This window comes from Callospermophilus lateralis, chromosome 13 (genome assembly GCF_048772815.1).
Source record: "Callospermophilus lateralis isolate mCalLat2 chromosome 13, mCalLat2.hap1, whole genome shotgun sequence".
NCBI classification, from domain to species: domain Eukaryota; kingdom Metazoa; phylum Chordata; class Mammalia; order Rodentia; family Sciuridae; genus Callospermophilus; species Callospermophilus lateralis.
Genome location: NC_135317.1, coordinates 15,148,698 through 15,284,764, shown reverse-complemented (window position 1 = coordinate 15,284,764; position 136,067 = coordinate 15,148,698). Strand labels below are relative to the sequence as shown.

Here is a 136,067-nt window from a genome sequence, read left to right as displayed (position 1 = left end):
ATCTGTTCTACCACAGCCTAAACTTGTGGTTTTATTGGTGCCTGACTGGGAAGAAGTCGAATACCCAGCTCTGACCTTCCACATGGGGAAGGGAAATACCCAACTCCAACCCTGGCCATCCTGACTCACCCAAGGTAGGAAAAACTGAGAACATATGTGCAGTTCACAGTTGAGAGGCTCAGGCTCACAGAAAGACTGAGACCTGACCCAGTACAGTAAGGCTCCCCTGCTCCACACCTTAACACCACATTAGTGACAGCCCGTTGATCTCATTTCCTGTTCCCAGTGTGTCTTGTCCGCTATTTAAGAAGTGACAAGACATATGGAAAGGAAAACAAAACACAATACACACACAGTTTGAAGAGACAGAACCAACATCTGAACCAGATTCAAATATGGGTGAGATGATGGAGTCATCAGATGGGTGATTAGCCAACTATGGTAACTACGCTACGGGCTCTCATGGATGGAGAGCACGCAACAGTGGATGGATAACGTAAGCAGAGAGATGGAAATTCTAATAAAGAATCAAAGAAAGTGATAGAAACAAAAAATAATGTAACATCCTCCTTTGTGTAGTGGTGAGTAAAAACAACAGGAAAAATACTGTAGCAGAAATGGAGACTGAGGGCTGGGGCTGCGGCTCAGTGGTAGAGCACTTGCCTAGTATGTGTGAGGCACTGGGTTCGATTCTGAGTACCACATATAAATAAATAAAGGTCCATTAACAACTAAAAAAAAATTAAAAAAAGAAATGGAGACTGACTTTCATCAGCTCAACAGCTGGGGAGACATGACTGAGGACAATCCCTGAGCTTGAGGCTGTCAGTAGAAATAACCAAAACAGAAACACAAGGGAAAAGGGACTTAGAAATCTGGCATGAGTTCCAAAAACCGTGGGAACAACTATAAAAAGTTTAGCATTTACAAATGGTGGAATGTGATGGACATCATTATCCAAAATATATGTATGAAGACACGAATTGGTGTGAATATTCTTTGTATACAACCAGAAATATGAAAAATTGTGCTCTATATGTGTAATAAGAATTGTAATGCATTTTGCTGCCATACAAAAACTTTAAAAAATAGGAGAAGAAAAAAGGAAGACAGAAGTGAAAGAAAGAAAGGAACAGAAGGAATATTTGAAGGAATCATGACTGAGAGTTTCTCCAAATTAATGTCAGACACCAACCCACAGATCCAGGAAGCTCAAAGATCATCAAGCAGAGCAGATGACAAAAAGTGACACCTGAGCGTATCATATGCAAACTGCAGGGATAGAAAGACAAAGAAAAAAATCTTGAAAGAAGACAGGAAAAACACATTGCCTACAGAGGGGAAAGGTAAGAATTATATCCAGCTTCTCTTTAGAAGCCATGTAAACAATAAAAGAGTGCAGTGAAATTTTTTAAAATGCGGGGCAGGAACCCTACTTACCTAGAATTTTATACCCTGCAAAATCTTCCTTCTAAAGAGAAGGAATAGGAGGGGGAAATTAGGATCATGTGTTAATATAAGTAACAGCACTACCCATGTAGTGGTATGGGCTTTTAGAAAGTGGACTTGTATCAACTATAAATGCATATTGCAAGTTCTAAAATAATCTCTAAAAAATGTCTTGAAAAGTTTAAAAAGTTGATTTCTAGGAAAGGAGAGCAGATAAAATCATATAATATTTGAGTCACAAAAAGCATAAAAATAGTGGAAGACAAAAATAGGAACAAAGAGTACAAGGTGCTGACCTGAAAACAGTAACAAATATGATAGATAGAAATCCAGTTTATCAATAATCACTTTAAACTTTATTGGTCTAAACATACCAAGAAAAGAAAGAGATTACTCTATGAAGCTCTTACAAAAATAATTTTAAATAAAAACTATCCCTGTTTTTTCAAAAGACAGATATTGAGTAGATCACAGGACAAAATTCACATACATATCATCTACAATAAACCCACAAGAAATAAAAAGACATGCTCATTAAGTGCAAAAGGATGGAGGGATACATACCATGCTAGCACTAATTGAAAGACAGTGAGAATAGCTATACTGACTTCTGAAAGAGGAGGCTTCTTAGCAAGGTGAGTGATCCATAGAAAAAATGAATAAAACCAAAAGCTGGTTCATTGAAGAGATCAATAAAATCAGCTAAAGGTGGGCATTGCACAATGAAAAAGTGATTAGCTCCCCAAGAAAGCACAGTCCAACAAAAGAGCATCAAGATGGGAGGCAAAACGGACAGAAGCAGCCAGGTATGGTATGGCACACGCCTGTAATCCCAGTGGCTCTGGGGGCTGAAGCAGGAGGATCACAAGTTCAAAGCCAGCCTCAGCAACAAAGAGGTGCTAAGCAACTCAGTGAGACCCTGTCTCTAAATAAAATACAAAATAGGGCAGGGGATGTGGCTCAGTGGTCGAGTACCCCTGCGTTCAATCCCCAGTACTGATAGATAGATAGATAGATAGATAGATAGATAGATAGATAGATAGATAGATGTATGGATAGATAGATGGATAGATAGATAGATCTATCTGACAGAATCAGGAAGAAACATAGATCAATTCCCTACTATAGTTCGAGACTTCAATGCACCTCTCAGAAGTGGCCCAGCAGGCATAATATGAGTTATGAGTTGAATTCAATAGCATCACCTGGTATTGCCAGAATGTCCACTCAAAAAAAAAAAAAAAAAAAAAAAAGCATTCTCTATGAAGAAAGAGGGAAGCGACTTCCAAGCAAGTTTTCTATACCAAGAAGAAGGCTAAGTGTGTGTCATTACTCTGAAAATCAGTAAATCAAGAAAATTTACAAAAGTCCAGAAGCACTATATTGTGAAAACTAAAAGATATAATAAAATAAAATGTCACCAATGAGCCTGATGTAATTGACATCCACTGATGTCCAGCAACAGCAGCATATACATTCTTCTCAAGATCACATGGGACGTTCACCAAAATAGACAACGTTCTAGGTCGTAAAACACCCCACAGCACATGTAAAAAGAACATAAATCATTGAGTGTCTGCTGTCAGACCACAGTGGAAATAAACTTGAAGCCAATAAGAAAAACATATCTGGAAAATCCCTAAATACTTGGAGGTTAAGCAACACATGAGTCAAGAAAAAATATCAGGAGAAATTTAAAACATATTTTGAACTAAATGAAGATACAATTTATCAAAACTTGTAGGATGCAGAAAAAGCAATAGAGATAAATTTATAGTATATAGATATGTAATATACATATATAGAATATATTGTATATATTAGAATATATTAGAAAAATATATTAGAAAAAGAGAAAAATTTAAAGTCAATCATTCAATGTCTAACTTAGGAAACTAGGGAAAAGAGAAAATTAAATTCCAAGAAAGCAAAAGAAAAAAAATAAGAAAAATTAAAGCCAACATCATTGAAACTGGAAATAGGAAATCCATAGAAAAAATGAATAAAACCAAAAGCTGGTTCATTGAAAAGATCAATAAAATCAGTAAGTATCTAGCCAGGCTAACCAAGAAATATAAAGAAGACACGAATCACTAATGTCAGAAATGAAAAAGGGGACATCACTGCCAATTCCTTGGACAGTAAAAGGATAAAAGAGGAATATTATCTACATCAACAAATTTGGTAATCTAGATTAAATTTAATTTCTTTAAAGACATAGAAAAAATACACAATTTGAATAAGACTGTATCTACCAAATAAATTGAATCAATAATTAGTAACCTTCCAAAACAGATAGCAGCAGGCCCAGATTTTTTTTTCTACCAAATATTTAAGGAAGGAAATCATACCACATCTCTACAATCTTAGAGAAGATAGAAGTAGAAGGAATCCTTCCTAACTCAATCTATGAGGTCAGCATTAGCCTATTATCAAAACCAAAGGTATCGCAAGAAAACTACAGACCAGTTTCTGTCACAAGCACAGATTCAAAAATAATAAAATACTAGCAAATCAAATTTGATGATGTATAAAAAGAATTACACACCACAACCAAATGGGAGTTAATTAAGGTATACTAGGCTGATTCAATTTTCAAAAATCAGTTAATGTATTTGATCACACTAACAGGTTAAAGAAGAAAAAAAAAATCACTAATAATATCAATAGTTGCAGAAAAAGCTTTCACAAAATCCAACATCCATTCATCATAAAAACTCCCAGCAAAGTAGGAATAAATGAGAACTTTCCTCAACTTGATAAAGAGCATGTACAAAATCTTTTGACTAATATCATGATTAACAGTGAGAAATCCGAAGCTTTCCTGATAAGATCAGGAGGAGGTCAAGGGTATCCTCTCTCACCTATCCTTTTCAACCTCATACTGGAAGTCCTAGCCAAGCAATAAGACAAACAGAAATAAAAGCATTTTTATTGAGAAGAAATAAATAAAACTGTCTTTGCAGATAATGTGATTTCTATGTAGAAAATCTGAAAGACTAAATAACAACAATAAAAAACAAACAAACATGGAATAAAATGATACTGGCAAGGTTGCAGGATATAATGTTCATGTGTGAAATCAACTACCTTCCCGTGCACTGGCAATGAACCAGTGGAGTTTGAAATTAAAAGCACAGTGCCATTTACCCAGGCATCCCAAAATGAAATACTTAGGTGCATTCTAACAAAATATGTGCAAGGACTATAAAAGAGGAAAGGATCAAATAACTAAATAAGTAGAGAAGTGTTCTGTGTTTATGGACAGGAAGACTCAATATTGTCAAGATTACATTTATTCCAAGTTGATTTGTAGATTCAATGCAACCTCAATCAGACTTTCAGCCATTTATTTTGTGGATATTGACAGGCTGATATTGAATTCACCTTTATGGTCTTTAAAAGTTCGTATAATATGTTTTTTTTCCTGAGTAATAAAGAAACACATATGGTTATTGAAGATGGAAAACATTACTTTCCCCCTCACATTCTCTGATGCCTTAGTGCCTTGGACTAATAGAAACTAAAAATTATTTACTACCCCTCTAAAACTGCTACAGCCCCCACCTTTCAGTCTCTCCTAAGTCTCAACCACCTCTCCCTTTCTTTGAGTTTCATATTCTGTGTGGCTCTCATGCTGTGTGTCTAATTAATAAATCTAACATCTTTTTCTCCCATTAATCTGTCTATTCTCAGTTAATATCAGCAAACCTTCCAAGAGCAAGGGAGAAATTTCTTCCACCAGGATTCTTGCTTTTGCATCATAGTACAAATGTCAACACAGTTAAGAAGACAAATAATAAATAATATCTTGGTATATTATGAGAAAGGTTTTGACCTCACAGGCCTGGGCCCCACCCCAGGGGTCCAGAGAGCACACTTTGAGAGTCGCCGTTGTGGATTTCAGGATGGGGCCAAAGTGCTTAGTAAACAGGGGTGCTCCAGGCTGGGACATAGAGGGTTGTCCTGCTCTTGGGTCAGCACATCCTCTCTGAGGAGCCTTTGGTTGCCATAGAGAACCTGTACTATTTCCAGAATTACTCAAGTACCCGCCATGCCCATCTTCATCCAGAGTTCACATGCCAGAGCTCTTGAGTTGAAAAGAGTAGGCGAGAGGTAGTGCAGCTGAGCCCTGAAGCCCTTAACCGCTTAGTCTCTCCTCCCTCCCCTCCTCCTGTCTTTGCTGGTCTGTCAAGTGATCTCAAATTGTGGAGAATCTGGAAGCAGGGCTCAGGAGTCCAGTGATGCTCTGTGGGCATGGATAGTTGTTGAGAGCCACAGCCGAAAGGGGCCCCAGCAAACTTCCAGCTGCCAGCAAACTTCCAGCTGCCAGCTGATGATTGGCTCACAACAGCCCCAGCAAACTTCTAGCTGCCAACTGATTGGCTCCTCTGCAGTCATGCTCATTGGGCTGTTTCCCCCGCCCTTTCAGACCACGGAGCTGCTCATTGGGGGATGTTTTTGGCTCCACCCATGCGACCCAACCAATCAGCCTCAAGAGCAGGAGGAGTGGGGGAGGTTGAGAGGCTTGTGGGAAGCCAGTGGAGGCAGTTGGGCTCTGAGTGTTTTACCTGAGGAGCTGTGTGGTGTGGAGTGTGTGTTCTAAAAATAAAGTTCATTTCTTTTGACAAGTGGCTCCTGAATTGTGCCCAGCCAGACTGCGGCAGATAGTTCTGTTTTGTTTCTGTTTTTTGGCACCAGGAATTAAACCTAGGAGCACTTAACCACTGAGCCACATCCCCAGCCCTTTTTACATTTTATTTAGAGAAATGGTCTCCATAAGTTGCTTAAGGCCTCACTAAGTTGCTGAGGCTAGTTTTGAACTTGTGATCCTCCTGCCTCAGCCTCCTGAGCCACTGGGATTACACGTGTGCACCACTACACCTGGCATGGATGAGTTTTTAATCAGCATAAAAGAAACCCTACTGTATGTAAGAGTCAGCATAGCACAGGTCAGAGGAGCCTTAGAACTCTGCTGTGGGTTTTCTGTGATGAAAACATGAAGGCCAGAGGCTGAGTGAATGGGAGGTGTAGAGCAGGCGCAGGGGACGTGCTGCATGCTTCAGGGACTGGAGAGCGCTTACGTCTAATGCATGCATGCCTACTTGCATGAGGCTAGCCATGGTGTGAGCACGTCTTAATCTAGAATAAGAGAGTGGTAGAGAGGAGAAGAAGGGATAGAATGAGTGACAGTGCTTTGAAAACTATACAAGTTGATAACATTAATAGCAGTGATGGTACCCAGCAGGGTCTTGCTGCTCATGCTCATGGAAGCCAATACTATGGCACTGGGCTTCACAAAAAGCAGGAGCTTGATCACACAGCCAAGCTGGGGGAAAGTGCAGATCAGGTTCAAATCCACCTCCCAGTCAATAAGCAGCTGGGGAGAAGGGCGGTTTGGGGTTGTCCAGCACAGGCACAGAGGGTCCTCGTGCCCCTCGTGGTGCGGGTTTCTTTTTGAGAAGTTGCGTTCTGCTTGGGAAAGTTTGAGCTTGTGACAACAGAGGTCACTGCCAGGACAAGCTCCTCCCGGGCATGTCCACTCAAGGAAAGCCAGTTTCAAACTGTCCTTGAGTGGGTTCTGGAAGTTTTTCCCGGAAAGCAACTTAAGTGCTTTATTATGTAAGAAATTTATATCCAAGTGTGCCCAGGCCTTAACCCACCTCAGTAACAGCTACCAGCAGTCATCATGGGCTGTTTCACTAAATTCAGATACACTAAATGTATGTCATCTTGTATTATTTTTCACTTAGTCCTTATAACAACTCCGGAAAGTGTCGCTTTAATTTTACAGAAGGGGAAACCGAAGCTCGGAGAGGTTGATTCATTTGTCAGAGGTCATACAGCCCAAAAGTGAGTATGCTGGGATTGGAGCCCAACTGTTTCTGACCTCCTATATTCTAGTCTTTTCCCTCATTCTGATATTTTTCTCTTAAAACCCCTGAGTTAATCCTGGTCCTTTAATACGTATGAGTCATTTGTGCCCAATCCAGGATTCATTTCCTGGATAGGTGCTGAGATACCTACTTGGCATCTGAGGTCAGTACTTTATGAATAAATTGGGCGGTGTTTAGGCTTTGAAGTACCTAGGTGACTGAAGGCGAGTCTTCAAAGGAGAGAAGGACAGGCTCATAAAACAGGATTACAAAAGCAGAACTTAATATCTTAGAATCTCTAAACCTCGAAACCCAGAGAGCACAAAAGAGAAAATGTCCCCCAGCTGCAGGAGAGCTTCATGAGCCCGTGGTTGTGATGGGCAACGCAAGAGTGACCACTGGGCGCCTGCTTCAGGTAAAAGGCAGAAAAGCCAAGGGGTGAAGAGGAGCCTCTTCCTTGAATAAGCCTGAAATACCACCACAGATTAAGTCACTTCACATTTTAACACCCGCCGTATCCAGCATCCCAATCTAACCTCTCTTTGGGTCAGCGAGTGTCCCCATGCCCACAGATGGCTCAGTCATCCACAAGCTCAGAACTAGAATGCTTCTTACTGCCACCGGCACAGCTGTGCAGATTGAGATGGGATAAGGGAGGCCAGGAGGGGAAGAGCTTGCCCAGGGACACAGTGCGGCTCTGCAGAGCCGAACACCAGGTCTGGGGGGGCCGGAGATAACCCAGGTTATGACTGGACTGCCTCCTTTCCAGGCTTTTTTTTTTTTTTTTGGACTGGAGATTGAACCCAGGAGTGCTTTTACCACTGAGCTACATCCCCAGCACTATAGGTGTTATTATTATTATTATTATTATTATTAAGAAGGGGTCTCATAAAGTTGCTGAGGCTGGCCTCAAACTTACCATCCTCCTCCCTCAGCCTCCTGAGTTGATGGGCTTACAGTGTGGCCACCATGGTGGGTAGTAAGGCCAACTTTAACATTTAGTAACCAAGATACAAAGGCCAGAATATCATAGGGGTGCTGTGAAGAGCATTGTGACAAAGGCATCACAAATTCACTCCTCTGATTACCATCACTACGACCCCTTCCTTGGTGCCCTTCTTCCATAGGACCTGCCCACCCTTTTATTAATATCTGATGAAAACCAAACATTTCCTGGACTGCCACAGGAGAAGCTTCTGGGACCTGTTTTGGACACTAGCCAAAACTTCTGGGTGCAATGTTACTCATTTGCCTGCATCGATCAGCTAGACTTCAGAGAGGAAGTGGCTGTGTCTCTAAAATAGGAGGCTTTGTTCCTGGACAGGCAAGACCAGGAGAGCTACATCTGCCACACAAGCCAGCCCGACTGTCAGGGCTGCGCACTGATACAGGGTGGGAATCCTCTCCCTTGGGACAGGGTGACTGTTCAGAGGGACCATGTGTACAGAAGGATCATCACAGCCCTGGGGTGGTGCACACCTCACCAGGCAGGTGGCTGGCTGTCTCAGACATTTGCATAATGGGCTGATCAAACCTACCTCCAACCCTCTGCAGACGGTTGCAGGTGGTGGACTTCAGAGGTCATTGAGAGAAGTGAACCCCTAGTCCTTTAAAACAGGGAGCAGACTATGTAGCATATGTAGAGAGACAAATCCACACTGATGGATTATGGGGATGAGAAACAGGTCCCAGGAAGTGGTGGTTTTTCTTTTTTTCCTTCTTTCCTCTCCCCCTTTCTTTCTTTTTTTCTTTGGTTAGAAAAAAGATGAATGTGGGATTCCGAGTTAGGATGTAATGAACGAGACCATGGGTGTTGTCGGAGGCTTGGCAGTTAAGGTAGGCTGTTGGGAGGTGCCAAGTGACAACTCCAAGAAGAAGCTGGTATTTGGGTTTGGAATTAAGAAACCACCCGTGTAACCCAGCTGAATGACCACGCTTGTAGCTCTGCGTGTGCATGTGTGGGAGTGTTTTCTCTGGGGCTGACTTCTTATTAGTTCTTCATAGCTGAGGATCCCCAGTTGGATGCTTAGTGACATATTATCCAAGCCTAGCATTCTTGTATCTGTGACTTTTATTGAGGTTACATCCCCCCAAAGCAGGGAGCACAGTGAGTAGAAAACAGGAGATTCCAATAAGTCTTCTGAGAAGGCTTTATCAGTGTATTAGTTTATTTGGGCTGCTGTAACAAAGTACCATGGACTGAGTAGCTGCAACAAAGGAAATGTACTGCATCACAGTTCCAGAGTCTAGAGTTCTAGAATCAAGGTACTAGCTTGGATGGTTTCCTGTGGGATGTCTCTTCCAGTCTTATAGAGATCTGCCTTCTAGCTAAGTCCTCACATGGGCTCTTCTGTGTGAATATTCTGAGGGGCGAGGGAGGAAAAGAGAGAGAGATTGAGAGAGAGAGAGAGAGAGAGAGAGAGAGAGAGAGAGAGAGAGAGAGAGAGAGAGCCCTCTGGCATCTCTTCTTCTTTAAGGACACTAGTCCCAGTGGATTAGAGGTCCATCCTTATGACTTCATTTAACTTTTATTACCTCCCTATAGACCCTAATTCCAAATAGAGTCACATTGAGGGATAGTGCTTCAACATGAGTTTTGGGAGATACAATATTGTCCCTAATAATCTGTGTGGGAGAAACCATGGCGTGAACTCTAGAGGGGCCATGTAGTGATGTGGGAGGGTAAGATGAGTGGGTATAAAAATATATACTGGAGTCCATGTAGGACATCAGTGCTGGAGAGGGAAAGATTCCACTTCTCCTCAGCTTCAAGTTGAGAATGGGGCTACCCCAAAGGGAAGATGTTTGGGAGTCTTCTGCTATAGCTATATAGCTGTCGTTATCTCCACATCATTACTTCCAGTCAGTGGAGATTCTGAAATGAAGATCTATCAGGGCCTCAAGTACTACACAGAATCCAGACTTGGGCACTGGAAAGGGGCAGCTCCCAAACCCTGCGCTCTCTGGCGCCGAGACGTGAATTAGAGAGTTGTCCTGGGAGTTGGGAGATCCAGGGTCTCTTCTTTTTGCTGCTGCTAACCAGATGTGAGACCTTGGGCAGTTCCTGAGCCACCTAAGTTCTGCCACCTGGTGATGGTGGCATGTGTTCCAAGCCCCACAGTTGTTTAACCATAACTGGACCCAGGTCCTTTGGCTTCCAGTCTGTTAGCGGGGCTGACCATCATAGAAACGTGAGGCGCAGGAGAACCAATGGTGAGGAGTGAATGCTTTTCATTTCCTCTCGAGGAGGGTGGAACACTTCCCAGTACAGGGACCCCTGCAAGTCCCTGCGTCTGAAAGCAGGGGTGTGGGGCTTGCTGATAGGAGACTGGGGCTGGGGAGCAGGTGCCTCTGCTGGTTCTGCTCCCATCACAGCAGGTGACTGGATACAGTGGAGAGCAACCCTGTGGAGCAGAGGTTGTTTTGTCACAGTCTTTGATTTTGTGACTGAGACAGAAAGAGAACACACTTGATTTTTCAATAAAGGAAATAAGACAGTATTTACCTTTTTTTCTAATGAGATTTTTCCTGCGATTCTATGAAATTCAATATGATTGTAAAGGGTTTGCGGGTGCTGGGCTGTAGGCCTGGGTTCAGAGAGCTGCAGTGGGAGATCCGAGGAGTTGGCCTCCCTGGAGAGGGAAGCACAGGTCCTGCTGGTGAGGTCCTGGCCCTGCTATATACGGCTCCTGTCTTTTCCCCCAGAGTGAGTCTCTCCAGTTCAGCCCAATGGTCTTGCTGCGTGGGAATGGCAGCTGTGCCCTGGGCCTCTTGCAGGGTGTTGTGCCCCCTCGGGTCCTCTTGCTTCTCAATGAAGCAACTTTCAACACTTCCAGCCCCCACAGAAGCACCAGGAGCCACAGTTATTGGCCATGCACTTGTTCAACCCCATTCCAGGCCCTGCACTGTGATGCGGTGAGATACAGAGAGATAAAGTGTGGGCTCTGCTGTCTCGAACCTGCAACCTGGAGACTCTTTTTACTGTCCGTCCCCATTCTGCCTTCTCAAGGCACTGTGTACCCCTGCCCACCACCCCATACAACTACAGGATTAAAAATGTCTGAATCTTTAAAATGACCAGTGTCCTCAGTGGGCTCCTAAGGCTGGCCCTACCTTGCGTGGAGAAGGGCATGGGCCCTTTCCATTCACTAGCTATTTTGTAATCTGGTGGTGGTTTCTGGTTGCTGAAGGTGGGTGTGATAATTACAATGGCCAAGGTGTTGTTTGTAGGAAGACTGGAGAATTGTGGAAGAAGAATGAGCTGTAGTGATCCTTCTCACTCTTGGGGGACAAGCAAATCCAAGAGAATGTGGCTAGTTTCTGAGGGACAGTGGGGTGCTGCATGGAGTGGTTTAGAAAGAGGAAGCAACGGGAACAGCTCTGTTCTATTAACTGACTTCCTGTGCAGTGCTTCTGTTGAACGTGGCCTTAGAACCAAAGGGCAGAGGGATACAACAAGCTTTACCAGCCATTGGACTTGAAGCGCTTTTCATCCTGAGCACAGCATGCACTCCTCTCTAGCCTAGATAGTATGTTATAAAAGCAAACTTTCTTCAGACTGACAATTTTCATTTTGTATCTTCATTCATTCATTCATTCATTCATTTTGCAGCACTAGGAATTGAACACAGGGTCTTACACATGCTAAGCAAGCACTCTACCACTGAGCTATATTGCCAGCCCCTTTCTCAATTTTATTTTGAGATGGACTTGCAAAATTGCCAAAGCTGACCTCAAACTTGTGATCCTCCTGCCTCAGCCTCCCAAGCAGCTGGGATTCCAGGTGTGCTACTGTGCCCAGCTCAGCTTGTTTTGTATCCTCTTTTAGAAATGAAAATCATTTTAAATGTATCATATTTAAATGTAAATTTAATTAATTTATTTTTACTGTCTGTTCAGTAAAGTCAACCTCAGTTTTATAGCTCCACAAATATTTAAGGAAAACCCTGAACTCATCGTACTTACTTTTTCTGTTGTGCACTTGCCAAGGAAAGGAGAAAGTAAATATCAGAAATCTTATCACCAACCACAAATTGCAATCTATCCCAAAGTCAGGATGTAATTCTCCACATAAATCACCAGCCTCCTTAGAAGTCTCACCTGACTTATAAAATCTCTTTTGCGCCATATAAATAAGAGCAGTTACCAGGCACCATCTGGTTTATTAACCACCACTCAGTTACTCCCAGAAGCGCAAATGAATTGCTTGTTACGTTTTAATCTCATCACCTTGACCCTAATATAGAATTACCTGATTCTTAAATCAAGAACCCACAAAATTTTCATTAATAGCCCGTGGTTGTTACACGGAAATGTAAGCGTCCAAAGCAATTTTCCTAATTCATACAACTGTTTAACCATTATAGTAATCTTTAACAGGCAGTAAGTCAGCCTGTGAGGAGGGTTATTCACCAAAGGAACTTCCCCTGCGCTCTGGGCGATAGCCCCAGCCAAGGGGTCACATTAGCCGGCCACGTGTCTGGAGGCCTGTGGACCTTCCAACAGTGGGACAATATACCTGTGTAAAGGTGCTACAATCCTGCTTCTCAACAAGGTTCTGTCACCTTGCACGCCATCGTTCCTGACTCAGAAGGCATTGTCAGAGATCAGATGGACAGCAGTTAGTTTAAAGCTCTTAACTGGCTTTGTCTTTTTATTCTAGATAAGGCAGTTCTTTATTCTGTAAAGCAGGACAAGTGTCCCCGTGAGCTGAGCGGAGGAGATGGGTCTGTAGGTGGGAAAGGACTGAAGAAAGAAGAGACGAGAAGTGGGCTGGTCACTGGGAAGTCGCTTTGCTCATCAGACAGGGACAGGGAAACAGAAGTAGGACACAGCTGACTGGGGACACAGGGGTTACCCCAGGTCGCTGTTTTGTGTAAGGATCAAGGCAGAGAGAATTCCATCCTCTTGCCAATCAAAACTGGCCTGTGTGGGATACCTGGCTGTTGTCTTTTTAATCCTGATTTCTCAGAAAGTCAGATAAACAGCTGGGTTTCAGCTTGGTCTCTGGAACTTCAGCACAAGTGACTCCATTTTGATCTTCAGCCTGGTCCCTTGGGGCCTAGTGCAGGAGCTTCTTCTGATAATATGGCCTCCTGAAGTTTTTATGTAACAGTGTGAACAACTTCTCAGAGGAAATTTTCATGCTGTTGAAAATACTTTCAATGGGGTTGTGGATGTAGCTCAGTGTGAGAGCAATTGCTTAGTGTGGATGAGGCCCTGGATTCCTTCCCCAGCACCTTCACACACACGAAAAAAAGTAATCTTAAATTCTGTGTCTGAAAAAAATAGATACAGTTTCAGCCCTCCACGGGTCAGAGTAATCAGTGACTGGCAGAGTGGCTCACTTGTGCAAAAATTCAGCAGAAGCCAAAAGAGCACAAAACAAGGAGTGGATATTGTTTGGAGACAGTTTTCCACAAGTCTCTCAGATGTTGTTGAGACACTGAAAGCCTTTGTTTCCGACTATCTTTCCAGTGGTGTCTCTGTAGTGAACACCTTTGAAACATACAGTTGTATTTAGCCAGCTCCCCATTACTGTGACAAAATACCTGGTATAATCAATTTATAAAGAGAAAAGGTTTTTGGGCATGGTGGCACATACCTGTAATCTCAGCTACTTGAGAGTCTGAGGCAAAAGGATGGCAAGTGCAAGACCAGCCTTGGCTACTTACCTAAGACCCTATCTCAAAATAAAAAAAATAAAACAAAAAGATTGGAAATGTTGTTCAGTGGTAAAGCACCCCTGAGTTCAATTCCCAGTTTGAATTGGGAATTTTGAACAAACAAACAACAACAACAACAACAAAAAAAAACCAGGTTTATTTCATGTGATGTTTTGGAGATTCCTGTCCATGATCAACTGACCCATGGCTTTTGGGCCTGTGGCACAGCATTACATTATAATGGGAGCACATGTCGGAGCCAGACCTCTCACTCCATGGCTCAGGAATTAAGAAGAGGAAGAGACTGGGTTCCACAGTTCCCTTTGTGGGCACCCCCATGTCTTCAAGACCTCCCACTAGGTCCCCCTCTCAAGTCTCTAGCATTCCCAGGAGCCCCAAGCTGAAGACTGAGCTTCCAACCACAGGCTTTGGGAGCTGTGTTTTGAGATCCAACTGCAGGAGAGGGAGTGTCTCTTTCCAGAGCAAAAGGTGGGTTTGTTTACTGCCCACTGAATAAAGATCACATCTCTTTCTGGGGAAGGATTAGACAGGCTTATAAAAGGTGTGGGTTCCCTGTGCTCAGGGTTCCTCGACTGCCATGCAAACCTACTGGCCCTTGGGTTCCTCCATGTCCCTTGGGGAGGGAGAGGGACTGACATGGACATGAAGCTCAATCCACCTGCTGTGCTATGGTAACAAGATCCTTTGATCCTGATCTCAACACCTGGTAATGTCTGCCAGCATCCAGGAAGCTGTAGCAAGTCAGCTGCTTAGCTCTGGGAGAGTAAAGTTGTAGCTCCTTCACAGTCCTGGATAAAAGGTCAAGTAGGCAGTTAACTTGCAAAAATGGAGTTCACAGGATTGTGGTGGGAACACCCCTAACTTGCAGATGGAGAATCTGAACCTTGGACAGGAGCAGTTTATCGAGCTGTTATGCCAAGGTCACAGCAGAGCTGAAAATAGAACCAAGTCTATATGTTAATAGCTAAGCAGCTTATCTGAGGTCATGGCAAGTCTGAGGCAAAGCTGAACCAGAACCAAGTCTGTGCTTATGGCTAAGTCTGGGGTGAAGCAGACTGCCCTGGGTTTGATCTTGGTTCTTCTCTTTATCACTTCTTGTTTTGTGACCTGGTGGATAATTTGAGAATTGGGGGTAATAATAGTATATTGCCCAGAGGGCTATTCTGAGTCTTAAATCTTGTCACAATTCTCAATTTTTAAGCTTTATCAGAATTCTTGGTGCACACAAATACATGCACATACACACACACACACACACACACACACACACACAAATGGGAGGCATTAACAGAGGTTGTGGCTCAGCGGTAGAGCTCTCGCCTAGATGTGGGAGGCTCTGGGTTCAATCCTCAGCACCACATAAAAATAAATAAAAAAATAAAAGTATAAAAAAATAACTTACCAGAGCCAGACATGGTGGCACATGCCTGTAATCCCACTGACTCAGGAAGCTGAGGCAGGAGGATTACACATTCAAGGCCAGACCCAGCAACTTAGTGAGATCCTGTCTCAAAATAAAAAATAAAAAGAATTGAAGATATAACTCAGTGGCAAAGAGTCCCTGGGTTCAATCTCCAGTACCTACCCTTCAAAAAAAAAAAAAAAAAAAAAGAAAGATAATTAGCTACTTGATTAGTGCATTCGTGCCTCCTATTGATTGGCTCTGGTGTCAGGAGTTCATTAAAACAGAGTTGTCCTATGAGAACCCGAGCCCAACAGTGAACACAGCAGAAACCCAGCCCCAGGGAGGTTTCTTCTCTGCTGAGCCTCTGCCTCTGCACCTGCGTTCAATCTATAGCCCTGCAGAAGACAAAAGCCAAACCAAAATTGATTTATTGACTCAGCACAGGGACAGGGACATTCCACAGGGACCACAGGCTGCTGCTTAATGTGAGGGAGAGATGTGTCTTGCCACTGCTGGGCTCCTGCTGGGTTGGCGGCCAGCCTAGGGAAACAGAGGTCAGATCTGAGTTGGCTGCTGTGTCTGATGCAGATTTGTACAAGTAGGGGCTACTCAGGAGGGAGGTATGGCAAGGCAGGATGCCTTAGTCACCGGGCACCCCCAGGAACAGATGGGGACAGCAAAGCAGGCCCACAGGCATCACTGGTGAGAGCAGCGGCTGCTCAGAATCCTCGTGGAATTCCAAGCACAACTGTAGGCAGTCAGTGTTTTAGCTTTCTGGTTCCCAGTCATGTCCATGTTTTAATGTTGACAGATTTACTCTTTCAGGATGTTCTCTATCGGAATGTGACATGTTTGTATGTGCAACTGTGGAAACTGCCAAAGGTCCAGAGTCCGTCATGGATCACAGGTTGGGGAACTCCAGCCTTGTTCCCATTCTGGGCGGCTGTCCAAGGATTCACATACATTGGCTTGTTGTTTATTCTTAAATTTTAACTGTTTAGGCCAGGCTCGGTGGCGCACATCTGTAATCCCAGCTCCTCCAAAGGCTGAGGCAGGAGGATTGTAAATTCAAGGCCAACCTCAGCAACTTAGCAAGACCCTGTTGCAAAATAAAAACAGAAATAAAAAAAGGTCTGGAAATATAGCTCAGTGGTAAAGTGCCTCTGGGTTCAATCCCCAGTACTATTACAAAATTTTTTGATTGCTTATGAGTGTTGAAATTATGGTCAAATAAAAGCCCTTAATTGGCTTTTGGTGAAAACGCTGCAGAAGCTACACTTAGAAGTTGCTGATGAACTTCTAAGAACTGCCAATTGGTGTGTGGCTAGGCAGAAAGAGAGAAGTATTTCTGCCTCCTATTTTGGAAAGTCTGAGCCAAGTGCTAGGGTGAGCAAGTTCCCAGGACTCTAATTTGAGGTAGAGAACTTGGAGAATCCACACAGGGAGGCCCTCCAGAAGTCTTGTTTCCTTGGGCTTTTCTAGAAGCAAAACTTGGCTTGAGGCCCAGACTTTGGAGGGAGGACCCAGGACCATGTGGCACATAAGGGCATGCTCTCTGGCCAGGCTGAGCTCTGGAAGGTTGCAGCTCAGGCCGGCCTGGCACCTTCTCTGGTGTTGAGGATTGTATAATCTCCACTTACCAGGTACGAGGGAAATTTGGCTCTTATGGGAGGCTGTGCAGGTCCTCAAATTCAGGAAACAGAAAAAACTGGCATTTGTGTTTCTTCCTCCTCCTCTTTTCCCCATTTTATGATTTTCTTTCTTTTCTGCTTTTCTTTGCTGGGGATCAAACCAGGGCCTTGCTTATGCTAGGCAAGTGCTTTACCACTGAGTTATAACCTCAGTCCTGCATTTATCTTTAAAATCCTTTAGAAATTGAAAAACAGAAATTCTGGTTTTTATATCTGACCATGTATTTACCTTTATCAGAGATCTTCAAGTTACTGTCTAGCATACTTTCATTTCAAACTGGAGGACTCCCTTCAACACTTACTATAGGGCAAGTCTAGTAATAAAATCCGATTTTAAAATGTGGAAATGTCTTAATTTCTCCCTCATTTTTTGAAAAGTTTTTTCTGGCAATATAATTCTCAGATGACAATTTGAATATGATGTGTCTCAGTGTGGATCTCCTTCCTTCTTAAAGTTTATGAGGCTTCTTGGATGTATAGATATATGTCTCTCATCAGATTTGGAGAGTTTTCAGCTATTATTTGTTCATAGAAAATCTGTTCTTTTCTCTATTATCCTTCTTAGATTTCCAAAATGACCACATTGGTCTGCTGAATGGTGTTCCATAATTTTGTTATGGGGAGATGCCTCAGAAAGGACTCTAAGTCCAAATTTCAAATCAAAAGAGAGCTTTATTTGCCTGGCCAGGGATCATCATCCATTGCAGAGACTAAAGCTCTGTGGGAGGACAGCCGCTTCCTGGTCCATCCAAAGAGAATATAAGGACAAAAACCACAGCTCAGTCATTTGCTTATCGTCATGTAAGCTAGCCAATCACAGAAATTAAAACATTAATAAGTGGCGAAAGGCGAGTGACTCACCAGAGATGGAGATTCAACCAAGAGATTTTATTGGGGGGCTGCCCAAAGGGGAAGAAAAGGAGAGGCAGAGAGCAAAGAGAGGAGAGAAAGAGGGCAGAGAGAAAGAAAGCAGAGAGAGGAGAGAAAGAAAAGGAGGAGGGCAGAGAGTGTGAGCTTGCAAACTTTGGCTTAAGAAGGGTTGCATAGATGATGTGGCAGGTGCTGATTGACAGGGTGACTAAGGAATGGCAAGAGGACACTGTGTCCTGTGGGAATTGGTAGAGAAAACTTTTGAATTTGCCGCCCTTTGGAGAGGAGAGGGAGAGGTAAGGGATTACATGATATTCGTGATATTCTTGGGGAGAGGGAACCTCAACATCAGCGAGGAGTCTCCCACACACCCAACAAGTGGGACTTGTGGGCTCTAGGCAGGACTGGAATTTTCCAGTCAGCAAGCAAGCGGTAAACAGAAAAAAAAAAAAAGCATTAGCTTTGCAGTTCAGTTGACCACAGTCCTGAGTTCAAGCAGGTGCTATACTGTTGCATCCTGAATTTAGGGGGGGGCGGTTCGCCGGGTGAGAATCTACTTCAAAGTCATGTAGACCCACAAAGGCATTCACATCCGGGATGCAGCTCACCATGACCACCGCTGCATCCTGAGTAGGGTACAATTTATGGGGTACAAAGTACAGAAAGACAATTTTTATAAGAAAACAGCTTTCATTTCAGTTTCTCAGAAATAGCTCTTGTAACAGTTTTCTATAGAAGGCAGCAAAATGGAGTCTTAGGCCTGTCTATGACAACTTTTGCTTCATTATTATCTTATCTCACTTATCAAAATCTTATCTCTATAATCTATATTTTTTACTAATCTATAACCTATAATTTACACTCTTATTGATTGTATTTATCAATTCACACCACAACAATTTAGCCTCACTGAAGAAGCACAAACATTGGAATTCCTGGACAAAGGCTTTAAAACAATTGTTTTTCTTTAGTATTTTTTGTTTGTTTGTTTCTCTGACTTAAAAATAACCTGTCTCCATGTCTACATTTTCAAGTCTGCTGTTGAACCCTCTCTACTTTACAAATTCTTGTTTTTCAGCTCCAAAATTTATGTTTGGTTCTTTTAAAAAAATAATTTTCATCCGTTTATATTCCTATTTCTTTTGTATGTCTTCCTAGTTTCCTTTAGTCGTTGTACATGTTCTTCTTTAAGCTCTTTGAGCACATTAAGACAATTGGTTTAAAGCCTTTGTCTAGTAATTCCAATGTCTGTACTTCTTCAGTGATGGGTTTTGGAGATTTATTTTACAGCTTTGAATGAGACATGGTTTTGTGTTTCTTTGTATGCTTTTTGTGTTTTTTTTTTGTTTGTTTGTTTGTTTATTGTTGTTGAAAACCTGGCATTTGGAAAAAAACAGTTTTTGCAGCCTGATCTGTGCTGGGAAGGACCTTCACTAATTATTAGCACAGCAAGTTCTGAGACTCGAGATCAGCCGAGGATTTCTTAGGTCTTGGGGAGCATATTTCCTGTCTGGGCCTGTGTGTTCACTTCTTTTACCCCTCCCCCCAAAACACATACAACACACAGCTGCTGGGACATGCCCTGATTTTCCGGTCTGAGCCCAGCTTCTTCTCAGGGTCTTGGATGTTCCTTTGTATTTCTCTACCCATAATGCCGTGTGCCAGATGTTGGAGGCCCACAGTTCCCTAAAGCTTTCACAGGCAATGGTGCCTGCCACCCTTTTCCCAGCCTGCAATCTGAGCCATGCTGCCTTTCTCTCATTTAAGGACACTAATTTGAAACTATCTTATTATTATTTAGTTTTGAAATTTTTAATATAGGCAAGGATAGCTGGGAAGGCTGTGAATCGGACAGAGAAATTTTGAGAGTCCTGTGCTATGAGAAGCCCAAATCAGGATTGGTACCATGTGGTGATTCTCAAGTAAAGGGCTACCAGAAGGCTGGGTGCCAAAGAGACCTCAGGATGCTGGGCTCAAGAGACTGTTGGCTCTGTTGCTCCCTGAGAAGTTCCCGCTGGGATATGAGTTAGAGTCCTGTCTGTTGACTAGTTATGCAACACTGACCTGTCCATTCTTGATTCTGTAACTGCATGACTTGGGGTATTGGTTTATGGCAGTTGTGTCCAGTACCCATGTCCCTATGACTTCCTCCATCTGTAAAAGACAGGAGCTCAACAGCCTTTCACCCCAGCAAAGTTGGCTGCTGAGGAAAAGCAGCCAGGGTGGGCAGTGGCCATCCTCATTCCAGGAATGATGGATATATCATCCTGGCAGGGGGAGAAGGTGGCATCATTGGCTCTATCCAACAACCAACTGGATTCTGTCATCAGCCTAGAGATGGATGGGGTAAGGGTGTGAGAGCAACAGTCCTGAAGAACAAAGTCCTCCTGATACACAATGAAACTTCCTTGGGAAATGTGGGTTAACACACAAAAAGACACAAGCTATTTTAAACTAATATTTACTTTTTAATTGAAGATGATGGTTATTTGTAACATTAATGCTTCTGGATCACAGTAAATAACAAACACTTTATGAAATTCATATATACCTGTTGGAAGATATTAGAAAGACTTATGATGAATGATCAAAAGAGATGTCAAATTATTACAAGGAAACACTAAAGAGGCTACTACAGGTCTAAAATTAATATATAACATTGTTTGCATCATCTTAGCCTTTGAAAAACTTGCCTTCTTGTTTTTATTTTTCTAATTCTGATAAAAATAAGAAAAGGAGGGGCTGGGGTTGTGGCTCAGCAGTAGAGTGCTTGCCTAGCTCGTGTGAGGTCCAGCGTTCTATCCTCAGCACCACATAAAGATAAATGAATGAATGAATGAATGAATAAATAAATAAAAGTTATTGTGTCCAACTACAACTGAAAAATAAGTATTTTTAAAAAATGTGAGGGGACTCTCATCTCTGGCATTTGTGTCTTTCCCCTTGTGTCACTAACTTCTACATCAACAACACGTAATACGGTGAATATTGTGCCTTCTAAAATGTGAGAATAGCCTCTAACATGTACCCTGCGTCAGGAAAGACCCTGGGAGCAGTGGATCCAGAAGGACAAGACCAACATCTGCCTAATAAAGCTCACTCCCGTCTCTCACTGTCCTTTTTTGCTTTTTTATGGGCAATAATGCCAGCAAGTGCCCTCAGGCTTGCAAATAACTGCTGATCCTGCTATAAAAATAACTGTTCTTTGTTCCATGAGCTCACAAAGCTAAACTTGACTTAATGGGTTCCGGAGGAGAAGGGATCCAAAACTTATTTCTCATTTGAGTTTCAGTGAAACATCGCACGGCAGAATCTTTACTGGGCTCTCTGTCCATCTTTCTCCACTGCCATCCCCAACCACTGCCCCCTGTTCACACCTACAGATTTGCTGAAGGCACAGCCACTTTGGTGCCACCCAGCCTTCCCCCATCCCAGGTATTTGTCCCAGAGTTAACACCTGCCCCAGGCCCAGTCAGTCAAAGTCGCCAACACATTCCCCTTACAGATGAGGTGACTTAGGTGCGAGATAGAAGAAGCCTGGGAGCTGAGGGTGTCCACGCCCTGCCACGTAGTCGAGAAGCAGAAAAGTCTGGTCTGCAATGAGAGATGGCAGTGGAGAGATGGTGAGAGAGGCCTGGAGGGCAGAGAAAGAGCGAGTCCTGTAGCATCAGGTGGTTTGTTTTTTATTTATTTCTGAAATTAGACATCTTTGTTTTCCTGTTGGAATAAGACAACTTAAACAACAATAAAATAAAGACAAAGACAAGATGGATATATTTCAAAGAAAGCACTTTGCTGTTTGCTACAATCTGAAGAGAAAAAGAAAGTAGAAGCATTTGTTCCAAATCAATGTTAATATATCGATGAGTCATTAGTATTTTGGAACCAAGTACTTTCTGTGCCTTCTTCACTAATGTCTTTCTTAGAAGAAAGATAATAACCAGTACAAGGCATAATAATTGAGGTAGTTTTGCACAAAAGTAAAGGAACAGCACCTGGAGCCAGACTCTCTGGTATGAATCCCAAGTCTACCACTTTCTGGATGTGACCTGGGCAGGAGACCCAACTTCTCCAAGAACTTTGAGGGTTGCCAGAAGAACTAGTTGTTGGTGCACATAAAGCACTAACAACACTGCCCGGCATGCACAAAATACTGAATGAATGACAACTACAAGTGGGTCCCTATTGACGAGGTGCCTGGAGATGGAGGGGCCGGGTGTACCAGGTGGGGGAGTCTCACTGACCAGAACTCCAGGAGGGCTCTCCTTGGACCAGAACTAGCAATGTTGTGAATACTTTGAAGTCAGCTTTCTGCCCCCTGGTCCTCCCTTACATTTCAGGAGGCTATTTTTATCACCAAGCATTGCAGAGTGTTCATATTTAATGGGAATAATCTGTATTTCATTAAGATACTTCACCTTCTGCACAGTTTTCAAAAAAAGACTAAAAATTATTTTTAAAATATTTTAAGTATTTTTTTTAAATTAGATAATTAGGTATGGTGGTATGTGCCTATAATCCCAGGTACTCAGGAGGCTGAGGGTAGGAAGTTTGAGGCTAGCCTGGGCAACTTAGTAAGTCCCCTGCCTCAAAATAAAATAAAGACCCTACATTCCAGGCTCACCCATGTGTGGCAAATGGCAAGGACGCATTCTTATTTAGGACTGGATGTATTCCTCCATGTATATGTACCATGGTTTCTCTATCCATTCATCTGTCAACAGACACAGAAATGCCTCTCCTGGACAGAGACCCAAAGGAGATGGAATCACCCCCTCATTCAGTTTCTTGCCCTGCAGAGTTCACGGCAGCATTATTTTGGTGACCTTTTTGGAGGAAGCAGTAACATCCTTTGTTAATGAAAGCCCATTTTCCCTCTTGCTTCCTTTTCCAGAGTCATATTTAAACCATCTAAAAGAAATCTTCGGGATATTGCAGAAACAGGATTCTCATTTTACTTAGCAATAAGTCTTTTAAAATCATGGATGTGTTTTTCTGAAACAGGAAGGAGAAAGACTGTAAAGACAAGGTGCTTTCTGCTAATAAAGGGAGTTTGGGCCATACAGACACTGGTGAAGTTAGAGAGCAAGGCTTTAAGGTCATCAATGGTGAGGTGATCATCACATTGATGGTGTAGATATTAGAGCTTAGGTAACTACGTCAAATTTCTACAACAAACAAATTTTAAATCATATTTCCCTATAATAAATACAGTGTCTGTTTTGGTTTATGTAGGAAGTATCCCCCGTAAGCTCATGTGTGAGAAAATGCAAGAAAGCTTAGAGATGAAATGAACTTGATCAGCATTGATCCCCTGATAAGGGTTAACTGGGTGGTAACCGTAGGCTGGTGGCGTGTGGCTAAAGGAACTGGGAGTGTGCTGTCAGGGTTTATACTTTGTCATGGTGAGGACAGCTCTGTTTCTCTGCTTCCTGGTGCAATGTTCTGAGCCGCTTCCCTCCACCACACTCACATGCCATGATGTTTTTCTTCACCTGCAGCCTCGAGGAATGGAACGGGTGTTGTGATGGGCAAAAGTGCAACATCTGCATTCAAGGGGAGAGATAAAGAATGTCCATGCACTTCTGCCCTTTTCAATGTTTTATTCACTCAAATCACTTAATACAGGGATGGGTTGTGGCTCAGTGGTAAAGTGCTCACCTAGCACATGCAAGGCCCTGAGTTGAATCCTCAACACCACATAAGAAAAAATAAATAAAATAAAGGTATTGTGTCCACTACAACTAAAAAATAAATATTTAAAAAAATCACTTTATACAATTTCACTCTACAGGTTCTTAATCAAGGAATGATAATTCTTAATGCTGGGCACTACAATAGACAAAATCAATTCAAAGCAAACAATTCTAAGTTAACTCTAAGCACTGCAAACACACTTAATCATGACAGGACTATTAAGGACATTGCCTCTGTGTGCTAAGCTTAAGTGCTAGATTTCAAAGTCTTAAGTCTTAGATCTTAAGTCCACTCACTTGGACCACGGTGATCAAGTCAGGAACCCATAGAGGCTTCTCCTGGGGTGGAACTGATGGTTGGCTAGGGAGATGGTCGTCAGGAAAAGTGCTTTTCTCACCAGAGTCAATAGACTGCTGTAGAGTTTGAGGGCGGTGAGGACAATGCAGAGGATCAGGCAGAGGAGAAGAGTTGGAATGTCAGTCAAGGTCCTCATCAGGCTCTCAGGCTTGTGTGCATCAGTGTGAGTTGGTTCAAAGTCTGTTCATTTGCTCCAATATTTATAGTAAATTTGGGGAGCTTCTGCTCACCCTTGGGTCCCTATCAGCTGTTACCAGGTTTCTTAGTGACATTTTTCATTCTCAGAGATAACATATGGTCTGGATTTCTGCCCTGATATCACACTTCTGACTCTTATCAGGGTTATGATAAATGACATGTGACTTCACCCTAACTCTTACCAAGATTGTGGAAAGTGACTTGCTTTTATCAGGCTATGCCTGATGACGTATCTGAGGGCTCTGTGGCTTGCCTGATGAGACTTCAGGTTTATTTTAAGATGGAGTTTTAAAATGGAGTTGCTTAGTCTAAGGCCTAAAGCCATCTTTATAGCGGGCTATCTATGGACTGAGACCTCTGAAACTGTGAGTCCCCAGATAAACTTTTCCTCCTCTAAAATTGTTCTTGTCAAGTCTTTTGATCACAGCAGCGAAAAAGCTGACTAAAACAGTCTCTTAAAACAAACTTGTAACCTTAGGCCCAGTTAAGGGTTAAATTCTATAGGACAGGGCAAAACATTTTGGCACTCAAAAAACCAGATTCTTAAAAGACCATGTTTTACCTTTCATAAAAACAAAAACTTGGGCTGGGGTTGTGGCTCAACTGTAGAGCCCTTGCCTAGCACGTGTGAGACCCTGGGTTTGATCCTCAGCACCACATGAAAATAAATAAATAAAATAAAGGTATTGTGTCCAAATACAACTAAAAAATAAATAATAATAAAAAAACTCAGGGGCTGTGGTTGTAGCTCAGTGGTAGAACACTTGCCTTGCATGTGTGAGGCACTGGGTTCGATCCTCAGCACCACATAAACATAAATAAGCAAAATAAAAGTATTGTGTCCATCTACAACTAAGAAAAATATTTTTTAAAAAAACCTCAACTTTGTGGTGCTAAGACTCAGAATGCTTTCTGAAGTTTACCCCTTTGGCAAATGTCCTTTTCTTTTGGTGTTGTCATGGTAACTCATAAGTAAATATTTTCCAGCATCTCTCTTTTCTCTGTCTGTGGGTGATGGCAAGTTCAGTGTTGCATTTTTAGTTTTTTTAAATTTTCATTTGGTACAGGGGATTGAACCCAGGGGCTGCTGAGCACATCCCAGTTCTATCTATCTATCTATCTATCTATCTATCTATTTATTTATGCAACAGGATCTCACTAAGTTCTGAGGCTGGCTTTGACTTTGTGATCCTCTTGACCTTGTGATCCTCTTGCCTCCGCCTCCTGAGTTGCTGGATTAGAGGCATGCACCACTGTACCAGGCATTGGTGTTGCATTTTTTAAAAATGCTTGCTTCATTGATTGCATCCCTCAAGGCAGTACTATCCTAATGTGGTTTTTTTGCCCATGGCTTCAAATTTAATAAGAGCTAAGTCAAAGTATCTAGTGTTTGTACTTTTATTTTTCCATACAGGGCATCAATTCCAGAATGGTCATCTGAGATTCCTATTGGATCAAATGGAAAATTAAAGCAATATCAATGGTTATCATTATGGCAACTGTGAGTGGGAGCCATGATAAGTCACCGGGGAGCTTTCACATGGTATAGAACACATACAAGACAACCGTGCAGAGCAGGTGTCCACGAGTGGTAGGTGAATATGATCCACCAGGTTTGCATTGGACTACAAAGGTGAGATTGCCTGGCCTGTGGCCATGAGGGCGGCTACACCTCAGGGTAAAGGTGCACTTGAGCTGGGATTTGAAGGACCAGAGGAATAGAAGGATTAGAGTGGGAAGGACCAGCCAACATGGAAGGAGGATGGGAATAATTCCAGGAGTAAACAGCTGAAGTGGGTTGATTAGACTCGAGTGCTTTCAGATGTATCAATCAATCTGTGTATACCTTTACAACATCCTTTGCAAGAGTGAGACATAACTGCTGACTCCCTTGGCCCCATCCAGAGCTGCTGGGCAGTCACCGTGGCCATAGTGCCATCTCCCTACACCAGGACTCTTCTGCCTTCAGTCATCTTATGCCACAGACTTTCCATCTGAATTCCTCTCTCAGATCGAGTACTTCCCTTCAGTGTAGGTTAGGACGCTTCAGCTCTCCAGTTAGTCCAAGAACTAACCGAAACTTGCTAGTGAAAGGAAATGGTCCCTGACTCGTGCATTCAAAACCAACGGGCTGTGTGATTTGGGGCAACTCCTCCTCTCCTCCAGTAAGTAACGACTTGTAGTTGCTTGCAGTTTGTTGACTTTTTCTTAAATTAGGTTGTAAATTTTTATTACAAATTAAAAATGAAGTTCTTATAATCATAACTTGATCAGATATGAAACAGTTTAAAAATCTTTAAGGGTGCTACACCTGCCTACGGCTACCACCAGTCAGTCTGTTCAAACTAGGAAGAATTGATTAGGCTTTTGATTAACTTCTTGGTATCTCAGCATGATCTGAGGTTACTGGGAGAATTCAATCATTGGCACTTGCACAATGAGAAGTTCAGTAATGGCAAAGCAGTAGGTGCTGCCTTCTAATCCAGCTTGAGTTGCAATAGAGCACTGGCTTAGGGACCGTGCAAAATTGCATAATAGGAATAGGAAGGAAGAGTCTGCAAGAATTCACTGCTTTATTTCTCAAATCTTGGGAGACTGTTTGTGGGCCTTGCATCTTGAAGGTGTTTGACCAAGAGGATCATAATTTTGACTCTGGCTAAATACATGTACCGCTATCAGTATAATCAGCACAATCTGCTAGCTCTGATAGTTGGTTACATTTCTAACAATTTTGTGGATTAGCTATTGCAAGCTTAAACCCAATGGTACTCATGTTGCACCATACAAATAGATAAGAAACCCCTGGCATGGTGTAGAGCAAAGGTTCTCAGACAACTGCGCAGTGTCTATAGACATTTTTTACTGTAAGAATTTGGAGGGTGCTACAGACTTCTACTGGATAGAGGTGCTGTTAAATATTCCACAAGGAGCAGGACACTCCCAACTCCCAACAAAAGAAATCCTTGACCCAGAATGACTATAGACTGTTTCAATCAGCTTTTACTTCACTGTGACCAAAATAGCCAAGAACAACAACTTAGAGGAGGGCAAGTTTATTTGGGGCTCACCGTATCAGGGGTCTTAGTCCATGGAAGGCTGACTCCTTTGCTCTGGGCCCAACGTGAGGCAGCATATCATGGTTGAAAGGCCCAGTGGAGAAAAGCTGCTCAGCTCACTATGGGGTCTGGAAGCTGAGAGAGACAAGGAGGAAGGAACCCCAGGGAAGATGCATCCTCATAGGAAGATGCGTGCCCTTGTGACCCACCTTCTCCAGTTGTGCCACACCTGCCTACAGCTACCATCAGTCAGTCTGTTCAAACTAGGAGGGACTAATTAGGTAACAGCTCTCACTTTACCTTTGACTATTCACTGCATTAACAGGAGCTTTTTGGGGCCACCTCATATGCAAATACTGATGTAGAGCAAGGAATACCAAGACTTAGAATGAGGGAGATTTTGGCTTGATGCCATATCCCTCACTATGTCTCCAACAAGGTCAAGATTATTTATATCACATTGCAGAGGAGGTTTTTAATTAAGGAGGCAAGACAACCTGAGGGTTATATTAGTCTCCCTTTTCCCTTGCCAATCCCACATGCTTGTGGATGTATTAATTTTAGTGGCAGAGCTTCAAGTTATATGAAAGCTCAGAAATACGGACTTTACATCACCAAAGCTGCCACTGCTGAGTGCATAATTTTCCTGATTTGATGACCACCATGACTCACACTTACTCCCCAATCTTGAGATGACCAGCCATCTGATAGTAAGCCAGGGACTTTGAACTCCTTTCTTCTGGGAAAGGAGAATGATCTTTCCTTCACCAGGACAGGCCTATTCTGCATCTGAATTTGCCTTCTCCGTCTGTCCTGTCTGCCAGCATCATTATCTGTGGATTCTCTTTTGCAATAGGAAATGATCAAGAAAGAAGCAAGGGGGTGTCATTTGGGACCATAAAACACAGTGGAACTTCCAAATTGGAAAGAATGATCAAAAGTCTTTTAAAGATCCTAAATTGGGTAAAAATTGTTTTACGATGGCTGAAACTTGACTGCTTACAGAAAGAGAAGTGTTATGAAATTGCAAGAGATCTGTTACGTTGCAGGTGGGGTGTTTGATCAACAGTTGAAATGTTATGTAACAAAGAAATTTCTTTCTTTCTTTTTTTTTTAGTAATTTGGAAAAGTAGAATTGTGCTTTGTGCAGTGTGCTTTTAAAATAATTTGGAAATGCACTAGTTAAACCTAGGAGGAAGGATCTGATAACCCTGATTAAATATTAAAGCAATGCTGCAAAGAAAACTGCAAAGAAGACGACCTTCCCTTGTGATCACAAATTGACTGCTAGTGGCTTGCTGGACACCATGTTTCTTCACTTACCTCTGTCCCAGTCACAGAATGACAGCCTGTCCCATATGTCTCCCTGTACCAAAGGGGTCACTTTTCCCAGTCCAAACCACTAGCAGTTGTAGGGGGTGTCATGTGCCAATTGGCTTGGACTGAAGTTTCTGACATTACTACTGTAAGGCTGATGGAATCACCATATTTGACTGAGACGAATTAGGACCCCATTCCTGTGGCTGGGAATGGAATTGTCTCACGAGTTGCGAGGGGAACAGATGAATCATGGTGGAAATTCGGGTTCTGATGCCAAGGGAGAAGGCAGGGATGGGTGCTGAGGGAGGAGCTTCTGTGAGGGGCAAGCTCCTCTTGCCCTTGCAGAGGTCATGCTCAAGTACAGTCCCAACACACCCTAACCCCCTTCTTGTCTGTTTTCCTGGTTGTACAAAAAGCCAGACACAAGCAGGTGGCAGTGCCAGCTTCTGTTTCGGTGAAGAACTTCGTGCATCTTGGAGTGGGGTTGAGAAGCGAGAAGAGTTCAGTGAGGACTTCCGACCTGTAGAGCCAGGAGTCCTGGGGAAAGGAAGCAAGTGGTTGTGAGTTGTCATCAGGAGAGAATCCTCCTGTCTGTCCATCTCCCAACTTTACTTTTGGGACTCCCCTATTTGTGCATTCCACTAAGATAAAGTCATAAAATGGTGGATTCAAATAAATTCAAAGCATGCACTCTATCTGAGAGGCAGCAGCCCGTCCTCCACTGTGCGGCTCCTGGTGGCACGGCTAAAGCTGACCCACAGAGGATCACACAGGGGCTCGGACCCAAAGGAGCCTGGAATCCCGTCTTCCTTCTGATTTTCTGTTCATGGGTTTTTATTCAGTTTCAGGTGGGGTTTCTGTTACTTGTTTGTTTGTTTTTATTTGCCCAAAGCATCCAAATAGGGGTTGGGGGGGGGGGACCTGAAGAGAACAGTGAGAATCTGGGAAGGCCCTGGGGCTCTTCTTTCCACACTATTCCTGCTAGTAGAAGTGCACAAAGACCACTCACCCTACACCACAGAGAGCCCTTGGGTGGGGAGTTCGGCCCTTTACCAAGCCCAGATCCCTGTAGAGTGCTGACCAGGTGGGACTGCAGCAGCAGGAGAACAGGAGTCCCAGCTGTGTTCTTGTGACCAATCTTAATCTCAGTTTCTGTTTCCTTCATTTCTTCTTTTTTGTTAAAATTTCACTTCTATTTCTACTGACATTATTATTCTCCCATTATTAGCAGCTGTTTGGGCAATGATAAAGTTCACCATGGACTTCAAATCATCAAGATAGGACTGCAATGGAATAAGAGGTGGAATGGAACTTATTGAGAGATCGTAAACTCAGAACTAAGTCTTTTTTTCTTACCTGTGCTGTGCTGGGGATTAAACCCACGGCCTCCTAACTCACTGAGTTACGACCTCAGCTAAGTTTTTACTTTCAGATACAAAAGATGGCATGACTTTGGGTCACCTTTCATTGAAGAGGGGACAGGAGTGTTTACAATTACATGTGGAAACTCATAAGCCCTGGGACAGGAATGCTTCTGGAAAGCCTCAGAAGGATTTGTGAGGGCACGTGGCTAGGCTGGTGTTGGAATACAGGTGTGTCCCTTTCTGCCCAGTGCCTGTCGTTTGGAGAAGAGTCTTCACCTACTTCATGTGGCTCTTAGTCCAGGTCCTTCAAGAAGCAGATGGCAAGATGGGATTCATTTGTGTAAAGAAATGTATGTGGGGAAATGCCTGTCAGAGAAAATGAGGAGGAAGCCAGGAGAGGCTGGGACAGCATCAGACTCAGTCTAGTGAAAGAAGAGGAGAAACAGGAAGGAAAGTGGGGTAGAACAGTCTTAGAATAAAGAACAGTTCTGAAGTCTATTCCAGGGAGTCTTGCTCCCTGAATCTCCCCTTCCCAAGAAGGGGCTTGCCTCGTACCCCTACTGCGGCGATTGTTGACTGGTAGCTGCCTGAGAAGGAACCTAGGCTCAGTGCTGTGCTCAGATGGATTTCAGAGCAGCCTCAGGCTCTCAATCATTTAGGTCACCTGCCACTGGGGATTCGAGAGGTGTATCCCCATCAGCTGAGCAGTCAGTTACAGGAGGGAGCACCCTGGCTCCCCGGACCACACAGGGGAAGGAGACTTAGTTGGACCAGCACACACCTCTCAGGAATTTGAACTTCCCTGGAGGAAACTCACAGAGGCCTTGAGGTGTCAGAGTCCCACAGTGGCACAGTCTCTGGGGGAATACCCCAGCTGCCTTGATTCCATTTCAAGACTTTATGGGTCAGACCTTTGATATGTGAAGTTTTCAGTATAGTTCCAGTACCCGCACACCTCTTTGTTTTAAAATATTTTAGAATTATTTTCTTTTCTTTTCGTTTTTTTTTTTTTTTTTTTTTTTTTTTAAAGAGAGAGGGAGAGAGCGAGAGAGAGAATTTTTTTAATATTTATTTTTTAGTTCTCGGTGGACACAACATCTTTGTTTGTATGTGGTGCTGAGGATCGAACCCGGGCCACACACATGCCAGGCGAGCACGCTACCGCTTGAGCCACATCCCCAGCCCTAGAGTTATTTTCTATTGCTTGTAAATTTCCAAGAACCCTAGCAGAGGTGGGGGAGAGGAGCTAGTTTTTAAAAATAAATAAATGTTTTTAGAGATAAACAACAACAACAAAAATAACCCAATCAACAAATGGGCCAAAGATCTAAACAGACACTTCACAGATGAAGATATACAAGTAATCAACAAGTACACAAAAAAAATGCTCACCATCGCTAGCTATCAGAGAAATGCAAATTAAAACCACTCTAAGATACCATCTCACTCCAGTAAGAATGGCAGCCATTATGAAGTCAAACAATAACAAGTGCTGGCGAGGATGTGGAGTAAAAATTACACTCGTACATTGCTAGTGGAACTGCAAACTGGTGCAGCCAATTTGGAGAGCAGTATGGAGATTCGTTGGAAAGCTAGGAATGGAACCACCACTTGATCAAGCTATTCCCCTTTCGGACTATACCCAAAAGACCCAAAAAGAGCATACTACAGGGACACAGCTACATGTGTACAGCACAATTCACAATAGCTAGAGTGTGGAACCAACCCAGATGCCCTTCAACAGATGAATGGATTAAAAAAATGTGGCATTTATACACAATGGAATATTATTCAGCAGTAAAAAATAACAAAATCATGGCATTTGCAGGGAAATGGATGGCACTAGAACAAATTATGCTAAGCGAAGTTAGCCAATCCCTAAAAAACAAATGCCGAATGTTCTCTGATATAAGGGAGGTGACTCAAAACAAAGTAGGAAGGAAGAGCATGAGAAGAAGATTACCATGAAATAAGGAAAACAGGAAGGAGGGAAAGGGAGGGAGAAGGGGAAATGCACAGAAAACGGAAGGAGACTCTCATGGGTTCATAAAATACATATATGATGGTGTGAGGGGGAAGGGAAGGGAAAAAAAGACAGAGAGATAAGAATGGGTAGACAATAGGGATGGGAGAGGAGGGGAGCGGAGGATAGGGAGGGCAGTAGAATACGACTGACATTAGGATTGCTGTATGTATACACATGAATGTATAACCGATGTGATCCTGCAATCTGTACACGTGGAAAAATGAGAATTCATACCCTATTTGAATCAAATGTATGATATGTCAAGATCATTGTATTGTCTTGAACAACTAATAAAAAATAAAAAAAAATAAATAAATAATAAAAGGAGGCTGTAACTCCTTGAACAAGCTTACAACCTGACAATAACAAATCAACTAAATCAAACAAAGTGCTACTTGGTACACTTGATGGTAACAAAATACTTGAACTTTATCTGGAAAAATACACCAAATATTAACAGATGTTACTTAAGGCAGTTAGATAGTAGGAGACTATCACTTCTACATTAGCTGTTTTTTATTATATTCAAAACTTTTTATAAAAAGCATAAAAATGAAGAATTATTACAAAACATTTTATACACAAAAATTCCAAAAACAATACGCTGAAGACTTGTGATATGATAAGCAAATGAGAAGTGGCTCTGGTTCCTCCCTCACGGCAGAGTTCTCTCCCCACCAAAACAAGCATTGACTTTAAACTTGGGGCTGCTTTGCCTGGGTGTGTGTCGTTTTGTTCCTCTACTCCACATGTACATAATGATAAATGATATAAAGTATTGTTAGATTTTAAAATTTATTTATATGGGGTCTGGGGCTGTGGCTCAAGCACCGCCTGGCATGCGTGCGGCCCGGGTTTGATCCTCAGCACCACATACAAACAAAGATGTTGTGTCCACCAAATACTGAAAAATTAATATTAAAGTTCTCTCTAAAAAAATTTATTTATATAATGTTACATTGTTGATATTCTTCTGAAAATCTAATTTTTCTGTTAAGCAGTATGTTCAAGGTCTCATCCATGCCTGTGGTTCGTTAGGAAGTATTTCACTGAATGAACGTACCATGATTGATCCATTCTCTTCTCCATGAGCAGTAAGAAGGGTTCAATTTTTCCGCAATTATAAACCTGCTTCTGAGCATTGTGCACCTGTGCAAGACTTTCCATGCCTAAGATCATTTTTTCTGTGCCCTAAGGTATTAACACTTAAACTATACTAGGTGTTGCCAGTTCCTCTCATAAGAGCTGTTAGAATTTGCTTTCCCTGTCAAACATACAGAAGACTTCTTATAGCTCCATGTCACTGAAATACTTGGTATCATTAGATTATTAAATGTGGTATATACTACAATGGAATATTATTGGGCAGTAAAAAGGAGTGAAGGGCTGATACACGCTACAACACGAATGAATCTTGAATGTATTAGCTGAATGAAAGAAGTTGGCCTCAAAGGCCTCATATTATGTGATTCCATCTCCATTGAGATGAAATGTCAAGGACAGAGACACAAGTAGATTAGTGACTGCCTGAGGCTGAGGGAGTCCTAGGAAATGGGGCATGAATGCCTATGAGTAGAGGGTTTCTTTGGGGAGATGGAAATGTTCTAAAATGGGTTGTGGTGATACTTTTACAACTCTGTGAATATGCCCGAAACCACTAAACTGCACATTTCAAATGGGTGAATTGTATGGTATATAAATTTTATCTCAAGAAAGCTATTCAAAAAATGTTTGGAGACTGCTGGTATCAATAGGGTAGAAAATACTAGCAACAGTAATGGATTAATTAGTGGAGAAATAGGAAATAAAAAGCTATAGCTTTTCATTGCTTATTGGAATAGGGTTTGAAAGAATGTAAAATTAGAGGTGACTAAGAGTGCACCCCAGATGGACTTCTGGACAAGTGGTATTATGAATTGAAGTGATGCCAACGTAAGAGAGGGTGCAAATTTTGTTGATGCCACTTGTGTCACCAACAGCTACAATTTCAGAGGCTGCCAAAGTCTACTGATGTTGAGTGGCAGAGAGCTTTGGTATTTTCTAAAATGCACTAAGTAGATGGCTTGCCTGCCTGCCCTCCTTCTCTCTTTCCTTCCTTTCCTCATTTCCTCTCTACCTCCCTTTCTTCCCTTCTGATGTACTGTGGTTATAGTATTTTGTGAAAAATAGAGGTGAACAAAGACCATGAGTTGTCTTATTGTAAGTATTTTAAAAGACAAAGTAATGTGTGTCATAAATATGATTCTACCAGGACTAGGACTGCAAAAACAAGACTTCAAACGACAATGTGCACTTCTTGTTCTCTTTGGATGGCACACCTGTTTATCAGCAACATTTTCTCATTCCTAGTTGGGAAATGATAAGTCATGTTGCTTTTTATGTGGTACAGTACAAGCTCCAAGAGATGCCAAATATAACATGAACCTATAATTACTGATTACTTATGGAAGAGGAAATAATCTTAATTACGGTGTTGATGATGCTGCTATTTTGGTCCATAACCACTTAAATATGAATGGATTTTCACTATATATGGGACTATAACTATAGATTTTCCACATATCTTGATTGAGTGTGGTTTAACTGTTGTCAGAAATGAGTTGTGAAGTACAACTCAAAGTACTTCAGAGTAAGATATTCTCTTAGAAAATATTAAATTAAGGAAATATCTAAGACCACATATCCCAGTTTGGAATTTGAAAACTTTCTCATGAAGAACATTCTTTGTTCCCAAGCATTTGGGAGGCTGAGGCAGGAGGTCCCTTGAGCCCAGGAGTTCAAGGCATTCCTGAATGAGACCCCCATCTGGGAGGTGGGGGGAACTATGTTCATACGATTTTGTGAGTTTTCAAGAAACATTCCCTTAATAAGAGCAAAAGTTGATCGATGTTATAGCTTTCTCCAGGTGTGACATTTGGGGCATATTACCTATACAATTCTGGCATCTTAACTTATTAATTTCTCCAAAGGGTCATTTGTGAAATGAAAAACTTAAACCAAAACCTTAAAATGTATATATTTTCTGCTGTGAAGATGATTTATTATCAAGCAAGTCCTGCCAAAAGGCCACTTGACCAAACAGTTCTTCTGGGTACCTAAAGCTCACTCATACCATTTCCTTAATGGCCTCCAGGGAGATGTTTGCACTTAAGCAAGGTGAACTTGTTTCCCTTTACACCTGGACGAGGTCTCTAATTGAGTGAATGCCATGAACAGCCTTCATGCAGAAAGTTGCTAGGCATCTGGTGCCAAGGACTGACATCAGGCAGGAGCAGGAGAGGCTGGAATAGAGATGGCCGCTTCAGTAGCTATGAGGAGTGAGGGTGTCAGGACATTAGTGAAATGGGCTGCGGGGGTGGAGGGGGTAATGGGGAGGTGGCGCACATGCCCATTCTCATGGCAGCAGCATCTGCTGGGCTAGTGCTTTGGATATAAATCTGAACTGTCCTTATTGCTAAATGTCAGTAACTAACTCAACTTTTTAAAAAATCTGTGGTTCAACACTTTGCAAGCCAAACAAGATAGTTCTGTGAGCCATGTGAGGTTTCAGACCATCAGTTTCAAACCAAAAGAAACAGAACATTTCCCACAGGAAGTTGAAGAATCTTGAGGACAAAAGTTGCTCTCTTCTCAGGCAAACCCATAGCCAGCCAATGGTGCAAGGAATTCTTGCCTCTGGTCTTTGTGGATATCCACAATTAAGCTTTGCACAAAGCTTTCTGTGAACAAGGCCAGCTCCCTCCCTGAAAATGGAGTTCAAAGCCAATGTTCAATTCTTTTAACAGTTTTAGAATAAGCAGAATCTGTCTCCATGCCCCAAAGTCTCAAGTTAATCTCCTGAGTTGAATAAAACCATTATTTCTGCCATAGCTGTAAGAGCAGAAGAATCATGAGATATTTGCTCTTCTTTCCTCTACATATTAATTAGTACTTGGCCTCTTCACTGACAAATCCCTGGGAGCCTGGAATATGACTGCTGGGGCAGGGGTCAGGAGCACCACTAGAATCTAATCTTCCACTATTAAGTCCATCGTGGTTCTGTAGTGATTAGGAACATGAGCTCTGGTCAATTTTTTTTTTTTTTTTTGCGGGGGGAATGCTTTGGATTGAACTCGGGGCACTTGACCACTGAGCCACATCCCTAGCCCTATTTTGTATTTTATTTAGAGACAGGGTCTTACTGAGTTGCTGAGCACTTTGCTTTTGCTGAGACTGGCTTTGAACTCACGATCCTCTTGCCTCAACCTTCTGAGATGCTGGAATTACCAGCATACGCCACTGTGCCCAGCTCTGGTCAAATTTTTACTCCCCCTTTGGCTTCAAGACAGTCTGAATTTAGGCAAATTGAACTGTAAAATGGGGATAAAAAATACCTACCTATGAAGTAGGTTGTGTATTATGATTAATACATTGGTTGTTAGCTCTTACGGGGAAATATTGGAAAGTTGAGGAAACTTTCATCATCAAGCTGCCTTTATGTGGAGATTGATGACTATTATTTGAGCACCTGCTACTTAGAAGGCCTTTGCTGATAGAGAAATGTCTAACTGATATAAATGGGGTTTTTGTTTTGGGTACTGGGGATTGAACCCAGGGGCACTTAATCACTGAGCCCCATCTCTAGCCTTCAAATTTTTACTCCCCAACTTGCTTCAAAAGTGAGGCTCAGAGAAGCTACTTGGCTTGTCCAAAGTCCCACTACTAAGAAAAAAAAAAAAAGGAAATAGCACTGGAATTTGAATTTCAGTTTGTCTAATCCCAAAGATAGTATTAGTATTCTGATCTTTTTACCCTACTCCCCAAATTTCTATAATGATGTTAGGTTTATTTATTTATTTAATACAAGTGATTTGTGTATGAGCAAGTTTTGCTGCAAATCCTGGTTGCATTTGAATAGAGTATATTAGGGTAACTGATGGAGATAATTCTAGGCAAAGAGCCTTCTAAGTTATTAAAACAGAGTGGAGCCGGGTGTGGTGGCACACGCCTGTAATCCCAGTGGCTTGGGAGGCTGAGGCAGGAGGATCATGAGTTCAAAGAGAGCCTCAGCAAAATCTAGGTGCTAAGTTACTCAGTGAGACCCTGTCTATAAATGAAATATAAAATAGGGCTGGTGACGTGGCTCAGTGGTCAAGTGCCCCCGAGTTTAATCCCCAGTACCCCCCACCCAAAAAAAAACCTGAATGGAAAGCAGGTTCAAGGCAATGTTGGTATAGGTCCTATAACCCAGAGGATGGGGAGAGGGAGTCTCTCCAGAAACAATGGGCCCCAAAGAAAAAGGATTGTTCTTTTAATGGTGGAAACTGAAAGCTTTCCAATTGGTGTGGCAGAATCTGTTTAGAGTTGAATAGGAGACCAGCGTCAGAATTTAGTGAGGTTCTAAGCAGCTTAGTGAGACCCTGTCTCAAAATAAAACATAAAAGGGCTAGAGATGTGGCTCAGTGGTTAAGTGCCCCTGGGTTCAATCCCCAGTACCCAAAACAAAAACCCCATTTATATCAGTTAGACATTTCTCTATCAGCAAAGGCCTTCTAAGTAGCAGGTGCTCAAATAATAGTCATCAATCTCCACATAAAGGCAGCTTGATGATCATTTACAGATAAGGACACTAGGGCTGGGAGATGAAAGACTTGAACAGGTCGTTGGGTGAGTTGGAAGCAGATAGCTAGACTCAAGTCCACATGTGTCAGTGGATAGACCTGTGACCCCTGGACAGAAACTTCTGGTACCAAATTCCACCCTGCCTCTATTGCTTTGGGGAATTACAAACTCTTTCTGTGCTTCGATTTCCTCCTTTCTGAAATAGCAGAAGAGTGGCACTTGCCTCAACACCTGCTTGTTCTGACCCACGAAAAGCATTTGCCACAAAGCCTGGCACACAGCAGGCACAGCAGTGCCAGCTCTCACTGAGACTGAATGCCAGCACAGTGCACATTCAGCTGTCAGTCATTCAACAAAGACATGAGCAAAAACTGATTAAAATGGACTGTTTTATTCCTGTGTCCTTGCACAGGGATGAAGGAACTCTCTGGAGTACCTTTCACAAGGCACACATCCTGTTTTCGAGGATTTTCTCCACATGATCTCATTGCCTCCTAATAGCCCCACCTCTAAATACCATCACATTAGGATCAACAAATTCTAGGGGACACAGCGTGTACAGCAGTTACGGCGTCTCGATTTTCTTCCCTAACTCCACAGTGCTGAAGACAGTTTTCTTATCTCTGATTTAGCTTGGGGTACCTGGGTTGCAGCCAGATTTAAAGTTCCCACACTCCTGGCTCATAATTTTGGTCAGAAGACTGAATTGCTGACCATTAATGTTTAGTAAGGTAACTGAATACAACCACTCTTGAAACTCTCTATTGAAAGCACACTGGGAAGGTACAATAAAGAGAGACCACTGGAGGGTAGTGGATTGGATATTTGGTTCTGTTTAAATCTAGGTGGTTAGAATTAATTCCAGCTGATAACAGACTTTTCTTTTTGTGACATAAACTTAAATATACAAAAGTTTACTTTAAAAATGATTTCCTTTAGGAAAAGAAGAATGAATAGATGGAGCACAGGGGATTTTTAGGGCAGTAAACTTATACTGAATGATTCCATAATGGTGGATACCAACACCCCATTGGACATCTGTCCAAACCTTAGATGTACAATGTAGGAACGAACCCTAAAGTAAAGTACAAACTTTGGTTGACAATGGTTTGTGAGTGCTGGCTAATTGACTGTAACAAATGTACCTCTCTGGGAGTGGTGTTGACATGTGTGTAGGAAGGGTACATGGGAACTCTCTGTATTTTCCACTTAAATTCACTGTGAACCTAAAACTACTTTTAAAGATTAAGTCTATTTTAAAAATTATTTCATTTCTAAAAAAAAAAGTGTTCTGATGAAAACATGTTTGTGAACAAGCAGAACTTTATGATTTTCAAAATGTTCTTTTTGTTTTTAAAAATCTTAGAGCCACTTAAAAAAATAAGTTAGTAAATTTATTAGAAGCACAAAGAAGGGATTTGATAAGAGGACCTCTGTGGTAAATTATTTTGTTTAGTGAAGAATCACTCTAATAAATTGGATGTTTTGTTTTGTTTTGTTTTAGTCTATATGATAAAACAAAACAAAACATAAAATTCATTGATAAATCCAGGGATGCTTTGAGTATCACAGACTAGGAATTCCAGATTTTAAAGATATCTTTAAAACAGAACCCTGGGGGCTGGGGTTGTGGCTCAGTGGTACAGTGCTTGTTTAGCATGTGCAAGATACTGGGTTCGATTCTCAGCACCACATATAAATAAGTAAATAAAATAAAGGTTCATGACCAACTAATAAAAATATTTTTAAAAACCACAACAGAACCCTGAAACTTGGGGTACAGACTCTCTCAAGCAGTTGCAAAGAACTCTCTGAAATAACTGGATGTTTTCTCTGTATTTTCTGATTGTTTTATAACCTTGTACAACTGCAGACTGGTAAAAGGAGGTAGAATATTCTAAGAAATAGGCAGATGAGGGAGTGTAGCTCACTGATAGAACACTTGCCTAGCATGTGCAGGGCCCTGGGTTCAATCCCCAGCACTGAAAAGAAAGAGAGAAAGAAAGAAAAGAAAAGAAAAGAAAAGAAAAGAAATAGCCTGATGATTTTGTGGGATAGAATAGAAAGAGAATCCCTGCAGTCGTGGGAGACTGGGAGAGGTATAAATGGCCCTTTTCATTCTTGGAGGATGAGATGATTCTCTAGAATGTAGTTTACTATGGTGGTTCCTTCCACTCCTGAGGGAGACTGTGGATAGTCACAAACAAGGAGAATTCCACCAAGATTCCAGTTTAAGAGGTATCAGATAAGAGGCACTTCTAGTGCCTTGCACAGTATGTACTAAGCATATATCTTTTTACGGGAGGGGGGTGGAGGAAGCACTGGGTTTTTGATGAAACATTCTAAATGAAGAATGGTTGTCCTTTTCAAGTAGCAAAAGATCCTTGCAGAATGAGACTCTGTGAGAGGGCGTCAGAAGTCCCTAAATAGAACAACAGAAATCATAATAAATGGAAACCAAAGAGCAGGTGATTCTGTTAGGGTCAAGTAGAATCCAGACCCAAGTCAAATTGCTGTCAAGTGAGCGGGAATGTCAGAAGAGCTCAGGTCCTGCCCAGATGGGGCTGTGCAGTGCTATCCACAGGCACTGGGGGCTGGGAGAGGGGGACTTTGAAGCCCTGGGGGCAGGCTCATGTCCCCTGGAGAAGCAGCACGAGGGGAGGGTGCGGCATCTGACTGGACTCCATGCACACACTTGCTTAAGCTCCTGGTACAACAGCGAATTTGGAAACTCCTTTGGCTTCCCAATGGCTCGGGGTATAGATTGCAGAAGGAAAGAACTTAGGCAGTACCCATACTGAACCATACCATCCCCCCCAGCCACCTACGATGCCCTTGACCTCCTCTGCCTGTCTCTGTCTGCAGTCCCCACTTCCGTGGCCTTCTTCCTGTTTCCTGTGATGCTAATTTTCACACTGTAGAAACTCATGGTATTGGCCTTCCCTGTGTTCAGTCCTGGGCCCTGCGTGTGGATGCAGGGGAAAGGACAGTGGGTAGAAGTCAAGTAGTCCCAGTGTGCAGGTGGTACATACAATTTTGTGATTATGTGAAGGCTTTTGCATTATAGAAGTTAGGTGGGAATTAGAAATTGACAGAATTATGATTCTAGTTTTCCCAACTTGGATTTTCCCTCTCCCACCAAATCATACATTAACTTCTATGATATGTTTGTTATATAAAAGGTTTTATACGAGCTGCATATATCACCTTGTAAACACCTTTAGAAATGGTAGTACTTTTAACTGATTCACACTTATCAGCTTTAATGCCATTCAGTGAAAATACTTGAGAATATAACGGCTGAGTAAATATTAAAGAAAAACAAAGAAAACTTTAGGTAGAATGACTATAAAAAGTAATAAGCCAGCCAAGTTCTTTGATTTGAATTACTTTTAATCCCTATTACTTGTCAAAAGAAAAGGGGAAGAAATCCCCTCAGTAAAATTCAGAAATATGATCACCAAGCAAAAACTCCCCTCTAATTAAGTCTCAAATGGAAATCCAGTTTTTAAAAAAAATTGCCGTGGTCAGTTGTTGACACACCAGGACAATCTACAAACACAGTTGTTCAAACACAACAGATTGCCCTCACTCTGCAGGTCCATTAATCACAATTCAGCTATCAGAGAGAAAATGACTGGTGTTATTAAATTTCCACCCCATCACCTTGACTTTTATTTAGAGCCATTCATCAATAATTTCCTTCCTCATTGGAAGCCACAAGTTAACCAAGCCAGAAAGTCATCAAAGAAATACAACAGATTTGATGATATCTTGGAAATGTAAATGCTTAGTGTGATTTTGTTAATTCACAAAGTTTCTTAACCATCTCAGTCATCTATTCAAGATACTTTTTAAGCCTTTGCATCAGAGCCCATCAGCTACAGACATATCAAGTAACATGTGAGGAAAACTTTTGAAGTAATAGTATCCAGCAATTGGCCTCCTCCAGTGTGACAAATTGTTCACTCTTTTTAATGGTTCCCCCAAATCCACCTCTATTTAAGGAACCACAACTCCTTAATGATAGACTGCTAGTTTCATTTCACTGACAGAGCTGACTTCATGGGCAGGTGACTTGGGCAGTCACTAGGGCCCTGCACTTTGTTTAACACTCTGCTTTTCCTGTCACAACATTCTTCACATTTTTTGAAGAAGGGCCTTACATTTTCATTTTATACTAAACTCCCCAGATTCTATAGCAGGTCCTAAGGAATGAAAGATGTGAAAGTGCTCTGAAAAGTGTTTGCTAAATTCATTAATGCCCTGCCTCCAATAAATGTCCCATGTTCTCATCTCTGGAACCTGTGAATGTTTCCTATATGGCAAAAGAGACTTTGTAGATGGGATTAAATTAAGGATTTTGAGATAGATTATCTGGGTGGGTCTAGTGCAATCACAAGAGTTCTTATATGAAGGAGGCAGTAGAGTTAGGATGGAAAGTCATATAAGGGTGGAAGCAGAGTGAAGGGGGTAGTGACTGTTATATGAGGTCATGAGTCAAAGAATGCAGGTGGCCTCTAGAAGCTGGAAAAGCCAAGGAAACATCATCATCTCCTAGAGTTTCCAAAGAGAACACAGCTCTGCAGATCCATTTTGGACTTCTGACTTCCAGAATGCAGGATAATAAATTTGTTTTAGTTATTTAATTTGTGGTAATTTGTAGATGGGATTTTGAGATAGATCACTTATCACAATTTGACTCACTTCACTACATGAAGTGATGTGTTGCTCATTTTGTAGAAATCAAAGTTGTTGATAAGCAAATAGCAGCTACCACTTATTGAGCACTTCCTATGTGCTATGCATTATACTAACCCCTTTATGTATACACATTTATGAAATCCTAGAATAATATTTGAGGTGGAAATTTAAGCCATATAACTAGAATGTGTCAGATTTGGGATCCAGGTTCAGTCTTAAGTCACCCCAAGTCTTCCTGTGCGTTTATCTTCGTTCCCATATTTCCCAGTAAACTTTGGCCTGTCCTCATGCTTTAACTTGCATTATGTGTGCACTTGTCACCGCAGCCGTAGGGGTGGGACCCGGCAGGAGGTGACATCCACTGGGGAGTCTGAAGGAGGAGGTGCTGAATACTGAATCCATCTCGTCAAGACGCTGCTGGCGTCCAGGCAGCCGAAGGAGACACGAGGCTATAGGAAAGCGAAGGAGACGATGAGGCTCGGGCTGCGCGGCCGGCCTAGGAGACTCCACGCTCCCTGCCCGCCCGCGGGTGTTTTGGAGCCCGCGTGGTCTCGCCTCACTGGCTGCCGTGGGGCCGTGAGGAGAAGCAGCCTCCGCCCACTAGCTCCGGAACTGCGCCGCGGAGCCGCGGGGGCCGCCGGGACCACAACTCCCAGAAGGCCGCGCGCTGGGGGCGTGGCCGCGGCCGAGGACGCGGGGGGCGGGGCCGCCGGGGCATGAAGCGGGGGCGCGCGGCGCTCCTACCTCAGTCGCCGCTGCCGGGTGCCCGAGAGCGTCCCCTGCCTCAGACCCGCGCGCAGACCTCCGCCCCTGGAGGCGATCCGCCGCCCGCCACCGTCCTCGGGGGTCGTCGCCCGGCAGCTCGCCTAGACGGGCCCGGCCGGCCGCGGCGGGGGAGGACAGCATGAGTCCGGGGGCCAGCCGAGCAGGCGCCGGGCAGGGGGCGGCGGCCGCGGTGCAGCTGCTGGTTTCCCTCAGCTTCCTGCCGCGCGTCGTCGAGGCCCAGGTGAGCCGGGCGGGGGCTGGCCGGGCGCCCTCGGCCCGCAGCGAGCCGGAGGCCGGGGAGCAGGTGCGAGGGGGAACGGGGCGGGGGCGAGCCGACAGGTGCGGGAACGGCCGCGAACCCCGGCGGAGCGCGGGGCGGCCCTCGGCGGCGGCCGTCGGCAGCGGAAGGGGCGATGCTTCCTAGTCGCTCCCGCTGGTGTCCGGGCGATGGTTTCGGCGGCCGAGAGCGCGGCGGAGCTGGGACGGGATGGAACCGCGGCCGTCGTGGAGAAGGGCGCACGGAAGTGGGAAACCCCACTGGCCTTCGGGCGCCACCCGGGCCGAGGCGGCGACCCGCCCAACGGACCCCTTGCTCGCCTGGATGAGTGCGGTGGGCGGGCAGCGCGCCCCAACTTCCTCAGAGGCGGGCGCGGGACAGCACTCGGCTTTGCCCTTGTCCGGCGCCTGGGTCTGCGAAGTGGCGCCGTCAGGTGCGCCGAGTACGCGGGCGGGGGTCCGTGGTCTGGGCTCGTGCGCGGAGCCCTTGCCCTGCCAGTCCTGGGGTAGGGGGTGTTCCCAGAGTGCTGAAGTTGGAGGGGTCGCCGACCTTCTCGGAGTCTTTTATTTATAATTCCAGCAAACTGCCAGGTGCTGCCGTCTTCTCTGCACCTGCTGCAAAGTGGCATCGTTGTTGTGAGGAAAAAAAAAAAAAAGTCTCAGGTGGCCTGATAATGAGGGGAGATGTGAAACAATTAATGCTAGTTGCTAAGAAAAATTGACGGTAACTGTGAGTGTAACAACGTAAACAATTTTTTCTTACTTTATTTGGAGACTTTTTCTTGGCTTAATGTTGTCCAGCACTAAATCCCAGAATGCCATAGGGCTGGGGATATGGCTCAGTTGGTAGAATGCTTGCCTAGCATGCACAAAGCCCTGGGTTAAAACCCCAGCACTACCCCCCAAAATAAATAGATAGATAGGCGAACTTTTGGTATGAGTAAGGAGCAGATTAAAATGCAGATTCTCTGGCCCTACTTCCAGGAGTTCTGATTAAGTGAATCCAGACAATGACCCAGAAAGCAGCATTTAAAATAAGCCTTGCGGATAACTGTAGGGCCATTATTTTTTTGACCATCTCTTGGACTCGGCTTGTCAAACACTGAAATTGTGGAATTCTGGACTTATCTACCAGATTTATGAAAAGTAAAGTTTCCACAGTGTCTTTGGCAAAATTTTTTCTAATTACTAATTGAGTGGAATTTACATTTATATATTTTTTCTAAAATGGGATTTCTTATTTTCTGTTTTTACATAGCATATATTGTATACTTAATCACTAGAAACTTTTAGGTTTCTTTACCTACCACTAATTATGTATAATTAATTTTATAATTTTTACCTGTACTTTTTAAAAATTTTATTTTTTGTAGGTGTAGAAAAGCACAGTACCATATTTATTTTATGTGGTGCTTAGGATTGAACCCAGTGCCTCACATGTGCGACGCAAGTGCTCTACCACTGAGCTACAGCCCCAGCCTTTCATCTGTACTTATAATTTCCTTATATCAAGTGAAAAAAATATATATATATATACACACACACACACACACACACACAGTTAAACATTTGTGCATGTTCAAAGTTATATCATGCCAAATAGAGTGGATATATTTTTTATTTCCAGTGGTATTTTCTTTTTTTAAAAAAATATTATTTTTTAGTTGGACACAATACCTTTATTTTATTTATTTATTCTTATGTGGTGCTGAGGATCGAACCCAGGGCCTGCACGCCCTAGGCAAGGATGCAACTGCTCAGCTACAACCCCAGCCCCTCCAGTGGTACTTTCTAATGTAGTGTCTTTTGGTACATCTCTCAGAAGTTGGGCCATAGTGGTAACTGAAGTTCAGAGAACTTGAGTGATGTTAAACTGGAGCCCTAATACAGACTTCTTTTTGCTTACAGTTTTTTTCAGTGTATTTGTTTCCCTGTAGTATAGAAAAGCAGAGAGCAAGAACTAAGTAGAGCTAAGTTCTTCCACTTATATATACTAAATTGGTAAAAAAATAGTAAAGTTGAAGGAAATAATTAGAATTTTTGAAAAATGCCTCTATTCACAAGGAAATAGTCATTTAAGGAGATATATATTTTAAATGTAATGAAAGCAAGGAAAAATTTTTGAGCACACAAAATATTTGTATCTCATGCTCCATTTTCTTATAAATGTAAACATGTAGGGACTGGGGCTTTTGCTCAGCGGTAGCTCACTTGCCTGGCATGTGTGAGGCACTGGGCTTGAGTCTCAGCACCACATATAAATAAATAAATGATCTAATAACTGACAAAAAATTTAAAAAAATGTAACTATGCTTTGTAGTATATAGTACGGTGAGCTAAACAAATACAAGTAAGTGATAGAACAGTCTTTCTAGAAAACGTAATTTCATCTGGGGATATTGGAAATCCTAAAGGCCTTTCTGAGGAGGCATGAATTCAAGGAACCTTCAAAGCACTCAGGCAAATTGAAAGCCAGCCACTTGAGGCTCCGATCATGCTGTACCAGTCCATTACTCTGGAGATTCTCTCAAACCCTTTGAGCTTCTGCTGTAACAGTTTTATGGGGTGGACTGGGTAAGAAATAATACCTATGTCTGCCCAAAGAGAAGAAACTGATGAGAGACCCCATCATAAACTTGTAGTCCAAAAAGCTACATCCTCAACGTAAGAGATGAGTAATGAATCCTGCCATAAGAGGAAAGTAAAGAAACTTGCTAGAAGAGGGGGGGAAACTCCCTTGACAATTTGTAAGCATAAGCCAATCCTTACAAAGTTTGCAGGCTTACTTCCTACCACTTATGCTAGGAAAAGTTTCATGTAGAAAATTTAATTTATAGCAGTTCCAAGTTTGTATCCCCCAGGTTACCAGGGAAAGCAAATATCCATTCCCTCTGGAGAAATTTAATTTTAACTCAAATCATAAAGAATTTTTGAAGATAAAGTGTCAGGAAGAATAAACATAATAGTTAAAAAAGAAATCTGAAAACGGGGCACCATGAATCAGGTGCAGACAGTTCTTGACCTGCAGTGGGTCCCCCTTAATCATTTTATGATTTTTCAGTTTTATATTTAGACAGTATTTTAACCCGAAACATGCTTAGTTATACATGGTATGAAAGCAACACTCTTTCAGCACAAACTGTATTCTTTTTGTGGGTAGCTGTCACTCTCTCAATGCTGAGCAATGGCAGTGGGCTATAGCTCCCTGGTGAGCATGAGGGTAACCCCCTATATTATACAGGGTACTGTGTTTCTAAGCTGTGATGTCTTGTAAGTTAGGTGTCTCAAAGGCATTTCCACTTGATAGTTTCAATTTCCAGGATGTATTCATGTTGTAAGTTGAGGAGCATCTGTATTAGAAACAGAAACATAATGAAATTATCAGGTAGTTGAATATCTTTGATTACTATGTTTAAATAAAAAAAAAAGAAGCTTGAAAGTATAGAAATGGAATAAGAAATTTAAAGAATGACCAAAAGGATTAAAAAATAATAGGTGAAGAAATAAAGTTTCAATGGATGGATTAAATAACTGATTATACCCATCTGAAGAAATGATTTTTTTTTTCAGTACTGGGAATTGAACCCAGTGGTGCTCTTCTACTGAGCTACATACCTGGCCCTTTTTATTTTTTATTTTGAGACAGGGTCTTGCTAGGTTTCCTGTCCTTGAACTTGAGTTCTTCTGCCTCAGTCTCCTGAGTAGCTAAGATCACAGGCATTCACCACTGTGCCTGACTTGAAGAAATGATTATTGAATTAGCCACATCCTGTCTTTTTTTTTTCCCCCATCACTTTCTCTTCCATTCTTACTCTCCGCTTCATGCAGAACAGAATTGGAGCAATCAAAAGAGAATTTCCACAGAGTAATTCATATCTATCCACTTACAAGGCTCTTTACCTATAGGTTTGATTTCCTATTGGTTACCATGGATGAACTATTTATGAATAGTTCTTGTCAAAAACCATTTCCTCCACATATATTTTAGGGCCCATATCTTTCCCCTTCAAGGACATGGTTCCAACAGTGTTCCCTTTCTCTTTTGAATCATTGGTTTTTACTTCTCTAATAAAATGTTACTGTCATCATAAAACAAGCTATTGGGATAAGGGTGTAGCTCATTAGAAGAACACTTCCCCAGCATATGGGAGGCCCTGGATTTGATCCCCAGTACCTCAAAAACAAAAATATTGTTTACATCTTCTTTCTTGATCCACTCTTCTCTTCTGCCCCATTTTTCTTGTTCTTTCAAGAAAAATTGAAAAGCATTGTCTTTTTTCCTCCTATTTCTCTTTGTTCCGTTCCAGTCAGACTTTTGTCCCTAACACTCCTCTGAAACTGCTCTTGTCAAGGTTACCAGTGTCCTTGTTGTTAAGGCCAATAGTTTTCAAACCACAGCTTTATCTTTTGACAGCATTTTTCATAGCTCCTCATTGAGTATCTTTTTCTTTTTTTTAAAATAATATGCATTTTTTAGTTTTAGGTGGACACAATATCTTTATTTTCTTTTTATGTGGTGCTGAGAATCGAACCAGTGCCTCATGCATGCTACCACTTGAGCGCGCTACCACTTGAGCCACATCCCCAGCCCAAACTTTCTTCTTTTGACATTCAGGACACAATAACTTTTTTGGTGGCTGGTCTGAGTACAGTGGTGTTTACAGTACTTTTCTAGTGTCCTTCCCGTGTGATGGAGCAGTCTTTCTTAGTATCCTTTGCTTGTTCCTCCTCTGCCCTTGACTGCCAGTCATTTAAACTTCAGAGTTCACATCTTGTACTGTTTCTTTATCTTCTTCATCTAGTCTCTTGCATTTAAATACCATACCATCAGTATTGCTGACAGATTTAAGTCTCCAGATTAGTATTCTCAATTCTACATCTGTGTATCTAACTTTTCTTTTAACATCTCCACTTGGGTGATTAATAAGTATCTCAGACTTGATTATTAGGAAATTGCTGATTTTTCCTCTCAAATTTACTCTTCCCAAGACCTTCTCCTTATACATGTTCCAGCAACCCTGGCCTGCTTGTTCTTCAAACATTGCAAGTATGTTTATTATTTATGTGCACAGTATAACTGTATAATTTGACCAACGCAAGTGTTTTCTTCCTTCATGGTATTTGTACTGTTCTACCTAACACACTTATGTGTTCATACAGTTCACCCATCTCTTCATATCTTAGTTTCTGCTGAAGTGTCACTTTATCTGACATGTCCCCTTATCTAAAATGTCCCCATCTCTGATCATAGTATATACAAGAAAATCCCTCTTTCCTCAGCTGATAGTCTATATTACTTTTACCCTTTGCTTAAGACTCTCCAGTAGCTTCTTGCCTCACTCAGTGTGGTATATTCTTGCCTCACTCAGTGTGGTATATTGTGAACATACATTTGGTTTTTGTTTGATTGCTGGCACAGAGCTCCTAAAATGCTTGGAATTTTCTAAGTGATGAAAGTATTAAGTGATAATTTATTGTTCACAATGAGTCCCTTTCAATCATACCTGAGTTTATGCTAATGAGGTGACTTAGGGTGAAGCCCATATTTAGCCTCATGATGAGCATGATCACCAGAAAGACAAGTGATTGGACTCTGGAGCTGTTAAGAGTTGATAAACTTGTGGGGTATGAAAACACTGACATACTGGGAGGGTGATGAGGAGAGGGCATAGAAGCTCAAACCATCTCCCACTAATACTCTCCCATTTGATTGTTTCTGAGTTGTTTCCTTCATAATAAATTGATTAAAAGGTAATTAAAGTGCTTTTCTGAGTTCTATGAATCATTCTAACAAATTACTGGACCTGAAAAAGGGGATCCTGGGACCCAGATTTATAGTCAGTCAGTCAGAAGAACGAGTGACCCAGGGTTTGAGATTGGTTTGAAGTTGGGGCAGTATTTTGGGACTTTCACCTTAACTAATTAGAGTTGGCACTGATTCTGGATATTTAGTATCAGAATTGAATTGTTGGATACCTAATCAATCTCTTAGATCTGGAGACTTGTTTGGTGTGAGCAAACACCCTAGGCTCAGTAAACTAAAGTCTTATAGTGGTCTCCTAATTCTCTTTTTAGTTAATTGCATGGTACTCCTTGTTCCTCAGAAACTTTGGGCAGGCTTACTGTCTCAGGACCTTTGCACTTAATATTCCTTATAATTTATTGTAATGCTTTTTCTTCATATATTTTCATTCTTGCTCCTTTCCCTCCTTCAGGGTTTACCAAAATTCCTTCATGTGGCTGTCTAAAATCATAGTAGCTCCAATTCTGCAATCCCTGTTCCCATTCCCTATTCATTACTACCTGACAGCCTTTGTACTTTATTTTCTCCCGTTCTCTTATAGAATATAAGCTCCTCAAGGGCAGAGAATTTTAGTTTTTTTCTAAATCCATATTCTCAGCATGGAGAATGATACAAAGTTTGTTAGTAAATTTATTGAATAAGTAAATGAATAAGTGGAAGGTAAATGCAAATAAATTACTCACAAGGAAATCTCAAGAGACAACAGGATAATAAATATTAAAGAGAACTCCAGAGACATAATAGGATAGAGGAAGAAGGTCTAAGAGAATAGGAAAAAATTTGTATTGATTCCTTGTAGTAGGTCATTATGAAAAGGACAAGTGATCTAAAGATAGACATTGCATACAATAATAAATACAAATGTCTCCTAAAACATGAACATAGTGCCTCATTAGTGCAAACAAACATAAACCAGATACCATTCCACATTATTAGATTGGCAAAAATTAAAGAATAGATTAATATCAAATACTATGATATGGCTTACCATTAACCCCAGTCCATTGATGGTGACATAATAAATTGTTAGAACTATTTTGGAAATCAGCCTGTTATTCCCTAGTACAGCTGAAATGTACTTATTGCACTCTATTCCTAATCATTACAACCTAGACAAACTCCTGCATGTGTATATCACCATACATATACAAAAATATTTGTATAGCATTTGTAGATCCTAAGTATGTTGTATTATTTTCTTATTGTTGCTAAAAATCAACACAAACTTAGTGACCTAAAACAACATAAATTTATTATCTCCTATTTTTGGGGGTTAGAAATCTGAAAATGGTTTTACAGGGTTAAAAATCAAGATATCAGCAAGGTCGCATTCCTTCTGGAGGCTCTGGTGGGGGGGATCCAGTCTTCTAGAGGCTTCTGTGATCTTTGGTTTGTGAGTTCTTCCTCTATCTTCAAAGTCAACAATGCAGCATCTTCTCTAACTCTTCTTTTATAAGGAAGTTTGTAACTGTTGTACTGAATAATCTGTATAGTCTTCCCATCTCAAGATCCTTAATTATATCTTTAAAGTTCCTTTTGTAATGTGAAATAACATTACAAAGCTGCAGAAATTAGGGCATGGATATCTTTGGGAGGGTCATTCTGCCTACTCTATGAATCAGTAACAGAATGAATAAATTGTGATTATTTTCATATAATACAACACTTTTAACTGGGAAAATGAATGTACTACTGTAAAACGAATCATTATGGACAGATGTCAAAATAAAATGTTAGCAACAGAAGTACATTACAGAAGAATTTACATATTTCATTAAAGTTCAAAAATGGGGGAAAATTTTTAAATACATTGTTTTACAAGGGAAACATAAAGCAGTGTTTTTTTCTTTTCTTTTCTTTTTTTTTTTTTTTTTTTAAGAGATGGTTATACTGCCACTGAACTCCTAGGCTCAAGCTATCCTCCTGCCTCAGCCTCCTAAATTGAACAAAGTGAACAGAAAAATGCATAAGAAATAGTGATTACTGGGCTGGGGTTGTAGCTCAGTTTTAGAGTGCTTGCCTAGCATGTGTGAGGCACTGGGTTTGATCCTCAACACATAAAGACAAATAAATGTATCCATCTACAACTAAAAAAATATTAGAAAGGGAAATAGTGATTACTAGATAAAATATTTTAAAATCTAGAAAGTATTTTGGTTTGCGTTTTGATTCCCTCACCCCATTGTTATCAGGCTAGAAATGAAAGAAAGCATATAGAACTCCAGAACCAAATTCTTGATAATGATCCCTTATTCCTTATCTCAAGATAATATAGCTCTTAACTTTATGTTGTAGGGAGTTTGGGTCATCTTTACACTCCTAGGAAGAAAGATATAACTAAGCAAGGGGCTAGTTTCCACTCCTGGATCACTAAATAGCCTGTAGTAACCTGGGGCCCATTTTTGTTCTCAGTTGAAAATTTGAAAGGAAATAGTTGTAAGTTCATATACAATTTAAAAAAATAATCAGTGGCTGGGGTTGTGACTCAGTGGTAGAGCACTCGCCAGCATGTGCGGGACCCTGGGTTCCATCCTCAGCACCACATAAAAATAAATGAATGGAAAAAAGGTATTGTGTCCAACTATAACTAAAAAAATAAAAAAATAAAAAATAAAAAAAATCAGAGAAATGCCATGTCCTTTTTATGCAATTATCCCCCTGGTAACAGCTTGTGAACATATCTGGTATCATAAAGAGGACATGTTAGTAATAGAATCTGTAGACTTTATTCAGATTCCTCCAGTTTTTTTTTTTTTTGGATCTGTATTCCTTTATTTCCATACAGAGAGAGCAAGATTCCTCCAGTTTTACTTGTCTCATTTGTGTGTGTTCTGTACAACTTTATCACCTGTAGCTTTGAGTATCTACCACCACAATGAAAAATACTCAATGATTTCCTTAACACTTTTAGAAGTCCTTCCTGTTTGGTTTTTTTTTTTTTTTTTGTCTGCTTCAACCTCATCTGACTCCCCACTCCCACTTCTGTCCTCTATTATAATCCTTAAAGCCTGGCAACCAAAATCTTTTCTGCATTCCTAAAAATTTTTCATTTCAATAATATTCTGTAAATGGAGTCATACAGTTTGTAAATTTTGGGAATTGACTTTTTTACTTGGGATAATTCCTGGAAGATTCATCAAAGTCGCATATCAGTTGGTCGGTCTCATTTTTAACTTAGTGAATAATGATTATAGAATTTTTGAATTTTAAATTTACTTTGTAAATACCAAATTTTCTTCTTGGCTTAATGGATACTTTGAGTAGTGGACAGGAGCATGAGTTTTAAAGTCTGGTGTGGATTTGGGGATAAGTTTCATTTTTACTTTGGAAAAATTAGGCTTACCAAAGCTTAATTTCCTTTTATGTAAAATGAGGCTAATAGTACCTTATGTATAGGATGCTTTTAAAAGTAAATGAAGAGGCATATTAAAGAATACTGTGAGCCCAGGGAAATGGTTCATGCCTGTAATCAGGTGAGTCTGTAGCCTGAGGCAGGAGGATCTCAAGTTCTAGGTCAGCCTTAGTAACTTAGTGAGACCCTGTATTGAAATTAAAAAGGACCCTAGGCGGGCTGGGCTGTAGCTCAGTGGAAGAATGCTTGCCTAACATGTGTGAGGCACTAGGTTCAATCCTTAGCACCACATGAAAACAAAGTAAAGGCATTCTACAACAACAACAGAAAGAAAATGACCTGAAGATGCAGCAGTGTTATTATAGTCTGTGACCTCTGGGCCAGTCTGGGAAGAGATTGCTTTAGATTTCAGTGGCTACTTGGATTTTATGTGTGTGTAGGTAAAGGAAGGAGAATTTTCCCCGCCCCCATTTATTTATTTATTTATTTATTTATTTATTTATTTATTTTTTAGGTGTAGTTGGACACAATGCCTTTATTTTATTTACCTGTTTTTATGTGGTGCTGAGGATCGAACCCAGTGCCTCATGCGTGTGAGGCAGGCACTCTACCACTGAGCTACAGCCCCAGCCCCGAGAATTCTTATTTTTCATTTTGACCATCAATCTTTTATATAATAAAGCAAATCTATAAAGGTTGAAATATCAGTAACTTACATATTTAAATTTTTATGTACATATGCAAATTTTAGGTGGTTGGAGTTCTGGACGATTGCCTATGTGATATTACCAGCATTGACAATTTCAATACCTACAAAATCTTCCCCAAAATAAAACAATTGCAAGAGCGAGACTATTTTCGTTATTACAAGGTAAGGTTGTAGTTTTTTATTCTTTGGAAAATTTGAAAATAATGCTGTCTCTAGATGTGAATTTTATGATGCTTTGGAAGATCCATTTTGCTTCCTCTCAGCATCCTGCATTTTATCATTTGAATATATTGAGTATGATAGTGAAAACCTGTTGGTTTTATTAAACATTAAGAATCTGAGCCAAGTGCTACAGTTACCTAAAACTCTGGGTAGAAGAGGAGAGGAGCGGGTAGCCATGGAAAAGAAGAGGAGGCAGGATGAGCTGAAGCAGATTGAGAGAACAGGCAGAAGCCCAAGAGGGCTTACTGAAGTGAAGGTTCCTGAGAGTCTGCCTCTCCCAAGTCCAGCAGAATAAAGCTTCCTCCTGTGTGTGGGGGTTGGGAGAGGGAATCTGAGCCTCCTTCCTCTGGGGAATTCCTGAGCTTTTAGTTTTGGTTTTGAGGCACACCATTCCTCCCTTTACAGAAGCTGAAAATGCAAGAGACTTACTTTGTCCACCTTCCTTTAAAGTAGGTCCTGCCATCTGGACACACTACTAGACTTTGGGTTGTGCTGATGGCCTCACAGCTGAGTGCTGGCATTGTTAGCAGTACAAAGTAGGGCAGCAGAAGATGTGGATTGAATAGGTCTCTCAGGGGGCTGGCAAGCCAGGCTGAGGCCACAAGTCCAACATGACCATTCTGCAGAATTGGTTTTGACATCTAGTAGTAGTTCTACTTTAGACTTTCACAAAATACTAGTATTAGTTTAAGATAGCAACGGCCTTTAAATATGGCAATAGTTAATATTCCTAAGAACAATTATTTTGCATTTTAGAACACTATTTTAAAAACTGATTTAGGGGCTTTACCTTTGTTCTTCCTCTCAGGATTCATTTGATTTATAATTTATTTGATTTTCATTTTTAGTTTATTCTAAAAATTGAGCATGATGATTATCTTTTTATCCTGATTCTAGATAGAGTATCTTAATCCTTTAAGTATATTTTGAGGGTAAAGAAACACCATCTCTTCTAATTTGTCTTCCTGTACAACCTATAAAACTGTGAAGAGACTATACAAGAAGATGAATTAGAAAAGTAAAGATTTAATACTTCCCCTATCTGCTTTTTCAGTCAGGACCAAGACTGTTCAAAAAAATATGAATATTTCTGCTTCATACAAAATTCCTTAGGGATGTAGATTCTATGAATTTATACCAAAGAGTAATCTGTACCTAGACAAATTATTTAATGTCTTTTAATCTAGGCATTTTACATTCAAAGGAGACAGTGCTTCTAATTCCTACCACTAAATCTATATGAATCTGTGTTGGGAGATAATTTCTCATGCTTCCTTCCTACTATTAGATTAAATTATATGAAATTGTTGCCTAAATGGTTGAAAAATGGTTACATATGGTTCAGTCTAATACAATGGAGAAAGCATTTCTTCTGTCAAAGACTGTGTTTTCACAGAAAGTCCAGGACACATCTCCACTTAATCTCTCATAATCCCCATTCTTTCACCTCTTGTGTTTTGGGGTTTCATCTTCTATTTCTTTATCTCTACAAGGCCTGATCAGTAGGTACACTCAAATATTTGAATGAGTGGATATCTCATTTAATCATCACACCCAAATGTTAATATTATCCACATTTTTCAAATGAAGAAATAATGGTTTAGGTATCCTAGGTAGAGTACTTTTGTTGACTAGCAAAACAGTTTCAGAAAAGCTATGGAATAATTTACAAAAATGAATATACTTCAGAAAAGATGAAACTACAGCAGTCACTAATGAACCATTTACCTATTTTTTTATTTTTTATTTGTCAATGGACCTTTATTTTTTATTTATTTATATGTAGTGCTGAAAATCGAACCCTGTGCTAGGCAAGGGCTCTTCCACTGAGCTATAACCCCAGTCCCCATTTACCTATATTTTTGTAACAAAATTTCTGGAGGAGGGAGCCTTGATTACTTCCAGTATGTTTATGTGAACCCTTCATCCAAAGAAGAAAGGACACCTTAGTTGATAATGAATTTCCATGAATATAAACAAGTTATTGTTTCTCTAAGGTAAATTTGGGGACTGTTACAGAAAAAGGAAAAAATGGAAGTTGGATAGGCAAAAATAGCAATATATAATAACATATAATAGCTATTTGTAATAACAGCTGCTCAATATATAATCTCATCTTTTCTCTTATACATGCAGTTTAAAAAATGCTCCTGCCAACGCAGTGAAATTGTTTGGTATACAGACAAAATTTACTCATACTCTCGCCTAAAAGAGAGTAATGCTCTATTCTAGTTTATTGCACTTAGCTCCAAGTCTAGAGTGTTAGTGATATCTACTCCTCTTGTAATTCTGCCTACCTGTGAAATTAATAAAAAGGAAATTTAACCAATCCTAGTATACTCTACATACAATAAGTGGCAACAAAGGCAAGCTAAGAGGTTAGTTTTAAACACATATTTATGATTCAACAAGCAAGGAAATAAAGATAGAAACAACAGTCTACCTTTATTTGTAGGAAAGTGGAATGCAGCCTTGCCAAGGTGGATCTCTTCAGCTGAGGTTGTCTGCCTTCAACATTTCCAGAAGCTAGGGTAATTATAAGCTCTTCATCCTGGAAGGAGGTCTGACTAGTGTGTTACGGTGTCTGCCACAGTTCACTTCTTGGCACTGTGCATTAGTTAGCTTTTGTTGCATAACAGATGAGCCAAAATTTAATATCTTCATAAGTGCCAACTGAGAAGGTGTCATTTAAGGAAAATCTAAAGGAGGTAAGAAAGCAGACTAAGTGGATATTTGGAGAAAGAACATTCTAGGCAAAGGCAAGAGCAAAATTCCTGAGATTACAGTGTCCCTGTATTTGAGGAACAGCAAGGTCAGTGAACAAGGGGAGGAGAGCAGGGCCACCAGATCATGTAAGGCATGATCAGTCACTGTGAGGTGAGTTGGTGGATTTTTAAGCACTTACCAAAAGATCACTCTGAAACATTGAAAATGAATTGTTAAAGAATAAGGAGAAAGAAGGGGAAACTAGTGAAAGGCAATGGCAGTGATCCAGGAGAGATGAGACGATGGTTTGCGTCACTGTACTAATTGTTGAATCGAGTGTTTCTTTTTTTTCTTTATTTTTTTTTAACTTGCCTTAGAAAAAGTCTCCTATTATTGTATTGCATTCTGTTCCTCCCTTTAGATTTATTGATATTTACTTTATATATTTAGGTTTTCTAATGTTGGTACATGAATATTTGTAATTATTATAACTTCTTGATGAATTGACCCCTTTATCATGATATGACTTTCTTTGCCTCTTTTTATAGTTTTTTTAAAATCATTTTTTTAATATTTAGTTTTAAGTGGACACAATATCTTTTTTTATTTTTTATTTTTATGTGGTGTTGAGGATTGAACCCAGCGCCCCACACATTCCAGGCGAGTATGCTACCGCTTGAGCCACATCCCCAGCCCTCTCTTCATAGTTTTTGACTCAGTTTATTTTGTCCGATAGAAGCCTGTGCCTGTCCTCTAATAGTTACCATGTATGGAGAGTATCTTTCCATCTCTTCATTTTCAGTTTCTGTTCTTAGAGTAGACACAAGTCTCTTATAGGTAGCACATAGTTAGATCTTGGGTTGTTTTTTTTTTTTTTCTTTTTTCTGTGGTACCAGGAATTGAACTCGGGGGCATTCAATCACTGAGCCACATCCCCACCCCTGTTTTGTATTTTGTTTAGAGACAGGGTGTCACTGAATTGCTTAGTGCCTTGCCATTGCTGAGGCTGGCTTTGAACTTGTAATCCTCCTTTCTCAGCCTTCTGAGTGCTGGGATTACAGGTGTATGCCACCATGTCAGGCCCACTCAGTCTTTTGATTGGAGAAAATTCATTTAAACTCAAGATTGTTATTGGTAAAAGACTTACTGTTGCCATTTTGTTAATTGTTCTGGTTATTTTTTAGATCCTTTGTTCTTTTCTTTTTCTCTTGTTGCCTTTGTGGTTTGATGATTCTTAGTGGTATTGCCTGAATACTTATTTTTTAATCTTTTGTGTATCCATGAAGGGTTTTGCTTTGTGTTAGGAATGGGGCTTACACAGAATTTTAGAGCAGGCTGTTTTAAGTTAATAACAATTTAAATTTGATCTCTTGCATAAACTGTATACTTTTACTATGCCCCCACAATTTATTTGGTACTGGGGGTTGAATCTACCATTGAGCTGTATCTACCCCTTTCTTAAATTTATATTTTGAGATCAGATCTTTATAAGTTATCTAGATTGGTCTTGAATTTACCATTCTTCTGTCTCAGCCTCTGGAGTAGCTGGGATTACAGATGTATGCCAGAGAAGTGGGTAAGAGGCCAGTTTAGAGAAGGGCCCTGTGGAGCTTGCTGCTAACTGGATTTGCTTTAAGGGTTATGGGAAGTCAGAGAAAAATTCTTGGCTGGGATTGATGGGATATGATTTGCTTTGTGAGCTAACTGTGGAATAGATGGTGTGTAGAATAGATAGTGGTAGAAGCAGGGAGACTATTAGAGTAGCTTAAGGAGTTAGTTAAGTGTTGATAGGGAAGGTGGTGAAAAGTAGATAATTATATAAAGGGAGGAAATGAATAAATAATCTAGATCTTTGGTATAGGCAGTCCATCTGTTCTATTGAATTACCAGGTTCCCGTTAAGTGTAGAATATGAAAACGTAGAGGTTTTATAAAACATGCTTAAATTGCCTTATATGACTGCTGGCTTCTCTCTATCCTTATTTCTGTTCCCCACTAAACACGAGCCCAACTGATGGTTCTCAGTTCCCAGAACCATCCAAGCTCTTTATTGCCTTATTCAGATGCCTGTTCCACCAGCTTTCATTTCTCCTGAAATGTTACCCGAGTCCTCAGAAGCTGCCATCCACCAGCCTAACTGTTACACAACTCTGGGTTTTCTTTTGTAATACTGAGCTAAACTTGCAATTAAATAAACATACACTAATTTCTGTTTCCTTCAGTATATTTTAAGTTCAGGAGGAGTTCTTTTCCTGCTTCTTTGTTTCCCTGAATCCTAGCCCAGTGATTGACACACTGCATATGCTCAGTACATACTCCTTCAGAAAATGGATGCATAAGAGAACCCTGAAAAGAAGGCTGGAAGACATTATAGTAGTCCTAAATTGCTGTCAGGTGTTCTTCAGAAGAGCAGTGAATTTGAAAGTTGTTCCCTTTTTCAAGTGTCACAGGACTAATAGCCATTTATTTCAAAAATTGATATTACATTTGGGTGTCTGAAAAACTCAGTCATTTAAAATCTGAACTGTATAGGTGCCATACGAAAGGAAGCTTTTTCTGCCTACTCACTGCCATGTCACAGGTAGTCAGTGACATTTGACAAACATTCTGTAATTATAATATACGTTCACCAAAAATAATTTATTCTTTTTCTCAGGTTAATCTGAAGCGACCATGTCCTTTCTGGGCAGAAGATGGCCATTGTTCAATAAAAGACTGTCATGTGGAACCCTGCCCAGAGGTATAATAAATAAATAAAAATAAAACAATAGCAAAAAACTTGCTTAAATAACCATAACCTGTTTATTTTAGACTAATGTCAATGGATTTGAACTTTAAACATTCACATGCTTTCAGCTCTGCTTTATAACCAGATTATTGAACATTTATTTTATACTTGTCACCAAAATGGGTTTAGAGATACTTCTGGATTGGAAGTATATGTACTCTGTTTCTGAAATGGAAGGAAGGAAAATCCGAGGCCTGATGTTGGATTAAATATACTATTATTGGCTTTTATTTCATACTTTATAGAATGTTTATATCTTGTTTCATAGACCAAAATGGGGGGAAAAAGTACTGGATCCTGTACTTCAAATTTAGGATGGGAATTTCAGTGGGTAAAGTGAGAACATTTGAGGTTTGGAATTATGTTTTCATTTGGCCTTAATGAAAACACAATTAGGGGCTGGGGGTGTGGCTCAGTGGTAGATCCCTCACTTAGTATGTGTGAGGCACTGGATTTGATCGTCAGCACCACATAAAAATAAATAGATAAATAAAATAAAGGTATTAAATAAAAAAAAGGGTTCTACCTTAAAAAAAAATATCTTGTTCATGAAGGGTATGCTTTTTACCAAGAATGAAACATTTTAGACTTTGTTCCCCCCATCCCATACTGGGGATGGAACCCAGGACCTACCACTGGAGCTACTTCACTAGTCCTTAGATTTTGATATCTAGAATAAGTAGTTGTATTCTTCTCCTTTGCTAGTAATCAGTTGTAAGCTTTGTTTTTATTTTACCTTTGACTTTTGTTTAATCAGCCCAGTTTTCTGTCCTTAAAAATAGTAAAAGAAAGGGTTGGGGTTGTGGCTCAGTGGTAGAGTGCTTGCCTAGCACATGTGAGGCACTGGGTTAAAACCTCAGCACCACATAAAAATGAAATAAAAATATTATGTCCACCTACAACTAAAAAATAAATATATTTTTAAAAAGATGGTAAATTAAAAAAAATAGTAAAAAAGAAAAGCATATCCATTCTAAAAGGAAAACTCTTTTTTTTTTTTTTTTTTTTTTTGGTACTAGAGATTTAACCCAAGGATGCTTTCCACTGAGCTACATCTTCAGCCCTTTCTGTTTTTTAAATAATATATATATATATACATATATATATATTATTGATGGACCTTTATTTAATCATTTATTTATATGTGGTGCTGAGGATTAGACCTACTGCCTCGCACATGCTAGGCAAGTTCTCTACCACTGAGCCACATGCCTAGCCCACCTCTTTTAATTTTGAGATGGGGGTCTCACTAAGTTGCTGAAGCTGGCTTTAAACTTGAAATTCTCCTGCCTCAGCCTCCAGAGTCCCTGGGATTATAGGTGTGTACCACCTCACCTGGCAAATCATTTTTTGAAACATTTTTTACTTTTGAGACAATTCTTTCCTAAATTGCCAAGGCCTGCCTCAAACTTGTGTTCCTCCTGAGTCAGCCTCCCAAGTTGCTGCAAGTTGCTGGGGAATGAAATTGACCAAATTATACTATTATATTGTGTGTATGTATAAATATGTAACAATGAATCCCAAAGTTATGTGTAATTGTAATGCACCAGTAAAAAGGTAAAAAAGAAACTATTTCTTACCATAAAATTAACATCAATAAAATACTGATGTCTAATCTATAAAACTGAATTATAGCAAAAACTGTTAAAAAAAAATTTTATAAAATGTTAGGCAAGTTCTCTGTCATTGAGCCCCATATCCAGCCCTACTTTGCCCATTTTTAAATGAAGTTTTTTCTTACTGCTGAGTTTGAGTTGTAAGTTATTTGGCTTTGATATAGATTATGTATTTCTAAGTTGTTTGCTTTCCAAGTCAATTCACTGTCTATCATGGATTATCCTCCTTTGTTAAGTTTCTAATAATAATAAACTATTTAGTCAGCTTTTTTTGCTGCTGTGACTGAAAGACCTGACAAGAATTTTAGAGAAGAAAAAGTTTGGTGCTCATGGTTTCAGAGATTTCAATGGCTCTAGTTTGACGCTTATGATTTCAGAGGTACTCTTGTTGCTCTGGGTCCGAGGTGAGGCACAACACCATGGTGGAAGGGTTTTGGAGGAGGAAAGCAGCTCAGACATGGCAATAAGGAAGTGGAGAGAGAGCTCCATTAACCAGGGGAAAAAATATAAACCCCAAAGCTCGTCTCTGGTGACCCACCCCCTCCAGCCACACTCTATACCTGCTTATAGGTACAACCCAGTTAATCCATGTTAGGGGATTAATGACACTGATTGTGTTAGGGAACTCATAACCCAATTATTTCACCTTTGAAATTTCTTTCATTGTCTTATACATGAGCTTTTGGGGGACAAAAACTAAAAAACTCACATCTAAACCATAACAGAAATTAAAGTGTTAAATTATAGAAGAACCCCAAACATAGGAAGTAAAACACATAGACATTTAAAGATTCCCCATTCCTTCATTCCTTTTCTCCAGAGATACTCACCTTCTTAATGATTCTTCATGTAAGATGAGGATTTTTGTATTTGTCTGTCTTTGGGGAAAAATTTATTAGGCATTTCATATTGCACCCAACCTTGTGATGCAGTTTGCTTTCTAGAATTTGAAATCTAATTTAATTGTGAAGGTTACTTTGTAGTTTACAGACTGCTTCATGTTATTTGAGTTAGTGGCAATACCAAGTCCAAGTTTTATGGTTGATTTTAGAAGTTTTTTTTTTCTTTTTTTTAAATTTACCATTGCTTTTAATAATTCTTTTTGGGGATGTTTTTGTTACTCATAGCAATTTCTGCATGACTTGTATCTAAGATTTGTTTAAGTCATTATGTTCTCCAGCAAATCTTTTATAAAGCTTCTAACTTTTAGCAAACTATACTGACTGGAGTACATACAGTGGTCAGAGGGTGCTTCCGGTTAAAATTTATTTCAGAATCCTATAACTCTGACTATCTAGATTTTACTTGAGTTTTATAATTTTCTCTCCTGCCCCCTATTAGATTTGTTAGAAAAAAATACTCAAGTGATAAAAATGTTATTTGCTGCCTATATTTTATCTATATAGTCTCATTGATTAGAGAAAATAATTTATCATGATCATTATTTGTATTCTTCATCCTGACAGGAAATATTTGTTCTGAATATTTTGTTAAAATTTATGAAATATGAACAATTTTTAATAGGTAATTTGCAGTTATTTGCTAGCCCATAAGTAGTCAAGTTTAGAATTCAGTCCTGAGTTGATCAAAGGATCAATCTGGGATTGTTTTCTTTCAGGTATGATTTTTGTTTTAAGTTCGATTTGGAAATACTTCATAAATTCATTTATTAAAGCCTAACATGAATTATTAGCTTTTTCCATTTTCAAATCCTAGATTATGTAGATTGATAAACCTTAGGGTTGCCTGTGAAATCTGATTCTTATCTTCTTGTAATCCATAATTGCCTAAATTTTAAATGTCATCTCAGCAGAAATTAAAGTTGAGCAAAGTATATGAAATATTTTTGAAAAATTTAAAAGCTTCCTTTTCTGTAGTTAGAAAGTTTATGGAAGAGTGTCAATTTTTTTAACCCTAAAAATAGTGTGAATTTTAAAGAATAAATATCATTAAAAATTATTAGAGCTGAATTTTAGACACTCTGACATACTAGTCTATAAACCGGTATAATTCTTTGCTTTTATCCCAAGAGGTATTATGAAAACATTTTGAATGAATGTGTATTTGCTCCCCGTAGGATAAAATGCTTTGAATCACTTTCTAAATTGTTGTTATTGTTCTTTTAAGAGTAAAATTCCAGTTGGAATTAAAGCCGGGCCTTCTAATAAGGTGAGTCACTTCTTCCTTGAATATTTCTGCTTTACAAAGTAACACTTGTCATTTATAATACTTGACAGGTCATTGCCGCAGAAAACCATAGTATAGTTAGTTGGGCCAGGAGATGTTTTGCCTCTGGATTCCAAATCCCTAATCCTTGCAGCAAGCTGAACGGTCCTATATTCCTAGCTCCTTTTGAAGTTATTTCAGGTCTGTCTGTGGAACTTTTAGAAGAACTTTGAACTGTAATTTAGCGTCAGATCACCTATTCAACAAGCGTTTTATCACATGGGTGCTTTTAATCTTCTCTTTCAACTAGTCTACCTGTTAAGATTCAGGATTCTATTGGATGAAGAAAATAATTAGGCTGTTTTGAGCAGAGTGCATTTTTAGATGTTGTTAAACTCCCCTTATTAAAGATTACCTTTTTGTTCTTAGGAGCATGCCATAATTAATTTTTCAATTTATATTTTTGGGTACCAGTTTACTTTTAGTTTTTCACTATTGGACGTGTGTATTGAAGATCATCATTTCCTCTTTCTGCCTTCCTCTTATGCATTCTCTCCATTTTCTTCTTGCACTTTCCCATGTATTGTATGTGCTCACTTTCTTATATCTTTGTTTCAAATCTATAATAAAACCATATAAAGGCAGTTAAAGCCCACAACATCTCCTCAATTCCATGTTTCCCCCCACCCCAGGAAACCATTTTTCTGTGGTTTTATATTCTTGTTATGCTCTTATCCAGAAGTATTATGTAGATTATTTTGTGTAAATTTTTTTAAAATTTTAGATATTTATTTATTTCTTCAGGTTGAAAACTCTTTTTTTTTTTTTCTTTCCTTCTTTGGTAGCAAATTTGGGCCTCTCTACCTCTATACTATGTGTTCCCCAGCCTTTTTTAGACAGTGTCTCACTAAGTTGCCCAGGTTGACTCAGCCTCCAAAGTAGCTGGGATTATAGACACGTGCCACAGTGCCCAGCCTTTACTTATTCTTAGGGTTTTGAATTTTTTTCTATTTTGATATCTGTGGATTTTGTTCATTCATTCTGATAACTATATAGTAGTCAGTTATATGACCTTATACGGAGTAAAAGTCCTCTATACATCAACATTTCACTTGTTTCCAGTTTTTGCTATTGCAAAAAATGATGCACTAGTATTTTGTCTCATTGTGCACATAGGTAATGTTCCTCTAGGTCTGGGTTTAGAAGTAGGATTGCTGGACCATAGGCCATGCCTGTTTCAACATAACAAGACATTAACAAATAACTCTGGAAGGTAATCCTGCCTTTTGTTTTTAAATTATTGCCTTAGATATGGTCTCATTAATAACACTGCTAGTTTTAAGAATTTATACATTTTTATTACTCTAGATTTTATTAAATTTCTATCCCAAATGAGTTTCCGGATTTGTCATCACCAATGCACTGATGCCAGTTGTTAAAATGTTCGTCTTTGCTTGTTTAATAGGTAGAAATTTGTGCCTCATTTTTATTACTATTTCTTATATATGTTAGGGATTTTGATAATAGGATGCATCTATATTTAATGTATATCTGTATTGACAGATTGTTCTGCTAGTGGAAGCTGAGCAAGAGAAAATTGTTCTTAAACTTATGGTTAACTTCCTTGCAGTACTTGAAAGTGGCAAACAATACCAAAGAATTACAAGATTGTGAGCAAGCTAATAAACTGGGAGCAATTAACAACACATTAAGGCAAGTTTAACTTAATAGTATTAAAAGATATTCTCTTGTTTAGTTTAATATCAATTGTCTTTTTTTCTTGAGATTTTGGAAAATCATTTTTGCTAAACATTAAATTTTCAGCTAATAAATATTTAATAATAATAAACTTAAATTCCATAATAGTTTTGCCTCTTTCTTGGCCTTTTTGTTCTTAAATTTCTTTGATGTATCATAAATAGCAAATATATTAAAAAGTAGAAATTTAGATTACTCAGTGGGGCTTATGGGTCTTGAAACTTTTTTATAAATAGTAGTTCAGTCTACATATTTAATTTGAATATTATATTTTGAATGATAATTTATTACCATAAGTTTCATAGATTTTTTTTTACCTATTGACTTCATTATTTACTCTAAGCAGACATTTGTTTTTGAAGGCCAATATAAATCATTTATAAATGGTTGCAGCTTATGCAGTGTAAAATAACTGAATGTAATCTGTTAGGAATAGATTATTGCAGACATTCTTTTTAACTTCTAATTGTTTGTATTTGTGCACATAATTGAAAAGACTCATAATAAATTTAGTAATCTTATTTAATATTAAAGATCTCAATATAGAAAAGTAAAAGGGATAATATAATAAATGCCTTTATAACTCTCATTTCAAATGAACAAACTTCCAGAGCAGAGAGATTGTTCTTGTCCTTCACATTTTTGCAAACAGTTGGTAATGTTTGATTACTGAATGCTATGGAAAAAAGTAAAGCAGGGAAGAAGAATGCAGAGGGCTCAGAGTGAAGCGGGTGGCACTGTTTGAAATTGAGTGGTCAGGGGAAGACCTGAGTGATAACAGGACATTTGAGTATAGTGCTGAAAAAGATGAAGACTGAAGTTACCATATGGCTGCCTGGGAGTGTGCATCCCAGGTAGTACCTGAAGTGTTCGTGAGGAGACCAGTGGCAGGGCATGCCTAGACTATGAGGAAACACAAGAATACTGGTGTGGCTGGCCTACAGGGATCAAGGGCAAAGTAGTACAAGACAAGGTCAAAAAATGTAAGGGGTGGAGGTAGAGTGGGTAGGGTGGGTGGAGATCTTGTAGAGCTTGGAAGGCACTTGTAATGAATATTGCTTTCATGGGAGTGGAATGCAAAGTGATCAAAGGATCTTGAGCACAGGAATGAGAGTGTGTTTAGGGAGCCCTATGCCATGCTGTAGAAGCCTGGTTATGAGATATTGTAGTAATCCAGGTAAGACCTATGGTGGTTAGACAGTTGATAGCAGTGGAAACTATGGGAAGTGTCAGATTCTGGACATATTTGAAGATAGGACTGACAGTATTTGCTGAAGGATTGGGTATGGAATATGAAAAAGGAGCTTTATGGATGACTGTGAGATTCATGTTCTTGAGCATAGGAAGTTTTATTTTTTTGTCTACATGTAGTATTCTATAGTATTTCCACCCTACTGTTGATATCTGGATGTTTTCCACTTAGGGAACATTTCACAAACATTTTAGTGCACGTGTGCATTTCTAGAGAGAATATTACTAGGAATGAAATTAAGTACTGCCAAATGGTTTTCCAAAATTGCTGTATCAAGTTACATAACTGCTACCAGTGCCTAAAAGTTCTTAGTTCTACATCTTCTCAAACAATTGGTACTATAATTCTTAAATGGCTTTATTTTGAGGTATTATTGGCATATAATGCAGTGCACATATTTGAAATGCATATATACACATAAAACATCGCAATTAAGACAGCTTATCATATTTGTTCCCCTCCCTTCTTACCTCCTGGTTTCTCATGCTGCTTTTTAAAAAAAATATGTGTGTGTGTGTGTGTATGTGTGTTTGTGTGTGTGTGTGGGGGTAGTTGGACACAATATCTCTATTTAATTAATTAATTTTTTTTTATGGTGCTGAAGATCAAACCCAGTGTCGCACATGCTAGGCAAGTGCTCTACCCCTGAGCCTTTTCTAACTACCCATTTCCCAGTTGAATATTATAACTCACAGCAGCATCTTTATGGAAACATTGAGTTAAGTCCAAGAAAGTCTTATGTAAATAGCTTTGCATCCATCCCCAAACTGTCTTTTTGAAAAGTTTAAATAGGTGACCTCTGGTTCCTTCTAGCCCATGTATAAATCACACTGGGTGAGCTCTGTTAGCTTTAGGTAAATATTCAGTTCTTTTCCACTAAAATGTCTTTAGGCAAGTATTAGATTGAAGTACTTAGCAAAGCCTTATCAAATAATAGTGCACAAAGAAAAATGTTTTTGCAGGTCAATCATATTGTTAACCAGAAAAAAGGAATTAACTTATTATTTTCAACATAAGATTTATCTTATTAAACTAGTTATGTCATTTTAGATCTTAGGCATTCTTGTTTGTGGTGTCATATTTCAACTGAATCAACTATGATACAAAGGTTTTCATTAACTTAATTATTCCCATTAAAAAATATCCTACAGTAAATTTAATTGAAAATTAAGTAGTGCCGCCAGCCTTAAACACTTCATTGTTTATGGTTATGTAGCAAGTTTCTCAAAATAAATTCTTGGCTGTGATAGTAATACATTTAGGGATTATCTGATTTAATACTTTATACATATTTTTTACCTTGTTTTTTCCTTTGTGAAGTGAATAAAGAAGGGAAGCAACATGATGCTTCTCTGATAGATGTTTGCCATCATGTGTTCAAGACAGAAGGCCGAATATAGATAAAAATGAATGTAGGTTAGAGTTTGAATTAATACAGTTGTTCCTTTTCAAGTTAGAAATCTTTGTCATAGATTTTGCTAAATGAGGAGATAGAATGTAAGATGAATGATAACTCCATGACGAAAGTGACTTTGGTGTAACTAATGATGGTACATTAGATTGAGAGATAGTAGAAATGCAGTTCTTGGTATTTTGGATTCTATCAATGAAAAAACAATTTCAATTTTTAAAATTCTGAAATTTTAGGAACTGAATATTTCCTACTTAAGGAAAAACAAACATTACTATAATTTCTAAGTCATTTGAAAAAGCAAGCCTGATTTTTATGTTTGTAAGTTTATGTATTTATAAATTAATTTTTAGTCAAAATTATTGGGCTGGGGATGTGGCTCAAGCGGTAGCACGCTCGCCTGGCATGCATGCGGCCCGGGTTCAGTCCTTAGCACCACATACGAACAAAGAGGTTGTGTCTGCTGAAAACTAAAAAAATAAAAATATTAAAAAAATTTTTTTTAAAGTATTTAAAAAAATTATTAATATTTTAATGGTACTGGGGATTGAACCCAGGGATACTCTACCACTGAGCTACATCCCCAGCCCTTTTTAAAATTTTAAGACAGGTTCTTATTAAGTTGACTAAGATGGCCTTGATTGAACCTGGATCCTCCTGCCTCTGCCTCCTGAGTAGCTTCGATTACAGACATGCTGTACAGTGCCTGCCTCAAATTGTTTTGGAGCCAGGGATAATAATCATTTTAATATAGTTAAGAAATATAAATCACTTGTGGAAATTACTATATCTGTGTTTTTCATATGACTTGTTTTCATTATTCGTGTAACCACTAATAATGGAATTTGTGATTCATCTAATAAAAAATGACCTTAGACTATTATTTTAATTATACTTGAATACATTGTTAGAATTTTTAACTCCAAGTTGAAAGATTTTTCTTCTTATTCCTCTTTCCTTAGTAATCAAAGCAAAGAAGCTTTCATTGACTGGGCAAGATATGATGATTCACAGGATCACTTTTGTGAACTTGATGGTAATAAAAAAAAACTGTTGTAATTAGATTATCTTAACTTTAACCTTTTTAGTAAGACATTTAAATAAAAATATAATTTGAATTACAGCTTAACACTGGATTTTGCTATGTAGGTCTTATTTATAACAGCATATATGGAGAACCTGTGTTCCTGGTGTTAAGCGCCTTAAATACTTTTGTCTTTACAGCTAGCTTAATGGGTATATATAATTTTATATCTGAGAAAACTGAGTGTCAGAAAGATTAAACAACTTGCTCCAAATCACACTAGCAAGAGGCTGAGGCAGAATTCAGTCCTGAATTCAAAACCTGTGTTCTCTCCACTGCAACGTACCACGTCTTATGCAAATTCATTTGAAGACACTTGGTTATAATATGTGAACATATTATAAAATGTTTACACTGGAATTTGCTGGAAGTTTCAACAAACTCATATAAAGATGCCCTCCAATATTGGGAGGATGATAATTGGACTTCTCCACAGCAGTGTCTCTTTCCAAGAAAAAACACACAGAATACTATTCGGCAGAGCAACTACCACTTCCTTAACAGAAGGTAATTGCTGTGACTCAAAACTTTTGATTTATAGGGTATTTCCATAGAGTTGCTGTATAGTCTGAAATCATTCATTTGGCCTCTTCTCACCTTTTATTTTCGCATTGTTAAATTTTTGGTGGCAGGGAAGAATTGGGTTTAAGCATGCACAGTTGGAAATGGATAGAAGTTTTTTGAATTCTTCAAAGATCTAAAGTAATCATACCAATTTATAAATGTTTAAAAAGGGTTCACAGGTAGAATTGTGCTATTCTATTAATTGTGCTATTAATCTGTGAAGTATATTATAGTGGGCTTCTACTATAGGATGGTGAATTGAGAAGAACAATGGAAGATGGAATGTTATCATGGTTTATAAATTTCAGCAAAGAAATTAAAAATATTTGCGAGATTTCTTTGCTCATTTGTATGTATATACATAATGCAATTAAGGAAATAGTCTCCATTATGATACTTAGAATTGGCAGGTTTTGTCAGCAAGACATTATATTAAGAACTCTTATCACTGCTTATGCTTATTTAGTCTTTTGTTCTAATTGAGTTTAGTGTTTAACACTATGGTTACTTTTTTTTCCAATTTATCATTTTACCTGTTTGATTAAAATAAAATAATTCAATCATGGTTATTTAATAGGTTTTATGATTAGTCATTTCTGTAAATATATATATTATAGTAAATTTGGTATTTTATAAAAATACTATTTAGTTGCAAGCATTATTTGTACAAATAAGTTGATGTGCTATATTTCCCATTATTAAATACATGTTAACTATTTTTTAAAACATTAGTTTCTTAAATTGCTGAAATGAAAGAGATATCCTGTAAGAATTTAAATAAAATAAAATCACTCTTTAAGATTTTTAGGATTACATATTTAAAATAGGAATTTTTATATTTTATGTAATTCTTATGCAAATAAAACCATGCTCCTCACTAATTGGGTTGCTGCTACTCTTTTGCATAGTAATGTTCATCTGTTTCCCAGTGATTTATAGATAATTTTTTATTATAGTCAGTGAAGATTTTAGAATCATTGTTTAATTATTCCTGTTATCAAAATTCAGTAGAAGAAAATGAACCCCAGTTTATTAGGGAAAATATCCATGTTTCTGTTTCTTGCTGTTTTGTTGTTGGTGTTGTCTCTGAATGGAAGATGATCTCTAAAGATCAAATAGTTTTTAAATAATTTGGCAGTTTAATAGTCACTAAGGTAAGCTGCCCTTCCTACCCTACTCTTATTTTTTGCTATTGTCTTTATTCACGGCATGACTCCTCTCTGGTTCATGTTTCTGCTCAAATGTCAAAGAAGGCTTCTCTCATGTCTATACAGAATAGTAACCAGGGTCACTCTCAGACTCTCTGCACTTCTGGTTTCCATCCACCCATCCCCCGCCCCCCACTGACAACCTCCTGATAATATGTGGCCTTTTATTTAGGCTGTGCGTTCATGGTCCTCTTCAGTTAGATTGTGAGCTGCTCAAGGGCAAAGGGCTTTCTCTTGCTGGCTCTCTACTGTATTAGTGCCTAGAATAGTGCCTTAGGTGCTTAATAAATATTTGTTGAATGAAGTAATTGGTTCATAAATCACCTAAATGGCATGATAGGTTTTTATTTTCCTTTTTTCCCCTGAAAACATGTTTATTAATACATTTAAAGTACTGTTTAGAACAGTAGTTTTAAAATCTGAAGTTCTAAATGACTTGACAGCTTTATAAACTTAGATTCTCCTCTACTGTGTAGACCTTGTTTTAATAGTTAGTAGCAGTCTGGGATAGGATTGATGATGGAGGGCTGTACGCTTAAACTTGAGTTCATAACATAATATTTTAAATATAAGCAAAAACCTGAATCCTAAATTGATTATTCTATGTTAATATAATGTTTTAAGAGGTTGGTGGGTGTCAGGACAGGGCTGAATATCTGACACACTAGAAAATGTGGCATGACCTTAAAAGCATTACTATTAAACTAGGGCAGTGAAAGGCAAATTCACTTGAGAAAAATGGTATTCTTAAGGAGGAGGAATAAGACAATAGTTCAATTTGATGAATTCCCATAATTAGAAATCTTCATTCAGTGAAAGTCATTGAATCCCTAGGTAATGACATATACAAAGAACAGCTTTGTAGAGGGAGGAAAAAGAGAAAATTTTCTTGAGGGAGGACATAGTACTGGGGGCAGAGGTCCTCTGTAGGCCACTTTTTGTCCCAATGTAAGTTAACTGTTTACTGTGCTTTTATTTATATAATGGAATATCTATAATTCTAGAGATAGAAATAGAGCCAATATCTTATTTTTAAAGTATGTTTCCATTTTCTGTGTTAGACACTACCATCTAATAATGGCAATTTGCAGTTACCTTTGTATTTTTTCTGTATCATAAAATAGCTGATAATCCTTGGAAGACACGGATCAAGGTACCAGTTTCCCTTTATTCCCAACCGTGGTCATCAAATGTCCAATGAGTTTTGTTTACTGACAGGAAAGTATACTGTTAGATAAGGAAAGGAAGAAGGACAGTAGTAATCACATTTGGCCCCCATTGTAAGCCATATGTCTGTGTACTGTTTATTTAATCTCATGCCATCAAAAGGTAGTGAGAAATACATGTATGCCAATGTATGTGAGACTTGTGGAGCATAGTTACAATAATTTTATGGTCAGAAGTTTTTTTTAGGTATGAAATTGTATGTTTTCTTTTTTGACTGGGAATGTGAGCCTTAGTAATTAAGAATGTTTTTCTTTTTATCTCTGTTAAAATGTCCAAATAGTAGAGATTTAGGAAATCCTTATTTGGGTTTCATTGTGGAAAATAGTCAATTTTACATGTTCAACAAATTTTTGAAAATTGCTCCTACCATGAACGAGTTTGAGAGTAAAAAAAAAAACCACAATATGTTAACACTAGTAAAATGTAAGATTTTTAAAAACTAGAACATTTCTCTATGAATAATTGGAGTTGAATCACAAAGTTATTGAGCCAATTGCTTTTTAAGACCTATGAAGAGAGAGAGAGTAGCAGCGACCTTTTTTTTTTTTTTTTTTTTTTTTTTAATGGCATTAAGAGTTGAAACCAGGAATACTCTGCCATTGAGTTCAATTCCCAGCCTTTATTAATTTTCTGTTTTTGAGACAGGGTTTCACCAAATTTCCAAGGTTGGCCTTGAATTTGTGGTCCTTCTGCCTCAGCCTCCCAAATAGCCAGGATTATAGGCATGTGCCATTGCACTCAAGGAAATCTGTATTTTAAATATAAAATGTCTTAAAATCAGTTTCTAAGCCCATGGTAGTTGGGTGTATACTTAGAGAAGAAATCATATAAAACAATAGAACTAGTTATGGTTCTGTTAGATCTTTTCATTCCTAGGTGGCTAAAACTAATAAGGTGAGGGATGTTAATTTTCTTAAGAGCACTGAGTATCCAAAGGAAAGGGAAAAGTTGCTTTTTTGTTTCAGATAATTTGTCCAAGTTTTACAAATGCTGGGTCAAGTACAGTCACAAGTGTGTGAACCACTCTACCATGTAAGTTGGCAGTGACTTGAAAAGCAGCATTTTCCAAGCTTTTGGGTAGCTTTGTTTGCTTTATAATGCCAAATTCTAGGCAAATGGTGAGACATGGATGACTTTTATGAATCATTTCTTGTTCAGATGAGAGATCTCCTGCTGCTCAGTATGTAGATCTGTTGCTGAACCCAGAGCGTTACACCGGCTATAAGGGGTCCTCTGCGTGGAGAGTGTGGAACAGCATCTATGAAGAGAACTGTTTCAAGTAACAGGGAGGAGGGGGGGGGAAGAGGAGATATTTATTTCTGTTCTGAAAAGATTATGTATAAAAGTCAAACCATTTTATGTTTTGGGTTTTGTGTTCTTTTTTAGGCCTAGATCTGTTTATCGTCCTTTAAATCCTCTGGCCCCAAGTCGAGGTGGGTTTTTATACATTTTCATGCTTTTAAAAATTGTTTATATTTTTTATTTTATATTTTTTAATTTGAATGATTTACAAAATATGAAATTATTTTGTAAGTAAGTCTTAAGATTCCTATACATCTTCTATAATTATCATTTTTTGAGTGCCTGCTATGTGCCAGCCCTAAAATAGGAACTTTACATAGAATAAATTAGAATATGTGAATAATCCACATACACCAGAGCTTTCCTGGGAAACTTTTAAAAATTTGAGTGCCCTGTAGCAGTGAAGGACCTAGGCATCCATGTTTTTTAAATTCAGCAGATGGTTCCATCGTGCAGCTCAGTTTCAAAACCAGTGGCTCATCACAGTGCTTCTGAACCTGTGTGTGTGCAGATTCCCTCACAGCCTGGTGGGTGAACAATAGGTCTGCTGCTGTAGGCGTTGGTGGGGCACAGGGTCTGGATAAGCTCCCATGCACTGCCTGGAGTGCTCACCCCCCAGCACATTTTGAACAGGAAGAGAAAGAATTGAGGCACTCAGACTGCACTCAGCAGAGCTCTACACCCCATTGTCCTGTAGGGGCCTGTTGCTACATGGACCACTTAAAATGTGGCCAGTGTGAAACTAAGTTGTAAATTTTATTTACTTTTAATTCATTCAAATGTAAGAGTGTAAGATACTGTTGCAGCTAAACAGAGTTGTCTTGGTAGTTTGTTTTAGTAGGTAACATCAGTGCAATGCCATGTGCACTTTTTACTTTGAAAAAAGTGACTGTTAGAAAAGCTTTAGGTGATGTGTGGCTGGAGTGATACTCTGACCAACAGCATTGCTGAAGTCAGCTGGCATGTACTCATTTTGTCCTCAGTGAAAAATCAAACCCTGGGAACAACCCTCTTATTGACCTGCCAGTCCAATGTTTTCTTTAGACCAGGATTAAGAAATTGAATTTCCTGGTCTAGATTTGAATCTTTGGCCTTTCTCAGGGCCACATAGACTTGGAAAGATTGAATGCATAGGCTGCTTGTAGATGCTCACTCTCAAAATGAGGGAAATGTTCTCCAAATTCATTCTGAACTGCCTGGAGAAGGGAATTGGACCTTGAAAAAGGCTGGCATGCCTTCTTACCCTTTTACTGCTTTTACCTTAGAACTTTTCTCTTTCAACCTAAATGTTTTTAATTATACAATTTTTTAATATTTATATTTTTTAGTTTTAGGTGGACACAGTATCTTTATTTTTTAATTTTTATGTGGTGTTGAGGATCGAACCCACCACCCCGTGCATGCCAGGCGAGTGCGCTACTGCTTGAGCCACATCCCCAGCCCCCAATTTTTTAATATTTATTTTTTAGTTGGACACAATATCATCTTTATTTCACTTATTTATTTTTATATGGTGCTGAGGATCGAACCCAGGGCCTTGCATGTGCTAGGTGAGCGCTCTACCGCTGAGCCCCAGCCCCATTAATTATACAAAATTTTATAAAAATTGAAGCAACAGAAGTTATATAAAGTGAAATGGAAAGCCTCCTCCCTTGCTTTCTGTTCCACAGTAGAGTTTGGAAGGAATTCTTCCAACCTTTTCCATGGTTACCTTTTCTACATTTAAAGCAGAAATACAATCATTCACTTAAAACCACCAAGTACTGGGGCTGGGATTGTGGCTCAGCGGTAGAGCGTTCCCCTAGTACGGGTGGGACCCGGGTTCGATCCTCAGCGCCACATAAAAATAAAGGTATTGTGTTGTATCCATCTATACCTAAAAAATAAATATTAAAAAAAAACACCAAGTAATAAGAAACTCATTTCCATGTTATGATAAATCAGTCATGAAACTGCTAGAAAAGAAGAGAGGAACGAAATCGTTATGATAGTGAAAGAAGAGGAGAAAGGAAGGAAAAAAGTATGAAAGAAGAAAAAGCTAGGCCAGAGGAGAGGCTGGGCTCCAGCTGTCACAGCTTTCCTGAAGTAGTTCCACAGCTCTTGCTAATCTGCTTGCAAGCTGTCACCACTGAAATGCTAGTGGAGAGCTCTTCAGCCTTCTCAGCTCTGTTTCTCTGCGTGATTCCTGAGTTGTAATAGCTAGGCTTCTACAGCTATTTTTCTAAAAGTTTTTGAGCACCAGAACATTTATTTCCCTCCAAAACACAAAGTGGTCCATCAGAGATCCTCAAATGAAGCTGGCAGAAGTGATCTGTGGAGCCGAGAGCCTAGCCTCCTGGCCTTTTCCCACCTCTTGTGGCCCAGGGGCAGGCCTTCCCTGACATTAACAAGAAGGGCTGTGTTAGAGAGCAGTAATGGGAGAGAAGCTACTGTATACCCTTGCTAATTACTGAAATTAGGGGTCTTTATGGTTGTTTTAGTCACTTTGTGATGTCTTATTTTTTGCATAAAACATGGAAATCTTTAGCCTATATATTCTTATTATGCCATGTTTCAGGATGACTAAACACTGACCAAGGTTTTTGATACAAGGAATACTTTAACAATAAATTTTAATCCAATATTTAAAAAGGATCATTTTGGAACCTGAACTAAATAGAACCTGAAAATGAAGGCATTTTCTAAAATTTTTTATTTTTCTCTTTTAGGTGAAGATGATGGTGAGTTGAAACTCTTGTTTTTTATGTTGATTCCAAGTATAGAAGAAATGTTTTCAATTATCAAAATTGGATTTTGATTCAAGAGAAAATGTTGATCCTTCTTTTTTTTTTTCCTTCAGAAAATAGCTGCCAGTGACTGACAGAAAACAAGATTTTTAAAAATAAAGTTATTCTGTGTTAAAAATATAAAGACCATTTATCTAAGTCTATAATATAGAAATCGGCTTCACATTCTAAGTTTCCTACTTTCTGGTTATTAAAATCTATTTGAATATATTCTGAGGAAATGTAGTACAGTTAACATAGTTTTACCTATAATGTTACCTCTTTATTTTCTTCCTGACTTTTTTTTTTTTTAAAGAGAGAGTGGGGTGGGGAGAGAGAGAGAGAATTTTTGAATATTTATTTTTTAGTTCTCGGCGGACACATCTCTGTTTGTATGTGGTGCTGAGGATCGAACCCGGGCCGCACGCATGCCAGGCAAGCGCACTACCGCTTGAGCCACATCCCCAGCCCTCTTCTGACTTTTTAACATCAGTTCTCAGTGTAATACTTAATGAACAGTTGCTTACTTCAGGTGACTGAATGAACATCCATCATAAGATACCCCAAACAGCTGAGGTAGTGACTTCAGTTGAATGTTTTCTTATCTGTGATCAAAATCAATGCATTGGGTAGGATAGGAGATGGGCAGAACACTGGGCCTTCCCTCAGGAACTGACATGCATAGGAAGAATGATAAGCACTCTGCTTTATAATGAAGCTAAGGGGAGAAGTGTGTGGTTACTGCTATAAACTGGAAGTGGTGCAGCTCCTCAGGTAAAGCAAGTCATATGCTGCTGGAGGGATATAGGAAAGCTAACTGGAGGTGGTGGCTTTTGAGAAGAATTTTAAGTTAAGGAACAGATTTGGACAATACAAACTTGGAGGAAATAGCATGAGCCTACAAGATGAGCAAGGAAAAGTCAAAAAGCCTGTTGGGAGACAATAAGACCACCCTGTTAGCAGTAGGAAAGACTATGTTATTGGTCCTTTAAAGTGCTGGATAGAGGTCAAACTATTGAAGACTGAGATTTATCAGGTAGAGTTGAGATTTTTTGAATAAATGGTTGAGATAATAATGATCCTTGGTAAGTTTAAGTTGAATGAATGACTTTCTAGAGAGATGTTTGTATAGTTTGTAAAGTATTAAAACTTAGGAGGCAAAGGAAGTCCCATCATGGAATTAATCTCCTAGACTCTTTACCGAGCTTCTCTATATATTAGGTTTCTGTCACTCTTTTCTAAATTAAAAATAAATATATAGGAATTTAAAAGTATAATAAAAATTTTATCCTTGACTGACATCTTTTTTTTCCTTCTAAGAACAATATTGGTCCAGGAATAATTCTTTTTTAGTTGACAAAAATTATATATATTTTTATGTCCAGCATGATGTTTTGAAGTATATTCATTGTAGAATGGCTAAAACAAGCTAATTATTATATGTATTTCCTTACCTTTGTGTGTGTGTGTGTGTTGCTGGGAATTGATTCCCAGTGCCTTGTGCATGAGAGGCAAGCACTCTACCAGTTGAGCTGTATCCCCAGCCCCTAACTTATTTTTGAGTGGCAACACTTAAAATCTTTTTGCAGCAGTTTTCAAGAATATGATACATTGATATTAACTGTAGTCATCCTGTTGTACAGTAGATTTCTTGAACTTACTCCTACTATCTGAATTTTTGTATGCTTTGCTATTCTTCTGAACCCTAGAAATAGATATTGTGACATTAATATACAAATTAGTTAAGCTCCTTTCTTGTCTGTTCATTTGCTTTTCTGAAGAATCATTGAAAATTAAAGGTTTTAAAAATTATCCCTTGAAACTTAGATAATTGAGGAAGTATGTCTAGCTTTATTGGCAGAAGGTAAGTGAAGTAATTAATAATTTGATTTTTGTATTCACTATTTTTTCTGGAATTTATAAAAATACTGTGATTTTTTTTCATTAAAAGCAAACTTATCCTCATGCTTTTGGATATTCAAACCTTCAAAGAATTAAGTTTTACTTAATATTGAGACTGAAGTGTTTTATTTTTATTTTTATTTTTTAAAGAAAGAGAGAGAGAATTTTTATTATTTTTTAGTTTTGGGCGGACACAACTTCTTTATTTGTATGTGGTGCTGAGGATTGAACCCAGGCCACACGCATGCCAGGCTAGCACGCTACTGCTTGAGCCACATCTCCAGCCTGAAATGTTTTTTATAAACATTTTTAATGATCAAAATATCATTTATATGAACATTTTCCAAGGGCTGGGGTTGTAGCACAGTGTCTAAAATAGAGCGCTTGGCTAGCACACATGCGGCCCTGGTTCAATTCTCAGCACCACATAAAAATAAACAAAATAAAGGTATCTATTTACAACTAAAAGTATTTTTTTAAAAAACATTCTCCAGAGTTACTTAAGTTATTTGGGGGCTTTATTTTATAGAATCATATGCCTGTTTTCCATTTCACCCAAATAAGACATTTTTAGAGATAACTGTTAATCTCTCATAATAAGTATTTTATAGACCTAATTCATTCTAATTTATAAATGAACATTTAAAATATTTTAACCTGATTCTCTCTCTCTCTCTTTCTAGGAGAATCATTCTATACATGGCTAGAAGGTAAACTTAATGTCTGTTTTTAAAATTTATTGGCTTTTTGTACAAAGATATATTTAGTATGTTTTTGTAAGTTTTATTACCTAGACAACAAATTTTGACAGTGTTTAAAAGAAATTAGCACATATTTTTAGGTTGTTATTTTTGGGGACAAAATTATATGAAAAGTTTGAGGATAGTGGTCTGCCAAAAGCCAATGTGTGATTACACAGTCCAGATACGATCATTAGGTTTCCATAACTGTTCCCTAGTCTTATTCATTTTGTATGTAGTGCTCAACCAAACTATTTTTCTAGTAACCAGTAAGCAAATCTGATTTTAAATAGAGGCATTCACCTTGGAAGGAAGTACTTTTTATGTGTAAAATGAGGGGAAACATATTGAATCCATAAGGTTCTAAACATGTTTGCCCATGTTAATATAGTCCAGATTTCTCTAATTAAAATTAAGATAAAGCATTATAGATCTCAGTGTATTAGATGTTTTAACATTCCTTTATATTCTATAATGAAATATAAAATGTTACTGATAGAAAACTGAAATGCTCTCTCCTGCCCACCCCTGGCCAAAGGTGTAGACAGAGGTTTATTTAGGAAAGTAAGTACATATTTAAGGGAGAAGGGGGTGACAGTCTCAAAAGAGGTGCTTTTGGGGTGAAATGAGGAATATGCACTCAAGGGAGAAGCAGGCCCTCTCCAGAGGGAGAGATAGCATACCTGTTGGTGTGAAGTGAAACAAGATTGTTGAGGGCTATAATCAAGTCAAGATGGTGCCTGGCACTTTGCCAGGACGAGTGGTCTGTGAAGCAACGCCAGCAAGCCATTAAAATGATGAGGATTCCTTATTGGTTGACTGCTGTATCTAGTTTATGTTAATTAAGTTAAGCTGTGTGTAATTAGTTAAGTATATATACCTCTGCTGTCCGGCAGAGAAGCGGCTCCTGCTATCTCGGGGGCCGCTAATTTGAGTTCTCAGTTCAGTTCCTGCTGAGTTCACTTGCAGTAAAGTAGTTCCCGATTCAACCTTCAAGTTGCTTGTCACCTCTCGGTTATTTAACCCAGCCGGACTACGGCACAACAATTTGATCATTTTGCTACTTGATAACAGATTTGATGAAAATTTTTATTTCCATGTTATGTTAAATCTATTCATAGTGTGTTTTACTAAATCTATTCATAATTTGTATCCCTTTTATTATAACATTCAAAACTGTCCTTATTTTTAGGAGAAAGCTATATAGTAAAACTTAGTTTGTACCTTTTGGTTTTTATCCATGACAATTTAAGTATTCTAGCAAGAATTCTGAATTAGAGAATGAGATCTGAAAAGAATTTTTTTCCTATTTGAGGCTGCCTCCTCTGTGGTAGGGCACAAAGAGTAAATTAATGATCTGAAAGATCTTGACAAGATTCAAAGTAACCCACATAGATATTCTTACACTGAGAAAATTTGCCCAGTCTATAAAATGAGACTGTACCTTACTTTCCAATATTGAAGCTTATTTCCCCCATGGAGAAGTATTTCAAAACAAAACAAAACAACAAACTCTGTTGGGTAGTGAAAAAGGGAAATGATGCTCTGCATCCACTGGATTCTTAAAACTTGTTATTCTCCGTTTTCATATATTTTAAAAAATTTTTTATAAAGAATATTACTTCATCATGATGTGTGCTCAGTAAATTCTTAGGCTTAGTCATAGAAAGCCAGTGCTGTTGCCTTCTGGGAGCTTGCCAGTCGCATCCTGAGAGTGTGCACCTGCAGGAGCCTGGGCTTTTTATCTTACTCTGCATTAAGTTTTCATCATAAGTCAGTTTATTCTAAAGCTAGAATCTATGTTGTCTTCCAGTAAGAGAATCTAAATCTAATTGTTTATGTATTAATTCTCTATTTTTAATGTCCTTGCATCTTTAAAATAAGTCCATGTAAATGGAACCACCATTTGACCCTGTTATCTCACTCCTTGGCTTATACCCAAGGGACTTTAAATCAGCATACTACAGTGATGTAGCCACATCAATGTTTATAGCAGCTCAATTCGTAATAGCTAAGCTATGGAATCAACCTAGGTGCTCCTCAATAAAGAAAATGGGGAATATATATACACAATGGAATATTAGCCATAAATAAGAATGGAATTATGGCATTTGCTGGTAAATGACTGGAACTGGAGACTATCATGTTAAATGAAATAAGCCAATCCCAAACAACTAAAGGCCAAATGTTCTCTCTGATATGTGATACACAGTAAGGGGATGGGGAGAATAGAAGTTCATTGCATTAGACAAAAAGGAAGAAAGGGGGGGATGGGAATAGGAAAGATAGTAGAATGAATCATACATAACTTTCCTATGTTCATATATGAATACATGACCAGCATGTACAACCACAAGAATAGGAAGCTATACTCCCTGTATCTGTAATATGTCAAAATACATTCTACTGTCATTTATAACTAAAAAGAACAATTAAAAAATTTTAAAGTCCATGTACTGAATCTCATTGATTCAATATCTCTTATCTAAATGGGCATGATTTCTTTTTCAATATTTTTCTAAATAGGTTTGTGTCTGGAGAAGAGAGTCTTCTATAAACTTATATCAGGACTTCATGCCAGTATCAATTTACATCTATGTGCGAATTATCTTTTGGAAGGTAATTAGATTTTTAAGTGGAGATTTTGCCTTCTATTAGTGTAAAGGTTATTGGGGGAAGTACATATTCTTTAGAATGAAACATCCTCTTTAGTAAAAGAACATAATGTATTTCTCTCTCTCTAGAAACCTGGGGTAAACCTAGCTGGGGACATAATATCAAAGAATTTAAGCGCCGCTTTGACCCTGTGGAAACAAAGGGAGAAGGTCCAAGAAGGCTGAAAAATCTGTACTTTTTATACTTGATTGAGCTTCGAGCTTTGTCAAAGGTGGCCCCCTATTTTGAGCGTTCAATTGTTGATCTTTACACTGGAAATGTAGAAGATGATGCCGACACCAAGAGCCTTCTACTGAGTATATTTCAAGATACCAAGTAAGAATCCTGAATTCTATTCAGATGAGGTGGTTCTTGAATGGCAATAAAAACTGACTACTAAAAGTCAGAAAAAGAAAATCAGAACTGAGAAGGCAAATAAATGATCAATGGAATGGTAGCATTTGAAATTATTTCTAAAAATGCTAACTACAAGCATCTATAAAGCTTGGTTGCAGAAAGTTCCACACTTGAGAGCAGGCTATGTTTTATTTATTTTTAATTGATTTTATTTTTTTAAATATATGGCAGTGGAATGTATTACAATTCAAGAGCAGGCTATATTTTAAAATATGACAGGATTTTATGTAGTACCAAAATTTAATGATCTTTCTACCAATTTTATGTTTGTCCCGTTATTTAAACTTGGGTGGTATTATGCTTAGTCTATAAAACTTAAGTTTACTGGTTAATATGAGCATGGAGAATTAGATCAAGAAGTACTTAAATTATTACGTTTTTTAAAAGAGTGTTGTGTATTTTTCACAGATTTTCATTTTTTAGATATTTTGTCATGTAATTTCTTTAAAATGTTAATCTTTAAAGCTTTGTCTTTATTAAATATGTGAATTCTTTGTCACCTTCCTGTGTTATAAGACAATATGAATTTTAAATATTTACAGGGAAGAAAAGTCTACCAAAGCTCTAAGGTGCCTGAGTTTTTCATCTGTAACTTACTAATTATAATATTGTCTTTCCATCAGGTCATTTCCCATGCATTTCGATGAGAAATCCATGTTTGCAGGCAACAAAAAGGGGGCCAAGACATTAAAGGTAAAAAAAAAAAAAAAAATTATTGAATGGGGGAGCTGGTGGGGATCTGTTTGCTGTTGTCTTTTAATCTTGCTCATCTAGATCCTTTTGTTCTCCAGTTCTCTGTAGTTAATTTTGTAGTTAATTTGATTTTAAAAGATTAGTAGACTGAAAATATTTTCTGCATGATAGGAAGAATTCCGGTTACATTTCAAGAATATTTCCCGTATTATGGACTGTGTTGGATGTGACAAATGCAGATTATGGGGAAAATTACAGGTATGTGTGATGTCTTTTCTTTTGAAATCAAAATTTTCCATCGAGTTCAAAATTTTTATTAGAATGTCCTCATTGTTCATTGCATTAGAGTTTAGAAATAGGCAGATCCAAAGTGCAGTTTTGTTTATTTTTTTACTTTTTAAATAACTATTTATTTTTTAATGTAGTGCTGAGGATTGAACCCAGTGCCTCACACATGCTAGGCAAGCGCTCTGCCACTGAGCCACAACCCCAGCCCCAGTTTTTGTTTTATTTATGAAAAATATCATTAAACTGTGTTACATGCACATGTATAAAGATGTTTTTTGTAGTCTGTGTTAATGATTTTAGTTTTATTGTATCTGTGTCTATTGATACAATGTTGGATTCATTTCTAAAATTGGTGATTGTGAATAGAGTTATATATGTTTACATAAAAGGTAAAATATAATTATATAAAAGTTAAATATCCAATTTTGGTCATTGAATTTGTTTCAGTAGTCACAAGAGACCACCTAAGGACAAAATGTGAAAGCTCTGCTAGGTAGGTCTGTTACCCTGAACAATGAAAACGGATTATTTGATGTTTTATCTTATTTTCTTTAAAAGAGGATAAGTAGTTACAAAAAATCAAGAGACTGTTATTTTAATTGAGGCTACACTGAAATAAAAATTATCTTTTCCTCTGGTGCTGATAATTGAGAAATTAATGAGTATACTTATCACTAATAACCTCTAAGGTTTGAATTGCCTAGATTGTTTTTTAAAGAAAAAAAAAACAAAAGCAAGAAAAAGCTTTCATTGGGACTGGAAGCCAAGTTCAATGGTAGAGTGCTTGCCTAGCATGCCTGAGGCCCTAGGTTCTACATCTAGTACTGCTCTAAATAAATAAATAAATAAGTGCTTTCAAGGTTACAAATCAAACACTGTAATCCTGATGTGATATTTTCAAGGTTGTAAAATAGGCATTTACAAGTCTTAAGACAGCTCAGTTTTCCTTAATAGTTTATTAGCTAAGGTTATCTCATTCATAACCTGCCAGGAGGCACTGTGTTGTGCATAGTTTAATATTTTGGTGAAAAGCTCAGTCCATGTGAGTTTCTTGTCATCACAATGACTTAAGTATTCCTTTAAGTCTGTGTTTTTTTTTTTGAGAGATAATTTTTTAAAATTTATTTTTTAGTTTTCAGTGGATATAACATCTGTATTTTATTTTATTTATTTTATTTTTATGTGGTGCTGAAGATCGAACCCAGCGCCCCGCACATACCAGGCGAGCGCGCTATTGCTTGAGCCACATCCCCAACCCCCTTTAAATCTTTATAGTAGTTCTTATTATATAAAGTTAATTGTCAGTTCATTGACGTTTTCTTTAGACTCAGGGTTTAGGAACTGCCTTGAAGATACTATTCTCTGAAAAAGAAATTCAAAAGCTTCCAGAGAACAGTCCATCCAAAGGCTTCCAGCTCACTCGGCAGGAAATAGTTGCTCTTCTAAATGCTTTTGGAAGGTAAGAGCCATTTCCATTGCAAAGACTTGATTCCCATGCAGTTCCGAGCAAGCTGCAAAAATCATCTTCTCCCCTGAAGTGCAGTTTGTTTTGGTTTGTTGACAAAAAGATGTTATTACTGTATTATACCTGGACTCACTTTGCTTAGAGCTGTTTCAAGGCAGACAAGTCAATTTCTTATTGATCATAGAAGTTAATAGTTTCCAGTTGCCAAGATGTCTCAGTTTGCCTCCTTAATTTTGTGGGGATGATATTCTCTGAATAATTTTGTCATTAGAGGGCTATGATTCGTTCAGGTACCATGGTAGAATTAAGAAGAGTGGTCATGAAGGTTATCAGAGGAAAAAAAAATTCAGCCCTCTTTTCCTGCTCTTAATTTCTTAAGCCACGAAGTACCTTCTTTCATTTATTTATACCCCATTTATTTGTCAGATATGTAGTCTTGCTTGTCTATAATACAGAGGTATCAAAAATAATTTGAATTTACCTACAGAGATAGATGAAGTGCCAACTGAGGAATACAAAACAGAAGGAAGAGTTGCAGAAAATAATACTGTGCTGTTTGGGAAAACAGGGCAAAAATTCAAGTCAAGGAAGATTTAAGAACAACAAAAAAATAAGGGACCAAGTGATATAGAGATTATTGCTTATGTTTTCTTATTATGCATTTTAAGTCAGATAGGTAGTTAACTTAAGAATAGATTAATTACACTTTTTCATCTTTTGGTTTTTTTGGGGGGGTGGGGGGTAAGCACCACAAATTGAACTCAGGGGCACTCGACCAATAAGCCCCATCCCCAGCCCTATTTTGTATTTTATTTAGAGATAGGGTCTCACTGAGCTGCTTAGTGCCTTGCTGTTGCTGAGGCTGGCTTTGAACTTAGATCCTCCTCCTCAGTCTCCTGAACCACTAGGATTACAGGTGTGCGCCATTGTACCTGGCCTTTCTCATCTTTATAGCAATGATTTTTACTTGTTGCTTCCCTATATTTAAAGATGATGTAGGTTGAGATTTGAAACACAAGATGAACAAAATCTCCAATGTTAATTTGCATTTCATGAAAAATTCAGTCCACCCACTTATGAGGCCTGTAGAAAGATAACAGGAGAAACTGAATGAAATTTAAATTAATTTAAAATGAAACTGAAATGAAAAGGATTTTAAATAATTTAAATGTAAGTCCAAATAAAATTAAATTTAGGAAGAAGAAAAAATTGAGAATTTTTTAAAATATCCCTGGGTCTCATAAATGCACACTTGGCAGCTTTACTCCTTTACCTAGAGACCCTGATCTTTATTTTTCGCTAGACAGTTCAGGTCTTCAAGTCTAGGGATTGTGGTCTGTCATTTATTAGCAGTGTGGGCTTAATAAAAATCACTGCTCTGCTAGCAAGTTTCCTTTCTAAACTATAAAATGAAAATGATGAAACCATCTTAATGGTTAGAACCTACCTACTAGTTGAGTGACCTTATTAATTTTTAATGTTTACTGAGATCTTACATGTTATGGGCTCAGAACATAGCCTGATAATACCCTAAGCTCTCAATAAATGGTAACTTTTGAAGTACTTGAGTAAAGAAAGGAGCTTAATATATATTATGTATTACATCGCTCTAAGCTATAGAAGAAGAAACATTGGATGTTCCTTATATCAGCTCAGAATTGTACATAAGGAGAATTGAGCTTATAGAATTACGTTTTTGTGTTTCCCATCCCAGAGTTTTACTTCTGGCCTGGGCTGATGAGGAGCTCGGATTTATGTGTTTTGTATGTCAGTAATCACATACTGATAAATAAATTTTTGATGAATACAGGGAAGAGGGAGGTACCTAAGCAGGAAGCAGTCTTTACCCTCAGCAGGCAACAAGATAAAGAACCATTAGTGTGTTTGGGGGGCAGCTAGAAAGGAGTAGTCAGTGTTCAGAGAGGTATGTACATAATGAATTTATGAAGGAAAACAAATAATCTGAGATTCTTTATTATTGTGTGAGTTATTTTCATATTACTTTCCATTATTAATCTGAGGTCTGTTGATAATAAGTAACTGGCTTCCTTTGCCCCTTCTAAACCAAGACCAAAGGACTGTAGTTTTGTGTTTTGTCAGTTTTTGTAAGAGATGGTAGCATACTGATTTAAAAATTGGAATCATCAGTGTTCAGTATTATTGTTTTTTACTTTGGATTTTGCTTTCAAATTGTGGCCTTTAACATTATCAGGAATTTGGGGCTGGGGATGTGGCTCAAGCGGTAGCACGCTCGCCTAGCATGCATGCGGCCCGGGTTCGATCCTCAGCACCACATACAAAAAAAACAAAGATGTTGTGTCCACCGAAAACTAATAAATAAATATTAATAAATAAATAACATTATCAGGAATTTGAAACAAGTACACATCATATTAGCTGTATGTACTAATATGCTTTTCTTTTTCTCCTATAGGCTTTCTACAAGTATAAGAGAGTTACAGAATTTTAAAGTTTTATTACAACACAGTAGGTAATAAAGGCTTTTATATGTCCAAGTAGAGACGTACAGTGGCTTGGTGAAGCCTTTTAATCTTGGACATTCAGCAGAGAGAGACTAATCTTCTAAGACTTCAAGAATTCTGAACTCTTAAAAGAGAAAATTCAAATGTTCACTTGAATATTTATGACCCTTAATAGATTATCATTTAGAAATATTTATAAATGAAGTATATACTTTTAAGATATGTAAATTATACTAATTCTATTTAATTTCATGTGTTTCTTTTGAATATTCTTCTGTTCCATTTGTTTTGATTTGGTTTTATTTTTAATCTATTACCCTTTATTTCCAGTTGTCAAACTTTAAATGACTGTCCTTATCTTAGTAATACAATTCAGTCTTTTGTGGAAAAGAACAACTAGGGAACCAGTGTTGGTTAGGACTAGTTTCACAAAAATGTGTCTGGGTTTAACATGTTTTTAGCCTTGCCCGCACTTTGTGTGTCATCTTCTGTAATGTGGGGCTGACCTTGTGGTCAGTGGCCAATTCAGTGAATGGAACAGGGGTTCCTTAAGATCCCCAGGACTTCCAGCTCCAGTTCCACGGGTTTTTGATATTCTTGTTGAGGTTGCAGTTTTGTTTTTTGCCTAAAGGACCTGTGTTGGTGAAGGTAAGTGCTTGACTGCACAAGGGGTCCTGTCTGCACACTGGGCTGGTACAGGAGCATTCCTTACCTAAAACAGATCACCTTCTGACTTTGTTCCTCTCCTAATTTTAGATATTGTTAGTTACTTTAAGGAAAGAAAAAAAAAAAAAACCCTGCATATTTATTTAATGGATTATTTCTTGAAAAATTTGAAGGGAATTATATGAATTTATGCCAATTATTTTATTCACAAAACTTGCTATTTTAAAGTAAGTACTTTTTAAAGGATTTAATTTTGAATACAATCTATGCAACCCTTTAGCTCTCAGTGTGATTGTCTCTGGTGACATAGATCAGAGGGAGATCAGGTCAGGCCTCTTCTAGGCTTCCTCTTCCCTCTCTTCTCTTTCCATTTTTAGCTCATCCTGTATCAGTGGTACTTTGTGTGACTCAGACCAACAGACTTTTAGGTCCTAGACTGTCACTTCTAATCCTGGAATTTAGTCGTCAAAAAATATTTAAAAGTCTTGATTCTTTTAAAGGTGTCAGTGGATATAATGGGATTAACTTGAAAGGTTGAATATTCATGTAGAAGTATCACAGGTACGAAGTCTAGTTTCTCCTTAGAGTCTTCCATCTTCCCTAAAGTAAATAATAAGTGCTCTTAAACCCATATCATATGCTGCCAGAGTCTGATATGTGTTCCTTGACAATTTCATGGCATATTTTAAATTGTATTTTTGCCATCCTGTGGAACAGTATGATTGGGGGAATAAAGTCCAACTAGAGTTAATTTATTTTCTTACCCAATTTCTAACCTTTATGTGTGGGATTTTGTTGTAGTTGGGGGGTAATTTTGTTAGGTTGAATAAAAAGATTGGCTTGATCGGAGCTTTCTCCATTTTTTTTTTCCTTCCCCCCCTCCTCTGGGGAGGGTTTGAGGAGGGAAACCTTAAGGCTAAATGAATATCTAGTCATCTTGCTAGTAAGAATAAGAATTATTCTTCACGTAGTGTTCATTCAGTTTCAGAAAATGTGAAAAATTTGCACTTTGTTTATTTTTATTGTATATTAAAGATCTCTTTAGTGTTACTTCACCATTCCCCAGTTAACAGCTAGTATTACGCTTTTATTTACTAGAGAAAATTCTTGGTCATTTCCATTTATTGCATTTTTTCTTTAATTTGTTTCAAGCTTAATAAAATATTAGAATGTGCTCTGGCATATTAAAAGATCTAGTTAAGCTAAAGTTACTTTTGGTTTTAATGAATTTTTTCACTTCTAAGAAAATAAAATGAAGTATTCTGCATCTGAAATTCATCTGATTACCTTTATTTTATTTACCATAAATCAGATTGTGGGAGCAGTCTACATTTGTGTGTGTTGTGTGTTTCTAATGATTGTATAGACTGCAGGAACCTGCTTTGTGAGTCTGACATTTAATTGTCCTTGAGATGTAAACTGCTCCCAGTTCACTCACTTTGGCTGTGAGATGGTGACTGAGAACTGATGGCATGGTGTTTGAAATGCTCAGCTGGTGAACATTTCTTGGAATCTATCTCATCACCTAATGTAAAAATCCAGCACTTGACCATATAACTGGCAGAAATGATTGTAGCAGCTGATGATGTAATGAACAAGGAGAAAAGGAACCATTCCTTCCTTCAATGGCATGATTTTTTTTTTTTAAGAGGCATCTCTGTAAGTTAGATAAACTACATACTGTGTTCCTTCTGTTTTGATTCTTGGATTATGAGGAAGATCATATGGAAGAATAACAGATTTCAATTTTGAAATTTGACAAGGGAAATGCTCTGACCTTAAACATTGTGCATTACTCATTTTTGTAATCTTATAATATGAAACACTGCCATCTTTTCGACTTTGCATAGGTGCCATTGTATGTAAGAAAGGACAGCTCTTTTGGTCTTCATCAGCATTGCCTTCAGCTGGAAACTTGAGAAAGTTCACAGTAAACCTCCCAGCAGTTTGCAGACTGAAGTACCTACAGAAACCATAGCTATTCACCAAAAGACACAGGTTAGGTGCACGGTATTGTGTAAGTTCTTTTGTACAAAATTCAACACATAAGATCACTTGTACTCTATTTTAAGTAACTCCTACAGGTGCAGCTTTGATTTTTAAAAGAATTCCAAATAATTTGCTGTTGTACCCACCAGATTCTGGAAAATGTGGATTAAAGTACATGTTTCTGCAATCTTTTTCTGTCTTGTTTCCCCCCCCCTCCCCCAATTTTAAGTGTTTCTTTTAGGAGATGAAGATTTGCTTGTCTTTTGTGGAATGGGGAGAAAATATATTTGTAGGTGGTCTGAGGTGGCTGCTTCTAGTCATGATAGCAAATGTTGGCAGACATTGTTTCATCTTCACAGCAGCACTGGTAGGTGGGAAGAAAACAGAGGACAGGAGAGGCTCATTAACTGGTCCAGAAAATCTGACTCCAGAGCTCTGTGTGGTCTGTGTCACTGCACAAGTGGCCTGTTACTTTCAACTAAAAGGTGTGGAGGTTTTTATCTTTCAATTTGTATTGATTCATAAGGCTTTTAAAATATGCTTATTTTATTTAATTTTCTGAATAGGTAATACATTCATATGGTTAAAAAGCCAAAATATAACAAAAGTTATACAGCAAATGTCCTCATATCAGAGGCCCAATTTCCAGCACTGCATACCCCCTGCCCACCACCACTATATATGACCTCCACTCTTGGTTTTTCATGTTTCCAGCCACAATTCCAGGCATATACAAACATATACAAATGTAAAGCCTTTTCTCATTTTTACTTAGTGACATCATATACACATCATTTGCTTTTTTTCACATACTATTTCTTGGTGGCCTTTATGTGTTACCAGATGGCTTTGTTATTTTTGAATAGCTGCGTGATATTTCATTACATGGATGTGCCATCATTTAACTGGTCCCCTATTGGTCATTTGGGTTTCTTTCAGAACTTTTATGTATGTCATCTCACATCTTACCCACAACCTAACCATCACAGATGTTATTAAAATGCTGAATTGTATCTTCTGATAGATAAACTGATCAGTGTGTTTATATTCCTATGACTAGGGTTGAACACCTTCTAATATGCCTAAGAACCATTTGTTTGCTTTTGTGTTCAAATCTTTTGTGCACTTTTCTATCACGATTATTTTCCTTACCGATTTCTAGTACTAGTTTGTTTGTTAGGGATAGTAACACTTCAGCTATAATGAACTACAGTTTTTTTTTAATTTGTTGTTTGTCATTTAGCTTTACTTATAATGGTTTTGCCATGAAGTTTTCTATTTTTATCTATCCTGATACAACTTTTTTTAGTTATTTTCTGGATTTTAAGTCATGGTTACAATGCCTTCCTCAATCCAGGACAATGGAATAATTCACCAATTTTTTTAGAACTTTTATTTTTTTTATTTTTTATTTTTTTTAAACATCCAAATTTTGAACCCTTGGAATGTATCCTGGTCAACCCAATTTTTTTCCACAAATGATTACCTAGTTGTCTCAGTACCTTTAACAGTTCATTTTTTCCTCACTAGTTTGAGAGGCTACTTTTTTTTTTTGAGAAGTGTTCTTATAATGCTGCCTCTTCTGAACTTGAACTCGTGTGCTTACAGGCTTCTCCTGCCTCGGCCTCCCAAGCAACTGGGACCACACACATGTGCTACCATGCCTGGCTGAGAGTCTACGCTTGTCATATCTCAAGTCCCATATGCACTTTTAGCTCTACCTGGGTTCTGTCTGTTTCTCTAATTGGTGTGTAAATGTAGCAGACGCTGTTTAATTATACAGGCTGTATTTTTTAACCTCTCTACCCTGGTCATCTTTAATTCCTTCCCGTCTCTCTCCCCCTCTCCATTTTCCTCCAGTGTTTCTAGCTATTCTGATTTGCTTTTCTATATGAGCTTAAAAAAATCCTTAAAATGTGCTAAAACTCTGGCTCACAGTGTTCTCTCTGAAGGGTTGCGCTTGCCGCTGCTTACTGGTAAAGATCTTTTTTTTTTTTTTTTTTTTACTACTAGGCTAATTATTTTAGTATTGTATTTGCCAAATAAGTGAAGGCAAATGGAGGCACAATACTAGTGCTCATGTGGACAGAATTTCATCTTGGTGCTTCTATCGTAGGATTTAGTCTCCAAGGATGATTTGAGGATTATCTTATAAAGTCCTCATTACCTTTTGTTAAGATTTGGACCTGGCACATCCCCAAAAGCTCATGTGTTAAAAGCACAGTCTCCAGTTCATCAAGGCTCAGAGCTGCTGCTTTTAGGACATGATTGCATCATGAAGGCTCTGTCCACATCAGGGGATTAATCCATCCACTGAAAGCTGAAGGACTCCTGAGAGGTGGGACCTAGTGTGTCACTTGGGTGTGCTTGAGGAAGGTTTATCTTTTCTGTGCCTCTCACCCCCTTGCTTCCATGCTTCCAGGAGCTCAGCATCTTTTCCCTAGGTTGTTTTCCTCCTCTAAGTTATTTTTGTCAGGTATTTTGATTACAGAATGTAAAACAAGAAGGAAAAGCTCTTAAATAAGTACTAAACTTGTAAAATCAATAAGCAATAGATATAAGTATATAAGGTACCTTAAAAAAATATCTACCAAAACAACAGGATGTGAGTATTCACTCATCTCTAGGAGCTGGTAATACAGCAGTGAATAAGCAACAGATGTCCCTGCCACCATGTAACTTACTATTCTGTTAGCTAACTGGATTATTCTGTTTATATCTTGGTGCATTCTCAGTATAATGTCAGCTGAGGACAACACATGCCAACCTAGAATCCCATCTAGAGAAGAAGGCACTCTGGGTGGAATGAACTGTATAGTATCTTCCTGACATTGCCATCAGGCTCCACAGGTAAAGTCACTCCCCTGACACCACTCCTCAGGGCAAAGTTGGCTTCACCAGGCAATATTCTGGGATTGTGTACCTTTTTCTGTGGCCTTTACAGCACATCTCTCTTAATAGGTCTTATCTCTGTAAACCTGAAGTCCAGATTCTGGGCTAGTGATTGCACCAGGGATAAGCACTCTGGCTACTCAGTTCCATAGGTTGAATGGCCCTGAGAAAGCAGTGTTCATTTATCCAGACAGTGCCATTTTATACCTTAATGTTTTCTAAGAACACCAGGCCTCAGGACTGCACAGGGTCTGGAGGGACTGCTGGGGGGGGCAGGTGAGACTGATGAGCAAAAGGTCATGCCCATAGGGAGAAACAGGGAAAGGGAGGACTTTGAGGGTCATAAACTGGAGAGATGGAGGTCACAGTTCAGGAGAAGAAAACCTCTGAACTCCAGCTCTGCCCAGGCTAAAGTTGGGGCCAGAAAGTCTATTCTGAATTTTTTAAAATGTTAATATTTTGAGTGGTAAGCACCCAACTCCAAAAGGACAGACCAGATTTGGAACTAAAGGATTGATTGCCAAGGTATTAGTTGGTGTCAGGGAAAGTAGAGACCAGGGGTCAGCCATGGCTCAAGGACAAGAAAGTACTAGGGAATCCAGACCTAGAGAAAGCAGGTAGATGCCAAGAGCTATTGAGTCACTGGATTTGCATCTGAGGACTTTGAACCTGTAACTTGACTTGAGCAGCACATCATACTCTGCACTGCATGGATAAAGCACCATGACCTGGCCCAGAGGGATGGGGCAAAGGTACAGCAATCAGATACAGACCTGGGCTGGGGCACAGGGATGTCTTCAGCAGACATTAGGTATTTTGAGCAGGGCTTTGGATAGGGCTTTTCATGTGTCCCTGCTGAGGGCCAAGAATAGGGTTAACATACAGTTGCTCCTGAGTTCACAGACCAGTGTAGCAAAAGAATGACTCAATAGACATGGAATCCCATTCCCTTATGCACACTGTCCCTTTTAACTGAGGTTTCCTCACTTGAAGTGGTTTATTATAGAGTCTTTGAGAAGAACTTTACTGTTTATCCTGATCATTCCAACAATTCCTCCATCTGGACCTATAAGAAGTTGTAAGTAGTTTATGCACAATTGGAAATGTTTTTAATAAAATTCTCACATAGGATAAAAAGTATAAATGTATATCCCACTTTTCTCCAGTGTATAATATTATCATATAGCAATCTAAAATGCAAGGATTTTTTTAAAAAATATTAAGACCTATTTAGTTCTAATGTAGGTTCACCTATTAAAAAACTAGAAGCAGGGCTGGGGATATAGCTCAGTTGGTAGTACGATTGGCTTGTATGCACAAGGCCCTGGGTTCAATTTGAAGCACCAAAAAATAAAAAATTCAGTGGTAGAGAACTTGCCTAATATGTCTGAGGCCCTGGGTTTAATACTCAAACAAAATTTTAAGAAAAGTAGTTTTGTAGTAGTATTCAATATATAGATGTAAATGAAAATCTTTCTCACAGTACTTCTGAATCTCTGGAGTTAATGTTTATTTGCTGTAATTAAATAAACTAGGGATTAATTTATTGAATAAATTAATAAAGGGATTAAGTGTGGGCTCAACAGCAAGGACCCCCAAAGACCAGTTATCATATGAGTTTTAGTTAAGGTGGAATGTGGGAGGGACTACTGAGTTTGCCTAGTTAAGGTGGAAAGTGGGAGGGACTACTGAGTTTGCCTGATCTAAGCTGATGACCATGGGACCAGCACAGTATTAAAAATGTGGTAACGTGAGAGAATTGGCATAACTAAATGTAGTGGATACCCATATTATAATAATCAGAACTTTTTGTGAGGGGGTACTGGGGATCAAGCCCAAGAATGTTTTGTTTTACCTTTGGGTTACATCTCCAGCCTTTTTATTTTGAGGCAGGGTCTTGCCAGGTTACTGAAGCTGGCTTCAAACTTGGCAGGCCTTCTGCCTTAACCTCTCAGGTCACTAGGATTACAGATGTATGTCACCACTAAGCAGAACTCCTTAATTATAAAATGGAAACAAAGCCAATGAAAAATACCTCCACAGAGCAGGTAGAATGATTTCGTTGCAGAGGTGGCTATGTCTTTAGTAGTCACACAGAAACATTTGCATGCAGTTTTTTAATGCTGCATCAGACTACAGTGGTGGTACAGAATTTTCAGTAGTATTACCTCTCCTCCAGGCACTTTTAATTTGCACGTTATCAGGGTTTAAATTTCATTTTACTTTAAAACAAGGGAACATTGGGCATTTTAGAACCAGAAATCATTCCTCTGCCCCTCTTAGCATTCAAAATTCCACATAAAGAGCAGTTTTGCTAGCATACCTTGCAGGGCAAGTAAATTCAGAAGCTCGGGAAACTTGCTTTTTCCTTCCTACAGTGTTCCTGCAGCATCTTGCAGCTTGTAGGGTACATGGTTCTGTGAGAGGATGAGAGTCTGACAGTTGTTTATATTCCAGTGTGGGCTGACACATTCCTAAAAGTTTAGCATTACTTTTTTAAAAAGAGGAGGGCAGAACGGGCAAGTCCAAAAGCCTTAAACCATGTTTTAAATACACCTGTCTTTAGCTGACCAAATAGTGAAGGGTGCAGGACTTTGTTTAAAAAAAAATAAAAAGACTTGCAGGATATGGTGCATCTGCCTGAATTCTCCCAGCACAGTGGGAGACAATGTGGCCCAAAAGCACGCAAGAGTCGCCCTGTGATCCTGGAGTTCTCTTTCCTGGGTATATATGCACTTTGCCTTAATACTATGAACTCCTTAAACATGAAAAAGAAAGTGACCACGATGGGGGTTTCTTAACACTGTTTAGAGTAACAATGTATAATACTGTTTTAAGGCAATCTGAATGATTGGTGCAGGCTTTGCTTCGGTGTAAAATTTTCCCTGGCAATAACTATTTTAAATGGTATTTTAAATAATAGGTGACCCAGATTATTCCATGTTCAGAAAGACTCTGTTCTGAGATTATGCAGGGTAAAGGTTTTCTGAAAAACCCAATCGTGACCCATTTGAAATTTGGAGATCCCAATTTTAAAGACCATCAGAGAAGAAAGTAGAGTTGTTTATGTGAAGTTAATGTCCAGAGATCAGTTATTCCTGAAGACCAGAGTGGGAAGTAGGAGCTACAGATCTTAAAATCCTTACCACTTGTCCTTCCTTCTGTCCCAAGATGAAACTTCTAAGGTGAGGTGGAGTGGAATAGTCCTTTCTCTATGGCAGTGATACTTCCTCTAGAACCGGAGGTCTGCTGTGTGGAAAATCAGAGCATTCAGCCTCCCCATGGGCAGCTCAAGAGTATATACAGTGGAGGTCTGGAGGTTTTACAATGGCACTTTTGGTCCAGGATATATTTCATAGAGAGCTCTTTCAGCAATTGTCTGGAAAATCCCCCACCCCAATAGCTTATTGGAGCCCCACTGCCATTTCAAACCCTGCAGCTTTCAGCTGAGCTGCTTGTGGAGCTGTTCAAGAGGCATTTTAAATGTGGTTGGATATTACAGAAAAACTATCAATTCCAGAGAATTTCAACCTAAAGGCTAGGGGTATATTAACGCCTTCTTGGGAACCTCATGGTTTCTCCTTGAGAAGTGGATGTTTGCCAAGTTAGGAAAGGTGGAATCTGGCTATAGTCCTGAAGTAATGGATATTCAATTTCATTGGGCTGAAAAAAATATGCAAAATCACTATGAATAAAGCAGAGGATGGTTTAATAGTGTCAGTCAGCTACATTGTTAATGTAATCAGCTTGTTCTCACCAAAGTGCATGCATTGGTGTCCTGATAAAAGGAAGTACCAGACTTTTGGGCAAATATAAGATTGAGACCAAACATCTGGATCTTTAGAAAACTCTGAAGAGCCAGTTTCCTTAAAGGCTGATGATGTTCCATGTCATTTAACACTGCAGTCACAATTGGCTTTCTGGATGTGAATTGTATTTTAGGAGTCTACTAATGTGGAGGAATCCGAGTGACCTTCAGAGGTAAGGATGACTTTAGTCCAAAAGCCTTAAACCATGTATTCTATACTTTTTAAAGTGAATTATGCATAAAAGATGTGCAAACTACAACATATATTGCAATAACATTCTCAAGGAAAAACCCTAGTATTCTTAGCATTATTATTTAAGTTATATAAAATACATTTTTATAAAAGTACAGATTTTCTTTAAATTATACCCAATGAAATAGCCAGGCTCGCTTATTAGTACTGAAAATAAGAATTTATCAATCTAAATTATTGCTTTGCCCTATCGAGCCATTAGAAAAACCTAAAAAATCAAGTCCTATTTCTTAGGGAAAAGTGCCCCCAAAAAAACTCAGCTGTCATTGTCTTTCTGTAGATTTTCAACAAAGGAATCTTCAATTAAAATGTAACTGATGCTACCCGTGGCTTGGTTTGTCAGGATCCAAAGTTGAGTCTTGCTGTGAAGATCCTCCTTGTGCTGGGAAACTGTTAGTTTGTTGTCCCCAGTCATAGTAGTCTGGAGCAAAACTTTAAAAAAAAAAAAAAAAAAAATTTTGTTTCACTGTCTTAAAGTGGCATATTCTGAATGCATGACATGTCTGGTTAAGTAGATGGAACTGGTATACACTAAGCCCATTTAGAACGGTCCTGTGCACCATGCTGGCAGCCTGCACATGGTCTATTGAACTTTTTTTAAAACGTCAATGGACCTTTATTATATTTTATTTATACATGGTGCTGAGAATTGAACCCAGTGCCTCACACATGCTAGGCGAGTGCTTTATCACTGAGCTACAACCCCAGCCCCTCTACTGCACTCTTCAGAGCGCAGCATCACTAGAACCTGGAAACAAGTCATATTTCCATCAATGAATGAATCCTTGTGAATGATAGCCCACTACTACCTTTGTGTGTCTGGACAAATAACTCTTGTGTCTCACCTTCCTCATGGGGCTAATTGTGGGGACGGAAGTGATCCCTGTACACATATTGGGCAGTACCCAGTATGTGGGTAGTACAGTAAGCGGTCTTCATTTTCTTCTCTGTAGTGGAGAGGAGGAGGTCTTTCTTTCCCTGTAGAGGTGGTAGGAACCCCTCAAGTCTCGGCATTTCTCACAGGCGAGGGGTTAAGGCCATTGCAGCAGCAAGTGCAGCTAACAGGAAATGCAGTGAGGTATCTGGGTAAGAGTGCAGGAAGACGGGGAGCTCCGAGTCTGACTTGGAGGACAGCTTTTCAGCTTGATAGTCCCTGTGTATTGGTTTGCTTTCTACTTTTTTCCCAGCCACTGTCTTTTTTTATTCTGTCTAATCAGGATTTCTCTCCTCCCTGATCCAGTGTATTCTCCTGGCTTTTCTTGTCCCTAAGGCAAGGACCCTCTTCAGAGTACTTTTAAAGTTTTCTAAGGACTTTTCCTATTGCTAGCATAGGGCTAGGAGTATAGCTCAGTGATAGAGGGCTTGCCTAGTATTGTCTGAGGCCCTGGGTTCCATTCCCATCTGCAGGGGTGCATATCTTATCAAAGTTACATTGACAGGATAAATCTTTAAACTCAGCAACAGGAGGGGCTCAGCAAGTATGAGATCACAAAGCAGTGAGCATAGCTGAAACACCTGGACACCAAGGAAGGCTCTGACTTCAGGCAGACTAATATTTCCCAAGTTATGTTCTGTTGAGCGTTTTCATGGCCTAGTGTTCTCTTTCCCTCTTAGAGAGTCAGAGTACACTGTTATGGTTTCGATGTGGTGTCACCCAAAAGCTCAGATGTAATACAATGCAAGAAGGTTCAGAGAAGAAATGATTTGGTTTTGAGAGTCTTAACCCGATCAGTGAATTAATCCTCTGATAAGGTTTCACAGTGGTAGGGTGTGGCTGGAGGGAGGTAGAAATTGGGGGTGGCTTTGGTGTATATTTTGTATCTGGCAAGCAGAGTCTCTTTGCTTCTTGATCACCATGATGTGAGCTGCTTCCTTCTGCCATGATGTTGAGCCTCACCTCGAGCCCTGAGAAATGGAGCCAGCCTTCTATGGACTAAGACCTCTGAAACCATGAACCTTCAAATCAACTTTTCCTCCTCTACAGTTGTGCTCCTCTGGTCCTTTTGGCACAGTAGCAAAAAATGCTGACTGAAACAACACCTTAGGCTCTGGGAAATTCTGCAGTTGACTTTCTTTTAAACATCATTTGCATCCACACAGCACAGCTATTACAGAATGCCAACCATGTAATAGTGTTTAGGACACTGTAATAATGTCGTGGGGTTTTAAAATTTTGTGTCAGTCCTTTCATTCATATTTCACTTATGTAAAATAATCTGCTAGAGGTCCTGCACGACCTAGCTATGTGGTTTTCATGAAGGAATCCATTTCAGTGGTGTAGCGGTCTCCTTCCTCATGAGCCCTACATATGAACCAGGGTCTTACCTGCCCTGAAGTCCCTGAGGGGCAATGTTCCAGGCAAGGTCATCGTCACTGTCATATCTTCGAGGGTTGTCAAAGAAATAAGATCTGGGGTTGAATCCATGGCTGGGGACCATTCCAGGGTTGGTCTAGAAAGAGATAATCATTCAGCATCCTTCCAGATGCTGTGCATCACCCAAGATAAGATGTTCAGATCACTTCCTTTATGCTGGGGTGTTCACTGCATCAGCATAGATAAAACCCATCTTGTTTTCAACAGTGAGTCCTCATTGTTTAATCCCTCATTAAAAATGCCCAAATTAGCCAAATTTGGTAGTCCTGCTTGGATATAAACCTGTATAATCCTGTGGGCATTCACAGAAAATAAAACAGTGATGAAATCATAGTGGGAAAGGTTTTTAACCTATTTCTATAGCCTGTCTCTATGGTCATTTCATCCTGTTTTTGCCCCCAAATTGAGTTCATTTCTCAAAAACTCTGAAATGTACATTGTTGAATTTCATCCCAGTTCTCTATCCAAGGGCCTCTGGGCCAGTGTTTGCCTCACCCCAGCCTCATTGTTCTGTATTCCTGGATCATCAGTGACTATCCAGAGATGAATAAGAATAAAGCAAGTTATTATCCTCGGGGTATGAGATAAGGACCAGCTTATTTGTGATTTCATTCTATGCTTTCACCTACCCTTTTCTCACATAGCCCAAATCCACTCATAACCTTTCTGAGATTAAGGTGGTGAAATTCTACCACAGCTTGAGTGGCTGGAATAACCTGATGCAAAGCCCCTAGTAGAAGCTTTCTCTATGTAGTTTTAGCATTTTCCGTCCTGCCCCCATAGAGACATTTATATAAAGGTAGTTGAACAGAAATGTGACCAAACTGGAAGAGTGGCTTTAGCCCCAGTCCCTTTCCACACGCTGTAGGATGAAAAACTGAATTTATCATTTCTTTGCTACGAGAAAAGTATATATTTGGTGCACAGCAAATCCAGACTCAAATATTAGTGAGTCTTTATTGCATTAGGAAAAATAATCACACTCCCCAGGCTACAAGATGCATTTCTTTTATAAAGTAAGCACATAAGGGAAAAAAGTCCCAAAGTAGCCAAGGCACTTGTACCATAATGGGATAAAGGAGGCTCTCTCTTCTATGCAAAGATTCTAACTGCAGGTATCGTGAGCAAAATTGATGTTTTTGCTAATATAAAATGGCATACTCACAAGACCCTTTGCAGGATTTCTAACTCGGAAGAAGTAAACTACCAAGGAGGTGGGTAAGAGTTCCCACACGAAAAGCACCACTCCAAACACCACATAGCCAGCATCTCCCAGCTGATTCTTCAAATCTGCCTATAAAAAGGGGAAGAGATGGCATCATCAAACTAATGACAGAGGAAATACATTTGACTCAATTCTGAAACAGAACCATAATTATGTTATGATTCCTTTCCACTAAAATGTGCATTGGGTAATCGAGTAATAGTCACAGCCTTTCAGGATTATTTACATAAGGAATGAATAATTGTCATATAAAATACCCAAAGACCCAATTTCTGATGTTTATGACTTCATCCCCCAAAACTGTGTCCAATTTAACTTGCTCACTTAGATCTATGCTGATTTAACAACTGAGTAGACTGTTAGGTTGCCTCCTCCTCAGTTCTTGAGAGTAGCATGTGATTTACCCTTAACTCTCATCCTAGAATAAACAAATTTTTAAGCTTCACATAAGCTATACCCTTTAAAGCTTACTGAAGTCTAGCTAGTCTATCAAGTTCTTATAGCACCAGACATTGGGCTTTGGCCCAGGGAGATGGCCAGTGGGGCTCAGCAACACAGTGTTCTCCCTTCAGCAGACAGGCGGTCCATAAGAAAAGGGGACCCAGATGTGAGAAGCTTCAAAAAGAACAACATTTCAAACAAGGAGAAGGCACTGGAGGGCCAGGCACCTAACTTCCTTTCGCCTTCTTTAATGCATCATGTGGAAGACAAAGGAACCAAAACTACGTTTTCCAGAAGGACCCTAATCACACTTCACATCCTTCACCTATACTACAGTTCAGCCAACTTTTTCCAGTCTGCACCAAGAACGTGTGTAACTATGGCCATTTGTTTTATTGTTCCTAAATTATTTGGGCTATGACACATAAGTCTAGATCATCATAACAAAATAATTCCCCCCAAACAAAAGCATTTTGTTTGATTATACTCTCAATCTATGGTAATTATAAGCTCTTGACTGAAAGAAAAGCAAATGTTTTGTTAAAACTAAATCTTTGCTGTTTAATGGAGCTTCAGTTTGGGAAGATGGAAAAGTTCTGGAGGTAGATGGTGACAGCTGCATGAATAGTCTGAGTGCACTGGTCTACACATGTACATTCTGCAATATGCAAATCCTTTGTGCATTATGAAAGATGTATTCATAATTGGTCACTATTTAGCTTAGGTTTTTATATATTGGATTTCGTTAAAACAAGGCACACCCTGCCAGTGCCTGGCCCAGCTTTCTCCCGTCTGGGATTGCTGTGTTATTGCTGCTGTTCGATTCTCCCAATGATGACATCTCACATGGACCTCTCATTGATTTCATCTTGTCCTCCGGATCATCCTGGTCATTTTATTCTTTCTCCCACTGTCTTAATTCAGTTCTGCTGGGATTTTAGCAATGGACATAGTTTAATGTGCACTGTTATTCCAAGGAAACCTAAGGAGTCCATCAACCCAACAGACTTCTAGTAGAGAGACATTTCTGTACTGTAATGGTGTGTGTGTGTGCGTGCGCATGTGCATGCATCGTCTGCCTGCCTGCCTTCAGACCATAAACCTCCCCACTGCCCTGGGACAGTTAATGTTTGTGTCCTGGCACTCTGCTCAGAGCCTGACACCAAAAGTCAGGATATGTCAAATGAGTGAATGCCAGATCATTCTCATTCTTGACTCTTCTGAGCTATTATGAGCATGGATGTCAGACATTTCACTACCTGCATTCCTTTGCTTACAGTTTATAAATTATGAATTCATCAAATGTGAGAATCATATTAGACCCCTGGTGCCATGAGCTTTTACTAAACCATAATATCCTCATCACTGTTGTATACATGCTCCATTAAAAAGTCTCAAAACTTCATAGTTTTGGGTACTTTCTTGAACCTAATATAATTTATTTTAGCAAATTTTACCCTTTAATAACACCATCTTATATGGAAGCAGGTAAAAATTTTAAGTACTTCTAAGCACGAACCGTGAAGTGGAAAGGAGAATGGAGTCTGTGAACCTATGCCGGGTACTCTTGTGTGCTTGTGTGCATGTGCACACACACACCTACACATAGCTCACCTAGCTTTCTCAGAAAATGTTACAGGAGCAAGGTACTGTGGTCCCATCAGACAGAGGAAGGTGCAGATACCACACGGGAAGTCCTCTCGAAGTCACTCAGCTATTCAAAACAAGTGAGGGGCTTACCCTCTGCCACCTGGAGTGCCACAAAGCAAACCCCTTATGGTATCCTCACTGACCTGGTCAGATACATTGTACCAGTCGTAATCGAAGGAGTGGACATTCTCAATCTGAGAAAACGACAAGATGAACAGGTTGTAGCACGCTCGCGAGGTGTAAAGCAGGATGACGGTAACACCAATGGCAGTCACTTGACACACGGAAGAGCCCTGGAAGAGAGCCAGCACGGGTGGGTCACACCAGGTCCAGGACACTGGCCCCATCCCTTTCCCTCACCTGCTGTCACCCGGAGCCTCAGGGGCTCAGGCACTGCAGGAGTGGCCTTCAGGGCTTCTGTCAGAGCCCAACACCCAGGCCCACTGTGTCCACCCCTCCTCGCATCCTAGGCAGCCTCTTGTGGGGAAGACCTGGGCCTTGGTTGGAAGATGCTTTTAATAGGGTTAGATATGAGTCCTTTGCCCAAGGCCTACACTATAAAGAGCCACAAAGCCAGAGGGCTTCTCTAAAATCACTTCCCAGCTCATGAGCCCAGGCTGGGTCGGGCTGAGGGACCAGCTAGGAGCAAATATGCTGAGATAGTGCACCAGATGTACCAGATGTGAGTTCTTCCTCAAAATCCACAGCCTTCTAAGCTGCAAATACAGAGGTCCTGATGTGACCCTGGGATTACATGGAAATCTGTGACTCATGCCCCACCTTAGAAAGCTATCAATTTCTAAAGTCAGTTAAAGAGCCTTAGCGAGAATTGGATAACATTACCAAAAAAACACTAAAGTTGATTTTTGAGTTTTGCATTTGAAAGTCATTACCTAAATCCAAAACATTATTTTGCCAGTAGTTCTGTTGGCTTGTGTGTCATATGGGTGAGCTAAATGGCATTTTGACAATCTATGATTTAACTCCAACTGTTAAAAATTAATTTTTTTAAAATCCTTGAAATAGCCCCTAAGTAGAAGATGAAACAGTAAAGGTAAAATCAAATCTGAAATTCATCACAATTTATAAATCCAAGAACTACTTCGTCACACTAACTTGCAAGATTTGCAAGAGGTCAGCTAAATGAGCATCCTGATGAGGGTTTCATATATTTGAAGTTAGATGCACAGATTTTTAATCTGATCCCTTCTGAAGACATTGTGGGAGACAAACTGCCCCTTCATATCAGACATTCTGGCAAATGGGCCCCAAGAAAGATGGACACAGGTATGCCATGGTACTCCCAGGCCCTGCGCCTCAGCAGCACAAGAGCTACAGATGTCACTCAACCATTTGGTGAGTGGAAAGGCGAGGGGCTGGGGCCCAGCAGTACTCCTGGCCCCCATGCTCACCAAGCTTCTGGGCTGAGGTTCAGAGTCTGTTTATGAAGGAAATCTGGGGAACCTAGCTGACCACAAGCACTTTAGTACCAGAGCATATTTGCCCTTCATTCTAGTTGGGGACTAGGCTGTGAGGCACACCAATGGGAGAAAAGAATAGTCCAGGAACATCCCTCCTGCTCATGTCTAGTTGTTTCTGAATATTCATCAGGAGAGGAATGTTCTGAATTCCAGGAGGCATCCCTACTGCTAAGGATAGGCTGCTTGAGGGCTGTCTGGCATCCGAATGGATTTAGGGTCCCTGGTAGTGCAACAGCAAGCATGACACCACAGTGTGGATCTCAGCTATGCACCTGATAGCCATGTGGCCAACAGCCAGCTATTTTTCTCCATGCCTCAGTTTTCTGACCCATAAAGTGGGGATGAGATCTTGTCTCCTCCCACAGAGCTGTGAGGGTTACATCTGCTCGTGCACATGACTGTTTGCTATTAGTGCTCTTGGTACAGCCCATCCTACCCGCCTTTAAAGTGTTGGGTTAAACTCTATCTACAAATCAGACTGTGCACACCAACACACTGAGCCATCTGGCACGGAGCATTTCCTGCCTACAAGGTTCAGTGAACTCCCACTCCCCTGTCTGGCGACCACTGTGTAGTTAATCATTTGCAAGAGGACAGGCGTGAAAAAGATTTGTGTTGTGTCCTGTTTGCAAACCAGGAAACTACTTTTAGAACAGAGTTTATGAGAGGAAATTCTTGACCACATTCCCACCCTACCTTCGACTCCAGGTAAATGTTGGCTAAGGACATCTTAGAGATTTTGTAGAGACAGATGGAGAGAGACACGGCACACAGCACGAAGAGCGTGTCATTGATGGCCACTCGCACAGAGACGATGACCTTCCTCTCCCAGTTGCCCGTTTTCACCAGCACAGCGCAGGTTAAATTCACCAACAGGAAAACGAGACTAATGAAAAGCGAGGCCAGGTAGAGAGGCAACCTGGAAAGAACAAGAGGGAAACTGAAGGCATCGGTTCCTGCATGCTGGGTACATGTCAGAGGGAAGTCATCATGTGTTTTAGTTAATGCACCAAAGGTAACATCAAAGAGCTCGGACTCTTGGCCACAGACATTTCCAGATACTAATGACAGACTAACCACAAATTCTGCCCCTAAGGGTCCTTCATGATATTCCCCATCTCCAGGAGGTCACGAGGAGAGCTCTCTCAGGTATGGGCTGGCTCATGTAAATGGCCCCAGAACACTCCCATATACAAGGATGGAGACATGTTGAGAGTCAAAAGCTCGGGCACAGAGGCAGGGATCCAATGTGAGCACTGGCCATTCTGCATGGTTAGACCAAATCGTAGGCAAATTAGGCAAACTGTAACCTCTTTGAGCTTTAGTTTCCTCACCTGAAAATAAGACCACATGGTCCCTACTTCACAGGTTGGTGGTAAGGATGAAGGGAAGCCAGCCCTCCTTAGCCACGGGGTGCACATCTCAGACTCAACCAAAGACCCAGGTAATTTTTGTCTCTCTACTGAACACGTACAGAATCTTTCTCTTGTGATCATACAGTGTGACATCTACACAAAGCATTTACATTGACTAGGTACCTTAAGTAATCCAGAGATGACTTAAACTGCATGGAAGGACGTGTGTAGGTCATAAGAGACAAGTGTCCATGGACTTGGCTTCAGGTCCCAGAAGCAGTCCCCACAGACACTCACATACAGCTGTTTGTGTGATACAGTTATTTGTACAATGCAGTTTGTCCCCCCAAAAGTCATTAATGGAGTCCAAAAGTCATCAAGGGAGTCCATTTATGTGACTGAAAATGTGCCATAGCTAGACAAATAAAACTCAGTTTTTCAAACTCAGTTTAGAACACGCCTTGCTTGAGACCTGTGTGCAGTCAGGCTTATCCACACCCCACCCAGGAGGTGTGCAGATGAGGATTGGCTTCTCGAACTCAGAAATGGAATGGTTTGAGGATGTCCATGAGTCAAGTCAGAGGATACAGAGCTCTTGATCAAAAGATTTTTGAAGCTACACAGGGATTGATGGTATCTTCAAAAGCTATCACAGATCAGGACGAGGGAAACCTGGTTTCTAGGCCCAACTTCAGATATTACTGATGACAGGGCAGGCTGGGGGACAGAGACAGGGAGAGGGAGAAGACAGATGGAGACTGGTACAGAGAGAGGAGAGAGAGGCTGAGGCCAGTGCCTACCCACAGGCTTGCATTCTGCGTGCAGCTAAAGTGTGAAATAAGACACTTGGACCAAGGTGAAAGGGACTTCATGTCTTGGAATACTTACTCCCTACCAGTAAAGTCTCTCAAGAAACTCAGACCCTGGGCTCTACCAAAGTGCTGAGCCTGCCTGGCTCCCACAGGCCACAGCCCTCAGCCTGGCAGAGGTCACCCAGAGCTGTGCCAACTCCCCCACACACTTGCACACACCCATGATTTCAGACATCTGCTTCCCTGGAGCCTCATAGACTCGCACAGCTCCTAACAAAAGGGGAGGCGATGACCCCCCGCCTGCCCCTACCTAGGCAGCAAGTTCAGTGACACCCAGTTTCAGGCTGTTCTCCACCCCGGTGTGCACACAGTAGGGACAGGGACTCCCTACATGCATTTCCAGAGGGAAAGAGAAGGACTCATACAAAACACCTTACACTGGGCATCTGAACATGGTCTGCCCTCCTGTCTCCTGGAAACGCCACAGCTGCTGGAGGGTCTCTTGCTGAGGGAGGACCTGATGGGAGGAATGACATCTGCCCAGGAGGGGAGAAAGGACTGTAAGCACCTCTTCAGGCCTGCGCTCAGGTGCTGGGGAAAGTGCCACGGCACAGACCGAGTGTGCCCCACAGGCAGGGACAAGGTGTGCAGACCCGTGGGCTGAGAGGCACAGGCAGGCCATTGGGGATGGCAGAGCAAAGCAGTGTGGGCAGCAGCACAGGGGACATGCAAGGATGAGCAGCAGAGGAGCAATCAAGGTGACTGCTGGAGTCTTGAAGAAGCCGTGTGTGGCATGGCGCAGAGCCCAAGCGAGACCCAGAGAAGCAGTTCCACTCCGGGGAGCTCTGATGGAAGTGCTGGCACCTGGCCAAGGAAAGCAGCACAGTCGGCACTCAGGGACCTGGACTCAGGCATGGCAAGAGCTGCCAGTCCCAGCAGGGCTCCCCTGTGAACAGAGCCCCCTGGTGCTGTGCCTGGGGTCTTGTGAAGTCTCAGTGACTCCACTGTGGGTCACCATGCACTGGAGGCTTTTCAAGCAGGAACAAACATCTTTGGAAAAGGAAACATTAACGATGTGCCAAGGACAGGTACCTTTCCAGATCATGGTCACTGATCAGGCCCTTCAAATCCACTTACTCTCTCCTCTGCCACCACCCTCAGCACGCAGCACCTCCCCAACGAAACTGTGGCACCAAAGGACCAGGACCCTCCGAAGCGCCCAGCCCCAAATGGCTGAGCCACTGTATGTGAGTGGTCCTGGCTCCTGCCCACCCCGGCCCACAAGGCTCTGCTTCCCATTCCTAGGTCTCCACCAGGATCCTCTCACCACAGGGACACTGTCCCCTTCCTGAAATCTGTGGTGTGCCCTGGGTCAGAGTCAGGAAATGAGACAACACACGTGCAACCTCAGGCCAGGCCCCTCCCTCCTCTCTGGAGCAAGACAGGTGCCCAAGACCATCTCTAAAAAGATGCCATCGGGGTGCTGGGCAGTGCCAGGCTCAGGGGGACTTGTTACAGATTTTTGTCTGTTCTCCATTATGCATTCTAGGGATAGAGACCTCAGGGCCACTTGGAGTCACCAATCTGCATTCTGATTCCTGGAAGCCATTTTCCATGCTTCACAGAGCTCTGCTGTGCTTTTGTGAAGCACACACCTGCAGATGTGGAGAACCCTCGTCACAGCAAGGGGGGGTCCCATACACAGGGCATCCAGTGGCAGCCATAGCCCAGGAGACAGCACAGACTGACCGTGGACCTTTCCACGTGACTCCTCAGAGTTGTGGTTTCATATGATTAAATTACAGATGTAAATTCTTATCCCCCTTTTATTGAAAAAGCAATGTGCCCTGGGAACACACCTCCAGGGTAGAGGGCAAGGAGAACAGGCATGGTGCGCCACATTGCTGGGTACCACTGCATGAGGCACCCACTACTGGCACAGCTACTCCCAGTGTTCCCTTTCCCATCTGGGTTTCCACACCAAGCCACCAAGCCTTCACTCCACTCCTTCCTCCCCTGCCAGTCCCTCTGCCTGTGCACAAGGAGAGAAAGTGGTGTGGTAGGCAGATGGAGCAGGACATCACCTGAGCTGAAGCTGTGACATGAAACGAGTCTCTGGGCCACTCTGGGTTACAGTCTCCTCTTCTCTGCAGAGATGATTTGCTTCTTGGAGGACTTAATGGGACCAGAGTCTCCTTTCTCTGCTTTCTCTCCTTGTTCAACTCTCAGGGCCTCCACAACCAACCCCAGTCTGCCTTGTTAGATTGACAGCCTCTAGTCTTTGCCTCCTCCTGCTATCACCCGCTCCCTGGCACTCGCATGTAAATATGACACAAGCATGTAAATAGCTCTGCCATCTGGTCACTGGATTCAGAGGCCTGCTCAGCCTTCCTGGGTTCCCCTCCATCTCCTGCAGCCCTGCACCCACCCATTCCTTGTCTTAAGGAAGGCGTCCTGGGTGCGCTCTCCAACTTCCACCACAACTTTTCTATGACCAAGTTCAAAAATCTCATCTCAGGCTCTGCCTCTGCCCCAAGCAGACTCAGGCCCCAATGGCCTGCCATTAGGAGGCCCTGTCCCTCATGCCAGCGTGTCCTAGACTCAGCTTCTGATTTCCCAACCATGCTCTGAGTTTTCTCCTTTGTAAGAAGCAACATGATTTTTCACAGAGCTGTGAACTGTGAAGGTCATCTCCAATTCCCACTCCTCTGTATAAGCCACGGTCAAGGTCCACAGATTCTTCACCCACTTCTCCAATCTGCGCCTCCTTTGCCAACCTCGTGGCTGCCACGCTACCTCCTAGCTCTGGCCAGAACTCACCTCGGCCCTCAACAACCCTAACCCAGTCACCAAGGCAGGTCGTCTAAGGATGCCAAACAAGCTCCCAACCTGGCTGGGTGTCTCCATCCGCCATCCTCAAGCAAGCTGACCATTCTGCTTGCAGCCTTCCTCCTCTTGATTTCTATCAAATCCTAGCCCTGAGCCTCTGGAGGCTTTGCAGCCTGCTACACAGAAGTCTGCTATCAACTTAAAGAAAGAGGCTGTGTTGGGAGATTAGAAAGAATTTGGAAAAAAAATATGTACGATCTCATATAAGTTAGAAAGTCAGAACGCAGAACTGGAAGTATGAGAACAGCTCTGTCCTGGGAAATGCACGTGAAGACCAGGACCTGCGACAGGCATCGCTGTAGAGTGAGGAGGCTTACATTGAGGGGAGGGGCTTGGTAGGTGTGTTTTCTTTTTTTTCACATGACTATACTATTTGAACATTTCTAACCCAAAAATCTGAAACCCCAAAGGCTCTGAAATCAGAAACTTTTTTTTTTCTCTGCAATGCTGGGGATTCAACCCAGGGCCCTGCAAATGCTAGGCAAGCACTCTGCCACCGAGTCACACCCCCAGCTCTGAAATCGGAAACTTTGTGAGCACTGAACAATACCTCAAAATGTTTTCAGATTTTAGAGCATTTCAGAATTCTGACTTTGGGATTAGAGATGCTCAGTCAGTGAAGTCTATGCAAACAGTCTGAAATCCAAAAACAGTCTACCCTGGCAAAATGAGAGAAAATATGAAAGGAAAAGAGAATCATATGAGCCAACATCTTAGAGGATCACTCTGAGACCAGGAGGGTCAGTGTGGCTGGTGAGCCGCGAGAGGTGTGTGTGGCCACTATTCAGGACACTCCACCCACTGGCCCCGGAGAGGCGGACATGCGCACTGCCAACTCAGACATTGCCTCTGGGAGGGGGGGTGACCAAAAAACAAAAAAAAAATCTATGGGTTGCAGATGTTTGAATTCCTCTCCTAATATCATAGACTTCTTAAGGGAAATACAAAGCCGGGCTCCTTACATTTTGTACTTCTTCAAAATCAAAAGAGGAAAGAAAACACTTGAAAATCCTTAAAAATCAAAGTACTCTTGAACACTCCCATGCCCTGCACTGCATTTTCTGAGCCAAAGAGATTAAGAGAGAGACTGGGAAAGAGGAGAACTGAATCAAATTGGCATCAACCCCAGCAAAACTCTGAGCCATCTCATGTGTTAGGAGAGGGGGGCTTTTGGCTGGGAAATAAAGTGGTTCTTGGCTGGGTTGATATAAATTATCTTCAAAAACAGAACTGCTGCCGGAGCAGCTTGGGATGGGAAGCCTGAACTAGTTCTAGACTAATGGCTCGTGTTTCATCTCAGATGAGTCATGACTGAATTAGGGAAGCCAGCCTGTTGAGAAGCCACAGACCAAAGCATCTCAGGGACAAATAGTGGCTTAAAACATCTGTAGTGGCATCTAGTTTAAGAGAAATGGGAAGTTAAACAGATGATACAAAGACTGCGCCCCAATGTGAATAACTCCTAGGACCGTATTATACTTGGCAACTCAATTATTAGGTCTGAGTTAACAGGCTTCTCCCACTGAACCTCTCCCTGCTGCTTCAAGAAAACCTCCACCTTCTCTGGCCCAAAAATTCACTGTTAACATCTGGGTCCCATCACAGTCCCCCACCTCCCATCTTTCCCTCCATCTCTGAGAGTCCTCCTCCCAGTGAGAACAGCCCGGGGTCTGCAGTCCTGCTGCAGATACTCTACCCCAGGACCCCAGCCCTAGTGCTCCAGGCCAAAAGCTTTTCTAGCCATTTCCTCTCTAACCAGTTTTTTCCTATTCTACTTCTAAGAGATGCCTAATTACCCAGCCTCAACCAGTCATGTCCAGGATGGATCAGCTCCCTGATCCAGGCAGAATATATTCTTCTCCACCCGATTTCACTCATTTCTTATTCTAGGACTCCCAGATGATCTGTATTTGTCACCAGAAGCGGGAGAACCATCTCCTTGGACTCGCGACAGGTTGAATATTCCTTGTCCGAAATGCAAGAGACAGAAGTTCTCAGGTTTTACACACATCTAGATTTTCAGATATTTGCATATGTATAATGAGATATCTTGGGGTCAGAGCCCAAGTCTAAACAAACAAACAAAAAATCCATATATGCTATATAGAGAGCTTGAAGTTAATGTCACATAGCATTTTTAGCGTGCCGACATTTTCACTGTGACCCCTCTCTTGAGATCAAGTGTGGATTTTTCCACTTGTGGCATCATGATGCTCAAAATTCATTTTGAGGGCATTTTGTGGGGCTTGGGGTTTTCAGATTAGGGATGCTCAGCCTCTTCTGGACCAACGGTCATTTCCCAGTGAGCTCTGAAGTTCCAGTTGAACAGTCTGGTGGAAATGAAAACTGAACTATCCAAAAAGCAGTGCAGAGAGCTCAAGAGAGCAGGAGAGAAACAAGACAAGGCAGCTCCCACAGCCCCAGGACCTGCCCAACTGGCCCCAGCCACTTGCTGAACTTCAGAGGATCGTTCTTAAGTCACTTCCTTGTATGTAAACTGAGAGACACTACATTAAACTCTCAACATAATTCAGATTACATACATATCCACAGGTACTGGTCTCAGGACCTCAAGATTACCAAAGTCTATAGCTGCTCAAGTCCTTCTATAGCAGTGGCATGGTATCTGCACAGAACCTGCACTTCTGCCACACAGATTAAGTCATCTCTGGAGGACTTTTAACACCTAATGCACTATAAACACCATATAGACAACCATTAGATTGTTGATAAGGGGGAAAGTCTGTATGTGTTCAGATGGAATACAATTCTTTTCTGAATATTTTTGACCCACTGTTGATTGAATCCATGGAGCCAAGGATAGGGAGGACCAACTGCATTTAAATAAACAACTTTAGCTTATTTTTAAAGTAACAAAATAATTTTTCATCTTGACCCAGGACAGTGACTCGCCTTTCCAGAACATGCTCCTTGGTCCTGCCCTCCCATAGGCCTTTTCTCCCACTGCCCCTCCAGCCAACTCTGACCATTCTTTAAGCCACTGGCTCTTGGCTTTAGGGAGTCGCAGATCTTTGAAAATCCATGGAAAGCTACTGATCCTGCCCACAGGAAATGCATGTGGTGCTACCTCTTCCCATGCAGCCCAGGATGGAGATGCACCACACTACAGGCATGGGGCATATGCTGCCTTTTCTGATTCTGCAAAGTTTTGTGTCACTTAGGACATCTTTATAAGCAGAGCAAACACTTCTCACCCACTCTCCCTCCTCTGTGTACTGAAGGGTCAAACCCGGATCTCTCTGCTGGATGTGGATGAACCCCAGCAAGAGTCTGGCAGCAAGTTACAAAGACAGGGCAACAGAAGGAGGGGTTCTGGAAAACATGGAGCCTGCCCACCATCAGCAGCTAGCAACGGGGCTGCAGGGAAGAGGCACTGCCATAGGGGCACCTGACCAGGGGTGCGTGGGGTGGGAAGGGAACCTGGCCCTGCACTGGCGCCCACAGGAAACCCATTTCCTCTACAGAGGCCCTGTGCCTCTCCAGTGGCCCTCGGGCCTACCTCCTGTCTAGGAAGTAGATGGGTTCCTATCTACCTCCTCCCTGCTCGGCCAAGGCACCAGGCTCTTGCTGAACAAGGAGCACCCACTGTGAGACCCGGAAAGTCCTAACTCAGAGTCTGACTCTCACGAGGAAGACAGACGATCTCCCAGGCAAACGTCACCACACAGGATCACTCCAGGAGCTCACGGAGGGCCGCCAAGTGCTTTACATACCAGCGCTTTCACCTTCTGCCATGGAGGTGAACGTCCTGGACACTTACCGGTATTTGAGTAATTCTGGAGAGTACTTAGACTTGGCTTTGAAGATCACCTGCAATGACAGGAAACAATGAGGGTAGTGTACCCACGCTGACACAATGCCGCCACCACCTGGAACCCGCCTGCACACCCAGGCCTGCACACCTTGCCTGAAACAGACGGCCACCTTCTGTGAGAACTTCTGTTATATACACTGATTTTTCAAGTCATGCATGTAATTTTAAATGTTTGAAGTAAAGTTATTTAAAAATGGTTAGAATGATTTAAAAAGGATAACCAAAGTGAAGGTGGCACTGATCTTCTGCCAAGTGCTTCTCTTACTTTGACATTCGTGGTTGAGAACAACAGTTCACCCTTTTCACTAGAATTTTCACTGGCACCAAATTAGCATTGCTCAAATGTGCCCACCTACCCAGACCTCACGTTTGCAGTGTCAGATAACAAAACATCTTGGGAGTACAGAGTATTGAACTGGACTGTTTTTCTCTAAGAGGAATACTGCAGATTACACTCTCTCCAGTGCTTCAGAAGCCTTCTCAATGGCTGGCATGCAGGCACAGTGGCTGATGTGCGGGCACGGTGGGTGTGGCATTCCGCCTGGAAGAGCCATGGAGCAGGTGAAGGAGAGGCAGAAGCAGGAACCCACTGGCTCCCACTCCAGGCAAGCATGGCTGCCACTGCATTCATGGATGAACCTCGGTGGGCTTCTGGGGGGCCAGGCAGAGTGACAGCATGTGAGCTCCTGGTCTGGCTCTCCCTCGACCCCTGGTGCTTAAACGGTGGTGAGTGCACTAAGGGAAGGAAAGGCGGAAATCTAGAGTGGAGAGGTGAGGATTTCCCTCCAGAGATGTGCATGGCAGCTCAGGGGACCCATCTTCCAGCGGGTCTGGACCCTCCAACATCTCCCTACCCTCTCCCAGCCACCCTCCTGTTCAGTTTCTACGAGTTCATCTTTTAGAGTCTACACAGCAGAGATATGGGCAGTGCTTGTCTGTGCCTGGCTAGTTTCACTTAGCGTGATGTCCTCCAGATCCCTGTCAGCAAGTCCTGGAGACCTAACCCAGCCTGGTGGCAACAGTTAACTGCACCATGTCACATACTTGAAATCTGCAAGGAGGGTAAAGCTCAAGTGTTCTCCCCGCAGAAAATGGGAGTAACCATGTACAACGACGGAGTCTCCATCAGAGTGACTGTGGGCATCATTCACTATAGACATATACGTCAACATGTCACATTGCACACCCTGAATTTCACGATTTTTGTCAATTATAGCTCAATAAAGCTGGGGGAAAAAAAGGACTCATTCCCTACTTCTAAGCAAACTGTTCTGTATGGACTTTCTTAACCTGCCCTTGACCTCTGGGCCTTTTCTCTTGCATCCCTAGGCCACAATGTTCTCGGGAGCCCCACCACCCCTTAACCTGAATCACCCTCCTGGGAATCCCCTGGTGACATGCGCCTACCCTCTGCACATGGCACTCCTCTCAGGATCTGCTCAGTTCCTGCAGTATTTGTCTAAGGGTCAGATGCATATCGCCTGAGGCCAAAGAAAAAGTGTCCAGCAGAAGCTTGGGCCCTGGTGTGTGGGAGGCACAGGCAACCCTGGAACCACAGTAGGCACAGTTGAGTACAGTTGTCCCTTGTCTGAGGAGGAAGTGGGAGCTGGTTTGCTGGAAGGGTATCTGAGGGGAACCCCAGGAAACCCTTAGTGGACCTCAGGTGCCTGAGGATTCAGAGAGACTGTGGGCTGATATGTGGGGCACCCTTAGGAATCTTCTAGAAAACATTCTTCTGATGACCTTCTCAACATTTCTCAGAATTTCATATACAGAGGAATCCCCTGGGGAACTTTTAAAAAAAAAACCAAGCCCCAGGCCCCCTTTTGGAGATCCCAGTCCAGAGGGCCAGGGGCAGGTTCTGAGAGCCAGGCAGAGGCCCAGGATCTCAAGTTCACTAAGTTCCCCATGTGGTTCTGACATCGCCAGCCCAGGACTACTGGGGAAATGCTGACCTAGAGAGAACGAGCTTCCTGACGTAATACACGATGGAGCTGTGGATTATTAGAACATTCTGACCAGTGGTAGTTCAAATGTAAAACCTTCTAAAATGGCGGGGCAGCCAACCCACTGTAAATCAGAGCAGTAGTGTCAACATGTGGGGTAAGAAGCAGGACACGGAAAACACACTGCTGCAGCCAGCCCCCATCCAACTATGTGTCACCTTGAACTGCCAGGAATGTGCCACCAGGGAGGACTACAGGGCAAACAGTCACGGAGGGGGTGGATACAGGTGTTCCCACAGGTTTCAGTCAGGTGGCTCCCTGTCTCCACCTCCCCAGCAGGTGAGCCTGCCAGCTACCTGGAGGGATGCTGTGGTTTCTGACAGAAGCTTTGTCACTATCCTAAACTCCTTTTGGTTCACCCATGAATACACTGAGATCCTAGGGGCTCTGGTCATGGCACCAAAGGTCAGTGTCCCTGCCTGAGTCCTGACCACTTGCCATGGGATGGTGACCAGGCACATCACCTTTGGTACGTCCCTGCCGCCCACAGTAAGTTACAGCCTCACTTAGGAGCAAGGAACTGATTAATACCTGACTCTGAAGTTCTGTTACAAAATTTAACAATAACCCTACAATTCAACAAGCCTTCCTGTTAGTACTTAGGATCTTGTTTTTAATGACAGAGGCTTCTTCAAAATATCAAAGCCAGGAGAAGCAGCTACACTATCTTTTTTTTAAAATTCGGCCTTGTCATAGAAATATACAACTTTCTTTTCACAGCAGAGACCCGGCTTGCAGGTCATGGGCTCAATCCTGGGATGCCACATCGGCCCTTCTCTGCTCCTTGGCACCTGCTACAGATGTAGCTCTTGGTCACAGGAGGACAGAGGAGGGGTCTGGGTGGATTAGGGTTCATCCATGGGTACTCTGGGGTCTCTGCTCATTCCCACTCCTTGGGCAATGCTGTGTCCCTTGCCTGGGACCTACGGAATGGCTTCCCCAGTTGCAAACAGGCAGTGAGGCCCACCGGTCCCCAGCCTGCCCCCACTGCCCCTCCCCCACTCCTTTACAGAGAAAGCATTTCCTCACTTCCCTCAGTCCTGGCCCCTGCAGCCCCATCCCTTTCTAGACCTCAGTGAAAGACAGAGTTTCCTATGATGGTCACCAAGGATTCCGTCCAGTCTGAGTCTTACAAACATTTACATGCTTTGCCCTAATAATTCCACTTGTAAGAATTTACCCTCAATTTCTCAAACAATCTCGGCAGAATTGGAAATTAACAACAAATATTATTAAACACAATGTCACGTGACCAATTTTAGAAACCAGTAGAAAAACACTTGTTTCCCTCCGGGAATTCTCAGAACCTTTAAAAGCTAGTATGTTGTCAGTCTCCAAGAGAAATGCACATGATGAGCAGGTAGGTGGCACCAGGAGGCGGCAGCCTGAAGCCAGGCCAGGAGTATGCAGATCCCTAGGTAAGAGAGGCTGAGGACTCAGCAGAAAACTAACATCATTACAGAAGGAGAGGGGTCAGGGTTGGGGAACAGAGCAAATGGCCAGCACTATGACTAACAGAGAAGGTGAACACAGGTGTGTGTTTAAAAGCAAACCAGAGACACAGAAGATCAGAGGCTACCTAGGCCCAGGGGTGGGGAGGTGGGGAGTGACCACTATTGGGTGCAGGATTCTTTTTGGGATGAAGAAAAAATTTCTAAAGTTGATTGTGGTGATGGCAGCCATCTCCATGAATACAGTACAGTTCTCAGTAGGACTTCTATCTCAATGAAGCTGCTAAAAATAAAAGGCCTAGAGAGGAAGTCCAGCAGGCCCCCCTTAGTCGCAGTGGCCTCTCTGCTGGGTGGGGACGATCTGCAGGAGGTGAGGCAGGATAATATTCCATCCATTCTGGGGAGCGAAGGAGGGCCCTGGGGAAGTTCACGGCCACTGACGCACGGGAGGAAGTGGGAGCGGTGAGTCAACTCCAGACATAGCGACTCCTCAAACATGTGTGCTGTGACAGGCAAGAGGTCACTCAGGGGTACAGGGCCCTCATTCCTAAGCCTGGGTGACCTGAGTGGGACCCAAGGAGGGCGATGCAGGCAGAGGCAGGGCCCACCGAGGGCCCCTGGGGAGGGTGGAGGGTCCTGGGGGGTGAGGTCACACTGCAGATTCCCAGTGGCTTAATGGAGACTTGATAGAAATGGCCAGTGAGTGCGGAGGGTCCTGCCTTCCCCTCCTGTCCCAGGAAGTCTGCACAGTCCTGAACACACCAGGCTTCTCAGGGGTTGCCTCTGGCAGCGATAGGGACAAAGGACGGGTGGGAGCAGAGCTGGAGGTCATGGTGAGCAGCAGCTCTCATGGAGGCCCTGCAGACGCAGCACTGCCTGCCCTCAGCAAGCTCCCTGTGCTTTTAGCATCACGATCTCTGCTTTTTAAAGTCCCACCTAGAACCCCGACAGGACTCAGCAGGCCTGTGACGGCAGCCTGACCTGGCTTCTCTGATGACTGCTGGAAGAGGGAGCTTGGGGACCCCGTGTGGTTACACGCTGGCCTCCTCACCCACAGTGTGGTGGCCCTGGGCCCCAGCAGTAGCCCTATGCCCTTTACCCGGCCCTTGCAGAAGACAAGGGCACCCAGGGGACCGCTGCTGACGTGTCTGTTCCTGCGGAAGCAGAAAGGCCTGTAGCCGCTGAGCCCTCCTCCTGACCTATACATCACAGCCTGCTCCACGCTGACCCGCACCCACTCCGCACTCCTGCCACCATGTTTCCCATGACTACATTCTCACTAACATCGCATTAGCTGCTGCTGGCAGATCTGTCCCACGCTATTCTTTGTAGGTATGACAGTGTCCCTTGTGCATCCAGTGAAACCCAACCCAAGAGCCCTCTGCTGTCCCCAGAGGTGGTGCGACTAAATGAAGCACTATGTTGCCAGGCTAGCCAGTGGCCCTCAATGTGGCCACTCTGCTTTGTAAACCCCAATGCGACCTCCTTGGAGGCCCCTCTTCTGCCACCCACCTCCCGAAACACTTACCGCAGAAAAGGACAGACATAGGGCGCTATGAATCCCCCACCCTCCGCAAGCCTCACACCCTGAACCGGGGCTCGTGTCCTGCCTGCAGGCGGAAGCCCCATGGAGACCCTCCAGTAATGAGGGGGGTCTGAACCTGCATGCGCCAAGTAAGCTCAAGGCCAAAGAAACAGTTTCTCTTGCACAGTTTTTAAATGTACATATGCAAACTCCTTTGAAAATGTCACACATCGATGACTTGTTTTTCTTGCTACTAGAATGGAACCCAGGACCTGGCACATCCTACACAAGTGCTCTACCCCTGAGACGCGCCCCAGCCCCGTAAGCATTTTATTATAATGTTTCATATATACAAAAAAAAAAATCATTGCTGACCCTGGTGTGTCCACCATTCAGCTTCACCAACCTTGATGCTCTGCACACTTGTACCCGATGCTTTGTTGTTAAAACAGAAATGGCACAAGCACCCTGGCCAAGCCCCACCGGGCTCCGTGCTCTCCCGGGTCATCACAGTAGTCACCTAGCTTTTGTGGCCTTATATCCAGCAGCCTTGTCTTTTACTAGGTGTGTCACTCAAACAACCTGCAGGACATCCTGCATGGCTCTACCCTGCTCACAGAGGTACCAGGAGACCCACAGCCCTCGGCAGCTGGCCGGTCCACCCTGGACTGTGACTGGAAGGTGTCTCTGTTAAAACACAGGACTCGGGCTCACGCATCTTCACCAGGCCACAGTGTATGCCACAGTCTCAACTGGCCACTGCTGCATATCCACCTCCAGCAGAGCTGCCTTGCATCCGCTCAAATCCTGGCTCAACCAGCTGTGTGGGTGTGGGATAATCACCACACCTTTCTGTGCCTCAAGTACCTACCTCATCTGTACAGGAGACGAATAACAGCACCCACTTCATGGGCTTTTGAGACACTGAGGTGAATTAACCACGTACAGCACTTAGACAAACACCGGCCCCTGACAAGTCCTCTGTTTGCTGTCCCTATGCTGTGGCTGCTAGGACTGCCTGTCCTCACATGTTCCCAAACCATGTTCTCAATGCGCAACTACAGGTCTGAGATCGCTGGAGCTTTCTTGACCATAAAAGGAACCCTAACACTCTGAAAGGTGAGAAACAGACACTCTCAACACCTCTCTTGGTGACTCTGTACTGCCCACTTCCTAATACATTGGGGAAATTGGGCAAGCCCTGAGGCCACGGTCTCCCTGGCGCCAGTCACGAGTCAGCTGCCCCAGGCTGTTCCCACACCCAGGCGCCTGGTTCACCACAGCAGCGGGCAGGACAGCCAGGGTCCCCCAGATTCAGATGGAGGACTCTCTCCCTCTGCAGGATTCCCTGAAGATCAGGAGGCGGCTCTGGGGGGTCTGCCTCAAGGTGGCCTCTCCAAGAAGCTAGGGCAAGGCTGCTGCTATCAGTTGTTTTTATTTCCTTCCAAAGGTCAGAGGTAGGCTGTGGGTCTGGGGACTGAGGATGGAGCAAGCATGCCACCCACACACACTCCTGTGTCCGCAGCACCAGTGTGACCGGCCCCCGAGGCCTCGCTGGGCACACAGCCCTGCAGGGGAAGCTGGCCGAGGTTTACAGGGCAGCTGGGGCTGAGAGGTAAGGACACCCATGTTCCCTCTCCTGCACCCACCCTGGGGACACCTGGAAGATTCTTAAGGGAGACTCTGGGGCACACTAATCTTTATACTCACATTAAAGCAACTGAACTAGAAGAAAGGATTAGTTAATGAAATCCTCTGGTGACCAGTAACAGCAGAGCATGATGGGGAGGAACCAACCAAAAGAGATTCACAAGCTACTCAACGCAGACCACCTGGGGCATGGCGACCAACTTAAACCAGCCCCCAGTGAAGTCAACAGCCATCGGCCACCAGCCGGCTGCTAGAGTTCCAGGAAGCTATTGCAAAGGAAGAAAAAAATGAAGGGACTGTGTGGTATATCCCCTTTGTTTTCTTCTCTGAATGCAGCTAGTGATGGGAAATGCTGGTCACCAGCAAACTTGCAGCTGCCCCGTGCAGGTCCTTGCCATGCTGGCCTGGGAGGTGGGGTCTTGCTCTGAGCATGCTGTAACTAGTGACTGTGTGGCAGGCACCATGGCTTGACCCCCCTTCTCTCCTCCGTACCATTCCATCAGAGCCCCCCCCACCCCGCACATATTCAGGGCCACAGGTCACATGGCTGAGTGCATCCTTCCCGGGATGCCCCTTTCTGCACAGTGAGACTCAAGAGAAGCCTGCAAGGGATTTCTGGGGACACTCACCTTCCAGAAAATATGGCTTCTGCCCTTTCCCTTCCCTGGCTCCCCATCTGGAATGTGGGGTGACCCTGGGGATGAGGCAACCACCTATGCAGTGAGCTGAGAAACAAAGAGGACCCCACTGTGAGGGAAGGGGCGCTGCCAAGCCTGGACCCTGGTTCTCACTGGGTGAAGAAATAATGCCTTTTGGTCCACTGAGTCTGGGTGGGCCCAGGTACACATGGCCAAATACAAACCCACTGGCCCCAGCCTCTCCCAAGGGCTGGCCCTCGCACAGCCTCCCCCTGTGCACAGACACAAGGAGGGGGCTTCAATCCCACCAGCATGGCTTCAACTGAAATCAGTGTTGGTGTGTACAAAGGGCATTTGTGTCAAACCATTTTCCTTCTCCTAACTTCCTCAAAGAGAGTTCTGAAGATCAACCAACTCAGAGACACTCTTGCTTCTTGAAGCCACAGAACCCCATTAAAAGACAAGGAGCATGCTGGGGCAGCCCTGGTATGCCCCATCTGTGTAGGGCCAGCCAGGCCCAGGCCCTGGTCTTCATGGGTCAGTTCCCCACTCTGAGCCCAAGGGGTGGTCTGCTCATTGCCAGCCCTGTGCTGACTCAGAACCCAGAACTCTGCATTGGGCAAGCTTCTTCCATCTGCACTCTGTAAACCCCAGAGCGCCCCGGGGTCGTCTCAGCCTTCTCTGGTCCCCTGAGAGCTCCAGGGTGCTGTTCCGCCGACCCGTCACCTACCACTCTTACGCATCTGTGCGTGTGTGCAACTGTGTGTGTGCACGTGTGCCCCAGGAGGCAGGAGGTCAGCCTCACACCTGGACACTCCACTCTTGGTACTCAGAAAACATTCCAATAAATGCTTAGGGACAGCCAAGGGCCTTCACCTTTACAGACAGGAGCCAGCCATCTCCACTTGCAGCCTCCCTTCCTAAAAGACTCAGATGCTCTCTCTCCAGTTTCCCAGCCCAGCTCCCCACCTCACAGAGCCGTGAGCCCATCCAACAGCGCCAGCACAATCTGGCTGCCCCACAGGGCTGGCAGGGCACTGGGTCCCCATGCTGGTAAGTCACCCACAGGCAGGCGGCCCACAGGGGACAGGGGGCTCAGGTTCCTGGGAAGTGGGACTCTCCACGTCAACCTAAACACTGTCCCTCAGTGTCCCTGCTTTTCTGGGTCATCTTGTCCACTGAGAGCCAGGCCCCAGGGATAAGCCTGGTCAAGTCCACAAACATGCTTTGAGGCCCCAAGTGAACTGCTGACCTCTCTGGGCCTGTGTCTGGGTGTCTCCCTGTGAGACAGGGTGAGTACAAATATTCCTTGCGGTGCCTTGCAGAGGGCACCTGTGTCTGACACCCACAGGTGTCCCTGCAGCCTGGCCGACACAACACCCAGGGGCAGCAATGGAACAACCCGCTGTCCAGCCGCCACAGAACAAAAGGCCTTAAAAGGGAAGGATCTGCCACGCGCTACCACGGGACGAACCTCAAAACCATGTGCTAAGTGAGAGAAGTCAGGCACAAAAGGACCTGTATGATCCTTTGGTGTGAACTCTCCAGAACAGGTCAAACCAGGGCAGAGAGCAGACTAGTGACTGCCAGAGGTGGCGGGGAGGAGGGGAGAGAGTGACGGCTTCATGGGTGCCAGAGGCTGGACGTCATGGGTCCCCCAAATTCATATGTCAGAAGCTTGGTCCCTGGTGGGGTAGTAATGAGAGGTGTAATGACACTCCCTCAACCCAGGGAGGAGCCAGAGCCTGCTTCTGACTTGTCTGAATGACTTGCCCAGAAAAATTACAGAGTTAAGGTGGGAGGGATCTTGGAAAAACACACAGGTTTGTGGTAACCCGGGGCCAGGAAACTATAGCCCCAGGCTAATTCCAGCTTCAAAGTGTGAGCTAAGAATAGCCTTTAAAGGTTATTTTAAAAAGAGAGAAAAAAGCACATGCACAGACCACATGTGGCCCACAGGCCTAGGGCTGGTGGAGCTCAGGGAACCAACTCCCTGGCTGAGGGAAACCTCTCCAGCTCCATCTGTCCTCGCAGGTTACGACGCTAAACTCCAACAGCAGGACAAATAAAAAGGGACACTGAGGAGCCTTTGCGGGCCTCTGTTAAGGCCTGTGTCTAAGTACTGCTCGAATTGTTTGCCATGGCTATTCCTGTTCTGAAAGAATTGGCCACTAGTAGGGCAGGACCAATGGGCATTCAGCCAGAGAAAGGCTTCCTTCTCCTACAGAAACACAAGGTCACCGGGGCCAGAAGGTGAAAGCAGCTCTTGGGACGCCATGGTTAGGCTGTTCCCAAACCCCAAGACCCTCGCAGTGATGGTCTTCTCTGGTCAGTCCTCCCTTGCTGCCCCGCCCCTGCCCTCAATTCTCTATCACGCAGAGCTGAGCAGCTGCTGGAAGGGACGTCTACTGTCAGACATGACAGGAGCCAGACTCCTAAACTCACCTGGACAATGGTGCTGACCTTAGGACAGGGGTCTGTCCCTGCCATTGCTTGTCTGACCGTGGAAAGCCAGGGGAGGGAAAAACACAGCAGACTCTGCAAGACCTAAGGTGAGGGGAACCACTGCAGGGAGCTCCAGGTGACAGCGGCCCAGCCTCCGATGGAGCGGAGGCCAACAGGGCCAGATTGCTGATGTGCTGCAAACATTCCCAGGATGCAAGAGTATGAAAGAAACCAGCCCCCTTCAGCTGTCAGGGGATTGCCCTGAGGCACCCAAGCAGAGCAACCAACAGAGAATAAGGACCCAGTGAAGAAGAGAGGCCTGGGGAACTGGGCTGTAGTCACAAAGCTCCTTACAGAGGAGTGCAGGAGCAAGGCGACAACACAGCCTGCGCGCACACACGTGCACGGACACACACACACACGAGGTATGCACAGGTACACAGATACACATAGGTATTCATACAGACTTGCAGAGTTGGCAGAACCCATCCTACCACTAACCACACACACTCAGACACACAGGTACACACCCAGGAGCACACAGTGACCACAGGCAGCCAGTGCTGGGCCAGGGCCTGGGTATGGTGCTAGAGGCCAGGTGGAGCATAATCCCTGCCCTATGGCAATATGTGATCCCAGCTCTGCAATGAGACCCCCGGGAGCCAGTGAGTCCTGTTGCTTCCTGAGCATCATACTTCTTCACAATCACCCAGAGGCCGCAAGGCCTTCCTTCCTCTTCCCCGGGCCCAGCACAGGGCCTGGCACATGACTGGTACTTGAAAGCAAAAGCTTCTTATTCCTAAAGTCACTGCCTCCCTTTCTGGGGTGAGGGTAGAGGCACAGTCCCTGGTTAAGTGCGAGTTGCCTCCTCATTCCCGCCAACAGGGTGAGCGGCGTGCTGTGTGAAGGCACAGGGGCTGCAGGAGAGGCAGCAGGGATTGCCAGCTCACCATACCCTCCCCAAGGGTGTGCCAAGAGCTACAGCCACTCAGCAAACAGGACAGCAGCGACTTGGAGGTGAAAGTCATTCTGCCAGTGTGGTGGGCTGGTGCAGACCAGGGCGTCCAAGCAAGAGCCTGGCTTAGGAGGGCTGGAACATGGTCAGCTGAGTTCTGTACTGCAGGAGAAGGAAGCAAAGAGCTCCAATCCACACAGTGTCTTCTTGAGCCTCTCCAACCCGCGGGACAAACACTGTGGTTCCCGCTGCCCTGGTACAGCAGCAGCCATGGAAGTCCGTACAAATCTGAACCCAGCACAGGGTCCCTGCCTCTTCAGTTATAGAGCGACCTCTTGATTCACAAGCCCTTGCTGGCCCCATGCCCATGCTGAGCTCCCAGAAGCCCCCACAAACCTCAGAATCCCACCATGAGCCTCCAGTTCTCTATGAGCTTGGTGCTCCAGGGGTCCCCAGTACCAGCCTAAAGGAGCACACGATTAACAAAGCATCCCTGCTCCAGCCAAGTGGAATCCTGTGAAAATCCCAGCAGAGACCAGGACACCCAGACCCCAACAGATTAGTCCTGAGGCGCGAGGAGCATGTCCCTTATAACAGCACCTCTCTGCCACCGAGAAGGTCACCTCTCCATTTCCTGCCTCCATCCACTGCACAACAAATGGCAGAAATTTGTCCTAGGGCAGGACTGAGGGAGGCTGGGCCCGTTCCTCTGACCAAACACAGGGCAGCAGAGGTGCTGCAAAGCTTGCTGCCGCTCCGCCACCCTCCGCACCCACTCCGCAGGCAGACCTGCCCTGCCCAGCAGCTGCTGCCTTTGCTTCCAAGCATCTCCCTAAGATCTGGTGGGAGAGGCCATGAAGCCTCTTGAGCAGAGACCCCACACACCTTAGTTTTGAGGGTCCTGTCCCACTCTGATGCCCCTGTTGAAAAGGGGATCCGAGTCCTGGCACAGCACAGGGCAGCACAGCAAGAGGCCTCAGGCACACCTGGTCCTGCAACCTGGGGGGGGGGTTGTATCAGGCTCAGCTGAGCCCAGAGTTGGCACCAGGGCGTGCTGCTGGATACAATAGGTCCTTAATGCTCCATGTCCCAAAAGAGCTCAGAATCTTTGAGCCCCACATACCCCTGCTGCATACTGAGGGCCTGCAGAGAGTCCACAGACCAGTCCTGCTCCTGGCTGCCTCCACACCACCCAGGCTTATTAGGAGGTGGAGCAGAGACAGGAAGGGGTGCTCAGCAGCCTGTTGGCAGAGAGCACCTCATCCCAGGTCACCAAGGAAGCCTGGACAAGCACCTGCCAAGCTGGAACCTGCAGGCCTAGCAGGGTAGGCATCAGAGCAAAGGGGTGGGAGAGGGAGGCCTGGCAGAGCCTGGGCCCCACAGGTCTGTGGGCACCAGGACCTGGTGGTGCCTGCTTCCACCTGGGATTTCAGCAGGTTGGAGGGTTCCTAGGAGGCAGGGAGAGGAGGCAAGAGTGGTGGGCCCAGGAGAAGACACTGGTGAATACCTGTCACCTATGCAGCTGAGTGGTAGAGAGGCTGCAGTAGCCCATGGCTTCACAAGAAAGGAAAGGTTGAAAAGGGGACCCAAAGTGACATGGCTGCCCTCCTGGAAAAGAGATTGGACAGAAGGGAGACAGCAGAGGGGTCAGGGTGAAGTTGAAGCCCACCATGGAGACACGGCAGGGCAAGTTGGGGCACAGTCTGTCCAGGGGTGAACAGGCTAAGCCACAAGACAACTACCACAGAGATGCAGGGGCTGTCCCCTCCGGCTAACAGCACCAGATACTCCTTGCTCTACATGCCCCGGAGCTTGAAGCCAGGCCTGCCCTGGACTGGGGTGGAAGGAGATTAAAGTTGGACATGAAGATTTAATAATCTACAGGTGTGCCTAGGAGGTCACGAGGGCTGGAGAAGAGGTTTAACCAGGGAGAGTTTAAAAACAGGAATTTTAGGGGAAAGTAAAGTGGGCCTGCTCACTGATCGGGCTGCTGTACGGAGTGGACTAGAGGCAGGTGGGGTGGGTGCTTTCAACTGAGCAGTGCATGAATGCGGCACAGAGGCGTCCTGGGGGACACAGGGTGTGGGAGATGACTCCACACCCATCCACCTCACAGCAGGCTACAGGGCACTGGAGATAAATGGTCTCATCTCTGAGCCTCAGGGGAGGGAACAGTGCCCTCAGAGGAGAGGTTAAGTAAGATGAGTAAGTGTCCTGGCCCCAAAGGAGGTGACAACAGGAAAACAAAAGGTTCCCCCACCCCTTGGGCCCCGCTTCCACTTCATTCCCAATTCCAAACCTCTGCCACACTGCTCCCTTCCCAGCCCATCTCCTGCCTCAGAACCCACCACTCTGAAGACTCAGGACCTGCTGGAGTCCCCCAGGGCTTCAAATTCTTGAATCATGACTTAACTGCCACATGTATACTTTGTATTACCCCAAATGCCTCCGAACCACCACTTAACTGTGCCAAATGTAAGTCTCTATCACCCCAAATGTGACTGAATCCCTACTTACTTGTGCTGGATATACTTTGTATCTCCCTAAATCTTAAGGTCCTGGAGAACAGGTGTTTGCGTTTAGTCTGGGTATGTTTTCCATCCTAAGAGATTTAAAATGCACCATAAAGCCAAGCCTTACACATCAATTTCACAGATGTGGGTGTAAATCCTGGCTGAGTCATTTAACTTGTCTGTAAAAGGGACAATATGGGGCTTGTTCAGAGGGCTGTTGTGAAGCATGAAGACAATCTGCTTAGAACAGCGCCTAGTGCACCATGCACGCCATCCCCCTCCCAAAGCAGATTTACTTGGTCTGAGATGGAGCTCCAGAGCAGTAATTCTTAAAGCTCCCCATTTAGGTGCTGCCACTGGCTAAGAACGATATACAGGGGAGTAAGTGTGTGGGACAGCAGGAAAGCACAGGCACTGTTGGGCTGGCGTCACAGGGCCAGTCTCTTAATGCCACCCTCCACCCCGGAAGTTCCAGTGTCCTTTTCTGGAAGCCAGGAATGGTTCTGCCTGCCAGGGTCCGAGATGCAGCCCTAAGTGCCAACTTCTCTTGCCAGCCTCCAGGACCCTCAGGAAAATGCCCTTTGCTATGACATCTGCCTGTCTGGGAGACATAAAGAAGACAAAGGCCATGCCTTTGGGCCTCCTGGCCAGAGTGGCTCTGTCTGCCTGGTCACTTTTTCCTTTGCTCAGCATTTACTCACCAACCAGCAGACGGTGCAGAAAATGTGCCGCCCAGGCCCGGATCCTGCTCTAAGTTCAGGATTTGCATATGATTACCACAGACCCATGGCGGTTCCTCACATTTTTCTCCTTCCCAAAAGGGTCAGGAGTGGAGATCTCAATGTGTGATACTGTTATCGGTTCTTGAGGGAACACCAACTTACCTTTTGCATCTTCCTGGCACCACCCAATTTTGATCCAATTACAAAGGCCAGTGTCTGCAATGTAGCCAACTGCCTGAATCGATTTGCAAGTTTAAAAGTAGTATTTGGGGAGCTGGGGGGTGGTTCAGTGGAGGATACCTGCCTAGCATGTGTGAGGCACTGGGTTCAATTCTCAGCACCACATATCATTGACAACCAAAAAATAGTATTTAAAAAAAAAAAAAGTAGTATTTGGACAGACAATACCACTACTACCTGGAATGGAAAATATGCTGATACACCAGACACATAAGAACACTCTCAGGGGCTGGGGCTGTAGCTCGGTGGCAGAGCACTTGCCTAGAATGTATGAGGCACTGGGTTCGATCCCTAGCACCACATAAAAATAAACAAATAAAATAAAGGCATTATGTCCATCTTCAACTACAAAAAATAAATAAATAAATAAATAAAAAAGAAGGCTCTCAGCTAGACCCACTGAATATAACATCTACTAAATGTCACATCTGCCATTTTAAGCCAAAAATATTTCCTCCAACATTTCAGCAGTGCCTCCCCACTACACCAGAGCAATTATTTGTCTTTCTTCTTTAATACAGTGACATTTTATTTTGAGAAAGAGATGCTGTTAAAAGGCTTGGGATGCCTGCAAGCTGTCCAGGAGACAGCTCTTAAATTATCCTCGCCAGGTGACACAGTTGGAGCCTCTCCCTTGGGCAGAGTCCTGGTGAGAATGGACATTTTCATACTTGGAGCAGCTAATGGGAATAGGGATAATGAGGATGGTGGTGGCACTGTGCTGTTAAACTCTAGTGCAAGGATCAGCATTGTACTTGCAAAGTGCTTACATTAATTACCGTACTTTCATTAATCCAACAGGTAAACCAGCAGCCAAATGAGTTCACATGCAACCTATTAGTTTTTTAATAATATGCCTCATAAAATGAATCCTGCTCCTATAACAGAGCTCCGGTTAACTTTTATGGCTTTTTTTCTTGGGGCCTTTCAGATGAGCTCAGACAGCAAGCCTGACCTCCTGGGGCAGCTGGGGAGCTGGGTGTGACCCCAGACTGCTGTTAGGCAATCCCATGGAATGAGTTAGTAAGTCGCACTTCAGTAGGGCTCCTAATCTTGAGGTTCAAAACAAACACCTCATCAAAACCAAACCACCTAGCCATTACTTTAAAAAGGTAGTGCCCGGCCTCAAAGTGGGGCCAATATGCAGATAATCTTCTCAGGCCGGGCTTCAGTGCCTTAGGCTTAGACAGGCAGATGGCTGGAGGGGCTGTAGAGTTCGAGCCTCCTGGGGGTTGGGGGCACCCTCCATCGGTACCGAATCTGATGCATGCAGAAGATGCAGCTTGGCACGGTGCGCAGAGGCGCCCAGGTGCCCACGAAGTGGTGCTGAGCTAAGGGGGCGGCCCCAGCCCTGTCTTCCCTCTCCTCGAGGAATTACTCAGGAGAAGGAGGCAGGACAGGCTCAGAGGCCCCAGAACCGGAGCCTTCCCCGGTCCAGGCGGCTCCGCCAGGTGAGAGCCGAGCGGCGCCGGGCCGCGTCCCGCGACTCACCTGCGTGAAGTAGAGGTTCATCAGCGTGAGGGTGAAGAACTGTAGGCACACGGGGAAGCAGTAGAGCAGCCAGAAGACGAAGGGGCTCAGCGAGTTGGCCGCCACGAAGTCTCTGAAGTAGAAGGAGAACAGGACCGTCCGCAGGGAGGCCCAGAAGAGGCAGAGGAAGAGGAAGACGCTCTGGTAGCTGAGCCGCTTGTGGCGGTAGCGCAGTACCAGCCAGAGCTGCGCGTAGATGAACACGAAGAGCAGCGCGTAGAACACGGTGTAGACCACCGTGAGGCCGAGCTTCACGTAGGGGGGCACGGCCGGGGTGAGCGTGGGCGGCAGCGAGCCGTTGCGCGCGGGGTCCCAGGGCAGCGCCTCCATCGGGCCGGGGGCGCTGCGGCGCAGCCGGGGGCGCTCGGGCCTCATCGGGGCTCGCCGCCGCCCCCGCGGGGGTCTCCGCGCATTGCGCTGCGCCGCAGCCCCGAGGCCGGAGGAAAGAAAACAAGCCGCACTTCCTCCCGCCGCACCACATGATTCCCTGGGCGGCCTTTGTCTGCGATTGGCAGCGCCGCGCCCCCAGGACCGCGCGCCCGCGCACGGCTCCGCGGCCCGGCCCGCCCTTCGCTCCGCACCGCGCGCCCGCGCCTCCCGGGCGCCGATGGCCCAGCCCGCCGCCCACCTGCGCCCGGGCCGCCGCCCACCTGCGCTGCAGGTCCCCCGGCTGCCGCCCCGCCCCGCCGGAGGTGGGTCCGAACTCCAGCCCGCGTTCTCTGCGGATGACAACCTGTTTGCAGTTCTTTTTTCCTTTAAAAATAGACACAAAATTAGGGCTCTGCGGCCGCGCACCGACAGCGTCTGGGTGATATTCACTCCAAATCCAGGAACGCCAGAGTCAGGGCTGGTGTCTGAGGACCTTCACATCCTCCCGAGGAGGAAGCGGCCGGTGCCTGCGCAGGGCGGCTCTCGGCGCCCGGACGAGAGCTGGGCTCTTTACTCCAGAGAGCCTCAGGGAGCGCTGGTGGCCGAGGGGCGCGGGCGGCGCGGGGGCGCAGCCTGCCAGGTCTGTCCAGCTGACCCGGTAGCGCGGCCTGTCCGCTCCTCCCAGGCAGAGAATTGACTCAGTTTACTCCCCCGGGCGCCACACTACTGCTATGCTGGGAGTCCTGGGAGTTGGAGAATGTTCTGGGCGGAGCAGAGAAGCCGGGCTGCCGGGTGGAAGCTTTGCTAGGCAAGCAGTTCGTGTAAACGGAAGAAAGGGACCCGATTTCCCAGGCTCCAGCGATTTCTTGTGATTCCCTTTTTCATCTTAAATTGAAACTCAATTTCCTGCCCAACAGTGTGTGCTTTTTCTTGAGGGACTGGTGGATCCTGGATTGAGCTTTTCCTCAGAATCCACTATTGTTTACCAGCTCCCTCCTCAGTGAACAAGGCCAAGTGCTCCTTCGGAGTCCTTCCATTCTGTCACTACTGAAAGAGGGTATGCGAATTAGTCCCACCTTCTGACCTTGCTCTCCTCATTCCTTTCTGCCGAGAGCAGCTGGGATGAGCTTTCTAAAGAGCACACCTACCTATGTTGCCCCATTCTTAAATTCCCCTAACCTGCTCCTCATTCTGCGGCTGAGTGCTAAACCCCTCCCCCAAGGCACCCCTGACTTATCTCCTGAAAAGGGACAAGCAGTGTTGGGACCAGCTGACACTCCCCAGGCAAGACAACACTTCCACACCTTCCTGCAACAACTGGCCCAATCCTCTTGATCTATGAGGTGTCACTTCCTCTGGAAGGTCTTTACAGACCACATCACCCACTGTGTGCTTGCTTGAGATCAGGTGAGCCCCATCTGTGCTTCCAGAGCACCCTTGCCTAATTGTTAGTCACCTGACTTGTTTCTAAGTTTCCTTGGGGAACTTTCTTATCCCAAGCACTTGCCTTGTTTACCAGTGTCTCCCCTGGGACATTGGAAAAAACATCTGTCCACATTTTATTGTATGGAAAGAATATCATTTGCCTTCAGAAGTCCAGCTCTAAAATTTCTCCTGAATGGTGCCAGTTTCTATGCATAAGACTACCTCATGATCCAAGATGGTTACTGGTTCACATCTCAGGTAGACATTAGGGAAAACAAAGGAGGACTAAAGGGTACCCCTCTTCTGCTTGAGGAGACCTCCAATGCACACAATGCATCCATGTTCAACTCACTGATGGAACTTAAATACATTAGTAGGCTAGCTACTAGAGAGGTTGGGAGATGTCTCTATTCCCTGTGGCACTGTGCCCAGCTAGAGGGCATGGTTCTCCTCTTGTTCATGAAGGGAGGATGGATTTGGGGGAAGAATGCGTAATCTTTACTACACCTTCAAAGCAGCCAAAAGGAATGCCAGCTGACTACATCAGTATCCCTCTTTAACTATCAAGTGTTAAATGTATTTCTTGCCATCTTTACAATTCTAGAAATAAAGATGATGTACAACAAAGATACTTCCATTTAATACAATGGACTATTTCTTAATAGTTGAAAAGCACATTCATTTTTTCCTTTTCTGTGTCCAGTCCCAAGCTCAGCAGCTCTGAGTGATGGTCACTCCTTATCTGTCACCTCCCATATCAACATTTTGTATCTCATGGGCCAAGCTAATAAGATATCCATCACTAGTTTGTCCTATATAAGATAGTAGAGGATAAGGGCCAAACAACAAAGGTGATTATTTTATATCAATATGTATAATATGCAAGAAAGAAAATGTAAGTAGAGGTTACAGTCCTTGATTTACAACTGGTCATAAGCTATTGATTGGACTCTATGACTCCTAATGCCCATTACAGAACCTCCGTTTCCCTGTATCAGACATCTCAGCTAGCTAGGAGCAGCCCTCATTCCTGAGGGGTTGGAGTTTTTTATTATGATTTGCTGCTGGACATTCCAGGAGCAAGACACATGGCCGTGACTGGCTTTTATCCATTCACTTCCTTTTGCCCATTATAAAGAGCAACCCTACTTCCCCCTGAAGTCACAACTACCCCCACCATCATAGCCACCCCATTGTCACAGCCAACACTTGCAATTCACCCCCTATCCCCACCCCCTGTGAGAAAAAGTCTGAAATAGCCAGCGTCTCAATTTTCATTTCAATGGAAATTATGCTCAAATCCCCAAAGTAGAAGAATTCCTTCTTGTTACAACACCTTCAAACTAGCACAGCCCAGAGGAGAAGAAACAGAAACAAGAAATTTGCAAGTAGGTCATTGGCTGTGTTAGTGACAGGCACGCTCTCTTGGTTCCTCCAGCCATGGGTTCTATGTCAGCTTCCAGTTCAGAGAGTCCACACTATAGGATGGTAACACTCCCTTTCCAGGAAGTGTCCACCAGGCACTGTGACTGAGGCTACAACGGGTTATTCCCTCAGCTGCTACTGAGGGACAGAAATTAGCCCACCATAGATCTTCTTTTTGGTTTAAAACAAAAGCAATACTGTGTTTTGATGAATAAGGCATTCCTTGGGAAAGTCTGAGGATGCTGGTGCAGGCATTGGTGGGTAAAGAAAGTCAATCCAAGTTCAAAAGCCCTGTATTACAGTGGGGGCAAGTTGCTAATATCCACCAATAAAAGAGGTCCACACAATCTCCCTCCAGGTGGTCATCTAGGACCACACTTAACATCGGCACCTTTCAGAAGACTCAAAACTGGCTAGTGAGGGGCTGGGGTTGTGGCTCAGCAGTAGAGCGCTTGCCTAGCACGTGCAAGGCCCTGAGTTGGATCCTCAGCACCACATAAAAATAAATAAAGGTATTGTGTCCAACTACAACTAAAAAATAAATATTAAAAAAATATTAAAAACAAAATAAAACTGGATGATGATGCTGGTGAGAAGCAGGTCAGCCTTGGGAGGGGAAATGGGTTGTCAAGACACCAGATGGAGTCAGTCCCTGCCTGTGTGTCTACAAGCCCATTAGATTAGCAGGAGGGTAGCTAGGAACGGAAAATGATTTAAATCATAGGGCAGGTCACTCATTTTCACTGAATGTTGAAAAATGTCCAGCGTAGCTGGGTGTTTTGGTGAATCTGACTCACCAAAGGTTTGATAGATCACAGTAACATCCATCTCAAGATGGGCAGCTCAGACTACCTGGTCATTAAACTTCCTTGATCAGACTTGCAGTCTCTTCTATAATCCAGTAACAAGCCAAACCTTTTTCCAAAAAATAGTTATTGGAGAAAGAAGATATGTATTTGCTTCAAATGTTGTAGTGGGCTTGCCACAAGCCCCCTCCAACTCCTCCTTTTCCCATGACACTTCAAGCACCATTAGGCCATATTGAAACCAGAAAAACTTGACTCCCTGCTTCTGCCAGTGAGTGGTGTATGCACAACCTTGAGGCTTCTGCAGTGGAGAGGTGCATTCGTTCTTAGTGGTAGGCCCCACCAGCTCACCATCAAGTGTCTCCTTCTTACAAGTTTCTTGTCTTACCAATTCAAAAAGTGAAATACACAGACCAGAATGAGCATAAGAGGAGGATTTATCAGAAATAGAAACAGGAACAGAGCTCTTAACAGACAAGAGGGAACTTGACACCAGAATTTCCCCACCTGGGCGTGCCAGTCCAGGGGTTTATTAGCACTTGGGTCACTGCTTTTGGTGCAAACTTGTGCTGATTAGGGTTTGGCAAAGTAATAATGCCGTTAGCCCTGAGTCCCATTCAGTTTATTGTTCATTTTCTCCCTCCTTCAAGAAGCAGGAAGCTGGAGGGAGAAGTCATTGAATTGTGCATGCTCAGGGGGTTGTCTGGTGCTGCATGGAGTGCACTTCTATGTGGGCATTCCCACTGTGTGCGGGTCAGGCTGCTGTGGGGCGATGGGTCAGCTTAGTTGGCTCACCTCAGCGCTGGCCCAGAACACCTTACACCTGCCGCGCCTCACCTTCATGGCAGGCTGCACAGGGCAGCCAGGCTGCCACTCTGCCACCTCACTGCTCTCCTGCTGCTTCTCTGCAGAGAGCTGGCTGCACGGCTTGGTGTCTGGGGAGGCTGTGACACCATGAGTCATAAATGACCGAACCGATGGCATTGCTGCTGAACCAGACAGAAAGTCTCCTCAACCTCTGGGCCCCGTCTCAACATCAGCACCCTTTTGATTCAACCTGTGAAGAGACAGAGAAACGCACCCTATGTGACAAACGTTGCTTCCACATTGAGGCCTGCAAGCATTGTGCCTCTTTTTCCCTTGAAACTAGAGTGAGGCCCACAGCTCATCCTTAGCCTAGGAGGACATAGCTCAGCCTTGGCACTGGACCCACGAGAAGGCCTTGCTGAGGCTGCAGGTCCCTGTAGATTCAGGAGACCAACTCCCACTTAGCCCTGTACATGTCTTTCCCTTCTGGAATAGCTGGCGTCCCTGTTCTGCAGGTCTTTGTGGCATGATGTCACTGGAGGGCTGGGCGCCTTGGTGTCCTGAAGAGAAACATTGTGGTAATTAAGATGGCTGCAGTCTGACTGTGGCTTGGGGCCAGAGGTGACCTAAGTCTTAGTCAGATGAGAAGGTCTCTTATCAAATGAGATAAGGTGGCTCTGGAAGTTTTCCACTTACAGGGAAAAGAGAAGAAAGCATTCTTCTCCAGGGGAGGGGCTGTGTGGACTTGCCTATTGGGTTATGTTAGCCTTCTGAGAATCTGTTTCCTTCTTGAAGACCCCTCCATCTTCTAAACCAACCAAAAAGTTAAATGGGAAGTGATAGGATTAGCTGCTTCTGTAGCACTCAAGTTCAAGTGTGAGAGCCGGGTGTGGGTACGACGCTGTTGAGATGCCTTATGTCTCATCAAGAGTCTTACTTTTGCTGTCATAAAGATTAAGCAGGGCCATAGAGGCTGCCCTGGAACCCAGGGGATCATGGTCAGTTTTAGCCATGGCCATAGAGCCTGCTACCAAGACAGCCTCTCCCTTTCTGGTGACCTGCTCATCAACTACAGCAAGCCCTCAACAGAGTCACATATCTATCAAATAGACTTGGCTTTTGAGCCAGGGGTACTGCTTTCCCCAGTGACAAGGGAAGTTCTTCAGGAGTCTCTCAGGGGAGCAGTTAGGGGCTTGGTGAGTGGGTCACACAGGATATATCCACACCAGCATTCCTGCTTCTACACTGTGCTGGAGAATGTCACGCATCTCAGTTCTCTTGGGTGGCAAGGGCTGCCGGGAAGTTCAGGTTTCACTCAACCAACCAACCAACCAACCACCCAGGCAAGCAGGACATTCCCTGTGCTCCAGGAAGCACACTGCACCAGCATCACTTGCTAAATCCAGAGTTCTTTCCCTCCGTTTCTGGTTTAGCACTCTCGGAATCCATTCCTTTGTCCAATGTAAAGTTCAAAATCTTGCAATGTCTTGGTTGTGTGAGCCTCCCTCAATGTTTGTCCTTGTGTCACAAGGGGCCCATCAGCATCATGCTCTGTTTGTGTCTGAAGACAACAAAGAGTGGGAGGTAGAGGGGACACTTCCTATGACAAGGGAAGTTTTGCATACCCTGAGGCCTCAGCACTATCCACCCCATGTCCAGCCTCCCACTCTCGCTCCACCATTGATCCCCCAGTCAAGGAAGAGACCAGAGGAGGCTGTGCATGTAGCAGATGTTGTATCAGAAACCCGCGGGCTGTCCCTTTGGATTTGGTTATGGTTAGCATAGTCATTGAAAGTCTTTGGCTGTCAGTCTGTGCCTTGAACTGGAATCTAAGACCTTGCTACTCACGTCCCACCTTCCTGGCTGCTTCTCCCCACAGTTCTTTGTGGGAATTCTTGTGTCTTTCATGCAGCTGTCTGGCAGCAATTCCTGTTCCTCCAAGTTTTAATTCAAGTGCGATCTTTATTGCACTGGGTGACCGTCACTGCAGGGGACCACAAGTGATCGTTTGTGACACAAGCTGTCTTAACATCAGCTGAATTGTCCTCAGACCCAACCAGATCAGAAACCATCCCGGCCCACCACTCTCTGAGGGTGTGCTACTGAGAACACTGCAGGTGTCATTATTTTGTGTTTCCCAGAGTTCTTGGTTGCAAGCACAGGAATAAAACTCAGTTAATTTAAGCAGAAAAAGAACTTATTAAAAGGCACGTTATGTAACTCGCAAAATTCTCAGGCTGGAGTAACTTGGAGACTGAGAGGATGCGCCCAAAGTAACACTGCAGAGAAGGTTCTGTGGGGACACCACTGTGGCCACCACTGCCTTTTGGTTGGTAGTTTATGCTTCAGACAAGCTGTCTCGGAATGGCCCACTTCATTTAGGAAAGCAGACAGTTGCAAGTAGCAAAAAATCTGGCTAACAACAGGTTAATGATACATCTCTGCTCCCCCACCACCACTGATTTAGACTTTGATTATTGCAAACATTGTATCAACTATCCAAAAATTTCCCCCAGGGACCCTGGCTGGCTCTTCTTGACCTCTGATAGCATGTTGACTTTAATCTTCAGAGTTGTCCCCTTACGGGGATTTGCAGGCAGAGCCATTATATTGACATTCAGGGCAGAGACTGGGAGAAGGCAAAAGGAGTGGCTTTGGAGTCAGGATGGCAAATGACACCCAGAAATCCCGAGTGGAACTTCCACCTGCCTCTCTGTGGCCACAAATGCACCACTGCCCCTTGAGAGACGTGAGGGAAGCCTAGAGAGCACTCACCTGGCCTGACTGACCTCTAGAGCTGGGCAGGGGTGCAGGGTGCTGGGCGAGTGAGCCCTTCTCAGTGTAGATCCTGTCTGTTTCTTTGAATCTCCAGCTCCTGGAGCAGGAGCATCTGATAGGCAGAGCCTGGACCTAAGCCGCTTCTTGGCACCAGGAGGGCCTGGGAACTGACAGCCTGGAGCCTGGAGCTTCTGTGGCGGGAGCTACTTAATAAAATAGAGAGTTCCCCAAATGTGGGTGGGGAGTTCCTGTGCGGTAAAGCCAGGCTAGTGAGAGACACCCTGCCCTGTTATAAATCTTCCTGGATTATTTTATGTGTGTAGTTTAAAGAGAAAAATTAACATTTTGGACAATGAATATACCATTTGAAAGAAATTATTATCTGTCCCAGGAATTCATTTATGCTTCCTCTTAAATGGTTGAGGGGTGAGAAGAAGGCAGGACAAAATAAGGGGTTCCTGTTTTGCTCCTGGGCTGGTGTCTGAGATGCAGCTCCACTGGGTAGTTTGCCCAGCTCCTACCCTGACTGAGCACCCAGGTGTCTAGAATCCCTGCGAAGCTGCTCCAGATCTACTGACCAGCACGCGGGTCCCAGGTCTTTGCCCGTTCCCCTGTTCTCCCTACCTAGTACACCTAGTACCTAGCACCTGTGTGTCCCTACCTATCACCTGCCTGTGCTTCACTTCAGGGGACTAGAATCCTGAGGTGGCAAGTAGCTCATTTCAATAACAAACCCATGCCAGTGTTTTCTTGGGAAAGAACACTTTGTACTTTCTAGTACTGCTGATCCTGACTATAGAAATGAGTTATGGTTAGGAAGCCTATAACCAAACCCAGGCTGCTCAGTCTAGAATATTAAAAGTCTTCTAGAAGGAGCCTATAACCAGAAGGAATTTCAGTTCCCAAGGAAGGCAGACTGCCTCAACAATGAAAGACTTTACCTAACAGTAGGGAATCCCAGTGACTGGCAGGGCTGACTCGCATTCAGAGATGTCAGATGAGAACCCCTGAAATGGCTACAGTAGCCACTTTTTGTTCACTGTAAAAGCCCAAGCCCTGAAAACAGCATCATGTGGCTCCCAGTCTCCAGATGCCAGCAGCAAAGAGGTTGGCCTTGCTCTGGTCTCTGATGTGTCCTGCTTTACCAAACCTAGAGTAAGAGAAACAGGGGGGTCTCCTGGTTTCTGCCAACGGCA

At 42.2% G+C, this 136,067-nt stretch overlaps 2 protein-coding genes across 2 annotated transcripts; one reads left to right on the top strand and one right to left on the bottom strand.

Moving 5' to 3' along the window:
* The first annotated feature begins 43,011 nt into the window (after window positions 1–43,011).
* Window positions 43,012–88,758, top strand: Ero1b (endoplasmic reticulum oxidoreductase 1 beta). The gene is made up of 16 exons (XM_076832076.1): window positions 43,012–43,306; window positions 53,248–53,367; window positions 58,789–58,872; window positions 62,664–62,705; window positions 64,333–64,415; window positions 68,086–68,159; window positions 72,365–72,485; window positions 72,593–72,639; window positions 75,217–75,228; window positions 77,859–77,885; window positions 80,442–80,534; window positions 80,660–80,906; window positions 81,611–81,680; window positions 81,852–81,938; window positions 83,294–83,427; window positions 85,868–88,758. Exons 1-16 carry the CDS (start codon window positions 43,205–43,207, stop codon window positions 85,926–85,928), a joined length of 1,404 nt encoding a protein of 467 aa, XP_076688191.1. The 5' UTR covers window positions 43,012–43,204; the 3' UTR covers window positions 85,929–88,758.
* A 6,393-nt stretch (window positions 88,759–95,151) lies between these two features.
* On the bottom strand, window positions 95,152–127,689 carry Gpr137b (G protein-coupled receptor 137B). The gene is made up of 7 exons (XM_076832075.1): window positions 127,223–127,689; window positions 111,533–111,582; window positions 103,392–103,614; window positions 101,358–101,507; window positions 99,064–99,192; window positions 97,850–97,974; window positions 95,152–95,956 (listed from the first exon to the last, which is right to left on the bottom strand). The coding sequence occupies exons 1-7, from the start codon at window positions 127,634–127,636 to the stop codon at window positions 95,845–95,847; spliced, it is 1,203 nt and encodes a 400-aa protein (XP_076688190.1). The 5' UTR covers window positions 127,637–127,689; the 3' UTR covers window positions 95,152–95,844.
* Between the last annotated feature and the right edge of the window lie 8,378 nt (window positions 127,690–136,067).

Coding starts and splice junctions, on each gene's coding strand:
- Gpr137b (XM_076832075.1), bottom strand. CDS start 127,636: ATGAGGCCCGAGCGCCCCCGGCTGCGCCGCAGCGCCCCCGGCCCGATG. Junction 97,975..99,063: donor GAAATCCTGCAAAGGGTCTT/GTGAGTATGCCA, acceptor ATCTCTTTCTAG/ACCAACCCTGGAATGGTCCC. Junction 95,957..97,849: donor CCTCAGGGACTTCAGGGCAG/GTAAGACCCTGG, acceptor TTTTTTTTAAAG/TTTTGCTCCAGACTACTATG.
- Ero1b (XM_076832076.1), top strand. CDS start 43,205: ATGAGTCCGGGGGCCAGCCGAGCAGGCGCCGGGCAGGGGGCGGCGGCC. Junction 64,416..68,085: donor GCAATTAACAACACATTAAG/GCAAGTTTAACT, acceptor CTCTTTCCTTAG/TAATCAAAGCAAAGAAGCTT. Junction 72,486..72,592: donor TATGAAGAGAACTGTTTCAA/GTAACAGGGAGG, acceptor GTTCTTTTTTAG/GCCTAGATCTGTTTATCGTC.